Raw genomic sequence first — 143,352 nt, 5'->3', positions numbered from 1 at the left:
CAGTTTAAGCAGCTTTTGAATGCTGACTTGTCCCTGGAAAGGGCATTTTGGGTGTGTGTGATGCTGAAATGTTCAGATAAACCTGCTGGTTTTGCAGAAGTGCCTTTTGGAGGCAGAAATACATAAACCATGGCACAAAGAGCTGGAATGGAGTCAGTCCTCTGAGCCTGGGTGGTGTGAACTGCCCTAAGCAAATTCAGTGAGACACTTCAGATACACGGATATGAATTTAGTCGTTAGGTCTTGCCTAAAATTACAATTTCAGCAGAATATTCTAATAACAGTACTGATAAGAAACACTAATAAAATACTTGTTTTAGAGTCTTCTGGATCTTCAGACTGGTGATTGTCTGAAGATCACTGGTTATACTGAGAATTTGGTATTTTTAAAATCCTCTCTTTACAGGTGTTGTGCAGCAGCCCGTGAAGGCTTTTTACTTGTTTAATTGTTCCCCCAAACTGGGAGCTGTGAGAGTGCACAGTCTGCTAACTACCACTGATAGGAGTTGTGCTGTGCCTGAGCTGCATCAGATGATGCAACCTGCATGAGATTGAAAGAAGTTTTTATAATGCAATAAATGGCATGAAGAGGATTAAACTTCCTTCATTGATCTTAAAATTGCAAATTGAAAACTAAGCTCAGCCTTTCTGCTGCACTGGATGAAGATAGAATTAAATAATATTTATGATTTGCTGCTCAGATTTCTGTTGCTGAAGAACATCACCCTGTCCAAGCTGTTGGTGCTCTCTTTTGCAGAAGGGTCTTGGTTTTTTCCAAAGCAGATGCTGCTGTTTTTTTCCAAAGCAGATGCTGTTCAAAGCTTCTGTCAATGTCCAGCCTTGCTGACTGAGCAGCTCCAGAGGTCACTTAGACCTCGGAGCTTCTGCTGAACAGCCCTGGGGATATTGAACAGCTCAGGACCCGCTGGGTGCACTCCAACCCTGCCATGAAAACCAGCCCTCAGCTCCTACACCTCACGCTTCAACCTCCCTCTCGAGTGAAGTCGCTCTGAATTTAGGGATAATCTTCATTCATCTCTTACCTCTCGGAGTGTTCTGCCTGGTGACTCCCCAGCTGCTGTGGCGCAGGACGGAGCCGAGCTCTGCCCGCGGGGTGGGGACCAGAGCTGTCCCTGGAACCTGCCCTAGGCTGTGCCTATCTCGTGTGCAGACCTTCAGCCCTATCTCTAGGTAACAGATCTTCCCAATTAGGACTCCTAATCTGAGGGATCCTTTTGGAAATGAGAATTGGAGTTAATGTTCAACCTGCCTTTTTTTTTTTTTTTCCTTCCACCTTTCTTCGTTTGAATGTCGAAGATAAAACGTGCTGCCCTCAGAACTAAATTACTTTACCGTGAAGTAAATAATGCTAAGGAGAAAATGTAATGCTTGTTGATGATTCTCATTTAACACACCAAGTGGAATATCACAATTCATTTAGGTAACAGACTACTACAGAGGCTAATTAGAAACCGTGGAAGTCAGGAATCATAAAGGAGTAGTGAATCTTCTAATTCGCTGGGGTTTAAAAGCTGACAGAAAATCAAGCTGCAGAGGGTCACAGCGTGGAAGGGAGGACTTGTCCTGGGTTAACAGATAAATGCTGTGCCAGGAATGTGCTTTTCTCACATGTGACATCCAAAGAAACACTGATCCTACAACCCACTTGCCACGTGCCCTTATGGCCCAAGGGGTGACTTAGAGTAACACTGATGTCTTTTGCCCTTGCCTGTTGTAGGAGAGAGTTACCCAGCCTGGACATCACAGCTCTCACCTGGCTTATGGCATAAGCCTGAAAGGATGAGGTGGGATTGATGGAGGAACAGTTTATCCTCTCACTGGTCTTACTATGAAACCGGAAATCAGGCAAAATTGTGCAGTTCTGAGATAAAGTGCACTTGCCAGCTTGTTGTATTTGCACATTTTCCAGTTTTATCACTTGGGAAACCTCTTTAACTTTCCTTTGTGTTACTTGGGATGCCAGAGGTTTTCTGCCAGCTCCAAGATAGGTTTGCTGGGTATTTTTACCACCCTGTGCTATTGGTGATCACCTGCAAAGCTATGTGCAGGTGGATATGTGTTTTTCTGGTTAGGAACTGTGACATCTGAATGTCTCTTTTGCTTCAAGCACCACTAATTCCACTCTTTAAAAGCCCAGGTTAAAAGCATCAGCTCTACACTAAAATTAGAAAATGCTTATTTTTGTATGACTAATCCTGAGACCAGGAATTGTAAGAAAACTGAAGGAAATGGATAAACCATCAGGAAACAGCTTCAGTATTTCTGGGTTTCCAGTTGTTCTCTTCACCTAAACCCCATATAATTTTGGAGCTCCATGAGCACGGTGTGACCAAGGCAGGCTGTGCTTTGGACATGAGAGCATGATTTTGAAGCCTTGGTAGTTTTCAGAGTGCATTTTACAGTGTCTGCTCATTACAAAGCAACAAAAAGAACCCAAGAGGAAGATTCCAAAGCAACAAAATGCCTGTGCAGTTGGACATCTCCAAGTCTGTTCCATTTTCAGTCAGGGTTTGTAGATGCAAATTGTATCCAAATGACCGTTTATAAATCATTAGTAATTGGGATGCCTTACCATAGGTTCACTTAAGTAAAAAGAAGCTAAAATTTATATTTTAGTCATAGGATTTTCTAATTCTGACTTCTAAATCTATAAAAATGCTTGTTAGGTGTATCATGTCACTGTGTCTTTTAATGATTCAAAAGCAATCAGAAAGCCTGCATTTGGCTCTAAGAATGTTATGGCAATGAATTTAGATGAAATATATCCTAAATACGATGAAAAAACAGTGGATAAATGTTCCTTGGCCCTCTGACCTGCCACTATCAGCACTTTGTGGCTCTTGTCGTTGTTTACAAGTCCTAAGGAAGCAGGTTAATCCAGGACAGCTGTCTGAATTTCCTTGGGGCTTCCTTGGATCTTTTAGTCTCACCCTAGATGTTCGTAAGTTCTTCTGAAAGCCAAATTTTCCCAAAACAGATGGGACAGAAGGGCTTCTACTACTACACTGGTTCCACCCATGGCAGATCCCTTCCAGCCCAAACCATTCCATGATTCTGTGGATTAGGTAGAAGCAATATGTGAGTGTGAGTGGTGCCTGGGCATTGGTTATCTGTGCTTCTTGCTGCCTGGGGCTGACACACTTCCAAGGGAAAGTTCCCTTTCCAACAAATGTAGTATCTTAATTAATTTAGTGATGTGTAAGACTGCAAGTTCAGAACAAATTGTAACTGTGGTTGCTGTATAGGGTCCTTTCATAATGGAATTAGACTTGAGAGCCTTTAAAACACAGCTTTTCCTAGCGCAGTGTGTTTGATTTTCTTACACGTTGCAGATGCTACATATATATATCTAAATATCTATCTACATATATCTGAAACTATAGCTCTTAGATTCCCGGGTTTGGAGCTCTTTCTTAGGGGATGGTCCCATTATGCACTTATCCTAAATTTGATCTTGTCTGAAATGCTGTTTAACATGATTTCTGTTTGGGAACTGCTGTTTGAACTCTGAAGACAGAAGTTGCTGTCCCTGGGAAAAGGGAAACTTCTGAGCAGACAGATCTGCTCTTGTTCAGGCTGGAGAGAAGAAAGCTTCTGTGGCCCTTTGGCTGTGTCCCACAGGTGCTTAAACAGAGTCTGATAATTGTGTTTTACGAGCATCTGTTTGTCCACCAGCTCTTTGATGTGACAGTGCTGTAGCAAGTGCTCAATAATTTAAATACTGTACAACATAGCCAAGTATAAATGATGCATTATTCTTCCATTTAGCCCCATTTGAATTGATTGATTACCAAATCTTCCATTTGTCATCTATCAGCATTGGGATTATTTATAAGTTGTGCTGAGCTTACGCCGTAGTGCATCAATCAAGAAGCTGAGCTGCACTTCTCTGACTCATAATGGATATTTTAATGATCAGGACCTGATCCTTGTATTATTTATTAATTTTATTTTGTCAACATTAAGCTTGAGAAGAGAAGCTAGACAACACAAAACTGAAACTGGGCTTGAGAAGGACAACACCCTCCCCTCCTTTTTCTGCTTGCTTTGCATTATTGACTTTCACTGCTGCAATATTTGCTTTAAGGTGTATCATAAAAAGCAACCCAGGGCTGTTAATTTTGGTAATGAGAGCAGTGGTGCCTGGGCAGCCAAGGGGACATTGAGTTTGTGGCAGAGAAAGGAGCAGAGCAGTGTCTGGATGTGCAGGGACACACTGGCTCCCAGTGCTCCAGGTGCCACCTGTACCTGTCACCAGCCCACCAGCCTCAGGTCCAGCTGGATTTACACTTCGACATCAGGATTTTATATGGGCTGGATCTCTGTTGTTGGCAGGTTCACAGAGTGAGTGCATTTCCACTTTATGGAGCACACTGCTATGCTGCCAGCCCATTGTCCTTCCCTCAAATCCATGTAAATCCCTCATTTACCCAGACCATCTCCCTGGCTTTTCCTGCAGTTCAGGTCAGAACTGCTGTCTCTCCTCCATCCCCACCAGGCTCCTGCCTTGATGGTTATTCCATGGGAAGCTGAAAGAAGGAGCCAGGCCCCAGACACTGAGCACTAAAATCTTGCCGAGTTAAAACCTTCAATTCCAGCTCATTCTTTTGAGTGAAGGAAGTGACGTTAATGATGAAATGGAGGCCACTGAAACAGAATATGGGGGTGCTGGATCTCCTAAAATTTTCTTACTTGAGTTGGAATATTGTTAATTGACTAGAGAAATCACAGAACAGGTCCTTTTTGGCTATTGATAACTTTCACGCTTAATCACTGTGCAACCTTTTGTGGTCTGGGCTCACCTAAAGGCATTTTTGTTCAAAACTGCGCAACCAGTTGGGATCAGAACTGCAGAGTGTGGAGCTGCAGAGTGTCCAGCTTGCCGGGCTCTTACCCTCTCTGCTTCCTTATTAACAACTGCTCTGCTGAAAGAAAGGAAGATTGAACATAAAATCCTGAAGGTCGTCCATACAGTTGTCTCAATAGCAATCTGCGTGACTTTAACCCTGTTGAGGAAAAGTAATTACCCTTTGGCTTCTGGTGACCTCAACTAACCTTTGCTGAAGGACCAGAGAAAATAAGGGCTGACCAACAGCCTGCCCTTCCTGCCCTGTGGTTAACCTGCTCTGGGAATGAAGAACACCCTCAACAATAGAACCTGAAAATGTTGCCATGGAAATATCATTGGAAGAAGAAACAAAAATCTATTACAATTAATTGTGTTTTATTAGGTGACTGCTATAGAACTGTTTAATCCATGGAAGTTGCTCTAGCTGAGGATCTGGGAAGAAAATTTCAGGAAGAATAAAAGAGGGGAGGGAAAGGTGTCTGTTTAAAAAATTCAGGAGCTGTTGACAGAGCTGGGGAGGTTTGCATGAGATAAAAGAAGATGTTGTGGCACTGTAAGTACGGGAAATGATAGCAAAGAATGAATGCAATTACAGTAATTGCAGATGATCACTGCCAGCTCTCCAACTGCTTGGGGGGCACTGATACACCAATATTTGGGCTTGTTGTATGGGAAATACCAGGGCTCAGTTTTCCCTTTGGATTTTTTTCCTAGCACTGAGGCCATGCCTGGAGAACACTGGGTTGTTTTCAGAGGGGGTGCTGCTTTTGTGATCCAAGCACTTCTAGAATCAGGGCCTACAATGCTTTTGGGTTGATTTTTTCCCCCTTTACTGTGTATTAAATGTGACACCTTGCAGACATTGCATTTCTGTTCAATTCCCTCTGCTTTGTGTTAGGCAGGATCTTGGGCTGTTCATTTCCCCAGGAGCTGGCTTCAGTTGGAGCTGACAGAGCTGCACTTTGCAGAAGTACTTTAGCAGTGTCCAAAAATATTGATGGTCCTTTGACCACACCAAGACAAAAAATTATGAAGACGTCAAAAATCCAGATATTGCTGCTCCACACTATCCCAGTTTTTACAGCATGATAAGGCATTTCAATCTCTGACATTCTGTGACATTTCCTTATTCATGGGACAAACTGCAATACTTGAATGTCAGAAAAAGTTGTAAATGTGTTTCTATAGGTGCGTCCCTAAATAATTTTAATTTTAAAACAATTTTAGAGAAATGAGAAGTTTCTGCACGTTCATTTGAAAACAAATTAACAAGCAGCTGTGTACATATATTTCCTGGTATAGAAAATGAATTAAAAATTACACATTTGTTAAAGTGACACACCCACTTCCTTTTTTTTACTTGTTTCCAAAGCACAAATATTAAAAATGGTAAGAAGATGTCAACAAGAATGATTTCGTTTTACTGATCATCTCCCCATTAGTGTAAGTGGGAGCAAGCCTAACTGTGCATTTCTCCCAGTAAAAGCTAAAATCATGCTAAGGAAATGAATTGCAGCAAACATGAGATTAAAATATTTTCCTTTTAAAATGACAAATAAGATTTTTTTTTCTCTAGTATTTTATAGGTCAGCTTTTAAAAATTCAGCTGTGGATTTCACCATGTTCTCTTCAACCTCGGTGTATTTTCAGATGGTGATTTGCAAAGATAACATCATGTGCTGGATAGAAACGGACATTTATTGGTACATGTGAAACATTGGGATAATTTTCTGTATTGCAGATTCAGCAATTTCTGTAATCTTTTCCTAATTATAACACTCTGGCTCAATTTCTGAAGTTCCTTTGCCATTCAGAACCTTTGAGCTGTGGAGCAGGACTGCACGAGTGACAGTGCACCTCTCCTTTTGTTTAGGAAATGTGAACCTGTGTGATGTTGCTTTAAAATGAACTCTGCTGCTCTATTCAAACACCAAAAGAGGCTTTGCTCAGGTATTTTAACTGCACAACCTTGTGCTTCAAGTTATCAAAGCAGTGCAGGGCCAGGAGAAAGGAAACTGCTTTCATTGATTTTCAACACAAATTCCCACATCCCTGCTTCCAAAGCATTGTTTGCTCGTGTGACTCACCTGGCCCTGGTGCTGTGCAGAACCGATACCTGTTCTGCTGGCTCTTCATTCCTTCCCTGGGGCTGGTACTAATTTTTCCATGCTATTCCCTCTCCACATCCAAAGGGTGTAGGTCCATGGCCTTACGGCTGAAGCTCAGAACTAAACTCAAGGAAGTCTGTCATCATCTGTGGAGTTTCTGTTCTGTTTATTGAGAGAGAGAAAGCAGGAGGAGAATTGCAATTATTGCTTCAAGGTAAGCCTCTCCATACCCTGTTCTGTTCCAGGACTTTGGGCAGTTGGAAAAACCCCCTTCAGTTATGCACATCATTTCATTTCTACATCAGAAGTTGCTGGTAAGGTGTCTTCTCTTGTGGATCGTGGTCTGTTGTGCTTTCTTTGGCTCACAGGCTGCATCTTTGTCCATTGTATCCTAACATAATTTTAAAATGCTTAAATTTGTCAAGATTCTAATCTGTGAGATGAATAAAAAGAGAGGGATGACAGATCTAGGAACAGATAGTCAGACAGTTGTTGCTGCTGTTGAGTGTTTGCCACCAGAAGGATTTTCTAACTGAATTAAGAATGAGCTGTTTATACTTATTCTGCTTTAGAACGTGTTTCATACTTCCATTCTCTGAAATGTATTGTTGTCTGCCATTGTCAGATGACTGGGAAATCAAATACCAACCCTGTTTTCAGGGTCTTGTTTTCCTGCTTTTTTGCTATGCCCATAGAGGTGTATGCTCTGTTATGCTAAGTACAGTATAGGTAGGTAATAGCAAAGCAAAATACTCTGAATTTTTAAATTCAAGTGCAAAGTCTGGTGACATGCAACCACATTCTTTAGAAAAAAAACAACCTGTTTATACTTTAACTAATTTTTGTCCCTATATTCACTGATATTTTCACCATAAAACACAATTGTTTGGTAGCTGGGGATTCATCTCGTGAGCAGATTGTCATAATATGGTGTGGGAAGGCAGAATGGAAATTATTTCTGTTCTAATCTGATCTGATAAATTCTCAGACATCTATAAAATTCAAGGCTTTCAAACATCCCCCAATTCATAAAGCTTTAATTGATCTAACATTGCCTAACTAGTGTATATAACTGGTGGCCTCCTATTGTTCTATAGCATTATTTGAAATATTTTGCCTTTTGAGTGACTGAAAATACCAAGGCCTAAATGTTGTCTAAATGTTATAGAAAGAAAAGAGAATTGATTCAGTCATCAGTTGGTAATTGTGGCAGAAATAATAATTATAACAAGATTACTTCATGGCAAACTATGATATTAGAAGTCCTGAATGAACATCTGATTCTGCAAAATGTAAATACAGACTGAATTCTGAGGAATTGCAGGAATGTTTATGAATTATTTTAGCACTTGGCACAAACTACACAGGAGGTATTTTTAATAAAATAGTATGACATTTCTGCAGCAAATTACTCTCACTTTAAAGTCACCTATGAGCTATTTATTAACAATACAGCAACAAAACATTGAATATAGTTTGGATAAGTGTTTATTGCTAGCCTACATCACACAAACAGACAAGTAAATCCTTAGCATGATGCTTTTGTTTTTAAAGCAACAGCAGTATTAGATATCCTAAAAGTTACCACAGTCATTAAATACCTTATGGTGCTGTGTCCCTGGTAATCCAATTTACAAAACTCTATTCTCAGCAGAAACTCCTGGGTATAAGTAGTTCTCTTCAGTGAGCCCTTCCTGCTTTTCCTTGGCATGAAGCATTGATGGTACATTTTTATCCTGTTGATAATTTGACTCTCTTTAAACTATTTCTTGTTGCCCCACTGGGCTTCTCTTTATTAGGGTGGAGGTAGCTGGAAGCCTGAAGGACTGCAGCCCATGTATCGCTCTTCCTTTTTTACTGTACCTCAGTATTCAACACAGCATCATTATTCTGAGGCAAAAAGAGAAAAGCTGGTCCAGCATATATTCCACACCTTGCTAGTCCTTCCTCCACATCCTGCAGCGCCAGGGAGGGGGATTATTGCTGCAGAAAAAAAAATCTGGCCATAGTGAAGGAATAATCACTGCAGTCCAGCTCACCCCCACACCTCTCTTTCTCTCTCGCTCCTTCTCTCTGTGCCTGTGTTTGAGGCCCCAGCTGATTCAGTCTGCATCCATCCATACATAAATCATTGCCCTTATTCTATTGGTTACATGGTACATGGCAAGTATTGATTTTTTCCGTTGCCTCGTTGCTGGAGAACCCATGGTTTTTGTGAGACTGAAAATGCAAAAAAAAAAAAAAAAAAAAATTCTGGAGATCTTGTCGAGGGACAAAAATGACAAGCAAAGAGAGTGCTATTTTAAGGTTTGTGTGAATTAAAAATCTTTGCCTTCTCTGTTCTACTCTCCATTTGCCTGGGTCCCAAAAAGTCGTGGCTTGTTAAATCCCTGCTGCTTTAGGTAGGGATACTGCCTAAGCAGCAGGGGAATAAGGAAAGAGAAACAGGGCCTTTCTGGCTTCCTGGCCATTCTTAATTGTTAAAAGTGTAATTATCATCTGAAACATTACAAAAAAAAAAAAAAAAAAAAAAAAAAAGATGAAGAATATAATGAAAATAATGCCGTTTTAAGGGAAGAAATTACTCCTAGGCACAGGATGATATATATGCTGCGGAAAAATGGACATTTGTTTCCTTTCTCTATAACACAAATATAATGTTGTGCTTAATTCTTGAGACAGGTCTTTGTAGCATTTCAAAACATGTTTAATAATCCTTTGTCAGTGAGATTTCTGTATCAAAGTAATTTTCCTCAGCATTCGAAGCTGCCTGAAAATGACTCACAAAAGATGACACCTTGTTTCCTCAAAAAAGTATTTTTGAGGAACAGAAAGAAAGTTCTGAGACAGAATCTGAGATGTTCTCCTTCTGCTATAGAAAATTCCCTGGTATAAGACTCTCTTGTGAGGAGCCTGATCCAAACCACACTTGAGTCAACAGGAATGTTTTCATTGACTCCGTAGGTGCTGAATCAGCCTCAGATCACACAGAAAGAGATATTTGCCTTTATTTGGATAGAGTTGCTTTCCCCTTTTTGAAGGACCAGTGAAATGGGTTAGGATGGGTGGTTTATAGAGGGGTGTAGAATATTATTATATTTAATCTGACCTGATTCTCATACCTTTAAATGAGATTAATTGAAATATGTATGTCCTTTAAAGTCTGTAGTTTTAAATGTGACCAATTCCTACCCTGTGCCATTCCCAAATACTGGATTTGGTTTCTGTGCTTTTCTGTGTTTGTAAGCCACTGCCCATTCTTCCTTGGACCTCCACTGTTTTTAGACCCCAGTCTTTCATTGAATATTGACTCTGTGTGTCCTTTTAGTTGACTTCTTCCAGAGCAGGTGGTATTTTCTATCTGCTTGCATGCAAACCAAGTACCTTGAACAACCATGCAGCGTTAAAGCTTTTGTGTTCCTAGGGCTGTAGAAATTGAGCATCAAGCTAAAATTATCAATAAGAAATCCCAGCCAGACTCCTCCACTTGCCATATGGCACATAAAGGAGTGGAAAGCACAATTTGTGCTGGCCCTTCAGTTGAGAGGCAGGGCTTGACCACTCTGTCAGCCTTTCCCTGAGCAGCCGGCAAGGATCAAAACCTTGGCTTGTCCTGGAGTGAGCCATCTTCCGCAGGTGTGAGGGCAAATATCAGCAAATGAGCTTCTTCCTTCAACAGAAATACAGTATCTCTGAAAAATGTGCCTATTGTCTTCCTGGAAATCATATTTTTTTTTCTCCTGGTTTTGTATATACATAGCCCAGATTTTCTTTCTCCTTAACAGTAATTTTCGTAGTGATTGGAAGGGGAACAGTTCTGTGATCTTTGTGACAAAAGGGTTTGTTACATGTCAGTGTGTTTCTCATTCAAACAATTCTCTGGTTTCAGTTCACTCCTTTAACTTTTATTAGTAAAACAGGAGGGTTCCTCAGCTAGCTGAAATGTCCTTAGGTTTTTAGTGTGGCTTGAGGAGTTCACTTCTTCCTGCTTAAGGGAATAAGGTGAGTTGGAATATAGTTCCTGTCAGTGAGGCAAGAACTGGTCTTGGTCACTGTGATTTTGTAGAACTGGCTGCAGAAATCCTCCCTGAAGGTTCCTAATGTCAGCTCGACGGCTCTTTAGAGCTTAATTGTTCCGAGATTGCAGGTTTTTGTACGAGGGCCTGAACACAGGCACACCTTTGATTTTCTTTTTTTTCCCATTGAAAGGAACATAAGACAATTCTGCAAACTCCTTCTGGTGTGTTTGGGAAATGCAGTGGCATAGACAGCATGATCCTGGGGCAGGGACCAACATGTCTCTTTGGATCCACAGGGAGAGGAAGATGGGATGTTAAAGGAATTAGGATGGAATTTTCTTTGTGCTGGTCAGAGGCCCCTAAAAAGGGAACTGGGCTGCTACCTGCCCTTGGTGGGTGCTGTTGCTGGCTGAGACACATGGAGGTGGCTGCAAAGATCCTTTGGGAAGCTCCACCTGGCTCCCAGCCTGGAGCCAGTGCTGAACCATCCTTGAGCATCTGGCAGCCCAGCCCTGACCTCAGCCCTTCTCTGTCCTGGTCTGTAACAGCAGGATGGGGTTAGTGCAGCCAACTCAGCCAAATTCTGTTTGCATCTCTCTTCTGGAGGAAGGCTCCATGATGATGTATTGTACTTTCCTTGAAAACGGACATGAGAATTACTCAATAATGATAAGGTAGCAACCAATAAAAATACCTTTGTTGCAAATGAAGATTGAGGATTTCACCCTCTAAGGCTTTCATAAATAAGGTCACCATGCAGAAAAATAAGTCTTGCCACTATCTGGTGAAGAAATTACAGAGCACTGAGAGCTGAGACCAAAGCTGAGGTTCTGTTTGAGCTCCTGCTTGTGACACACACATGAGAAAACTGCAGAAGGACTTTGTGTCCACGTGGAAGTTTGACCCCTAAGATGCTGCCAAGGGCAGTGGGGGGCTGCAGTGCTTTGCTGAATGAGCCTCAAGCACAAAAGCATCTGGCTTAGCTCAAACCTGCACGTTGCAGTTTCTTAAAAATAAATAAAAAAAAAAAAAAATCCTACCCCCTAAAGGGGAAATAGGAACAGCAAGGCCTTTTTGGATCAGCACCTGCCCCTTTCTCTGTTTTGCTCAGCTTGTTGTTGTGTAAATCAGTTTTCTGCACCCAGCAAATGAACAACACACGCTGCAATGTGCTGTAGAAGCCTGTTGTGGATTTATCCTTTTAAATAGCAGTAGAATATGGTGCCACCTCATTTAACCCATGCTAAATGCTACATGAGGTCCCAGAAAAGTTATTCAGCAATAATTTTAAATCCCATCCCTGTGAAGAAAGGAAAAAAAAAAAAAAAAAAAAAGTACAGGACTATACACTTGGAGCCTGTAGTTGCAATAAAATCCGGGAAAAGGTTATTTTACCTGAATTTATCGCTTAGCAACCAAGAATCCACCTCCTGAGATTGCTGTTCCTGGGTTACCAAGTAACTGCCTGTGACAATTACCAAACAGCTGTCCCAGGAATCTACATAGCCTTTAACCCCCGTCAGCTGAAAGATGGGCTGATGACAGCCAACAAACAATAGAAACACACCCTAATATTTTATTTAAGAGCTGAGGGGAGCCACAGCTGTATGGATCATGCAGCCAGCTGGATTTAACTGCTTCAAACTGTGTGGCCTCACTTCAGGAAACTGCTCTGTGTGTTTTAACGCGCGTTTGGGTCTTCATTCTCCAAACTTTGGGTCAAATAATTGAGTCCAAACTCTCAAGACAGGGTTTGCTGTGGTGCAGGAGTGGCTAATTAGAGAGTATGGCAGCGATTTAAAAATTTTTCTTATTAATTGATTGCATTCATCTTGAGTTTTTCTGAATGCAGCTGCTACATTGGTTATCACTGAGAGGGAGAGCATTAATATATCCAAGTAATAAAGGAGTTATTTAGAACGAGAGGGAGAGCATAATCAAGACTGGTAAGATAAAAGTAATGAGAAAAGAATACTGTGCTTGGATATTGAGAGGAGCTTCTTGATAATGAGCTGGATTATGTCTGGGGGTGGTATCCCAAAGGAAACAAGGGAAACTCCCATCCACAATGTGTGGCAGTGAGCTGGAAACAGAGTATTGCACTGGAAATGTTTGATATATTGACTCGGGTGTCTGACTTGAGCTGTGCCAATTGTGCTTTTTCCCCTCTTCCATTTTCTGTATTTTAAAACAAAATTACAGATTTTGTTAACAGAGTTACAAGGAGCAGCAACAACAACTTGCGAGCACAACATTTTCCAGTGCTGCTTCAGATGCCCTGAGCCTGGTGAGCTTTGGGGCTGTGCCTTCTGCAAGTTCTGAGTGGCTCCTTTTAGTTTAAAATAGAAACAGGAAGAAGGGTTTTGGAAGTTAAGGGCCCCGTTCACATTTACAAATCCCAGGCATTCAAGCTGGCTGGGATGGCAGCAGCTCCTGCAGGCTCTCCCTGCAGGCTCTGTGCAGGTATCCTGGGAGGGAGCACTGGGAAATCACATGTCTTGCTCCTGCAGCTTTTCTGTAGCATCTTCTGTTGAGATAAACTCAGAAACTGCTCTGCTACACTCCTTTTTTCTTTCTTTTTTTCTTCTTTCTTTTCTTTTTCCCTGGCATGTTCCATGTGCCACAACAGTAAGAAGCAGCTCAGAAAGGTCTCCACCAGCTTTCCACTGGCAGCAAGTTCATAAAAGAAATTTTCCCCATGCCACTTGTGGCCAGAAACCACCTCTTTGGTACTTGGAGGATTCTTTAACCACCTGGGCAAATCAGACTGCATTAATTTGGCTCCCTCTGCTTTTTCTATATAATTTGAAAAGCAAAATTGATAGCATTTACCTCTTCTGCACACAAGTATAATAAGTTTCCAGGCACTCAGGCTGTAGAGGAATTTCTAGCTCCTGAAAGAGGTTAAAACCTCCACGGCCACATCAGCATCATTTCCACTGATAAAGTGATATCTCTCATGGATAGAAGTGTCCCACTGCACATAAAAGCAGCTTTCAGTCCATGCAGGAAGGAAATGCTGAGGACTGGGACACACCTGAAGGAACCATCACACACCTGTGCAATGGGCTGTCAGCAGCAACACCTTTTCCCTTAAAACTGAAGTGAAACCTTTTTGTTATCAGTGATTCCCTGTGAGAGATGAGGAATGTGTGATTGTTTGGAAAATGAGCAAAGACCTTGGAAATATTTTTAAAAAAAACTTTCAAGCATAATTTCTTGTCACTATTAATGTCTTGTCATTGCCATCACTGCAATACCTTAACATGTCTGCTGTGGAGGTTTGGCCAGGCTTGTAACTTTGTTAAGGAGTTGTCTGAGAAAGCAGCTCCATGGTCATAAGCAACTGATTTTTTGGGGGAGAACTTGTCTCAAACTTGTCACTGCCAGGAGAGGTTGTTCCTTTGCTAAGTACCAAAGAGGCTTCCTATGCTGAGTATTAGCTTATTTGTGTGGGAAGGGAAGGGTAAGAGATCACAGCATCTCTTCCTTGCACCTTGTCTTGCTCGTCTTTTGTCTCCATGTGGAATTTGGTACAGGGAGGCAGTTCTGGGGCATTGGTTCTGTCTCTTGATGACAGATCGTGGTTGTCCTATTTTCTGGCGGGAAGTTGGTTTGTTACATTGACAGATGTTGCAATGATTCCTTTGGCAATGTTCTGTTGTGCTGACTGTTCAAACAGGAAATTCATCTTTTAGTATTTGCACATGTTAAATGTTTGTTTTAGTAGGAATCAGCTCTGACAGCAGACTGGTCGAACTGTGTGTTTTTGGAGCAGCAAACTCTGGAATTCTCAAAATCCCTATTAGGGTTTGGAGCTCTGCTCCCTGAAGTCCTCAAGGACTGACTTTTGAGGAAAGGAGAATTGAACTCTGAGTTGTTGCTGTGTCACTCTTTGGGTGCCTGTGAATTCCTGGTGGCACTGGGTCCAAATCAACCCCTGGCGTGGCATTTGCAAGGTTTGTTGTATGGCAGATCCTGTGCTGCCTTTGGTTTCCCTTGAGTTTCTGCAGATTTGGTTGCTGAGCTGGCCTTGTGACACAAGGGAACAGCAAAGTGGCTGTGGCTGGTGCTCAGCACCAGAATAAGGATGTGCTCAGGAAGCACAGCAAGAGGTGCTTCCCTCCACACCAAGACCAGCTGGAGAACTTGACCTGAGAAAGGTGAATTTCCATCTGAATCTCTGGCTGGTTGATCCTATTTCAGTTAACTACTTTTTTACCTTGGCAGGCAACTTCTTCAAAGGACAAGCTGTTAATGCTGGCGTGATTTTTTTGTTTCCTAAATTTTCATAAAGCAAAATTCTATGAATTATTTATTTGAGGGATAGCAGTGTTTCCTGTGTGATGTGGCATTGGAGAGCCCTTGGCCAAGATCTGTTGTGAACTTGTCCTTCAGGAAAAGTTCATCAGATGTCAGAAATTACAGTATTTATTCCTGTAAGTCTGGTGCCAAGCACGTTATAGTATGTGGCTCCATAGAGACTTCTGGTAGATGTGTGGAGCAAAGGCTTAACCTGGTCCAAACCTCCCCAGGCCCCTCCACTGTCACATAATAGGTGAGAAACAAGAGGCTTCAAGCCACATGTGAAAGTTGCTTTTTGTCTTGATGGCCTTTTGGAAATCCTTCAGAGCTATTTTGGGTAATGGAGCTTGGAGGTGGAAAAATGCTTTGTGGCAAGGCTGGTAGATGCATTTCTGAGAAACACTTTTGGTTCCTAGAGGGTTATTTTTGTGTCATTTGTCAGGACAGAGCTCATGTGGAGGAGAGCTTGCTCAGGTGAGGCAGATGACAACTCACAGATGTATTTGCACACAATTCCATGAACAATGTGTGCATGTATGGCAAAAATGTTTTCTGGTGTCTTCTCACAACGGTTCAGGCACAAAGTACACGCCACTCTTGAATTTCTAAGGAAATCAGAGCAGTGAGATTGCAAGGGGATCCTTGAAAATGTTACACGTGTAAGAAGGGAGAAGAATCCTTGAGAGTCCAGTGCTGATCAGCATTGATGAAATAAAGGAAATCCAGTGAAATTTATCCTTCAAAACCTGGCATTTGGGTATCCTGGTGTTCGGAGTGATATTATCAGTTTGGAACTTGCACTGATTGTTCTTCAATTAGTTGCATTTTGAACATATGTGGTTTTTGAAGATTTAATGTCATGCATGTTTTGTGCCCTTACTAATCTCCAGGATTTTAGATAGTCTCTTTTTATCTTGATTTATGATTTGTCTTCTCAAATTCACCCATCCTAATCCCTGAGTAACAGCAATGGTTCTGGAAGGGCCACACTCTTTCCAAAAGAAATTTAGAAGTGCTTTTATGTATGTTGGGTGAAAGTGCAATGCAGGAAAAGGCACTGTCTTTTAACAAAGTTTGGGTTTAAGCATGAAATAATCAGGATTTGGATGTTATTAAAATAACATTTTTTGTGAAAAGGAACTGGATTTATAAAAATGAACCAACCCTTCAGCCAGACCTGTTATGAATTGCAAAAGCAGCTGGGAGATTTGGCCAAAAAATCAAGGTTGGGGTTTTTTTTCTTCGTCAGAGTTTGTAAGATATTTGGAGGGACATAACATTTATTTCTTATTTCGCTGAGTTTCGGGCCAGGTCTTGGAAAAACCCATCTGACAGTGAGTTTGTTTGTATATTTTACATTTTTTCCCTAAGTATGCTAGGCTCATTAGCAAGCCTTGGAAAAGGCATGCTTTGTTAAAGTGAGTATGGAAAACAAGATACTGAGGGCTCAAATCTGTCTCCAGAATATAAATAAGCATAGGTTCCTTTGGAGCAGGTTCTGACCACAGCTATACTGGAAGCCTTGTTCCAGGGAGAGCCGCGAATGTGCGTTTGCTCGGAAATGCTGCACCTTCAACAAATTTCCTCACAGTGGTGGCTGAGTTCCTGGCTCCGGGAGGTGCCCTCTACCTGCAGAGGGGCTGTAGGGCATGCTGAGCATCCCGGAGGGTAGGGGTAGCACATGGGGTGTTGCTGGGTGGCAGACCCCTGCCCAGCAGCAGTGGGGGTGTCGGGGCTGTCCCAAAGCCTGCAGATCCCTCGCTGCCCCACGGTGCTGGCCAGCAGTGAGCGGGCACTGAATAGTCTGTCGCTGGCTATGGGCTCCCTGGAAAAGTTTCCTCTTCCTGTGGATCAAGGGAAAACAAACAATTTTTCCTTGCTTTCCGTGGAGCTGTTTGTTTGGTTGTGGTTTTGCCTCCACCAAGGACGTGGCAGTGGCATCTCAACACCTGGTGCCTTAACTCTGGTTTGCTCCATCCAACACTCGCTGTGTAAATACTACAGCATGAGCTCCACTGTGCTGACCGAAAGAGCACTGCTCCAAACCATGCTTCAAAATCTTAAATGAAATGAGAAAAAGATGTCTGTGGCACTGGGTGAAGCAGTCATCTTCAGCTGAGCATCTGAATTTTTATGGCAATTTTTTAATGCAAAGATGGGATGTGAGATGTTTGTATGTATGAAATATCTGTGGGAGCACTGCTTAACCAGTTGGCACAAGGTGGATGTATCCTCTTCAGACATAATTTATACTTCGCTGTTAAGCCAAAGTTGTTCTATTCACTATCATTATCCTAAGCTGGGTCCTTTGGTGATCTCATAATTCCAAAAGTACAATAGCCAAATAAGCCTTGATTAAAGCTGTTTTCAAGCCAAGCATATGTTAACAGTGGAGAATAAAACAGTGGAGCTGTAGTGGTACTGGAGAACTCAGAATATCCTGAATTGCTGCTTGAGTTTCTTAAGGCAGGGTGTAAAATTTTACATTTGAAACATACTCTGGAACTCAAGTCTCCTCAAAGGATAAGATTTAGCTCGTTCTTGAATTTATCACCAGCAGGGTATTTATATGAATCCAGTCATGACACCAGGTGACAATTTTAGATCCCTAAAATGTCTGAGGCTGCTGTGGTACCATGTGGCAAACCCTGTGAAGTAATTTTGAGGAATCTCTCTTCCAGCTGTGAGTGGGTTTTGCTGTAACCCATCTGTGCTAGCAGAAACATCTTCATCTTCAGAGAATGTTTATTTTCGTCGGGTTCATCAGCTGTCCCTGCTACTCTTTATCTGAAATCACCTTTTAGAGTGTTGCTCTGCAGATAACAATATTCTATTTATGCTGTCGGAAGGCCAGTTAGATGAATACTGAAAACTCTGCTTTTGGGCAGCAATTTGACATGGTGAGAAATTATGATTTTTAAAATATTCTTCATACCCTCTGTTTTGTGTGGCAAAACTACATTTATCTCAGTAGAGCTCCACAGCTGCCTGTTAACCTTGCCTAGCACGTGCTGTTATCCATCACAAGGTGCAGTGCCACATCTCTTGTGCTGCAGCAGTGCATGCTTCCGTCACTTGGTGGGATTTACTAGAGGAGCAATCCTCTTCCAGCTGGAGGAGATGGGGAGGAGGAAAATATTTTCCCATCTGTGCAGACTTGAGAGCAGCTCTGGAGTGGCAAGCGAGCAGGGCTGTTAAAGCAGGACTGTTAACAGTGTCGTTTAACAAACTACAGTAGGAGGACTCCCTGGAGCTCTGGGACCAGCAGAATTTGCCTTCCACTTCCCTCTCATATCCTCTCCGGCTGGAGCCAAAGCAAAGGGAAGTGTTTTCAGAGCACAGGGAGTAAATGCTGCGAAGTGAGCAGGTAGGAGGAGGAACAGTGTGCTGGAGTATCTGCTCAAGCATTTGGGGAACACTGTGTGTTTGATTAAAACTTCCTGGAGTCAGCAAAGCTCCTTGTGAAGGCACGTGCAGCAATTCATTCATTATTTCTAGGCTTTGCTGCCCAGAGAGCAGCCTGCATTGGGATGCAGTGCTGCATCTTTCCTTGGATAACTCAAAACCAGCATTTCTGGGATAAGCAAATTTCCCAGTTAGCTGTCAGCTGTGTGTTCAGCTCTGTGACTTACACCACTCCTACACTTCACCGAGGCCCTCGTGCCTTTATTTTCCTATTGAGATAATCAAGTGTCATTCTTACTATTTTTATTTTGGGAACTGAATTCAGGGAAATTGCTCAAGTCTCCATAGAGAAAGAAGAGTGGTGCATTTTTGGTTTTGACAGTTTTCTGTATGCATTTGTTCTTTGTTTTATACTGTTTTTGTATAAGTTACAGTGGTTTGTCCCATGTATCCCCCTTCTTGGTTTCCCCCAGGTTATTGTCAGATGTCAGTCATAGTTATGGTCCTGTCCATCACTTCACAGCCTCATCCTGATGTCTAGAATGTTCTAGTGAGGACATAGACTGATTGGGCTGAGTCCACATCATTCCCTTGTGTTATTGATTTGTTATTATATTTGTCATTTATGTTCAGGGTCACTCCCTTCACCTTTTGGATTGGTTCCAAGCTGTCCCCTTCCCATTTCTCCACCCCCATTCTTAAGGTGCTGTACAGAGAGGAAACCCACTTTTGTGGGCTGACTCTCTGGGTGTGAAGAAGCCCCACGTGGGCTGAATAAACCCCAGCTGAAGTTCCCCATAAGAGACCTCTCTTTATTTCTCGCCACTGTTCATGCTTCTGCGAAGGCAAAGACCCATGGGATAGGGGATGTATCCCAAGATAGGGAACCACACTATCATTGCTGCTCCAGTGCCAGAGCTAGCCAAGGAGCGTGGGGCTAACGTCCTGAGAGAAAGCCCAGACCACAGCAAGGAAGGAGCCTGGGTCCCATAGCACTGACTCAGTGCTGAGCAGGACCAGCTCAAGTGAACACAGTGGTGTATCACCCGTCCCATGGCCTCAGGGCCTCTCTGGTGGGTGGCTGTTGTGGTTTGAAAACAAACCAAGTGAAAGGCTCTAAATCAGAAATACAGTTTAATGAGAAGGGAAAAAAATAAAATAAAATAAAATAAAAGCAATAATATAAAAAGAAAAAAAAACCCAAAAAAACACTGACAGAGTCAGAATCCAACCTGATCAGGGTGATGGAAGCAGTCCAGGTGAGGTGGTCTTCCTGAAGCAGTGATTCCATAGAAAGGTCTGGTAGCTCCTGTCCTCTGGGAATCCAGTGGGTGAGGACTGCTCCTGCTGTCCCAAATCCCAGTTTATATCCAGGTGAGAATGCTTGGCTCCTCCCCGTGGGCGGAGCATCTCCCAATGGGATGATGAGTCACACAGTGGGTCCTTGATGGCCCATTAAAGAGAGAGAACTCCCGGAGGGAGTGATCTGTGAGTCATGGGCAAGGCATCGATGGGCCATTGACTGAGGATGGTGATAGAACACATCCTAAACTACAGCCCAGGACAGTGGCACAGGGATTCCCTGGTCATTCCTCATGTCACTGTTTCCCACCCTCATGAAAACCTGCCGGTGAATTCCCTGGTTCTGTTTGTTAGTGATAGCCCAGATTTATTTTCTCCTTTGTCTTGTGTCACTAATCAAGCAGTAATTGAATTAGCTGGAAAGAAGGATAAGATAAATTAAGAGGAAGAATTAACTGTGTGCACCTGAGGTCAGGAGCCTCCTAGAAAATTCAAGGTGAGAATTGGCTGGACTGTAAATGAGATTTAGCAGGAGGATACCAGGTTCTCTGGAGAATCAAGATGCAGAAGTGCATATCACAAATCAGCTGCAAAAATCCAGAGGTGTCTCAAAATCTTTGGGCAATCCCTTTCTGTTTTAAGATGAGGAAGCAAAGGATTGCACTTACATTCTTTCCAAGTGCTGTATTTGATGAAGGGGATTTCCCTGAAATTTATCTTTTTGTTCTTGTGTGAATAGCCTCTGCCAGAAAGATATTTTCCCTTCTCTATTAACATTAAGATAGTAAATTGTCTGTCCCTGTGTTAACTCATGGGCCTTCCTTTCTTTCCCCCCTCTGCTTAGTCTGTAGTTAAAGTTCATCTTTCATGAAAACCAGATGTTGGATTAAAGACAGGTTGTTATTTTCATGCATTGTAATATACTCAGTTACCTTCTCCATCACAGCTTGTGTAAAAAAAAATATTATTCCATGTGTCACTGCAAATACATTTAAGATTCTTTAGGTCTTCTCTAGCAAGTGCTGATTTCTGACTCACTGGGCTCATTCTATTTTTATGTCAGAATCAGCCAGATATAAACATTTTAATTTTATAGAAGGCTTTTAAAAATATGAAAAATGCACATTAAAGATAAATAGAAAATTAGGTCATTCAGGAAAATATTAAGGTAATGGCAGTAAATTATTTAATATATTGAAACACCTTAAATAAATGTATTTAAGTTGCAACATAAAGAAAAATTCCAGTCTTAAGCACTAAAGCAGACAAAGGCACCAGTTTGTACACTTGCATTTTCTTTGACAGTTGTATTTGCTCTTTTGAACAAAGGTTGCAATTAGGTGACTTCTATGGGTTTATGGACTTAGCTTTTTGCAGCAAATTTAACCTGATTATCCTGACTCCATAGCAAGAGCTGCATTCGATCAATTCACTTGATTGTTAATGTTCTCTTCCCACCAAACCTCAGCTGTGTGTGTATTTTTATTAAATAAAAATACAGAAACTGGTATGGTAACCTCACCATCTGCTATGCAGCTTTGGTTTTTGTTCTGGAGTTGGAGTAGAAATACATTACTGGAAATTGTGGGTTAAGTCTCTGAAATTAGATGGGACCCCTGCAGTCTAATCCATAGGAACCGGCCAATTCTTTTGAGTTTTCTCAGTGTTTGATTAGTTGTACTGTAATTAAAGAAATTACCAATAGTCTTCTGTCTGGAAGTGATTAACCCACCAAGTGCTCATACCTATATTCTCTAAGCATCTTCAAATAATATAAGGCTTCATTTATGTTCCTTAATAAGGAAACAAATGAAAATTGTCTCCAGCCTTAATTCTGTGGCTTGCGTGTGACAAGCTGTTCTGCCTTGTGCCTTGGTGATGGCTGTTCAATTGTTTGTGATTATGCTGCATTTTAATTAAAGAACTGAAATGCTATTTGTATAAATAGAACGTGCTTCTCAGCACAGCCATGACCTACAGAGGGAAAGAAATCAGATAATGATGGGAGCCACCTAAGCAGACAAAACCTGGCACACTGTCTCTGCACACTTGTGGAGATGTGGGTGGGATTGCTTGAATCATGGCTAAATTTCTCCCAGCCTCTGCAGCATCATAGTTTTCATTCATTGAGGAATAAAAAGGAGCAAAATCTGGGGGGGAACTTCAAAAATAAAGAAAAAAAAAATGGCCCCTCTCAATTCTGACTTCTTGATGATGATCTCTGCTACTAAAACAAACAAACAAAAAAAAAGCAGATCGAATTGTTTTGTTCGATTTGCAGACTGAAGGAGCAGTAAAATGCAAATACATCCGTATGTGGTTCTCATTGGAAGGAGGAGATTCGTGGTCTGTCCCCATCAAAAACAGAAGAACTTTGTGCCCAGAGCAAAGGTCTGATGGCTGAGGACCCCGCCGGGATAAGGGGGCTCAGGGCAGGGATAAGGGGGCTCAGCCACCTCATCCCTCCCCAGCGAGCTCGGCTGAGCCTCTCTGCTCCCACCTGCCCACCAGGTGCCCGAGTTCACCTGGGAAATTGATTTCACCTTCACTCCCAGTTCTCTCCCGGCGCTGCCTGGCCGTGGGCAGAGGGGAAGGGGCCGGGTGAGTTTTGCTGGGGAGCAGAGGCACGCCTGGTGGGATAATGCCGAATGCAGCTGCCGCCCCACCGAGCACGCTGCTGCTGGGATAGAGCCGCGGCAACCTGTGCACATTCTGGGAAAAATAATCTCCTTTTCTCCACGGCAGCCCCGAGCAGGGCTTGTGGAGAGCGGCGAAGGAAGAAGGGCTGATAAGGCAGTTTTGCCTCATCTGTTCTGAGAATGTTCCTGGGCATGTTTTCATAGTAAATTAATTTCTGTGCCGGCTTGGAGCATGGGTTGTGCCCTGCACATAGGGAGGGAGGAACAGATACCTCCTGTGACATTCCTACAGTCTGTCATTTAATTCTTCCTACGCATAAAATGTGGATAAAACCGAGATAGCCTCTTAACAACATACAAATTAATGCAAATTCCTTAAAATAGGTAGCATAGTAGGTCACGTGTTGATAAATAACCAAAAGATGACACAGACAAAATTGCGAGAGTTTCTATGAGACCACAAAATAAAAATCGCTGTATAAAATTCCTAAATTATAAATTCTGTAATTGGGATTTCTTGTTTTGATGCACTGTAAATTGTATGGTTCTCACAGCAGCTTTTCAGTGGTTCCTTAAATGAGATTATTCTCATAGATTTTTTTTTTACCTTAAAAATCACTCCAGTTTTCAGCCTGGACTTGTATTCATGTTGTTGTCTCAACTGGACATTGCAGGAGAGAGACACTGCAAATGGGAAAGCTTTGAAGAGAAGCATTTCCTAAGCCAAGATTTTTTATCTGTAGCATTGCGCAGCACAGAAAGGTCTGCATAGATCAGTTTAATTTGACAAATAGGGATATAAATGCCAGGGAGGGTTGTGACAGACTTTTAGTATGAGGGAGAAACCAAACATGAACTGGGTCCTGGTTCTCACCTTTACTGGGAGCCCCATGCTGAACCCCAAATCTATTTTAACCAACTGATGGATCTCCTTAATCGTCATGGATTTCGAACAGAGCTCAGCTTCACCCCAACTATTTGCTGAGGTGCATTGTAGCTGAGCTCATCAGAGTTCGTGTTAGGCTGTAATATGGTGTATGTAATGGGCTTTTACAGCAAATAGAATTTATGGCTTCATTTCCTGTGCCATGCAAATGAAAGTTCTATGTAATTCATACAGAAAAATCTGCTTGCACAGCATTTGTCATTGGCTGCTGCTTGTCCTCAAGCTGTAGAAATAAGTAAGAGATTGGCAAATCAGACAGGTACATTTGTGTGGGAAATGTCACTCCATGGTGCAAGGTAGCACATTCTGTACCTCCCCTCAGCACTGCACTCAGAGGGGTCAGTGGGAGTCAGGGTCTTGTGGGGTCCTGCCAGGTAGACACGAGCATTTTGCATTTGCCGGGCTTTTGAACAACATGTGTTCATTGAGAAATCAATGAGAGCAGGGATACTCTGGAAATAACCTTACTTTTTGTGAGCTGTGAAGCTGGAGACAGGATGGTCTGGTTTCACACTGCTGAGCCTCTTCTGTGACCACTCAATGGCACCTGGTGCCCCCAGGCCCTGGATAGTGGAAAGCAGAAGTCAGGGAGGAAGTTGCCTGTTGGATCTGAGGTGGAAAAGGGCTGTTTAGAGCTTTTGCCAAACCCTCTCAATTCATGGAAAGGTAGTGGAGGCATTTCTGCCTGGAAATAGAGCCTAAAGTGTAGAGGGGTTGTTGGTTTGTCCCATCTCATACAAAACTGCAGCAAAACAGGAGCTAGGGAAGATCCCTGGCCTCCAAAACAAACTCCTCATCTTTTGTTTGCTCTGTTTTGCCTGCTTGGGTTGAAAATCCTTGGGAGGAAGAAGCTCTCACTGTGAGTTACACCGTGCTTAGAACAGCCTGTCTTCATCCTGGCTGGTACTTCTAGGAATTACTGCTTTTCCAAGGGAATCTGCATCACGGAGAAATAATAATACTCATCCTTACTGAATGTCCTTTCCAACATTGCAAGGGCTAAATGGAAATAGAGAATAAAGCTACTTTTCTGGTTCTAAAAATAATTCTTCTGGGTCATGTGGAAAATCATCGTGGAGGTAATTTGTGGGAGTTCAAATGTTCAGTTGTTCTGCTTTCCTTTTTCTAGGAATTGCTGCATGGCTGAGTGTCAGCCTCCAAGATTCTCAAAAAGCTCATGAAAAGAGCTGCTCTGTTTCCTTTGGAAAAACTGGATGGCAGTAGAAGAAGAGAAAAAAAAAGTGTTAAAATGTTTCAGCTTTGCTGGGATTTGGAAATAGAGCTTAGCATTTACCTGTTTGTGTCACAACTCAAATGGGACTAGGAATTAATTTGGGGATAGAATTCATTATTTTTAATGTGTTGTGACCCACCTATAGGAGAGAAGGACTGCTCAGGGGTAGAATGTCAGTGGAAAATCATGAGGTTTTCCTTGAGAAACAATGCCATTCCTCAAAGGTTGGTAGTGTGCAATAAAGGAGGCTGATGGACCATCTTCAGAGTTGTGGAAGGGCTGTTTGATGTGCTCGACCATGGGGACACAGCCACGAGGGAGTGTCTGGGTGGGCCCTGGGGACCACAGGAACCGGCAAAGTTTGCCCAAAAAAGAGATGGGTTTCCTGAAAGCTGCTGGCAAAGGCAGGATGCTGAGGCAGCAGGACTGCTGACCAGCAATTCCTGCACTCTTAAGTGTTTGCCAAAATGTAATAAATTTTTTTTATAGTGAAAGGCTGAAAATAGAGGGGAAAAAAGCAAACCAGTGCCTGTCCAGTGTAGAGCAAGTGGTTTCCTGGTCCTAAAGTAGTTGTCAAACCACAGGTCATCAGCTCTGCAGTTTGCAGTTCTTTCTCTGGATAAAAGGAAGTCAGAGCTGAGTAAGCAGCAGAGAGGTTCCTTCTGGGTAGACCCACACTTTTAAAGGCTACCTTGCTCTTTTTAGCTCTCACACCACCAGCAATATATATTTAAAAGGTAAATAAAATCAATCAAGGCAGGTCCCAGACATTTGCCTTCTGTAATCTCTTTCTTTCCAGCACAAAAAGTCTTTTTAAGTCGAGGAGTTATATCCTATATGAGAATTCCTGTGTCCTGGTAACAATAAAGGGAGATGGGACAAAGGTAGCAGGACTGGGAATGGTAGGAAGCCATAAAGGCTGCATGTTCTCCAGCTCCATCCTATCTGCTCAGTGTCACATGTAACAGAAGTAAAAAAAAAAAAAAAAATTAAAAAAAAAAAATCTGTAGCCTGTATGTTGCATTTTTTTGTAATCTGTTTGCATGGAAGAGAAGACTCTTATGTTCCTGTAAAACTTCTTTACATCAAATAAGGGAAAAAATCAGCTCACCTGTCAATGCTCATCTTGTTTCCAGCACAAACATTTCATCTCATGTTCTCTTCCTGTGAGCTGTGCAAGGATGAGGGAGAGGGACACCACAGCACTGCTCATTTGGAAAAGAATCTGTTGTACAAAAATTGGAGGGATGTTGGCCTCAAACTTTCAAATCTGTTTCTTGATACCTGTCAGCTTTTCTCCCTCTTCTCTGTCATGTCAGCAGGCTGAGAAGAGGCTTAAATGAGCTGACTGCCTCCTTTTTGAGAAAAATCGAGGCACAGCCAACAAATAGCAAGCACAGAAATATGAACAACTGAAAAGCTTTGTCTTCTGCCTTAATAAACTTCCTTGGCCCTAAGTTCTACTCTGCCTAGGCACACATTTAGCAATGAGGTTCACAGACCTGAAAAATGTTTACAGTAGGAGATATAACTACTTATCCTGTTATCCAACCCTGACAATAGATGTGCCACCCTGGGAGCCAGAGGTTTGGAGCAGAGGAAACATCACTTAGTTCTATGTAGAAATCCTGAAGGGATTTTGGCATAGTAGAACAGCCATAGGCAGGAGAAAATTCAGATGTTACCAAAGAAATATGTGGGTGGGAAAGTTTTACTACTGTTTTTTTTTTTTTCTTGGCTTCTCAAATATATAGAAGGACTGGAGAATAATTACTGAGTAATTTGTAGTAAGAACTGGCCATGTTCTGCTGGGTTAGATGTGTGTGCAGCATTTCTTCCATGTCTTCAGCCAAAGCTTCCCGTGGTGCTGCTGCTGTTGAGGCTGTTGAGTCCCAGGTGATGGGCATTCACCATTCCAGGCATGGCCCTTGTGAGGCTGTTCTCTGAATTAGGCCTGGTCCTGCTAGAGGAGCCCTGGAAACTCCGGAGACCTTGCATACGAGCTGACTGGGGCCTTGGGTTGGCTGCTGGAAATTCTCTTTTCCATGAGCAGTTTAAATCCTGTGGAAAACTCCCACTGACTTTGCAGGGATTATCCATTTGAGGAAAGTGATTTTGAGGGAGGTGCATTCCTTTGTAGAACAGCTGGCAGTGGGTCTGGGCAGTGCTGAGGTCTCAGTCCTGGCCATGTATTTTTGTTGGTCCGAGTCTGTCCTGTGCCACGTGCCATAGGAATGCACTCTGTGACTACAGCTTGCAGTTTCTATTTTAGTCCCATAGAAAATAATAAAAAATGAAAGCAAGGCTTGAGTGCATAGGTGGTTTCAGATATTGGACCCCTTCAGCTATATCATGTTTGTGTCTCTGTGCAATTCTGCTTGAAAAGCACAGACCCAGCACAGCCTGTCTTTTGTCAGGGCCTTTGGGCTCCCACGTGAGGGAATGTGCTCAATAAATGTATCAGTGTTTTCATTAATTTTATGAGAATTGTTATGAATTGTACTTTTTCTATTTTAATACCTGGTATTTTTATTTATGTTTGTTTTGTGATCTCATTCATTGATGTATTTCTAATAATATTCCAATATTTAATTAGAAGGTAAAGTAGAAAAGTCTCCATGCTAGTTCATTTAAAGAACATGCTATCTGCTGTCTGCTCAACACATTTCCTGTGACGTGTCAAGACAGAGAGCCCTGTGCTGCTTTTACATTTAAGAGTTTGCTAGTAAAAATACACCTCTTCTGAGGTTATTTAAAATCGGGACCTACATTTCTCACCTCCCCCTGTTGTCTCACACACAGAATCCCATCTGATATTGCTGTGCCAGAAAATGTTAGCAGATAAAGTGCAGAGCAGGTTCAGGGTATTCCTAATTCAGATTAATGACCCCATTCCACTGCCTCCTTAGCAGGAAATTAGAAAGTGCTGGGAAGGAGAAAATAGCAATTCATAATGTGGGTCTCTCTGTATTGGCAGTTGCACTGATTAAAGCTAAGATATTGTTTTGATATAAAATAATTGAGCCTGACTTATTTATGGAATGTGGCTTATGGAGATTCCTCCAGAAGACTGCTGGCTCGATGTCTGGATTCCCCTTCCTAAGGGAAAGCTGGCCTTCCCCTGAATTCCTGCTGATAGGAAATGAGTTTCTATGCAGAAGTAAAATTTTTGCCTGGGTAAATGGTCCCATTCAAGAGCATTGAACTCCAGTCTAGCATGGAAGTATGGAATGCTCCTTCAGAGAGTAACATCTGTACATGTCACACAGGCATGGAGTAGGAAGGAGCTCTGTGTGTGACGTGTCAGGCGAGGCTGGCCAGGAGCCAAGGTGTGCATGAGCTTGGATTTTCAATTTTCAGCACTGGCACTGGTAATCTGCAGTCTGCTGAAATTTCGTGTCAGGTGTATTAGGTGTCCCTTGTGACTCTGGGTTTGGCTTGTAACCTTGAAGGACTCTACTCACCAGATACTCCAATGTGGCCCCGTGCACAGCTCAGTGTTGCCTTGATTGAACACTGAGGTCAGAGGCCAGAGGTCCCCACAAATCCACCCTATGCACGGGCCTGCTGAGCTCTCTGCCTCTGTGTCATGAAGACAAATGGCATTTTTTAAAATTCTCCCAATGAACTAACGTTCATTTTCTGGTGTCTCTTCCTTCTTTATTGCTTCCTAATGAGCTTCATTCCCATCACCTCTAGCCTCTTGCTTCTCACCCTGCATTTACACCCCTTCATGGAAGAGAAGCAAATTGAACAAATTAATTAAGTTGGCCTGTCTAATGAAATGGCTTTTGTGACTTCTGGGTTTTTGCCTCTTGCTTTTTACAGGAGTCTGCTATAAATCTTTAATGGCCACAATTGCTGGGCTTTGTCTGTCCATAGTTGGCAAGAACATCACATTTTCTTTGTATGGTGTCTCAGACTTAACTGAGAACATTTCATTCTCGGTCTATATTTATATTTTTATATATAAATTACATACACATGTGTATTTTTACGCTTTATTTTTATATTTATGGTGGTCGTTCTGCCTCCTTGTTTATTTTTTTAGCAATGGAATTTTCATGAAAGTGCTATTCAGGAGCCATTTGGAATAAGAGCTGTTTCTTAGGAGAGGAGATCTGTGCTGTTACAGTCCACAAAACTTGCTCTTGACCCTGGACTGGTCAGAGTGTATTTTTTCTCCTGTTATTCTCATGCTGCTTTGTTTGCTCTTGGACAAGTCAACTGGTTCAGAATCAAGGGTTAGCTAGATTATTATTTTCTTGTTCTTGCAGATGACACAACTTCTAACACAGCACCACTCTTACCAGATGAAAGTGCTGTGGATTCTTTCCAAGGAATATGTGAACAATTTTAAATTCCTCTGCTGAAACTGCATTTACTGAACCTTTCCCCCCCTTCCGGTCTGCGCTGTGTTTTCACTTTGAAGCAATAAATAAATACAGGCCTTTGGTATCTGGTTACCTTTCTTCCTTTTCATTCCACAGCTCATCACTTACCATTATACCTGAAGAAAATGATGCTCGTGTGAAGTGAAGCTTGTATAAAACACTGCTCTGGTATGAAACAACGCCTCAAACTTCAGTAGTGGTTCATGTAAGGTCTTACATGTCACCTGTTGAAATCCCAGTAGGAACCTGATTCAGCTGCCAGTGTTGTTACCCTGTAAACTTTAGTGGCATTATGGCCCAATGAGAAATATCGATTTTAAACTCATCCTTCTGTGCCATTTAATTCACTGCACATAAGCATGTCCAGGAGGAACAGCACAAGATTTTGTTCTTGCTTCTTCCATCGTGGAGATTATTGTGCAGTGTTTTGCCATTTTGCAACCAGAATGTGTAGAGATGGATGATAAATATGGGGAAATGATTATTTTACACACTTGGTGCGTTATATTGAGTACAGTGGGTTCATTTCAGTCCCCAGGTGTGCAGTTGCTAATATACAGTTCAGAAGGAACAAAGGGGATCCAGAATAAAACAAAAGCCATCAATTTGGGGTCATTGTTATAGAGAGAAAGAAGTTCTCAAAAACTCTTCCAGCTGCATCCTCTTTCTATCTTTGTGCGTTTTTTGTATGCTCTTGATATCTTTAGGTGTTTCTTATTACCCCAGTGATAGAAAGGCAATAATGACTCCCTGTGGGGAACTTAAAATGCCAGAAAGTGCTGCCACAGTGTTCACCTCTGGAGTCAGATGTGCTACTTGGAAAGCTGCGTATCACTGGTGGGTTTATTCATGGTGGTTTTAGTTGTGATTGTTTTCTTGTAGTTTGAGATACCAGAAAAAGATTGTCGATGCTGAGAAGAGTGGCAGGGGTGACCTCACCTCTAGTGAGATTCTGTACAATTTAATTAGTCCTCCTGCATTCAGGTTCACTGGCTCCAGCTTTCTTAGTTGAAGGACTCTCTTCCTGTTTGGAATTTCCTGCACTCGAGGCAATAACAATTCAGCTGGCTTGGGGAATTCTGTGAGCAGTTTGCACTCAAAAAGTGGCACTAAGCCTTAATGGAGGAAGCACCCAGTGGTGCTTGTGAGATGGAGGGTACCTCATAGCAGGATGAAGGTGAAATAATTTGTTAAAAGCTGCTGTACCGGAGTATTTGGCCTGGGAATGATTTAGCCTCCTGATGCCAGTTCTTCCCAGTGCCTCCCAGTTTACAAACAAGGGTGTTGTAAAACAAAGGCATAAATTCAGCAAAACCTAGCTTTTCTTCCCACATACCTGTCATGCCTCAGGAGAAGCTGTTGTTCCCTTACTTGTGCCTTGGAATGCTTTGGAAAGGGGCTCGCTAGGTAATGATGTAGTTTTGTAGGGAACAATCTAATTCTTTCAGTCTCAAAAGCCTTTTGAGATACTTAGGAAGAAGTCAAATGAGGAGGGAAAACAACCAAGACATGCAAAGGACCACAAATAGCATGGGGGGGTTTGTCAGTTTTCTTCAGGAAAAAAACACCTGACAACTCTGTGCTCAACACGTCTGACGTTTACTCACTTTATGGGAGTTGGCACTGCAGAGAATATGTATTTATAGGGATGTATTCACACGACTTTACATTGCACAGACTACTGATTTAGACATCTAATTTAGGAGCACAGGCGCTCTCTGTCGTCAGCAGAGCCTAAATGACGGTCTCTGAGTTACTCCCTGAAAGGAGGCACCTTTCTCCAGTGAGTTCTGGGCAACCTGAGGCTCCTAATTTAGGCCCATAAGCCACACGTGCAGTGTGTGAGCCTTGAGTAAACAGCGCTCAGGGATTAAGTGCTGGCCCTGGCACTGCTTCCCCCCACAGGCAGTGAACTCTTCAGAGATCATAACTTGGTCAGACTTGAGAGTGGCTGAAAAGAAGAATCATCTCTCTTTCCTGCTGGATGTAGCCAGATCCATGGGCCTCAGTGACTCGAGGGAAGAGACACATTGCATAGGACCATGCCCAAAATACCATTTATTCAGTGAGGGGAAAGGTAACTCCCTACACTGGACCCAGCCAAGCATGCTCGACTTCAGGTGGCAGGGCAGGCAGTGGCATGAGCCCCTGCAAGCTGTAACGTGCACAACTGGCTACCATGGCTGTTATCCTGGGATGAACAAAGCTGAAAAAATAAAAAAAGGAAAGAAAACTCCACCCCAAAGCATCCTCCCCCTCTGCAGAAGTGGAGGTTAATAAAGTGAGGACCAGAAGGGGCCTGTGAACCCCTGGCTCCTCCATCTGCTTCAGCCAAGGGCTCTTCCTGTGACCCCACACAAATTGTGGATCTCTTGCTGCTCCTCCACTTCTTTGCAATGAGAATGATTTTATTCACAGAAGGTGATGTCACGAGATTGTTGTGAGGGGATGTGACTCAATGTTTGTATAATGCTTTGAAGATGAAGAGTGCTAAGTATTGTTATTTGAGATGGCAACAAAATAAAACAAAATATGGTCGGAGCAGCTGTTCGAGCCAATTCCATTTTCAGTTAATCTTCCTAGCAGGAATTCAAAATCAAAGTAAAAATCCTTGCCAACTGGAACTTTACAGCTTGATGGGAAAGTTAGAAAGAAATTAATTGAGTTTTAAATAGTTGTAACTGTACTGTGATGGAGCGTGGAGTGCTCATCTACTCCTAATTGCCAGTCAGTTTGGAACTGGGAATTAAGGCTTGCTCAGAGGAAACTTTTTTTCAGAAAAGGAAAATAGTTGGGCTGTCTTGTATGGCACACAGTATAAACTGTCAGAACTCTGAAAACATGTGCTTTTTCCACTTTATGCTGCCTTTTTGCAGTAATACAAACCAGCACATGTGGAAAGCAATGAAAGTGCCAAATGCCACCGCAGAGCTCCTTGGGGGAATTGCTGTCCCCTCGCAGACAGCTCAGCCTGTGATCCTGCCCCAAAGGGCTGCTCCAGTAGGGCAATGGTTCTCCTGGCCCTGGGCAGCCTTTGCCTCTCATTATCTGGGACTGGGTGTTCTGCTGGCCCCTCAGCATCTGCTCGTGGCTGCTCATACATGGGTTCATGACAAGAGCATTTCCCCCTTGGATCAGGGGTGGCAGTAACCACACAGCACTTACTCCCAGTGTTATAGAGAAGAATTTGCTCCCCAGACTTTGGGATGGCCTTTAGCCTTTCTCCCCTAAATTCTGGGAATGCAGAAATTCCTGTGCTGAATCAGATGAACGCTTCAGCGTTCCAGCAGCAGCAGCTGACCTAAAACTCCATTAAGGACAAGTGTGCCTCAAAATTGTTTCTATCTTGTGATTGATGTTTCAAAATATGAGAGTAAAAATCCACTTCCTGCACAGTCTCTCTAAAAAGGACACAGTAACACCTTCACTTCCCAGGAGCAGTGCTGAGCCCAGACCGTTTGCAAAACACTTTCAAGTCCTGGGCTTAAATTAGCAAAGTTCAACTATTTTTACCTCCCGAAGACCTGCCCCTTTTAAGGAAATGTGCATTTGATTTAGCGTTTTTCCTGATGTTCCAAGGGGACTTGGACGTGTCTATCAGCCTCTTGTGTTTGATGGGATTTGTGCATGTGAAGCACCCTGATAAGAGGGTTATTCATGACTTTGAGTGAACACACTGTTTTCCAGCTAAGCCATTCTGTTTGAGTTTTGCTGTCCTGTGCAGAGGTACGCCTTCAGATCCCAGTTTTTGTTTTCTTAATACTCTTGAAGTTACTTGTTCCTAAAATACGACTCTCAGTAAACATTTCAGTGCTTTAATTTGGCTTAAATTTACGCTTGAATATTAAAGTTCCAAAATAGTTTTATGAGCAAATAAAAATACGATGGCTCTGGGAGCCTTTCTTTTCAATGTCTTTTAGTTATGTTAAACTCTGTACTCAAGTAACTGCCTTATAAACAGCTTTATATTGCACTCGATTGCAAGTCATTGGAACAACCTTCCGTAATGGGTTGCAAATGGCATAACATTATGTGCCCCAGATTCTGCAGCCAGAATGAACAAGATCATTGGAAAGGTTGGTGATAAAAGTGGACATAAAAAAGATAACCTTAAATCTAAACCCTCTATATCACAAGTAATAGAACAAAGTAAAAAACCCCAAAACAACCCATATATTTTTCTTCTTAGAAGTGACACGAGCCAGCCCAATCCAGCTTGCTAAAATGCTTTTTCTTATCATATTCCAAGTAAAATTTTTATTTCCTTTAGAGCTGTGCTTTCTGTGACAAAAAAATGATTGCAAAAATAATTTTTCCTCACCTTTGGAAAGCTGATTCTCTCCGAGAATCAATTAGTTAGCTGTCAGAAGAAAGCCTGGATCATATATTCTGGAACACTTAGTGGGCAGAGCAATGTTGAAACACCCGTGGCAAATGTTCATTACTTGAGATCTGGCAAAATTAAAAGTGCAGCACAGGACTGGCATTTTTTCTCCCTTCTGGAGAGAAGCCTATATAATTAGATGCTTGTATTTCTTTCGGAGGTATAAATCTTTTAGTTTTGTATGAATGTTGCCATCAGCTACAAAAATGGGAAATAACAGAGAAGATGGTCAGTGCTTGTAAGGTATTTTGCAAAATCTTGATTGCAAAAACGTCATCAAGTCGTTAAACAATATACATATTTTCCAATTATTATCTTGAAAACCTTGGTATTTCAAGTGCTTTCTGAAACACATCCAGAAACTTATGAGGCCCAGTTCCACATGGTGCAGCCTCTTATGCCCCTCCCAAAAAATAAACCTTGAGCCCACCAATGAAATACCTTGCCTGAGACGTTTGGCAGAAAATAAAGCATTGTTAACTGAGGGACATGTGTGCCTCCTTTGTGTGGGCAGTGTTTTGGGTGTCAGCTGTTTGGTGATCATACATTTTAATTAAGGCAGGGCACAGTGATGTGCGCACTTTATCTGAGCTTGTTCTCCCTTGTAAGCCTAATGAACTTACTGAGCCCCACAGGCAGGAACAAGCCTGTCAGGTCCCTTTGCCAGCGGACTCTGGCACAGATCACTGAGCAGGGAGGGTGAGATGGCATCACTCAAGAGAGGCAATTGTCCAATCTTATAGAAATCCAGCTACTGTTCTTAAAATACAGTACTCTAAGGTGGGGCATATTTTCCTCCTACCTTTCTGTGAGGAAGGCAATGCACTGGGGGAGAAAGATGCTTCCCAGATGCATTTATAGGAACAAATGCTTTTGGAGGTGGCTACTGCACTCAGATTCTGGTTTTCTTAGTGCATGTTTTATCAGCTGCTCTCAAGCTTATGAGCTGCAGCCAGATGGAGTGTGATCCTTTTGGGAAATGTCCTTTGGTTTTATTTCATCCCTGTTTGAGAGCCGTAACCATGAGTTACTGCACAGTCACCTTTACGTGCGCTACGCCACAGTAAAAGCAAATTGCTCAGGTTTTGGTTTTTGTTTTGATTTGATCTGATTTGACTTGAACAGACTTTCCTGACTTGGGTGCCAGAGAAGATAATCAAGTGGCAGTTTTCACAAGGGTGGTCCCAATGGTTACAGCAGCAGCTGAAGATCAGGATTTCTGTCCTTTCCCTGCCTCAGCCATGGCTCACTGTCACTGAGACAATTCACTCCTCTTTCTGAGCTCACGTTCGCAGGGTTTTCTCTCTGACACAGTGTAATGGCATTGACTCGTGCTGCTGTTGAGGGAATGATGTGTAGCTGAAGCAGACTTGGAGCAGGAATCCTGCTCTGGTCTGATTTACAGCCTCCTCTAAGCCATGCCTGAGCTTCCCTCCTCTATCAAACTATACTGCAGTCCTGGATTTGTACATTAAGGAGTCCCTTCAGTGGGTAACCTCAAAGTGGCCAGTGGTACAAAACGTTGCATGCAATGTCCATACGCAAGAACATGGTGTGTGAGGGGAAACTCTGTAAAATGTCAGGAGATTCTTGGGAATCACAGTCACAAAAGGCCTTGGCCTTTCTCGGGAGAGGCAAATTTGGCCAGTTTTTCAAAATTGCCGGATTTTCTCTGGAATCGCTTCCCGTGGTTCCCTTGCCTCTTTGCCAGTGCCGGGAGCGGAGGCTGGAGGCAGGTGCGGGCCTGGGATGCTCCAAAGGGCCGCTAAGGACCACGGCCTGAGGAGAAGCTCCTTTTTTTTTCTGTGGAGAGCAAACAGGAATGGGTCTCAGGCGGCCGGGGGAATACGGCTGTACATATTTCTATAAATGTATAATTTGTGTGCGTTTTCTCCGCGCCGGTGTCCGCTGGGGCCGGCGCCCTCAGGCACCGCCTGTGTGCGGGCGCCCCCTGGCGGCGCAGCGCCCCTCGCGCCCTTTTCCCGCCCTTTTCCCGCGCTTTTCCCGCCCTTTTCCCGCCGCTTTCCGCGGGACCCGGGAATGAGTCGGGAGCGGATTTGGCTGAGGAGGGAACCGCCCGGCCACGCTGCAGGTATTTTTGGACTGTGTGCGATGTCCACGTGCCGTGTGACATGTCACCCACATTTACCCCGCCTTGTTTTTAAGTTTCTCCAAGGGAGAGCCAAGCCAATATTTCCTCTCAGCCCCAGAGGAAATATTCTCTGCGCTGTGGGGAGATTCCCCCTCAGTGGAGATGCCCGTTCATCTTTCACTGTTAATGCCAGCAGGGATTTGCTTTGAGGCGCCCTGCTCTCCCAGTGCTCACAGGCTCGGTCTGTGGTTTGTGGTGCTGGAAGTCACACTTCATTCCAGCGCTCTCTGATGGGAACACACGGCTGGAAAGCCCTGGCTTTGCCCTATGTACCCTGTGGGCACGGCTGTCCTGAAGCAGGCTGAGCCCGGGGGTCTCTGTGCTGGGGATGCAGCCAGAGGGTCCTGGAGGGTTTGAGCCATCCTCTCAGATCCTTGTGCTTTTCATATGGCACTTGCCCCATGGAGCACTCGGAGTGACTGGCTCCATGTGGGTGCATCTGGATAGGGGGCAAAAGGTGAGCGAGACAAGTCTGGGTCAGCATTTCTTATCAAAGACAGGTACACAGAAAGTTTATTTCAGCTGTATTTGACTTACCTATGTAAAAGTCAGAGAGGAATGTAGCTCTTGGCCCCTCGGTACAATTATGTTTTGTCTGATGCTTTATGTCTGATTTCCGCAATTTTAGTGCTCATATTAATTATTTTTGAAAATTTCAGTGAATAGGTTGACCAGAGGTTGGTTTGTTTATCCCCAAGTAATGTTCACGAAATAACAAATCCACTCAGTTCACTGAGCTGACCGAAGTCACTCCACTGCTGTTTCTTTACTTCCCATGCAGTACTTCTCACGGACAGATGAGGCTGCTATGGAATTGGTTATTTCAGCTGGGGAGTGATATTTAGGGGACTATCCCCTCCCTGCTAGATACTTGCTGAGGGCTCTGACAAGCCTTGACACAAGTAGTTACTCCTGCCTGGCTTCTTCTAGTCTAGGTCACTCTGCAGTGGAATAACAGAGGGCTGGTTACCCTTGGCAGCTGCTTGGAGGCTTTAGATCATGCTGAAGGTGACCAACAGTTTCACAGTGTGACACCTGTACCAGTGCCTCCCTGTTCCATGCTGGCATCACCTCGCTGCCACGGGCACATCCAAACCTTGGTTTGCTTTTAGAGGGCGCTGGGCTGCCTTGAGAGCTGCTTCTCCCTTCTGCCAAAACATTCCTGCCTGGACTGCTCCTGCTGTTTTTTACCATAACATTAAGCTTGTAGATATTAAAGCACTGTCAGCTGAAATGCCTGGCTCCACCACTGACTTTCAAATTTGTCGTCTGCCCTTAACCTTAGCCCAAGCAAATGCTTATTTAGGTGGTTTTGCGAGTGTATGATTTAATGGCATCACCAAATTTCTGGCCAATCAAGAACTTTCCAGAAGCAAACAATAAATGGCAACAAAGCATATCCTTGAAGTAGATTTTTTAGTACAAAAACCTGACCATTAGCTATCTCATTTTCAGTAATGAGACAAAAACCACAGAATCAGCTTTTAGGATCAAAGACACATCTTGTTCTACACAGAACAGCACATGGTGTGGGATGATGTGTAGCAAGCAGCACACCTGACCCCCTCAATGAAAAGCACTGTCTCCAGGCAGAACTGTTTGGTACTCTTATAAATGCAAAAGAAAATCAGGTTGTATTGTCCCAAGAAAGATCATCTAGAACAGACCAAAACGTTATTTTTCCCCAAGGGAGCATATCGAATGAATCACATTATTCTCTAGATAATGGACAAACCCCTTCTTTATTATGAAAACTTTATGCCCTTTCATAAGCATTAATAATGCTGGGGATATGTGGGTGGGAGAGCAGGTGGGTAGGAGTGTTAAATGGAAAAGCAAAAAGCAGAGCTATGAGGCTGTAATTTCTTATGAAATATTGCTCAATATGATACTTCTTTGCTTTGGAACATTTTTATAGAAGAGAAATACTTTGCATTTCCTGCAGTCTTCAAGTTTTTGCTGGGTTTTGTGACTGCAGTATTTCTGAAAGGCAATGGGGAGGGGATAGCTTAGGAAAGCCTTTATTTATCCAAATGATGTACGGTACCAACAGCAGTGGAAATTTCCTTGTGCTCTGGGCCAGTGCCTGAATCTTGTCTAAAATCATCTCCCAGGGTCAGAGCAATATCCCTCTCCAGCTCTCCCAAGCCTCTTGAGATGGGACTCATTTACTGTTCTTCCAAAAACATTTTCCTGTGCTTTAGAAATCGGGTGGTTTTCCCTCGTTATCCCCTTCTGAGGTCCCAGAGTGATAGTGGCAGCAGAGGTTGCTGCACACAGGGATGGATTCAGGGGGATTCCTGGGATGGGCTCCATGTCTGAGTACCTGGAACCCTTCCATCTTCTGTTTGCCTGGAAAATTCTGTCATTGAATCTGATTCCTACATTGTGGCTACCAAATGTTTCAGCTTCACAGCTTTGGCTCGTGTGGCAGTAATTGCCCTGGAGGGTTTTTTCCCAGTTTCAACCTGTTTTCCTCACTAATGCTATTGTACAATTGTGAAATATTCCCCACAGTTACTAGTAAGGGTTTAGGACTGTCCTGTTCATGAGAATTCCAATGAGAATTTCTATTCAGGGTCCAGAAAACTTTGTTAGCACAGTTCGTTCATCCAGTGTCCAGAAACGCTTTCATGAAGTGATCAGATTGAAAGTTGTCTTTGTAGTTGCACAGGTTTTTTCATGGCTGAAAGCAAAATCCAGTGAGCTGTAAAATGCACTATATAGACCTCACCAGCCAGCTTCTGTCTCAATTAAAGAAAGACTCCATTTTAAAGAATAATAACATTATAAAAAATAATTAAGACGAGAATGAATATTTGCAGCCCTATTAGTCAGAAGCAGGAGAGGTAATGAGCAAGATTAAAATCAGAGCTGGCCTTTCCTGTTAAAAGTTTATAGGCATTTAATGAATTTAAATGGGAAAAGGAAGCTGATAATTGAATTATTTGTAAGAACTTTACTCAGCAGGGTTTGAGTGATTGCCGTTGGCTTTCCCTGTTGTCCTCCCCTTTATCACCTCGACCTGTGCACTGGGAGCACTGGATCCATATTTATTTATGTAATGGGGCAAACACGAGAAGTGTGCTGTTGATTGCATTGACTGGAAACATGTAACCAGCACCAAAAAAAAGGGGGAACTGTAACAGGAACCATCTGCTCCGAGATTGCTACAGCCACCTAAAGAGTTAGACAGGAGCAGAGAAGTCATTTGAAAGAGCTAACTGTGTCAGGATGGAGAAATGCTTTTGTCCCTCCACACATGTGACACTGGACATTTATATGGGGGCTTGCGAGAAAAAGAGATTCCTACAGGGAACTCTGGCTGGGCAATTTGCACTGGTCCATAAAGGAAGGCACAGAGCAGCAGAGCGAAGGCAGGCTCAGCCTACACAACTAGCAGGGAAAATGCTGCAACACGAATTAATTTTCATTAAAAAGGTGCGTGGAACAGCAGGAGGACAAACTGCAAGTCTCTGCAGATGGAAAGGGCAGTGGGAGGAAGGCGCCAGCAGGGAATATGCTGCAAATTGGTGTTTTGGAGAAAAGGCAAATGCATTCACCCTGCCAGCTGTGGGAGGTTTCTGTTTATTGCAGGCTGTGTGTGGTAGCTAATGTGTGTGGGTCCTCGTGGCTTTGGGGGTTGTTAGTTTGGGTTGGTTTTAGTACCTGAAAACCCTCAAAAACTGTTGGAAAAAGTCTAACAGCTGTGAGTTATCCAGACACTGACACCCTTGCAGAGCAGTGGCCTGCAAAAAAACCCCAGAATGAACATTTCCCTTCTCACAGAGGTCAACCCGTTTGCCACAAAAACAACAGATGTTGAAAGGAAGTAATTTTAAACCGTAAGGTTTAAATTGGCAGCAGGGAAAGACGAGTTGCCAAAATGTGTCTTTGTTTTGCGTTTCTGAAAGCCTCAGTTCCTCCTAGTGGGAGACTTCCACGTTTGGCCCCTGCACGGATACACTTGCATCTCATTTAATCTGCTGTGGCGCAATCAGAAGGCTCTGGCTCAAAGAAATGTCCTGTGAAGCAGATCCAGAGCAGTTGGCCCGTGGAGAGCTCTGCACTGCTCTGCTTTTAGCACTAGAGGTGATTTTTTGGGGTGCATCAGTGAGGGCTGCACTCACCAGGTATCTGGTGGGGGTATTTGCCATGTGAGAAGAAGCAGTGGGATTTGGTCCCTGGAACTTCCCAAGTGCAGTTTTTCTGTCTGGCTCTGAGCACTCCAGTAGCTGCAGGAACTTCACAGTACCCCTGTGTGTGAGCAAAGCTTAAGGAAAAAGAAATTACAGTAACATGGATCTGTGGAAATAGCTAAAAAGACAGAATTTCAGGGACAATTTCAGAGCAGATGTGAGTTCTCACTGAGTCTATAGGGCAGCTCTGAAGCTCTAAAATTACTTTGTAATAAGTTGTACAGGATCCTTTCTAATTATTACACACACGTGCAAAGAAGTGAGAAGTGTTTTGTAAACGTAGTGGTCAGAGTGGGAGAGTAATTGAAATGTTAATTCTAATCATATGCTACGCTCATGCATTGATTTTTTAATTCGTGTTATCCATTAATTAGTTAATGCCTGTAAAGCGCATTGAAGATAGAATATGCCAGAAATTACTATGGACTATTGTTACTATCATTATCCACTAAGTTTAATTAGTTCTCGTGCATTTTAAGTGGATTATTGAGATGTAAACTTGGCAAAGATAATTTCATACCAGAAGCTGTCCCTTAGAATCCTGGTAAAGTGAGCAGCTGCAGTGCCCATCCATACAGAGCAGGGGACCGCCTTGTTTATGCAGATTGATACAGAAATCTTCTTAGGTTTGTCCTACATGAGCATTGCATCTGAAGGCTTCCCTCTCCCCCAAAATGCTCCTTGTTTAGGCCCAGGTTGGCACATGTTCAGCCTGGCCTGGTGACAGTATTGCTACAGAGGGATGTGGCACAGGGCTGAGCAGTGATTTATGTCTCTGGAAGACAAGAAACAAGAAGATTAAAGCACAAAGATGAGAAAGATTCTCAATTTCCCTGTGGGCCCAGCACATTTCTGTCACCCTTTGAAAAAGGGGAGTTGTCTTTAAAGCAATAGTATCTTCAACAGGATTCTGGTTGTAGTTTGTTCTCTTTTTTTTTGCTATGTCTGTAATCATGATGAAACCCACTGACTTTGTCCTTCGTTCTTGTCTGAGCTTTGGAAGGTTGTATGGAAAATAACTGTTTCTATTCAGCCTTATTTATTTATTTCTAAATAGCTGCTTTTGAGGGAAACATCAACATCTGATCCTCTTGGAAGAAAACCTCTGGGAGGTTTTCCTTTCAGTTTAGTCCAAACTGCTTCCCCCCACCCCAGTGATACACCAGGGATATTCTGGGTTTGTGTAAAGTCAAAGATGGTCTTCAGTCCCAAAACCTTCTTTATTTCCAAAAGTCATTTCTCAGCTGCAGATCTTCCCATGGCTGTTTGCAACAGGGCTCTGTGTTCTGCAGTTTTTCTAAATGTTTTGATTTTAATGCTTATAAGAACCACTGTTGAAAAATCTCACACCAAAATTAAAAACAAAAAGGCATTATAGTGGAAAAAATAATACAAAAACATTTTCTCTTTTTTAGAAGACATTTATCAAAGTTCAGTCAGCTGGGATTTTCTGACACATGGCTGACTTGCAAAATTCTCTTTAACATCTTTGCATTTTTGGCAACGTAAGGAGGTACCACTTAGATTACTGCAACTGTGTGAGGATTTTAGTTTACAAGAGAAAAAAGTAGGCAATATGACTTTTTTTTCCCCTAATTATTTTTTGTTAGCTATTTCCATCTTCTAATATTGTTTCTGTCATTTTCTTTGTCTAAATGTCATTCTGCTTTTAAAAAGAGGTGAGGACCAAGGCCGGTAAGAAGTAATTGAACAACTTATGAATCCAGGACTCCTTGCAAATAATGGAAAGCCATGTTTTGGAGCCAGTGAGTTTTGGGACAAATTCTAAAATATCTAACTGGTCTCTGCCTCCATAGCACTGAATTCCTGTTAAAAATTAGTGACATTTGTTTCTTTTTGTAATCATAACTGTGTCAGTCAGTTCTGGGGTCTTGGGTAGTGGCGTTGTATCCCCAGTCCTTCAGGACTGACCCCAGTTGTTTCCATCCACCGATATTAGAAAGTTACAATCTGTTTTTTAGCCTTGAAGAACATTGGCTGAGTCAGCCTAGGGAATCTGACTTCTGGCTTAGATTCTCCTTTGTTTCACACGGAGCTGTAGCTGCTATGTAAAGATCTTTGTGCACGTTTCTTACCTAATGTTACGGACAGAGAAAATGCTCATCCCCTGAAGATTGGGGGCTGGGGTTTTTGGTGTCTAATATTTCCATGTTGGAAACAATTGTTTCAACTGCAACCTATAAGTTTATTTTCAGAATCACTCGCCCTGGGCATTTTTCATACCTCAGCTGTGACAAAATGTACAGCAATTAGATTGTCTTTCCTCTCTCTGTGTATTCCAAACATTATGGTGTGTGTCATCCCAAAGTGCTGGGAAGTGACTGAGGTCAGCAGGATTTTTTTCTGGCTGTTCTCAAGGAATGGTTTGTGCTTTACTTGATTAAATCTTACTTCTTGGAATTGCTAAGTTGCCCTCTCTCTGTTTTAGCTCTGTTTCGTTCAGTTTAGAAAGTCCACTCAGGTCTGTCGTGCCTGTGGCTGTGCAAGCCATACACAGGGATTTTCCCTACTGATGAATTCCTGCTCTGCTTAAAAACTCAAACAAGCCAAAACACCACCCACTCCAGTGCCCAGTTTCCTGAGTTCATGCATCTCCTCTGGAATTGATGAAGTAATAGTAGCTCAAAGGAGGATGCTTAGAATAGAAATCATCATTTGGGTGTTCTTTTTTCATAAGCAAATAGACCAAAATCTCCAACACTGTGCCTATCATTGCAGCACAGTGTTGTAATGATGCAGCATGTAACATTAAGTTAGCACTAGATAGAGTAGTTCACTTACCTAATATATTGAACACAGCCTAATTAAATATTTAATGGATTTTTCCCCGCTGAGAGGAATCAGCAGAATAACTAACAAGTGTGTTCCTGGAGATGAAAGTTGCAGAGGAATGTGATCTGTGGGGATTGTTCATTCAACAACCTCATGGGCTGCCTTTCCAATTACTGTGTACCTTCCTTCCGAGAGGGGCACTGCATACATTGATGTGTAAATGCATATTTCAGTGGCCCGAAACCAGTGACAAACTTCAAAGTCTTGCCGCATGACATGATGGTAAATGTTCAGTTGATTACTGTTTGCTGAACTGACAATAAAGCAGTGGTTTGCTCCTTCCTTAGTTTAATGGGAGTGCAGCTTTGCAGTGAGAAATGCCCACGTACTAAATGGGACACTCAGATTAAACTAAAAGTCTGCCTCGTTCCTTTGCAGGAACCAGAGGTCTGTCTAAAGGTGTATCCTGTAAATTCTAGGGGCACTGTCTTTTTATGGGCTGTATTGAGGACAGTCCTCTTCTTCTTTAGTGGCTCTACAGCCCCAGCTCCAAGGCATCCCACTCAATGCCTGGGGCTCTCGGATGCTAGTGCACTGCAAATAAATAAGTGAGGCTCAGCATGGATAATACACTGCAGTCTTTATTCCCTCCTGAATAGCATTGTCAGAGTTGATAATTAATTAATTTATGGAGCCGTTGGGGTCTGCATGGGGCTGTTTATCTATTAGCAGGCAGCTTCCTTCTACAGTCCTGTAGTTTCCAACTCATGTAAAGGCAATGGCTTTAGATCCAGCTGGGCTTTAATTCCAGCTAAAACTTAAAACTCCACTAGGCATTTTGATAGTTTTACTGCCATACCATTAACTCTCCTTTTCTGGGCAGCTTTTCTTGTTTTTCTCATCAAAACTCATCTGTAGATGGCAATTAAAAAAATAAAAAAAAAGGCAAAAGGTGTCTGCTGTTGTAGTCAGACTCTGTGTTCACCAGGCCTCTCACTGACATTGTGAATGAGCCCAAAGGGCTCTGAGCACCAGCTTCTCCAGTGGTGTTATTGCCATGTTCCACCAGAGCCAGTGAGCTGGAGACCCAGGATTTGCTCAAATGTAAGATACAAACCCTAAGAAATACTGCAGTAATTTTTAAACTGCTGGAGCAGCAGAGGGAATGCACTCAATAGGAAGTGTCATGTTCTGTTAGATAAGCTCTGAATACTTCACTTCATAGGAGCCCAGACATTGGAGGATTTTATTGTTGTTGCTGCTGGGTTTGTCTTCTCTTCTTTTCCTTTTGTTTGTTTGTTTTTAATTAAAAAGGAATGGAAAAAACCAAACAACCCAGTTTTAAAGAATAGGGATAAGGAAATAGGAATTATTAGAGCTGCAACTGGTATAAAGGAAATTAATGTTATCACAGCCACATCTGCTGGAGAGGTTGTGTTACTCCTGCTGCTTTCTATTATCTGAAAGTTAAAGGGCTTTTGTCTTGGAATTCTTTCTTGCAGCAGGAGCTGTGCAGAGCTAAGCACCTCTCAGATGAAGCCTGGGTTAGGGCTGGCAGGGCAGCACTGCAGGTTAACTTGTCAGGAAATGAGCTGTTCCTGAGCTGCTGTCCTGGCTCTGCAGCCCAGACAAGGAGGGACACTGTGGAAAGCAGCACTCCTGATGCTGTGGCCTGGCCACTGGCTTTGGAAAGTGCCGAGGTGGCCTTGGGCTTGCAGTAAGGATATGAGACTGATGTTGACTGATGTGCAAATCTCTTCTGTGAGTGTTCCTTAGTTTTAGGCTTTTTTTTCATTACTTGGTTTCCAGTTTTGAACTCAAGGACTCGTGCTTGGCTTGATGAATGGTTTTGTTTGTGTTTTTTAAACCAGTCTAGTATTTAAAGTGACTCCAGGGAAATCTTCAAAGGAATCTAATTTTACTTCTCTGTAAATAGTTAATCCTATAAAGATGGGAAAACCTTAGGATGGGAAGTTTGGACAATTTGGAAGTCCCTGGAATTGTTTCCCACTGAGCTGCACTGTGGAAGTTGTCAGTAAAGCAGCAAGAGACAAGGAGAAATTGGCTCCTGCAACAGAGCAGTGGTGTCTCTGTGACAAAGTAAGTGGTGAATAAATAACCAATGATTTCCCAACAGAGCCCACCATACTGCAGGCAAAACCTGAGATTTTGGGAGATCTGTTGTAAATTACAAAATCCTGCCCTACCAAGGATGGATATAAAAGGCCATCACATAAGTGTGAGTCAGCCAGAGTGAGTGGATGGGTGACTGATTTAAGTGGTTTTTTTCTAAATTAAGATGATTCTAAATGAAAAACAGTGTTATGAACATTGGTGGTCTGTCCTGTTGTAGATTAGTTTTACTTAAGCACACATAGCTTTATAAAAAAATGCAATGAGTAATCACTTTTTGTAAAAAGGTTTTAGTAACAAATATAAATAATGCCTTCATCTCATTCCAATGCTTGTGCTTACTAAGTTTTTTTATAAATGCTTAAAGCTCTATTGATGTCTTAGAGGAGGACAGAAGGTCTCCATCTTCATGTCTGTGCCAGTATTTGCCATTCTTCCAGGGCTGGGGGAGCAAAGGATGATGCTGTAGGACATGCACCTTGTCTCACTCCCCACCATATGGGCGTGTACTTTATTTCCATCAACAATAGTGGAAAGAAGCATCTGGCCCCTTATTAACTTGCTAATCAAGTATGAACAGGAAGCAAAGTCCAGTGTTACCCAAGTGAAGAATGTGAGCACAGTTAAAACAACCCCACAGATGCTCTGGTGATGTGTCTGTGTTGGATCCCAGCCAGAGCAAACTGTCAGCTCTGCAGAAAAGTTGCCAAGCCCTCCACAATAAAATCAACCCCGTAAAAATGTCATAATTAACGATTTCCCTCTAACATCTATGGATGCCTTTAAGTCATTGTCTCAGTAATGTTTTCTGTTGAGTTGGAAAGGTGCCTGTTTCCATATTTGATGCTGTCTCTAAGGATGAGCCATCAGCCCACTTGTTTAACCTTGGGCAGTTATAAAGCATGTTCATTTACATGAACCTCACTAAGATGAACAGGCGGGTTCAGGAGCGTGGGCCAACACCTGCAGAAGCAATTTCCCTATCAGTTTGAGTGGCAGTATTTTTTCCTAGCTCAGGAAAAGGTCTTTTCCTTACCTCCTGTGAGTAATCCATGACTTGTGGATCCTGGGTTTGTCCTGGAGGAGGGACACACAAGTCTGCAATTGAAATAAAAGCCAAAGTGCCTATGTGAGACCTTCTCGAACTTTTCATTCTACTGCAGATTCTAGATCAAAGCTGCAAGTCTGGCTCAGCCACAGGCACTGCCTAAGCTCAAGCAGGATGTGCTCATTGCTCTCCACTCCTCTCCTCTGGGGCAGGTTTGGTGGCTGTCCTGAGTCAGGGTGTGTTTAGTCTTCAAATGCAAGCTTCTGTCAGCAGGGATGGACTTGCTCCGTCTCCATCCCTGGCCTTGTGTGTTCCTTCCACCTCCTTTGCATCCCATAGAGCTTCTGTGAGCCAGATCAGTGCAGTCATCCTTGGGAAACCAGTTATTATTCATAAGTGGTAGATTCTAACATTATTTTTTCATTGACTCACAAAAAGCTTACCACACACTTGCATGGTCCGTGCATGGACCCTAAGGAAGAGGTGTAGGTGGCAGCAGGAAAAAGTTCACAGAAAACTTGGCTTTGTGAGAATTTATGATTCTTGAAATACGGAGGTAAACTTCTCAACAATTTCAAGAAGAAAAAGCTTTTTATGTAGTTAGTTTTCCTAGAGAATAAATAGAACCTGTTTCCCACAAGTAATTAATTAAAGGGGTTTAAGCTGCAACTTCTGAAATTTTAAAAAGCTCAGTGACAAATTCAAGCTGAGCTTCCTTTCTCTCTTCAGACTATTAATCTGAAAACATCTTTTTCTAGATTTCTTTTACACTTTCTCCTAGTTGGAAATACATGAACTTCTTTCTCTCTCAAAAGTATTGCTGGGATGAGAAAAGTTCATGTTGCCTGGTTTGGTTTGCTCAGAGTTGACCATTTACTTTTTTTACCTGTGGTCAAGTCAGGAGCAAAGGACAAGGATTCCGTCTGTAAATGCTTTGAATGCAAAAGTGTCTGTATGAAGGATTTTGTGGCCAGCTTTAGCTAGATGGCATTATCCATTATGGCCTCTGCGCAGTGGAAGTGGGCATGCAATGAAGTAGGAAATAGTGTGTGGATGGCCTGGTGTCAGGCTATTAACTTTCATGTGTACCAACAGTGTGTGAACGCTGCTGGAGACTGCATTAGGAAGCCTTGATCTATATTGTATTGTAAAATGCATTATCTAATTTATGCTGGTACAGTGACTACAGGAGTGGCAGTCAGGGCCGGAAAGTGAATCCTGTGATGGTGAAAGAGCTGGAGGAGCAGCGAATGGATCCTGTGGCCAGTAAGTGCTGGCACAGCTGCACTTGACAGCAGGGATCTGGTTTTTGTGACCATGGGGCCGTCTTACAGTGTCAAGGACTGTTAGCAAGAGGTGGGATCCACCTGGCCAAACGAGGCAAAAACATTTTTGCCCATGTGCTGGCAAAGCTGCGGAGGAGAACTTTAACCTGGGGATGGACAGAGAGAGCTGATGACAATGACACAAATGAGGGAACGATGGACCAGACCTGGTAGGCAAGAGATGCACGGCTGGGCTGCTGCCCTGGTGGAGAGAGGCCCTGTAGGGACAGGATGAGAAGGCAGTGAAGGGAACTCTCTCCCTGGTTAGGGGTGGGAAGGTGTGGAGCTCTGCCCAGGGACAATCCAGCTGAGAAATGAGCAGGCTGCACTGGAGAGCAGCTGATGTCGGGGGTGCTGTGTTTGGTGTCAGCTGCAGACACATGACTGATGAGAAGAACATCTAGAAGCAACTGTAACTAAAATTACGTGAACTTCTCATTTTTAAAGCTCTCTCCACTTCTTTCCAATCTGGGAATGACATTTTTCAAGTCTGAACTCCTCTCAAAAGTATTTTTGGAAGGTCTGAACAAAAACAGTTTAGCCATCTTTGTGTAAAATGACTGCTAGGCAAGTACTTGGCTATGACATATTTTTGGCAGAGAGCTATTGAACAGCTTTAGGGCCTCATTGGAAATATCCAAGAGTTTTTAAATCATCAGATAATTATTATTGGTTATGATATTCCTTAGAGACTCCGCCCAGCAGTCAGAAACCTAAAGCACTGGAGACTCTGCAGGCAGCAATTAAAAGCAAGTCCTTGAGGATATGCCGGGGAATTTTTCCAGCAACAATTGCTGCGTATCTGCATGTCCAGGGATGGGCAGGACACAGCAGTGAAAATGTTACCAAGCTGAAAAAGCGTGGTCAGCTATGGAGATCTAATTGGCTGTGGATCCACATTACTGCTGGCATCTGGCACCTGGTGTGAGGGAACTGGAAGGATGGACAGGAACTACCATCTCCCTTGCCACTGGACTGAGGCTGCAGCAATCCGAGCACTGCTCTCTCCAAACTCATTCACCCGCATTCTCCATTTCGGCTGTGAGTGAGAATTATTCAGGGGAGTATTGCAAAAATGCAGCTTTAATGTGAAAATTAGAGTGTTTGTTTTGGGGCAGTTGTTCTCACCACTGATGGTAAAGCCCAGGAGCGTGGAAGTCCTCGGCATTTGGGCAGTGAGGTGGACTGTGTAAAAGGAAAGTTTTAACCTTGCCAGGAGATGGGAGTAATTACGCTGCACTTTTCACTCTGGTTTTGATCTTGTTACACAAGCGAGAGTGAATGTGAAATTAGATCTCCTTATAGAAACGTTTCAGATTAGTTTCACTTGATACATTTTTGCTTCCGTTATTGGAGCTACATTTGTCCCAGACGTTTGAAGTTTGAGCTACTTCCAGTGTCCGTACTCCATGAATTCCTCTATCTCACTGGTGCCTGTACAATAATGCTGTGCCTCCTGAAGACACAAACGTGGAGGTGCTTCACATTTGTGGGGAACATGGTGTTCCCTGGAGCTGTTCCTCTCAGATCTGTGCTCTCCATGGCTCCTTGCAATCAAAAGCTGTGAAATGCTGCTCCAGAGAAACACTGGTAACGTTGAGGCAAGTGGACACTCTTCCCTGAAGCTTTTGGATTAAAAGGGTTTTGGGCATTTTTCAGTTAACTGTTTATTTCATGGATGGAAATGAATGTGAACTTTTAAAAATCCAATATCATGTGACCTTTCAACTCATATACTGCTGAGTTAGAAGAAGAAGAAAATCCTTTATTTATTGTTGCCAGGCTATTCTTTTTCAGTTGCATTAAAATGAAATATATTTGGGTATAAAAGATTACAGCTCCTTTTCATGGCCTCTTACTGTATTTTTTGCTGTGTCTGGTCTGATGCTTTTATCTTAAGCTTTGTTCTCTGCAGTGGAAAAAAACCCCAAAAAAACAAAAAAACAGAGTATTTTGGATAGTGATAGAGTTTGCAGAGAAAAGCAAAATTTTCCCACAATACTTGGTGGTGCTCAGGAAATGGGATTTCATGCTGGCAAAGCTCTGTGCTTATTGAAGTGATGGGCTTTGGGGTTCCTCTTGCAGCTGAGGCAGCATGCCTCCCTCCTGTGGCACAGGTATTCCTTGGAATAGGGGCAGAGGATCCTGAGCACACGCCGGACCTGTGGGCTCAGGTGGGGTTCCCGTGCCAGGACCATCCCGGGTGGAATCAGAATGTCCCAGGCATGTGCCTGGGAGGCTGGCAGTGCATGGAAAATGTATCAGCTGAAAGAACATCTCTTCATGACAGCTGGGAAGGGAAAACATGGAGGACTTGTGTGGTGAAGAGTCCAAGTGTAGCCCACGATGGATAGGAGCAGGAGAACTTTTATTGTCATCAAGTTCAGCTGGCAGTTCAAGGAGAGGATTAGCTGTAAGAACAAATGAAGTGTTTGATATAACCGCTCTTGTAGCAACTTTTAAATAGGACTAAGAGCAGAAAATAATCCTTGGTCTGGTCTTCTGGCATTGGCAGGAAAAGGCCAAGGGGGCCAGCTGGGACAGCGACGTGTGACAGGTTCTGCAGCCACCTGTGCAGAGCCAGCTACAACCTCGTGATCTGCCACTGCTGGCATTAATTACTTCAATTTTTCCCTCAAGAACCAGAAATCTTCTTTAATCCTACGTAATTCTAAAATTGCAGAACTGGAGGTAGGAAGGGTCCATTAAGCAAGGCAGCCTCCTCTGCCCACAGGGGAATTGTTCAGGGGTAACTTTGTGAATCCCTTTGAAAAATAGAGATTCAACCAATTACTCTCCTAATAGTTTCAGTTCATCCACCTCTGCCTCTGCGATCTGTCGTTTCATCTTTCTTTGTAAGCAGCATGAATGGATTATCGAGCTTCATTCTGAAATAATCTGCAAGGCAGATTTACGGAGAGTCTTTGTACCTCTAAGCAAATCGGGAAATCTGAGTCTCTTGCTACACTGCGGCTGGATGTCCTTAGGGAAGGTCTATAAGCCCAGTTCCTGTGAGGGGTTTAGCTAAAGGCGTGCGACCTTCAGCTGGACTAAGGAGCTGCACTGAGGTTCGGGGCGAGCGTGTCCGTGCCTGTGAGCTGAGCTGGGCTGGGCTGGGCTGGGCTGAGCTGTGCTGGGCTGAGCTGAGCTGGGCTGGGCTGGGCTGAGGCTGGGCTGAGCTGGGCTGGGCTGGGCTGAGGCTGGGCTGAGCTGGGCTGGGCTGCGCTGAGCTGGGCTGAGCTGTGCTGGGCTGAGCTGAGCTGGGCTGAGCTGGGCTGGGCTGGGCTGAGCTGTGCTGGGCTGAGCTGAGCTGGGCTGGGCTGGGCTGAGGCTGGGCTGAGCTGGGCTGGGCTGGGCTGAGGCTGGGCTGAGCTGGGCTGGGCTGCGCTGAGCTGGGCTGAGCTGAGCTGGGCTGGGCTGGGCTGAGGCTGGGCTGAGCTGGGCTGGGCTGGGCTGAGGCTGGGCTGAGCTGGGCTGGGCTGAGCTGAGCTGAGCTGGGCTGAGCTGTGCTGGGCTGGGCTGAGCTGGGCCGGGCTGGGCTGGGCTGAGCTGAGCTGGGCCGGGCTGGGCTGGGCTGAGCTGAGCTGAGCTGGGCTGAGCTGGGCTGAGCTGGGCCGGGCTGCGCTGAGCTGGGCTGGGCTGAGCTGGGCTGAGCGGGGCTGAGCTGAGCTGAGCTGGGCTGGGCTGGGCTGCGCTGAGCTGGGCTGGGCTGGGCTGGGCTGCGCTGAGCTGAGCTGGGCTGGGCTGCGCTGAGCTGGGCTGGGCTGAGCTGGGCTGGGCTGGGCTGGGCTGAGCTGAGCTGAGCTGGGCTGGGCTGAGCTGGGCTGGGCTGGGCTGGGCTGTGCTGAGCTGCGCTGAGCTGGGCTGGGCTGGGCTGCGCTGAGCTGAGCTGAGCTGAGCTGGGCTGAGCTGAGCTGAGCTGGGCTGAGCTGAGCTGAGCTGGGCTGGGCTGGGCTGCGCTGAGCTGGGCTGGGCTGGGCTGAGCTGGGCTGGGCTGGGCTGTGCTGAGCTGCGCTGAGCTGCGCTGAGCTGGGCTGGGCTGAGCTGCGCTGAGCTGCGCTGAGCTGGGCTGGGCTGCGCTGAGCTGCGCTGAGCTGGGCTGGGCTGCGCTGAGCTGCGCTGAGCTGGGCTGGGCTGGGCTGAGCTGGGCTGCGCTGAGCTGAGCTGAGCTGGGCTGGGCTGGGCTGAGCTGGGCTGGGCTGCGCTGAGCTGAGCTGAGCTGGGCTGGGCTGGGCTGAGCTGGGCTGGGCTGAGCTGGGCTGTGCTGTGCTGTGCTGTGCTGAGCTGAGCTGGGCTGGGCCGGGCTGGGCTGTGCTGAGTTGGGCTGGGCTGAGCTGTGCTGAGCTGAGCTGAGCTGCGCTGCTCTGAGCCGAGCCGAGCCGAGCCGAGCCGAGGCAGTGCTGCCGGGCGGTGATGTAATGTGACCTCTCGCCAGCCGCCCCACTGGAGGCACAGCACTGATGCGCGGGCGGTCGCTTTTATGCCTCCATTCCTCGGGGCGCGGCGGTCACCAGCCGGGGCGCTGGGCCGGGAGGGGCGGGATGCTGCCGCAGGTGTGGCCGTCCCTCAGGTGTGTCCGTCCCCCAGGTGTCCCCATCCCCCAGGTATCCATCCCCCAGGTGTGTCCATCCCTCAGGTATCCGTCCCCTAGGTGTCCCCATCCCCCAGGTGTCCATCCCCCAGGTATCCATCCCGCAGGTGTCCGTCCCCCAGGTGTCCCCATGCCCCAGGTGTCCATCCCGCAGGTGTCCATCCCCCAGGTGTCCCCGTCCCCCAGATGTGTCCATCCCGCAGGTGTGTCCGTCCCGCAGGTGTCCCCGTCCCCGAGGTGTGTCCCCGTCCCCCAGGTGTGTCCATCCCGCAGGTGTGTCCATCCCCCGGGTGTCCCCGTCCCCCAGGTGTCCCCATCCCCCAGGTATGTCCCCATCCCCCAGGTGTCCCCATCCCCCAGGTGTCCCCATCCCGCAGGTGTCCCCGTCCCCCAGGTGTGTCCATCCCCCAGGTGTGTCCCCGGTGTCCCGCGGCGCTGGCGGGCAGTGGCCGGCAGGGGGAGCCCGCCAGCCGCGCGTGGCGCGCCGCCCCCGCCCGCACGTGTGGCGCGCCCCGGTGAAAAGCGGCGAGCGGCCCCGCGCCCGGCAGTGGCGGCGGCAGCGCCCGCTCCGCTCCGTGCCTCCCGCTCATTCCCGCTAATCCCCGCTGATTCCCGCTGCCTCTCCGCCGCCCGCCCGCTCTGCCCGCCGCTATGCTGCGCGTTATCGGCGCCTCGCATCCTCTCCTGCAGCCCGCAGCCCGCGGGCGGCGCGTACCGTGAGAGCCACCGCGCATCCCTGGCGCCGCGGCGGGCACCGGGCGCACGCAGCTGACGCTGACCTGTTGCAAGAGCCGGGCTTGTCTCGAGGATTTTTTGTCTGGGTCTTTTTTTTTTTTTTCTATTTTGGGGTGGGTTTTTTTGCCTTCTGGACGGGGGAAGTTTGCTCCCTAGCCTGTGGCCCGGCTTCCTCCACGCCCTTTCCTCCTCCTTTTCCTCCTTTTTTTCCAGAATCCGCTGCCTGGGGCCAGGAGAGGTCTCGCTCGTTCCCCCCGGCCCAGCGCTGGAGCCGGGGGCGCCGCACGGGCTCCGGGCTCGCCCTTTCCCCCGGCGGCGGCGGTGGGGCGGCCCCGGCAGCGCCGGGAGGCTCCGCGGGTGCCCCGGGCTGCCACCATGTCCAAAGTGGCGGCGGAAAGTTGCGGGGCGGCGCCGGCCGAGGACTTGTCCAAGGTGTCGGACGAGGAACTGCTCAAGTGGAGCAAGGAGGAGCTGATCCGCAGCCTCCGCCGCGCCGAGGCCGAGAAGATGAGCGCGATGCTGGACCACAGCAACCTCATCCGCGAGGTGAACCGCCGCCTCCAGCTTCACCTCGGCGAGATCCGCGGCTTGAAGGTAGCGGGCTGGGCAGGGTGGGAGCCCTGAAGTTTGTGCGCTGTCTCCGCGTCCCCCGCCCGTCCCGCCGGGAGCAATCTCGTCAGGTGGATGGTCTAGGACGAGCCGCTCCCGACAACCGCATGAAAAGTGGATGAGGGCTGGGGTGAATAGCGTTTGATCCCGCTTGATAATCAATCAAGTGTCCGGCTAAGAGGTGACCAGCTCTTTGGCAGGCTGTGGGGCATAGCTGGTTTATGCTCTGCCCCAGTACTCTTTTGGGTTGATAAAAACGCTGAAGCCTTGTCAGTTTTGTGTTAGACTTCTTTGGTTTTGAGTGAGGTCGAATGACCCTGCCTGAAGTGCACGAGAAATAAGGGTTTGTGTAGCTCACTCTGTTTTCTGTCACTGCTTTCAGATGACTTAGTCTGTCAGGAAGGCTGGTAGGATGCTGGAGAGAGTTGTCTTTTCCAGGATGCAGTGCAGTGTGTGGCAGATGATGGCGAATCCTTGGGCTTGGGACGATCAGAACCAATCCCTGATTTATTGTCTGAAAAGACATCTGATAACACATCTCTGATCAAACCATTCTCAGTTGTGTGCTTGTGCAGGCTGCAGTCAGAGGCAGACCAAGTTTTTAATGGCTTATTCCCTTCTTAATTTCACTCTCCTGGTGGTTGAGAAGCTTAGCCTCTAATGCTTCCTTTCCAGTTCTGAGGACTGGGAAGAAAGTATTACTACTTACAGAGCATTACCTTGCTTGTGGGTTAGAAATCTAGAAAGTTACCATAGAGTAGGCAGGGCTACAGAACATTTTCTGGCTTATTGCTTTGAGAATTTTCAGGAAATTCCTTCAGTGATGTGAGGCTGGAGGGATGGAGACAAGAGACAGAGATGCGGAGTGGGTTTTTGAATTATTCCAGGAAAGTGCATTAGAAGAGAGTTCTTCACTTGTAGAATGGCTTTAAATTACAGAATTATTGGGGAAGTGTCTTTGATAATAGTGTGGCATGAAATAAATAGCTTGTGGGGGGAAATAGTGCCTGTCTCCCAAGTTTTTATGTTCTGCAAAGTATGAGTGTCCCTTTGGTGGTGTCTGAGGGTAAAAAAGACCCACCCATGGCAGTATTGAGTAAAACTGAAGCTTATGTTTAAAATATAAGTTCAGTGACTACAATAGTATCTTTCTCCCAGTTACCTGCAAAAGTATCTGGATTTCTGCATCTTCCAGATAACTGATGAAACACACTTAGGATGGATAGGAAGGAGTCACAAATTCCTCTCTCAATTCCAAACTCTGAAGTCTTGTTTGACTTCCGTCTTTTGTTCAGATGCCTCAGTTGGAACTTTCAAAAAGAATCTGGGAGGAGGAAGTTTCTTGAGCCCTGTATTAGTGTCTGGAAATCTCCCTCCTTTGTCCTGTGGGAAATAACTGCTCCATGAGTAAGAAAGACCAGCTGGATGGGTGTCTTCTGCTTCCTGATGGAGGAATTGTGGACTTCCACAACTTTTTTATTTCGCTGTAGGGTCATTTCAAGCATCTCTCACTAGTAGAGGTTCATAAGGACACCTTAAAACCTCACTGAGATTTTTTTTTTCCCATTGTCAAATACAGGCTGAAATTGTTCAAATTCCAGGTTGTTTTGAGGCAAAAATCAGACAAACACAGGCATTCATGCACCTAAATCCAGTGAAATTACAGAAGCCTCCTTTTCCTAGGAAACTATGCTGAGACTGTGTTTCTATAAGACTGACTTTTTAACAACTGTGGCTAATCTCTAGCTGTACTGTCATGCATAAGGAATGGATATGTAGATGATGGGAGAAAGATAAATATGGTCACAAGTCCAAACTAGAAGGATAAAATTCTAAAAGTGTTTTTATTCTGCTGTAGTAATACCCTGAGCATTTTTACTTCAGAGCATTTGCTTCAGACTGTTCCTCACTTAGAGAAGGGCGTAGAATCATGTACTTCATTTTGTTAGGGGTGAAAAAATCTATTTAAGCAGATTATTTCGTTTCAGAGTGCTTGAAGCAATCCTGGTCAAGTGATGACTGACAAGGCTTTTTATGCCAATCAGAAACAAAATCCAGCAAACCTCAATTTTTTAAAAAAAATCTCTAAAATTGTCATCTTTATATGTGACTTATGCTTTAGGGAATAGGGAGTATAAATGTTAATACTTAATTATTTAAAAGAGATTACAATTTCTGATGTACCTTGCACTTTTATTTAGCAATAACTCTGCAGGTGAGTTTTTCTCAGGGGAGTGAGATCATCATGAGAGCACTTACAATCTTTGCCCAATTTGGGAGCTAAATTACTCTGATATTTAGCATGAAAATTAATCAAACACCTGAAACTCTTCCGCTGTATCAGAAATTATAAATTAGCTCCAAGCTAAGGGCAGTTTTTGCTGGACAGCAGCTTTGTTTGCTCAAAGCACAGTGCTGTTACAATGTGCCAGGTCTACACATGGAATTATTTATGCCTCACTGGAATGCTTAAATATGAGTTTGCAGCAGCGCTGTTCGCTGCCTATGTAACAGCTGAACATCACTTCCTTTTTAGACACTCCTCTATCATGATAATCTTTCTTTTAAAGGACATCAACCAGAAGCTGCAGGAAGATAACCAGGAGCTGAGGGACCTTTGCTGCTTCCTGGACGATGACCGGCAGAAGGGCAAGAGGGTGTCCCGCGAGTGGCAGCGGCTGGGCAGGTACAGCGCCAGCGTCATGCACAAGGAGGTGGCCTTATACCTGCAGAAGCTGAAAGAGCTGGAAGTGAGGCAAGAAGAGGTGGTTAAGGAGAACCTGGAGCTGAAGGAGCTGTGTGTGTTGCTGGATGAGGAGAAGGGTGGAGGAGCAGGCAGTCGGAGCTCCATCGACAGCCAGATCAGCCTGTGCCAGCTGACTGCCGCCAGCACGTACATCAGAGATGTTGGGGATGGCAGCAGCACCTCCAGCACGGGCAGCACAGACAGCCCAGACCATCACAAACACCACCCGAGCACCAGTCCGGAGCACCTGCAAAAACCTCGGGGGGAAGGAAGCCCTGAGCATCAGAAACACAGGAGTATCAGCCCGGAGCACCTGCAGAAGCCCAGGGGTTCTGGCAGTCCTGATCATCACCTGAAAGGGCCGAGCCCTGAGCATCACAAAACCGTTGTCAAAGTACCTGAACAGCAAAAGCACAGCAGCAGCAGCAGCCCAGAAACTATCCCAAAGCATGTTTTGAGTAGTAGCCCTGAACACTTTCAAAAGCAGAGGCCTGGTGGTAGCCCTGAGCATCAAAAGCACAGCGGTGGCAGCCCAGATCACCTTCAAAAGCACACGCCCAGTGGAAGTACAGAGCACCTGCACAAGGTGAGGGGTACGAGCCCGGAGCATCTGAAACAACACTATGGAGGGAGCCCAGAACACCTCAAACACCTCAGCGGAGGCAGCAGAGAAGGTACCCTCAGGAGACAAATGATAGATGAGCTGTCCCCTCACCACAGGAGTTTGTACAACGGAATGAATGGTGGGTCAATACTTGGAGCAAGAGCTCATTTTAAAAATTACTAAGGCAGTTTCGGTGTTACTCCACCGATTTCTGCGGCAGGGATGATGTTTGATGTGAAATGAAGGGCAATGAGTCTGGTGTCACCATTATTCCTTTAGCGTGTGATTTAACTGGAGTACATGTTTGTCCATCCAGCAGGTGTGGGGTAGATTAAAGAATCAGGGGAAGAGTACAGTTTGAGTTTTGGTGTAGGGTGTCAAGGAGAAGCTCTCAACCCTGCCCCTGCTCTGTGGTTGGTAGATGTAAACTGTTTGTCCCTAGGTGGATTTGTGTTTGCATAAGAGGAATTGCATTATGTTTCTTGCCCTGCCTATATCTGAGTCAGCAGAGTGGAGGTGAATGTCTCCAGTTTCATTTCCACCTTCCTCATCTGCCTTGTCTGTAGCTTTAAAGATTTTAGAATTTCCTGTTTATTGATTAAAGGCTTCTTATATCCTTTTCCATAAACTTTGGAAAAGACCCCAGACAAAGACTAGAAAATAATATGATAGCTCCTAAAGCTTTTCAAAGCCTTGAGTTTGCAGATTTTTAATAATGACAGATTAAAAATTTGGGAATATTGAGAAGAGATTTCTTTGCTATTGTTGTTGCTGCCTTTTAGAAAGGGTTCCAATAAACATGCCTAGTTTTTAAGAGCTGTGTATCCAGACTGATGGAAAAAAAATGATGTATCTTAGGAGAGTCACAATGTAAGTATTTTGTTATTTTGAAAGCCACAAAGTTCAGACATCCTACTCTGCTGTAGAAATAACTCATTTTAGACTTAGCAGAACTCCTATAGCCTGCTGCCTTGTATTTCTTCCACGTGCTTTGGGATGTTCTCATGAAGGCAATTAGTGTCCTTGTTGAAAACCCTTTTCTCAGACCTTTACATGTAGATTTGAAGTCAAGCTCTACAGAAAGTGATGATTTTGCCTTAGCAAATTGTCTTGGATGGAGTTCCTGTGTTTCCATTTCATAAGGGGCTGTGTGAAGCTGTGTTGGCATCAGTCAAAGCTGCTGCTTGTTGGATCTGCTTGTGAGATGGGTACTGTCCTCAGCCTTTGTCACACTGGTCCAGTCACCTGTTGGGATTAACTTGCACAATGCCCTCAGTTCACCCCTCTCTGCAAATCCACACTGTGTTCAGTGAAATAGGTATTTTTGACAGGGCTGACCAACCCCAACACAGTAAGCATAGAGACTCCTCTTTTTAAAGACCTTAAAATTATTAAGGTGACTGTGTGACAAATTTGTGAAGGTGTGTAATGCAGAAGTTATTAAAGTTGGTCGTCTACAAATTCCATTAAATGCGGTATTTTTCCCAATTGAGTTCTTTGTGTTTACTATTGACCTTCTGTAAGTAGCACAAAGTCTGGAAGCAGACTTCCTAAAAATGACTTGTTTCTTGCACCCATGATGTTCAGTCCACCACTGTATATGTAAGAAGGCGACCCAAGGTTTAAGTATGTATTTTTAAAACTCACAGGGGAAGGAAGATCTGGTTTTTCTGCTGCCAGCAGTGTAGGCTTTCTGTTTGGTTGGGGTTTTTTCCCCCCAAGTAGCCTTGTTAAGAACCATATTCCTACCAGTGCAGTGAAAGCAGTTGTTACTTTATTCCTGAGTTGACTGGCATCCTGTGTGCAGTGTATTTCAGCTGTCAAAAGATTGGACTCAGGCCACAAGGTGCTGGAGAGGACAGCTGGTGCTTTGGGAGGCTCTTTATTGACTTTAATCAGAGCTTTGCCTGCCCTGTGCTTTATATAATCACTTTTACAGAGAAGTTCTCTTTGGTCTGACAACTTCTCTCACCAGAAAGTTGTCAAACCTCTCTTCTTTCATATTTATGTAATTTGATGCAAGCTTGAGGTTTAAATCTGACATCTGTCTGACCTTGATCAAACTTGGTAAGACTCTTGACAGCTCTGCTGTGAAGGAAAGGCTTGAACTTGAGGGAAATACTTGGCCCTCACAGAAAGGCTGAATCGTTCTGGGTATTTTATGTTTTGATTTTGTCAGCCACTGTAAAGTTATGTGGAACAGTTAATATGGAAGTGGTAGAAGTGCTGGTCATTATCATTTGTTATTGTTGTGAAAATAATGTGTACATCTTAATTTGGATGTTGTGTGTGTACCTGACCCTGCCAGCTGTGTGTAGGTGATAAAAATCCTGATCTTGTAGTAAGGAATGGTGAAATTGTGGCGATGGGAGTTAGGAAATGGCCTGGAAGCCTGGTCCTAGACTCTCATGAGCAATACAAAAGGACAATATTTTTATTGTGATCCCGAAGTCATGCAGTGAGTATACGATATCACATTGGTGGAATTCAGTACGTTTTCAAATTTGGAGTATTTCTAGCTGGCAGATGTTTACACATCTGTGTCATGAGTTTGCAGGGCACTTCTAAACTTATTGTAGTTCTTGTGGACTGTCATGTAAGCAGCAAGAGTGAAATGCTGGTGACCCTAAATGATGGCAAAGACAAACATGTTTCAGTATTTAAAGGAGTAAAATAAAGTATTTTAACTGTGTAGTCAGAATTTACTAGAGTCAGTACAAGCCTGTCCCATCTTCCTTTGACTCTGAATCATGTCTGAGAGAAGTTATTCCTCTGCATGTCAAACTTCATTCCAAAAGTGTTGTACTCTCTACCTGGACCCGGCGTTCCTAATTGGAAGCGTGTTTGTGAACAGCCTGGCTTCTCCTGGAGAAGTGAGAGCTTCCAGCAGCTTCCATTCACCTGGATTTGTGATCCTGGTGACCACAGGGAAGCAGTGGATTCCACAGGGTGGTGTTCCCTCTCCCAGAAGCGGGGCTGTACGTAAAGATGGATCAGAGAGTTTGCAGGTTCCTCACAGACTGCAGCTGTAGTCAGAGCAGTTGCAGTGTAATATCACAATGCCCTCAGAAATGTGATGTGCAGCTGGAGCTGCTTTGCAGGCTGTGTTTATGCATTAATCATTGGCCTTCATGCATGTTTTAAGCTATGCGGGAAGTTACCTCAGCACAGCTAAAGGAATAAAGGATGAGGTGATAACATTTCCTTTCATAATTCTTCTCATCTTCTATGCTCAAGGGTTTGATCTTGGTGTTTTTGCTTGTATGACACGTCAGTTTTCATTTATAAGTTTTATAAGGCTTTAAAAAACCCCTCTACTTTACGGTTCTCCTACATATTTTTCTGAAATGAGTGTCCTTAGCCTTTAGGGTGATAGAAAATGGGATGGGAGAGCTAAATTTGGCTCGGTGCCTGTTAATTGAAAACACATGTATTTAATTCTAGAGGTTTTAACCAAATAAAACACGATAAGTCTTTTGATGTAATCACACCTAAGTGTTCTAGGTAATGAGAACAGATGTATTTCTAGGTAATAAGAACAGAGGTATTTGCGATAGAAAGATTGCTGAAATTAAAAAAAATCATTTTGAGAAGAGAGCATTAACACACCCTAGAAGAATATGTGACAGTTTAGCTCTGACACAGATATCTGGTGTGCAAGTGCCTCTATAAATTGATTTGCTTTCAGCATTTGCAATCTAAGTGTTGGCTTTTTAATCTAAGTGATTTATTTTCGGCTTTCTATTTTAAGAAGTCCTTTGTTTTACTCTGAGCTTTGACTTTTGTGTGAAAAGAAGGTATCCAAAGGCTTTCATGTGTGCTTCTCGCTTCCTGCTGAGGTTATTAATGAAGAGAAGTCAAACTGCTGACTAACACCTCCTGTACTGCTGGAGGTGTGAGGGCTCTTGCAGAATGCAGCATCACCTCTCCTTGAGCAAAGGTGTTTGTGGGCTAAACAGAGACTCAGCATAAATCTTGGACACTTTCTCTTATAAATGCACTTGTGAGAAGGAAAATTAAATTAGAAAACACCGCACTGAGTAAAATGGGGAAACTGCAGTGTGACTCTAAAGAGAAAAAATGCACAGTGTTACTGAGTTAACTGGTACCCTCTCTGTGCAAACAGCAACCCCTCTCTGGCCAAAGAGTGGGATGATGTCACGTTTCCATGAATGTTGCTTACAAGTTATGTTTCTTAAAGTTGAGATGCAAATAGTCTGCTTGTCATTAATGGCCCTGCACAGCACTCTGTGTATGAGTTGACGTGTAGGTGGCACCTACAACTGCACATCCAGGAGCCTGAGGCAGCAGTTCTTAATTTTCAGTGTGACCAAAGGCTACAAGGATCAGTAGAATTTTTTTCCTTGACGGTATTGTGATGTCATGTTTATTTCAGGTATTTAATTTTGAAGTGTGGAGCTCTGAAGCTTTCTCAGAGTCTGTCAATTGAACTCTGTAGGTTTGATCGTCAAACTTGTAAATTGGTTATAGCTGTTACACACACTGAAAGAGAACTGGGGCATGAGATGTGAATATGGATGTGACTACAGCATGCTGCATTTATTACCCAACTCGGTTTTTTGTGGAGTCATTTATCATGTTGAAAATGTGTTCTGTAGTATCAAAACAATCAACCTACTAGAAACCCACGTTGTAGGACTTTTGGGGGAGGTTTACAATTCCGTGTCATTTAAGGATTACATTTAAAGACGTTTACGATGTCCTTAACTTCACTGACAAAATTCCTTTTTATTTGAATGTTTTAATGTGTGGTGGGTCATCCCTCCAGCAAAACTCTTGATATGTTAATGGCAGAGTAATGCCTCTCACTGGGGAAAACAGCCTGGTTTCACTCTGGATGCTCAGCACTGGTTCCTGCGCAGGGCAGAGGTTGATCCAGGTGGCAGACAGGTGCAGGGTTTGCTGTTCAGTGCTGTGGCACTGCTGGGTGCAGGGGGACTCAGCTGCACTGCCCCTACTGCTACGAGACTGACAACACCCCAGCACTTCCCGGGAAGTCACTGCTTCCAGGTTTTACGTCTTTTCCTTTCTCCCTGAGGCTGCACATCCCGCTACAACAGGCGACTCTGTTTTGCACTTAGGCCTTAGTGCTGATTCAGCCGTTCTTTGATGGAAGCGAGAGGCAGAGTAGGGAATAGAAACGTGACCTTTAAGGCATCTCCAGTGTACCTCGTCTGTCTGGGAGCAAAGTCCCTGTTAGTCCGTGAGAGGTGAGGCGAGACGGAGTCGGTGCTGCCACGGATTTGGGAACGGGTCCCGCAGTTTCCCCAAAGCCCCGAGCAGTGACTCCCTGCAGCCCCGGGAGCAGTGCCCGTCTCGCCAGGGTGTTTAACTGGGATGGAGAGGAGCAGCAGTGCTGGCTCCGGAACTGGAGACGAGTGGCCGTCCGTCTGGTGTTCGGAGTGTCAGCTGGAACTTCCCTACCACTTCCCCCGGAGCTCCAGGAGGGAAAGGCTGCTGGTCAGTCACACCACAAGGGTCAGCTGGAACTTCCCTACCACTTCCCCTGGAGCTCCAGGAGGGACGGGCTGCTGGTCAGTCACACCACAAGGGTCAGCTGGAACTTCCCTACCACTTGTCCCTGGATCTCCAGGAGGGACGGGCTGCTGGTCAGTCACAGTGCTGGGCCCCACAAGTGTCAGCTGGAACTTCCACTTGTCCCTGGATCTCCAGGAGGGAAGGGCTGCTGGTCAGTCACAGTGCTGGGCCCCACAAGGGTCAGCTGGAACTTCCCTACCACTTGTCCCCGGAGCTCCAGGAGGGACGGGCTGCTGGTCAGTCACACCACAAGTGTCTGCTGGAAGTTCCCTAGCACTTGTCCCTGGATCTCCAGGGACCTGCCCTGCTCCCAGCCCTGTCGTCCCGGTCCCCCTGGGATGGAGCTGGCCTACCAATCTTACTTCTGTTTTCTTTTCTTTCTCTGAGCATTTTTGAGAAACAATGTGTTTTTCTGAGTTGTGCCTTTGTTTTGGTGTAGAGGTACAGGAAAGTGTAGAGAAGCTTATTTCTTTTTCGTGGTGATGGGGTCAAGGTGTGAACCATTTGCCTTTACCTCCGAGAGCTTACCAGCAGTTTGCACGGCTGTTAGTGTTGTCTGCCTGAAATAAGTGGGCACGTTTGTGTGTTACTTTATTTTACTTAGTGCCAGAATGGCAAATCCTCACATTAAAGTCCTGTCTGAGTCCTTGCGTAGAGTACCTTTAACAGGACCTCATGTATCAGTTCTTCACACAGCTTTTGGAGTTAGTGTTGTGAGCTTAGAACAGCAAAATATGGGATTATAAATATTAGTGATTAAATTGTAAAATTCTCTGAACTATGGCACTTGTAATGGGGTCAGGATATTACAATAATTTTGGTGAGTTCTGCTTGTTTAAGACTTTCAGCCTTGTAGTGTGCCTGTCAGAATGTCCTGTCTTCTCTTCACCTGTTAATGGAGGGTTTTTTTAGTTTTTAAATTTTATTATGAACTCAGCAATGGAGAGTTGTGCAGGGGATACAGTGGGGTTAAGAGTTAGGGAAAAGCATGGCAGGCACTGTAGTGTGGGTTCAGATTTTGTACTGCCACACACACACAAAGTGCAGGGATGTTGACAGGAGTAAGGGACAGTGAGGCATTCCAAAATACAGGTATTTAATGAGGTGTAATAAAGCCTTGTGTACATAAGAAAATTACTGTGGCAGTGAAAATTCATTGGCTTTTGTGCTAGTAAGTTATGCCTTAATTAGTAAACTGAAGCACAGCTTATCTTGGGTCATATTGTCATGCCCAGAGATATATAGTTACTGAGGGAGCACTGAGAATTATTTTCAAGTCATGATCTTGATGTAAATCTTGTCTGCCTGTGCTTCTTCACTGGTTAAAGGGTGGTCTCTGAAGAGAATCAGCTAGGACCGAAACACAGCCTTGAATTTTGCTTAATATAAATAATCTGTTAATAATCTTAATAAATGAGAGGGAATGGGTTATACGAGTATAACATGGGAGGCGAAGGACATAAACTAAAGTTGTCCTTAAAAAAATAAGCAGTAATGATATTACTCTGTGTATATTTAGTGGACTTGTAAATTTATTTAAGTGTTTTGAATTCTGCATGGCACACGGAGGAGGGTCGGGATTGTGATCTGAGATGTGTCTATGAGCATTTGGTATGCAGCATGGTGTGTGCAAATTTATTGATTGTGAATGTGAAAGCTGCTATCTTGAGCTAGGCTGTCCTAAAAGATGAACAGTTCTGTGAAGGCTGTGAATAACAAATAGTCTTAGTTCTACTCGTCATTTCTGCTGTAAAATTTCAGGCATATTTGCATTGTTTCAGTAACATTCATGGGGAGTGAAGAACCCAGCAGCTCTGGACCTGTGTAGTTCAGCAAGAACATGCTTCTTCTACCTTTTATTTTATTTGCGTGATTCACGTGAGCTTAACTGGTTTGTAAAAGTCCCTATAATAAATGAAGTGGTTATTTGGACCACTGAAACAGCAGTGTTCAAGCACTGTCAAGAGTAAAAGCTGTATCATAGCTGAAAAAGCCCAGTGGGCCATGTGGTAACCAACAATATGGAATGTCTCCTAAAGGTCTGCATTTTGGTACTTCCCCAAGGTGACACAAATTATTCCAGACCCTTTATGCCTGTAATATTAGACATCTCTAATCTGATCAGTAGTGAGATAGCTCCTTCAAATGTTTCACCTCAAAACTCACTGGATTTCTTTTACTGCATCTCTTTAAGCTCCTGCGAGCTGTGAAAATTTGCCATGATCAACTGTGGAGCCTGTACCTGTGACTTGGATTCAAAGAAAAATATCAGTGCTTTCTACAAAGGGTACAAGGCTGATTCATCACTCCGTGATAAGCTCCCACTTAGACCAAGTGCAGATAAGCCTGGAGAAAAGCATTGATCCCTGACCCACATCCCCTCTTGGCTCCTGAGTCTGTTTTTGGTTTAGAGGGAACAAACTTTAATGATGTTCAAAATCCATCTTACGGCTTTTGTGGTCTGCAAACATTACTGAGGACATTAAGATGGGCTTCTAAAAATAGCGTTGGATTATGAGAAACAAAAAGAACCTTCCACTGGAGGCAGATGAATATATCAAGCACAAATACATGAATGCTGGGAGGCAGAACCTGCAAATTGCCTCAGATGCTTCTGAGGTTTTGAGCACTTCACTCCTTGTTGGCACCTGACTTGCACCAAAATGGGATGCCCAGACAGAACAAGATGCTTAAATATCCTTGCTCATGCAGTGCTCTGAATGAAGTCACTTGTCTCTCACTGTCAGTTGTCTTATTTACTTGGGTCCATTTTAAAAATTTATGTAACCTGAAGTTAAATTTTGAATTCTAGGTTTTTGCAGTGTCACTAAGTCCATAATGAAAACATGACAAGAAAGCATTCCAGCAATGATTTTTTTCCTAACCAGCTCTCCAACCACCGAGACCAAAAGCTCTTCAGTGTTAACTGAACAGCAGAAGATACCAAATCTGTGTCTCCTCCAGGTACAGGTACTAAGAACTTTCATTCATTCATTCATTCATTCCTGTTTTTGGGACTTGATGCCTGGCCTACACTCCTGTCCATACTGCTGAATGCTACACTGTGACCACTTAAAACCACAGCACATACAAATATTTTGGAGAACTATGAGGACAAAAGCTCATGAGTTTTTATTTTAAAAAAAATCCTAATTTCAACTTGAGGGCATTGGGATTTACGTGTTTTAGCTTCTCCATGAATGTAATCAAATGGGAAGGCTTTTTAAAACTTATGAGTGTACTGGAATGTTACGTTCAGCCTGAATTGCTGGATTGGCCAACAGCATGGAAGTGACTGGTCAGACTGTCTTGAGGCATGGATCCCAGAGTTTTATGCTGTCAAGCCACTCTATCATCCTGGATTTGTCAAGAACAAGTTGGACAGTGTTCACTCCTTGTATTGATCATAAATACTGCAAATGCATCCAGTTGTATCCATGGAATCCCTGGCTGGGGAACTCCAAAAGGAGATGTAGCAAAAAAGGACTTGCATGACCCACTTTAATGATAACTCTACAGCAATGCAAATTAAAGTGTATTTATGTATCAGTGTGTCCCTTTCGGAGCGCAGCTCCAGCCTTTCTAAATCCCAGGCAGCCTCTCCATAGAGAAACTGCTTGAGAAGAATTGAGGCAGCAGTCAAGCTCACACAGCCACACACGTTCCCAGGCTGGCTCAGCACAGAGGCACAAGGCTCCCAGCCCCAGAGCAATTCCCAGCAGCGTTTATTCCATGTGCTGAAGGTGAATCCGGATCCAAAGAGGGGGAACGTAGTTTTCCTTGGTTATATCGGGTCTGAGGTTGGTGGGTGGTGCTGGGGGCAGGACAGGGGGCCAGTGGCCACAGGGGAGAGAGGAACAGGACACCAAGCCCCACAGCCAGTGGGGAAAAAGGGAAAAGGGATGCCCTGGGAGGAGTGATGGATTTGTGAAACCCAGAGAGAAGATTGCACAATGTCTGCAGGGATCCATGGGGAGAAGCCTTTTTTACACCTGGGGTATCTTTAATTTTCACTTTTCCAGGGCAGGGCAGCTGGAAATTCCTTTAATGGCACAAGAGACTCCACATATTTGCTTATCAACTGCCACCTGGAAATGTGTCCATCAGGCACAGGAGTCACTTTCCTGGGTGACATACTCTATTCCACCTTTCCTGGGTCACATGTTTTTAATTTAATTTTTTTTAACTAAAAAAACTGAGAGTTGATTCCAGTGTCACTTCGGAAAATGTATATTTGAAGGATTGGTGAAGAATGTTTGAATGAGAAGCAATTTCTATTGGTGTTGAGAGAAAAATACTGTTGAATTTATCAATGAAAAGATCTATAGTTTAAATGTAGCAACCTTAGCTGTATCTGCTTTGTGCTTAGTAGAGCTGCACTTAGCACATGTATTTTTGAGTCAGTTGATGTTAGATACTAATCCTGCATGTCACTTAAACCTAAGATTTTTGTATATTCCTTGTCCTTCTTGCAGGGGAAACAGGATCTCGACTGCAAAGATAGTCAGGTGATGCTTGTTTTCAAATTTGACACACTTTAATGCTTTTAATACCTCCCCAGTTTTGTTAGATTTTTGATTTATTTGTTTGTGCAGTGCTGCTTAGAAACACATGATGCACAGGAAGCAAAGAGGCTCTGGAAAATCTCGGGAAAGAATCTGTAGTGAAAGATAAAAGTTACTAGTAAATTTTTTATTCCCTGCAATGAGAAAAATCCAAGTAGTGTTTGCATTTCATGCCAAACACTGAGGCTTGCTGGTCTGTGGCTTTGCCCATCAGGTGTCAGGAGAGTTGGCTGCTGCCTGAACCAGCAGCTTGATTTGCATCTCAGCTCATGGAACTACTGATATGAGGCCCAAGTGCCAAATCTGTGTCCCATCATATCTGTGGGAACATGGTGGGAAGGCTTCTTTTGGGTGAGTTTGTTCACTGCTCCAGAGGTGTCATCAGCACAGTCTCAGTTTGGCCACACCCAGTGACATCTGCTGCAAACACAGAGATAAATTTCAGCAAACATGGGTTTCTCTATTTTAATGGTGTAAATCAGAAGTGGCTCTTTGCCCTACAGATTGCAGTCCTGTTTCTGAACACCATCCCTTCAGCAACCTAAATTCAGGATTCATCTTCTTTCTGAGGGCTTGAGTCAGCTCAGATCTGTGGAGAACCAGGGCTGGATGAGATTTTAGGCCTTGGCTTGTCACCTGTGGGTCTGTCCATCTGTGTCTATTCTCCACGCCATGGAAGGTGTGCCCTGATGGCAAACCAATCAGCTGGGCTGGAGGCTTACTGTGTGGCTGTGTGGGATTTTGGGGAGAGCTCATCAGACACGGAGGTAATCAGATCTTGCATCCTGTTTTGCTCTGGTTTTGTGAACACGTGTATGTGTTGTGCAGAAAACTTCTCCCTCTGAGCACAAAGACAAATGCTGAAAAGCCCAAACCAAAGCATGTGTCAGATCTGAAAGCCAGCAAAATAAATGTTCAGTGATACCTGTTTTCACAGGTTCACGGCTTATTCTGAGTTGGAAGGCACCCACAGAGATCATTGAGTCCAACTCTTTAGTAAATGGCCTGTATGGAGATTGAGCCTACAACTTTGGTGTCATGTGCTGAATTCAGCATCAGAGGGAAAGACTGAAAATCTGTAATATTGGTCATCTGATTAGCAAAATTTATCCCTCTTCTGGAAATGGCTTTTGCAGTATGTCTGTCCTTTTCAGGGCCAAAAGCTTCTGCTTTGGTTCATGCTGCAGAAGCTTTCTGGGTTCCATGGTGTCCTGTGAGCTTCTGAAGGGCCAGAGCAAGTCTGCGAGTCCAGAGGTGGGGTGCCCAGGGGAGAAGAGGAGGTTGCTGGTGGCAGCTCAGTCAGTAAAAATGTCTTTATGGAGGTGAGACCTCCATGTGTATAAAGAGCTGTGGGTGTGCTGTTGCCCTAAGCAAATGCTTACACTTGTCAGTAGTGCCTGGTTCCCACTTGTAGCTCTTATCAATACTTCTGGAAACAATTTACCAACCAAATATTATACAACAAATACTGTCATCACCTGTGGATTAAGAACCATGAGCTAAACAAAAGACAAGACAGGATTAATCAGCCACCAACTAATGCAGGTTTCCTGAGATTTTGCTGCTGATTATTCCTTTGCATCATGCCAGTTTTCTAATAGCTTTATTCTTAGCCTGTTTTCAGCATGGTGTAGAAACTGGGGCTGAAATCACTCACATGCCTAGAAAACATCTTTATGAACAATCAGTTCGAGACAAACATTTTCAATGTGTTTCCTTTCAAAATCAACTTTTGAGGCAATGTTTCCTTCCTTCCTGAATTTCCTGAATTAGGCTAGTGGGAAACAAAGCTATTTTTAAACCTCTTTTGTGTGTGCAGCAGTCCAATTGGAAGCTGTTAATGTACCTTTTACATTTACAGGGCTGCTTAAAGGTGTCCTGGCACACAAAGTGATTTCCAGTGGGTCCACACCGAAGGGCTGTGATAGCTTCACTCGAGGAAGCCCTGTTTTCTGTCCTGTGTCTGTGGCCTGTTTTTACTGTTGCAGAGTAGTTGTGTAGCTGTAGTTGTCTTGATTTGGAAAATGAAGAGGATGGTAACCAACCAGAGGCGTGGTCAGCCCTCTGCTGGGGATTTCAGGCTGCTGACTGGTACAATCCAGAGGAGCGTTCGTCTTCCATCAGAATAAAATTTGAAAACGAACATTCTTAGCTTAAAAAACGAGAGAAAACAGTATTTTGGCAAGATGGTCATCTGGCCCTCAGCATCCCTCAACAGTGTGGCATGTTGTGACTGTGCCAGGGAGGAGGGAAGTGGCGCTTAGCAGATATAAATCTCCGTGGCGAGGCTCAGGCTGAACATCTGTGACTTGGCAGATGTGGAAGGAATGAACTTGGGATTTGGAGCTGTTCTGGCTGGCTGCCAGCAGACTCTGTTCCAGCAGGTAGGTGGCTGCTGCTCTCTGTCAAACACTGCGGGCTGAAGTGTTTGCTTCAAGTCCTGTGAAGCTGGGGCTGTGTTCAAAGGCCAGGGCACTGAGGAAAGGTTCTCCCTGCCTGTCAACAGCTGGAGCTTTCCTGTGCACAGTCCCTGCAGCAGGGTCAGTTCCAGAAGGGCTCGGTGCAGACTCTAGAGCTCCCCAGTGCTGTGCACCCCGTGGGGAGCCGGGGTTTGACATCCCGGGATGAGAGCCCAGACATTCCCGGCCGGGGAGATGCGCTGACAGGACTGCAGCATCAATCCATCCTGCTGGGGAGCACAAATTCCTGCAATTACAGCAGCGTCCTGCTGGGCCAGGCAGCCAGCCCTTAATGGCCCTTGCAGCTGAAATGTGCTCTGAGTGCAGTCTCATGTTTCAGACCTGCGCAGAGATTAAAGAGACATTAGTACTGCTACTATTTTCGTCTTAATTACAAACCAGAGCAAACACCAGGTTGTGTGTCCTGAGCGTGATTTAGCAACCTGTTAGTCTTTTAATTATCTCCTTCCTAATTTGATTGCTCTGATTATTTGGTATTTGAAATAAGTGTGTATTTTTAAATTCTCATGGCAGTAACTTTTGGAAAAAAATTAATTGCTTTTCATTTTGCAGACATTTTGTCTTTCGTGCTGAAGTACAGGAACATATGGTGCTACTTCTGAGGTAGCACTTGTCTAAATATCTTAGCTTGTAAAATTTTCTGCAGAGCCATATAATTTTCTCCTGTAAAAACATTCCTACTGTATTTAACTGGTTTTATATCTACTTAATGGGATTATCACGTTTTGGTAATTGCGATCTTTTAATGGATGTGGGTCAAGAAATGAGACTCTGAATCCTGAATAAGAAAAATGAGCAGTAAGTAGTTAGAAATTCAAAGACAGTAGTAAGAAATAGTGATAATAGTACAAAGAAAATAAAATAGTTTATCAAAATACATCCCGGGTATTTTGAAAGGGTGAAAGCAGTAGTTTTATTTTTAAGCTGAACTCTTGGGCTGTCAGTGGCAGGCAGTAAACCTGGAATGCTCTGATAAAGTGTCCAGAATCCTCACGTAGGGGCTGGGAGCTGGTTCTGTCTCTGTGTTCAGTGTGGTGAACACGCTTCCCAAGTGATGGTGTTCCTTCTGCCTGAGCCCTGGGAAGCTTGAGTCAGGAGCATGCATTAAAAAATGTAATCCAGCAGCACATTCATCTCTATACAATGAAGGGAGACTGGAAATGTTCCTGAGTGTGGCATAGCCAGGAGAGTCAGAGGAGTGGAATAACAGGAATATTCTGTATATTTTTGTCTACATTGCTAGACTCTTACCCAGCATGAGAGATGATTAGTGAGAGGCTAATTGGCCCGTTAAATAAACATATTTAGAAACGTATAAAGATACATATCTCGGGAATGATGCAGATCTAAACCCCTTCTTACACAGCAGTGGGAAATGCATTCCAGGGGCAGCGTGCCAGGCAACTTTCTGCTGCCTTGGACATGCTGAGCCAAGGCTGGAGCTCTTCACAAGGCAGGAACCTTGTAGAATGCTGCAGGGATGAAGCAAGTCCAGGAGAAGAGGGGCTGGCCCAGTCGTGCCTGGGGGCAGAGCTCTCTCCCCTACAGCATCACAGATGGAGCAGCAAGTGAACAATTGCTGGAAGCGGAAAGGCAGGAGAAGGATGGACTGAACAGGATCTCCTTTCTCCTGCCACTGGGCTCAGGGCTGGTTGCCATCTCCAGGGAAACATCGCCCAGATGTGGGGGTAGCTTTTGTGGCTGTGATGAGAGCAGGCTGTGTTTGATGCTGGAGGTTTGGAGTCTTACCCTGCTGAGTGCAGACAATAGAGTTGCTCAGAAAATAGTTTCTGAGGAGGGCTTTTTTGAGAAGAAGAAAGTGGATGAGATCAGACAGATTCAGAGTTTTACCTAAGAGTGCATAGGTTGTAAAGTGAAGGACTGAAAAACCAAAAATGTTAGAAGGACTCTGGGCAAGGGAAAATGTCATAATCCAGTTACTCGATGTTGTGTTATGTTGAAATTACCCTGTTTTTTAACAGTCCCAGAAATGAAGGTGTGGGAGAACAGAATTAGATTACAGGATAACCAGAGCTGCAGCATTTCAAAGTTTGAAATGGTAGGAAAAGCTGTAGATAATGATCACTAATATATCACTTGTTTGTGAGTGTTGAATACAGCTGAAGGGTTTCGTTAACGACTGTAGCTTTTCAGTCAGTCATGGATATCAGTTTGGTCTCCTGCCCACCTCATTCTGCTGGCAGGTGGAGAACAGGACATTTGTCTCAGTGCCATTGTCAGAGTCACGGTGGAGTGACCATCGTGGTGCTGCTCTCTTCGGCTCACAGGGGCTGCTCAGGATTTGTGTTTCTGTAGTGTCTCTGAGCTCCCCGTGGCTTTTGGTGTCTGGAGCACTTGGAGGAGCTCCTGCCAGTCTTTCCTCAGGAGTGGGAATGGAGCTTTGGCAGACCTGGCAGCTGATAGTTTACAAAAGTGAATTTCTTTTGGTGTAGCCTCTCCTCCTCTAGCAGAGTTCTCTGTGAAGCAGGATTCTAACCCCAGTGTGCTGGAAGGCAGAAATCTTTCATTATGGAGTGTTTAATTTTTCAAATGACTGCTGACACAGTATCAGTCAATAGTCTGTGTTAGTTGAACTCTGCTGCTGAATCTGAGCTTTCTTATTAAAAAAGGAGAAAGCAAAATATTTTTTTCTATCCATTTTTACTAAATTAATCTTAACAATTTGTGTGAGTCGTTAGTATGAGTCATTTGATTATTATTGCTGGTGGAAAAGCAATTACACTGGAAAACCAACTAAAAGTCTATTGTGAGATTAAACCCTACTGTTCTAGTTCTTTTCCTTGATTTATTTTTGATAGTGGGTGATTTATTATTCAGAGTGAGACAGGGATCTTGGAATTCTTCCTGGCTCCCCTTGTTAGTCCCTGCCTAGCAGCTGTTTGAAATTTATGGCACTAAGAAGATCCTACAGGTGCCTGTGCTTCGGGGCTTGGAAAAAGATCCCAGGTGAAGTGAATCTGTAAGAATCTGGTGGCTCATTTGATATGTGGCCATACAGGGTAGCAGCTCATTTAGGGGATTACTTGTCTCATTTTAATTCAACTAGAAAATGCTCACTCTAGCTACACAAATAGGACTATCCATCTGTACACCTATTATGGGATCAGATTAATTAAAGTAAAAGCAGTGAATTAACTTTGGTTACTAAGGCTGCCATGAATTGCTCAGTAATCATTAAATCCTATGTTACACAGGTAGAAGGCACCTTATAACTAACACGTTAAACTATAAATTTCTGATCCAACATGAGTTTTGAGGGTTTTTTAATTTTGTTTTCAGCATTGTCAAGGAATTTAGCAAAATAGCCTTACAAAGATAAAAGGTTTGAAAGGTTTATTGAATAATTTGTAATGCTTAGATTTAGCCTTAGGGCTATTTCTAACTATAGCCTGAAGTACCTTTAATCTCTCAGTTCATCTAAATGGTAATTCTGATAAATTTCACATGAATCAAAGGTACTGTAGGATAGAAAGCTTTCCTGGAAGGTTTGTCGGAAAAGAAATAGGTTAGGTTTTAATTGTACAGTCTAATATGAAATTGCCTTTCTGGTTTGAAAACAGAAAGTGATTGTGTGCAGTCCCCTGGGAACTGCCATCCATCCCTCCATCCATCCCACTGCCAGGGTGTTCGTGAAATGTTAAAATCTTTATCAGGGAGGATTTTTATATTTCCAGTTTCCCTGTAAGGTAGTATGTGCTTTTTAGGGAAATGTATAGCTGTGGGCTACATTCATTCACAGTCACCACACCCCATTCCCTCCATGCTCCTGCACAAGATTCTGGGTTGGATGTGAAGTGTTGTATCACACAAAGTAGTTAGTTCTGGGTGTTTTTGGTTATACTTTTCCATGCCCCTCTGTTGGGGAAGATGAATCAGGAAAACCTTATAATTGCTTAGCAAAAGATTCTGAAAATATGAAACCAATAATCGAAATAGAAATGAAAGCTGACTTTGAGTTGTAGGGTACTGAGTCTTAGTTACTATAGAACCTGAAAACAATGGCCTAGGGAGCTGAAGGAGAATCCCTTTGGATTGAACAATCCCTTTCTGCTGGCTGAGGGATCCAAAGGTCAATGCAGCAAAACAGAAGTCTAAAGAGTAGTTTTTAGAGTTTAAAATATAACACAGTATGGTAATATAGTAGTTCTTACAGGCTGTATGTAGATTCTATAGGATTTTGTGTCTTGTGTTGGTTGGTCACTGTAAATTAGAATATTCATTACAAAAGGAGATATAATGTATTGTAACAAGGACCTCGCTCTCTTAATTCTCTTACCTCTTACCTCTCACCCTTCCTCTTCCCCCTGCTCCTGCTCTCTCCTGCTCTCTCCCCTGCCCTTTGCTGTCTCTCCCTTCTCTCTCAGCTCTCACCTGCTGTTCTCTCTCCCTCTCTCTTTGGGACTCCCCTCCAGCCCAGGCTGGTGGCTGAAGGCAAGGCCCTTTTACCCACGGCCCTGGCAATAAACCCACATGTTCTAGAATGTACAGGTCAGCAGAATTCCTTGTCCCAGCCGTCCACGGATTTGCCTACAGCACCCAAGATGGGGTCCTCCTATAGGAAGTGAAGTTCTTGGTGGGAAATTCCAAGTCTGTATCCAAGGGATAGGTCAGTGCAAGAAGGTGCACTGGGGGTGACACAGAGCTTGTTCTGTAGCTGTACAAATCAACTTCAATATTCAAACTTACAGTCTCTCTGAGTGGCCACAATAAGGGAGAAAATAGAATTAATACAAGTGTTGCCAATCCATTACTGTATTGAGGGCAGGAAATCAGCCCTGCTCTCTGCCACAAATTAATATTATGGAAGTCTGGGAGCCATCCTTGCTGGGCATCAGGCTCTGCCTAATGCTTCAAAGAATTGCACTTGGGCTATGTGACAATCTGTGATTGCATTTCTGGAGATTGGAATTGGGTTTTGCCTGTTTTCTTTTGACATCACTCTGGTGACAGCTGAGGGCCAGCAGTGTTTGCTAAAGAGATATTGGTAGGATGATGGCTCTTCTCCTTGAGGAAATGCAAATTTTAGTCACTGGTAATTAAAAAAACCACAATTGCTGTGTGACCTTGGGTATGGCTTGGAGCTGTTTTTCTCTTTAGCCAAGGAATTTCTTAAAGCATTTCACTGGAAAATGGAAGTAGATGGAAAAACATGGTGGTGGTTGAATTGTGGAGAGAGTGAAGCACAGGATTGTGGAACCTTTGGATGAAGTTCTGCTGTGTTGCAATTACTCCTGTGGGCATCACAGCAGCAAACATGGTGCAGTGTTAAGCCCTGAATCTTGAGGGTAAATAATTTGTTGAATGTATCCTAAAATGAGATGTTCTGGTGTTTAAATATTTTGAATGAAAAGAGCATCTTATGCTTTTTCAGTCCCTGCTTTCACTAAAGATGTAAAAAAGAAAAATCCATATACACTTACAGCCTAGGTTATTTCTACACATGCAGGAGAAATACTCGAAATAGAATCAAGGAAATACTGAACTAGGATTGTTGAGCCTGTTTTTCTGCAGGAGTCCTTGAAGCAGGAATAAGAATTAGGATTGCCAGGAGGAACAACTGACCTTTCAACACTCGGGGTACTGTAAGTTGGCAGATCACAGGGGTAGTTCCAAAGCAGAGTTCTCAGCCTGTTCAACCCCATTTTGATGAAAAATGGAATGTCAGAGGGAGAGAGGACATCTATCTTGCTGCAAAGAACCATTCACACAATGATTATCTTGATTTTATTTTCACGAGAACATATGTTTTGTGTTTAATAGTCAATGCCTTCCTTAAGTCTTTGCTTCCCACTGTAACTAAAGTATGAAAATCAGTGAAAATGCAGTGAGGGAAACGGGTGAGGTTGGAATAAAACTTTGGCACCATTGGCCACATGTAAAACATCTTTTCGAGCATTAACAGAAGGGAAAAATTGTGGCTGGCCAGTAAGAGACAGAGGGATTTGGCTTTAATTTCGTTTTTAGTGGGAAGAAGAAATGAATTTGAATGAGAAATTGATCATCCACAATTTGATCTTCTTGTAGGAATATTGCCATTGATTTCTGGAGGAATGGGATGTGCCACCTCGTTTGCTGTGACTTGGCTTTTCTCTTGGTGCTGACTAATTCACTGACACTCCAAAAAGCTCCAACTCAAACAAAAAACCACCTCAAATAAACAAACAAAATCTACTTCAAATCTATTTTGCATGCATTAGTTTTTCAGTCTCTAATATGATTGTAATGGAGCCATGGAGACTGAGGAAAGATTCTCTCTGAAATTTTGCTGCTTGGACTAACTCCGTGCTGTTCAGCAGTGGCAGTGGTTAATTCATTTTCTAAAGATCACGTAGATACATGAGGCTGAAACTTTGTGATTTATTTTGAGCTCTGAGGAATATAATGTGAAAACCTATTCAGGTTTTACTGGCTGGCCAGAGACTGCAGTCAGTTTAATGAGACACAGCTAAATTTACCATGATAAAATGCTGTTTCTGTCCATGAAATAGATGTTGTGGTCCTGTGCTCGTGATTGATGATTTATTGCCTTCAACACTGTAGAACCAATGTGCAGAATTAATTTTGAGTGGGTTATTCATTGTTTTTACCCCCTGGAATCTTGTATGATTGATAAACATAATTTAAAAGAGAAAAACAAAGTCAAAAATTAACTATGTGAGGTTTTAAGGTTGCACATTTTCCATCACCCCCATTTTTTCCCCATGAGATGTTTTATAAACCTAATGTAGGATCAGTTTGTGCCGCAGAAGATGTTTATAGCTCACTTTGTTCTGATTTCTTATCAAATTACTGGTTTTACTCAGTAAAGCTCTCGGGGGATTGAGTGAAGCTCCAGTGTCTGGATGCTCCCTCTGTGCATGGTCCTTCCTTCCCTGCAGCAGTCCCTGGGCTGATCCCAGCTGACAGCCCTCAGTTTGGAACCCCAGGCACTGGGACTCCACTCACAGTGAAATGCCCACAGCACAGCTAACTCAGCCAGGGGAATTCTCAGCTCCCAGTCTTGTAGCTGCTTTTACCCTTTAACTTCTGGGGAGGAAAACCTGCTCAGGCAGAGGATTAGCACCAGAAAACTGAGAGGAGAAGCCAGGCAGCAGGAGATGGAGAGGGGAGAGGTGTGTTAGAGGCAAGGAGAATGATTAAATGTACTGTGATAGTGTTGTGGTTTGAAAACAAACCAAGTGAGAGGCTCTAAGTCAGAAATACAATTTAATGAGAAGAAAAGGAAAATAAAATAAATACAAAAAGAAAAACCACTGACAGAGTCAGAATACACCCTGAGCAGGGTGATGGAAGCAGTCCAGGTGAGGTGGTCTTCCTGAAGCAGTGATTCCATAGAAAGGTCTGGTAGCTCCAGTCCTCTGGGAATCCAGTGAGTGAGGGCTGCTTCTGCTGTCCCAAATCCCAGTTTATATCCAGGTGAGAATGCTTGGCTCCTCCCCGTGGGCGGAGCATCTCCCAATGGGATGATGAGTCACACAGTGGGTCCTTGATGGCCCATTAAAGAGAGAGAACTCCCGGAGGGAGTGATCTGTGAGTCATGGGCAAGGCATCGATGGGCCATTGACTGAGGATGGGGATAGAACACATCCTAAACTACAGCCCAGGACAGATAGTCTCTCTGGAGCACAAGCACCCCACAACAGACTTTTGGGGTTTCTTCTGATGCAAGCAAGCCTTGGGTCTGCCTCTTGCACTGTGGGGATTTGAAAAAACATGTGCTGCTCCCCCAGTGGGCTCCTTACACTCAGGGCTCTGTAAAAATAGGCATTTACTGGCCTGTCCTGGAGGTCTCCTGTTGGCAGTGCTGTGTCTATAGGCTGAGCTGCTGATGGGTGCTAGATGTGAGCAGCTCAGCCAGAGTCCTGCCAGAGCAAGGAGCAGCTCAGCTCGGCCTCCAGGGCTGTTTGTGTCTGCTGCTGGAACCATCAGCTGTGCTTCTGAAATCCAGGGGGTTAGGCTATGTGGGGTATGTGCTCTGACAGGCTCCACAGCAACTAAATATTGGACTTAGGTGGGATTTTGTAGGTCCTTAAGCAGTTTTGGTCCTTGCCCTGCAGAGCTGAGGTGAGCCAATGTCTTTGCTTTGTGAGAGGTTGTTTCATCATTCTCCTTTAAGCTCAGGCTCCTGTGCAGGTCTGAGGTGACACAAGGGCTCAGCAGTGTCTTAGCTGTCAAAAATAAAGGCTCCGTGTTTCATTTAATCCTTTATTTATTTAAAAGGAAAGAAGCTGTACTTTTGCAAGCAAGGCTCTTCTCAGCATCTGAAAGCTGAGCAGGGTCAGTCTGGATCTTTACCTGGATTTTTAACCTCTGGAAAGAACATGAGTCTGCTTGTGGTAAAAAAACAATTATCTTTTGAGTCAGTCATAAATACCATGAGGGTAAAGGTTGAAATATTAAGCTGAGATTCTTTCTACTTGCTCTTCAAAATACCAAAAGCTTGAAAGTTTTTCCAAGGTCTCTGCAAACATTGGTAGTGGAATTATCATTCACTTTTTTTCAGGAGCTGCTGTGTGGTGCTATTGTGTGCTCCAAGCAAACACAGCCCCTGTATCTCCCTCTCCTTTGAGCCCTGAAGCTGATTCATGTTCTCTTCTCTCATCACAGCACCTATTTATTCTCTTTATCACAACCATCCTTACATCATCTCTGTACCCCTTGACCCTGTCACTCTGCTGGTGGTTTGGTAGATAAAACAGATTTAATTTTAATAAAAAATGGCTGCTGAGGGTGGGAATGGTGCAAGACTATGCCAAGAAGAATCATTCCCATTCTGGGGAAAAACCTCCCTTCTCTGATCTGTTTTCTCCCTTGGAAATTCTGTTTCCCTTATGCTTCCCTTCATGCACATCTTCAGAAACTTCAGTGCTAAATAAAATTATGATCTGTAAGCCAGTTTTCTGGCCTTCATCTTTAAGTATCAGGTGACTCTGCTCCTCATACTTGGAGTTGCTCACAACTCCTCTATCCATTACAGACACCAAGCCCTGCAGTGCAACAATCCAGGGAATATTCTGTTTGGTAAAAATCAATCATCGTATTCTTTCTACATCTCCCTGTTTTGTCATCTGTCATCTTGGATTCATCAGAATGATCCATGTTTGGGTTTTCGTCCCTAAATCTGGCTAGACTGTCTGATGAACAACTGTGGCTATGAGACAGTTTCCTTAAAGGGCTGTTGGCACTCAGACTTCACCCCTGGAAAAACTGTGAAAAATGAATGATGTTGTGGGAGACAGAGGTTTGTTTTCAAGGACTAAGCATAAAGCTCAAGGTAGTCATAGAAGAATGCTTTCAAATTATCGATGTCTGGAACGTGAAGTCATCAAACTTCTGCTGTGGGAAAATCTTTTTGTAGTGGAGAAATATATGTGAGGTCAAAAATATTTTTATTTGTCTTCCTCAGCAGCCAAACCTCTGTGAGTCCTTTGTAGCTCTCTGAAATGATCCTCACGTGGCTGGACTGGCTCTGTGTGCTCCTGCCTGGGCAGAGCTGAACAAACCTGGCCAAACTGAGCCCCCTTTGCTGGAAGAGGCTTTCCACATCTCCTGGAGGTGTTCTGCCTTACTCAAGGTGCTCAAGGAATGAACTTTCAGCATTTCTCAGCCTTGGCTTTGCTTCCAGTGATAAAACACATTTTACTGATTTCTTTTGCAAATGAAAAGTTTGCAAAAGTTTATCTTCTCTCACCATGGTGCGCTCCTCACTTTCCTGTCAACCAAAATAATAAACCTTTCTGTTATTAGGAGTGGTGGAAATTAGCATAGTTCTGAACCTCATTGTAAGTTTAAAATCTCATTTTTGTGTCAGAGGGATGCTGCGTGTTTCAGTGCTGGTGCTGTGTTCCTTCCCTGGATATTTGGCAAACAAAAATGGTTCCTCGGGGTAGGAAAAAGGGTAAAACAATCTTTGGTGAAGAACAGCATGTACCTCAAAAAGGCTACTTTTTGGAATGTAGTTAATTGATAGAATTAAAACTTCTAAAAAGCTGAATGTTGTCAGCAAGGAATGAGAGATGATCTTGAAACAGGATAAAACTTTGGGGTAGAAAACACTGAAGGGTTCATAGCTTGGTTTAGATGCCTTTGAAAGCAGGGAAAGGAGATTGACTGTACTTCCTACAGCCACAGTTATCATTCCAGCTTCTGGTTCTGGAAATTCAAATTACTGGAGCTTTGTGATCTCCATTAAATCTTTACAAAATTCTCTCTCCCATTCTGATATACTTGCGGAAGCTTTATCCTCGTATCCCAGGGCAGAATTTGAATTTGATGCCTCCCTGAAGGATATATTGCACTTGGTATTACATGCCCACTTTGCACTGCAGTTAAGCTTTTCCTGGTTGAAAGGGAAAAAAAATTAAAAAAAAAAAAAATATATATATATATTAGAGAAGGAATTAATGTCTTATATTGGAAATCCAGAACCAATTTGAACCAATTCCATGAATGTGTGAAGTTGTAGTCCCTCTGCTGTACCTGCTGTGGTGGAAGGTTTGGTTTTAATCCAGAGGGAACAGAAATGAAACTCTTGTACATGAACGAAACAAAAACACCCAAATGTTTGCCTGACTAATGAGTAAGGCAGTTTCTTTAATGCTGTGGTTTGTACCTTATTGTACCTTATTTTTTTCTATTCTTTTCCGTAGAGAAAGCACACTGAAATCCTTGCCCCCAGCTGAGGTTTTGCAGGCAGGCAATGCCAGCAGGAACGAGGAGTCTCTGAAGGACAGGAGGATAGGGAAAAAGGGCACTGCACACTTTCTAGGCAGTATTCCTTACACTTAATGCAATGAGTGGTTAAAACAATGAGCAGGTTTTGTTGTCAAGTTTTGGAGATGTTGTTCCAGAGCCAAGACAAGGGGAGAAAGGCAGGAAGCACTGGGAAGTGCTGAGGGTGGTTTTGTCTAATAGAACACATAAATAGGAGCAGTTTCAAAGGGAAAATAGAGGCTGCAGAGCAGCAGAACTCTGAATTCCTGTCAGGGCTGCTTCTGAGTTGTGCTAAGCGTCCTGGAAACACATCCCGTGTCAGAGTGGGAGAGGAGCACTGTGCTGAGGAGTGCCCCCTTCCCGTGGAGGGGCAGGCTGGGGGCTGCTTGCACAGAGATGGGCACAGCCTCATCCTGAGCTGCAGTGATGTTCCACGTGCAGTGTCAGTACGGAAAAGTGGCCAGGGATATGTTGCAGTGCAAGTAGTCTCGGTGCTGACACTATTTTTACTTGCCTAGGCAGCATCTTGATGAAATCAAGGAGGACTGAATATGTTAAAAGTTTTGAAGTGGAAAGGAAATAATAATGATGCTTTTTTCTTGAGGCCAGTTTTTTCTCGGCCATCTCTTCACTTCTTTCCTCAGTAAGAGGGGGGTGGGTCTGACTGCAGGAGTTGGTTTAATCTGATTTAGTAATGTTATAAATGTTCAGAAGCCAATTCAAAAGAACAGAATTTGTTTAGCATTTTTTCCCAAAATCAAATTGAAAGGCCACAATAAAATAGGACAACACTGATCGAATGCTGGGTGGGCAGAGTGACAAAAACAAAGGTACAATCCAACCTCAACCACACACCCTGTGTCCTGGTGTAGGGTTTTTATACAGTTTATTTGTCCTGAGGCTAAGTCCATTGAAAGTCCAAATACTCATGTATTTCTTTATTTCCAAGTGAGGTTTTGAAAGGGGTTCCCATAAGTATGAAAAGATGATTTGATAGTCTTCCCGGATTTCTCCTTTGGGGTGCTGATTTGATCATCCTCTGGATCCCCCACCAAGTGGAGGCCCATCCTTGATGAATGGGCCATCTCCAGTCTGGCCATGTCATTTCTGTTCCAAATTTTGTGGTTTCACAGCTTGTACAATAGGCTTGGAATCTCGGAGATGCCCTGGAGTAGCTTTTAATAGACCAGACTTTTGATACAATATTATACACACGAATTTATACATTATATTCATCGCAGTGACACCTGGAATACAGGTGATTTTTTACAGAGATTTTTTTGTTTAGCTGTTGATACATCTTGTTCCTTTTACTTTCTTTCTTCTTCTCCTGGAAAGAGTTTTAACAAATGCTAAGATTCTGTAATGAGGAGGGAAGAAAATGACTCCTTGACCATAGAGCTGTAGAAATTAAATCCTCCTTTCTTTTTTCCTTCTCTTTTACTAGGGAAGGACCTTGTGACTCCATGCAGCCGCAGGGAATGGTTTGTGTGGGTGTTCCAAATCACCAGATAGAAGTGTAAAAATGGAACAGATCAGATGCCAAACCCTTAACTAATTCAAGGTGGCATAATGCAAAGGGCTTCTGACTGATGGAGAATTTGCCTTTGTTTTCAGATCTTCAGGGCATTTCATACATGACATCAAAAAATGACAGCTCTTCTGAAAGCTGCAAAGATTTGGATAGTGGCCACCTCAGTGATGCAGAAGTTTTTCTTCCTTCCATACCCTGACTTTACTGCTTAATAAAATAGTCCATTTTACCTGGTAAGCTCAGCCCATGTATTTTATGCAATTCATTACATGGATTTGGCTAAAGCTATGCTCTACACGGTGGATCTGGTTACCAGGCGCAGCAGAACTGCAAAATTGAAATTAATGAAACTGTGGAGGGAGTTTTGTGGGTCTGACCATTCAGCTTTGGGGTTCCAAGTGAAGGAGTTCAAGCTCCATACCATACTTCATGGGTTCTTCTATTTAATCTCGGGTTTCACTCTCACCCAGGATTCTGGTGGTTGAGAATCTTTTGCCCTCTGAAGGCCGTGAGCCTGACATGAGAATGAAACAGAGTCTTCAAGGTCTTGTTTTTCAAGGTTTCTCACCTTGTTTATTATTTCTTATCTTACAAGTTTCTCTGTGCCCAGCCGAGGTCTGTTTTTGTGCTCGGACACAGGACGACTCCTCCCTCGATGGGAGGTCACGGTCCTCTTACACAGAAAATCACATATCACTTATTTACAGTTATGTGCCAATACCTGTCACCTCTGCTAAAGTGGTCAACTCTGCTCTGACCCAATCTTGAACTACTTTTTGCCACTGTCATATCAGAAGATGGAGGCCAGGGGAAAAGAAGAACAACCTAGGGCACTGCCCTAAATTCTTTATCTCGTCCCCATGCACCTACATTCTAAAAACCCAAAACTACACAATTTTCAACCCTGTGCTAAGCTAAACTGCTGTTTTCACACCTTTGTGGTTTGTAATTCTTCTCTCAATGTGGGAAGTTTTTTTCCATGGACTGAGATCAGTGCCAGTGTCTTCCTGGGCTCTGTAACCCCCCTGTGCAGATCTCCAACCCTCTTGCTGGAGTCCCAGACCTCTCTGCTGAGGTCTCTGACCTTCCAGAGCATCCAAAGGAATGCCCTGGACTCCAACAATTCAGAAGTAAACAGCTCAGCTGGGATCTCTTAGCCTGATGTGAAATTCCAGCTGGATGGTTTTCTGATAAATAGTCCATCTCCTGTGGTTTGCTGAAGCTCTAGGAAGAAATGCAAGCTTCATGTAAAGCTGCAAGCAGAATAAGCTGGTTTTCACTTTTATAGGGATTTTTGCCAGCAGTTATTTTTTATTGTGTTCAGACATTAACCCCACTGTTTTTCCCTTTTGTTCCTTAAAGGCTTAAAACTAAAGCTTATCAAAAGACAACACGTTTTTCAATATTTCCTGGAAAGGTAAAGGAAAAATCTCATGAAGAGGCATCAGTTAAAACAGGATATCAATCATTTTACATCCAGTGGGCTGGGTGTATTGCTTGAGCCTCTCTCTCAGCTGCAGCTTTGACTCTCTAGGGGTCTGGGTTGGCAGAGCAGTTTTGTTAACTTCAGACAAGAGAGGGTTAGTCTTGTTTGACTTACAAGAGCATCTGTATTATTGTGCATTTGATTTGCACCTGAAAATATGTCTGCTGGGTACATGAGCTTGTATAAACTCTGACTGTGAGGTGGTCCTTACTCTGAGTTTGGAATAATTTCATTAAAGCAAAGGAAGCAATATCTTCATATCTCTGTAGACTAAATCTCCTTTCCTCTAATTTTGTCACTGTGCATTTTGCTCTTCACTAAGTGCAGGAGCAGGTCCCCCAGCCCCGTTCCCTGGGCTCTCACTGAACCAGTGTAAGAGCAACCAGGGAAATAAATACCTGCAAGTTCACCCAGAAAGTGCTTTTTGCTGTCAGCAAGGTATTGAAGTACCGACCTTGCAGATGAGTGGGAACTGCTGTTGTCTCCTCTTGGCTTCACTGGGAGAAGCACTGGCATTTCAGCTGGGGAGGAATCCTGTTCCTCACCTGGAGTCTGCCATCACAAACCCAGGTATTTATAGCACATGCACGCCTGGGGAAAGTGCTGCTGTAGTATTTGGGACACTTTAGTTCTATACTTAACTCTGTTACCTCCAGTAAAAACCCTCAATTCTGCCTGTTATTTTTCTTAGCTTGCTCTCAGCTCATGCCACGTGTCACTTCTTTCTGCCTCTAGACAATTGCTGCCATATGTCTTTAGGTTCCAAAACAAGGAGAATGAAAGAACTTGAGGCAAGTGATGAGATTAAATTGACATAGTGCAGGACTGGAGCTGAAAATGTTAGACTGCTGCTATGCCTTCTCAAGTGCCCTTTTACCAGCTAAAAAAACCCTGCCTTTAAAAAATGGTTGGGACATGAAAATAGAGTGACATTTAAAAGTGAATTCACAACCAACGTGTGAATGAGATCAGGAAGAAAACCCCAGTTAAAGCAGTGATTGACCAGAGGTTTTCCCCAGAGGAGGTCTCAAATATTTGTCCTTCTGTCACTTTTGTAGCGAAGATTCAAATGTTTCTGGGAGTAAAACTGTGCTCTGGATGGTGTTTGCTTTAGAAGTGAGTCATGCCTGGGAAAACAAACTTACTCAAGATGCATCCCACAGCAAAACAAACTTATTCAAGATCAACTTAGTTGAGTATCATAAATTAGTTTAATTCCACTAGAATTTGATGTCAATTAACCTAAATAGAACCTAAATACAAATGTATGTGTTTTGTATAAGCTTCATTGCTAATAATAAGTGAAACTCTGGTCGTCTCCTCCTTGGGGACAAAAAAATAAAGAATTCATTGGTGAGGGATAACTGGAACAGACTTTAATCTCTGAGGAGAGGCAGGGGGAAAGGTAAAAATATATAAACAATATATATAAACAAAACATATATACAGTGAGTTTATCTGCAAAAGACAGATTGAAGCTTTATTTTACTTCTAGAAGGTAGAGATGATCTATCAAATGCGGTAGCAGAAAATTCAAAAGCTATGAAGGAAATGAAGATGTTGTTTGAACATATAAATAAAATTTGATACTTAGAGGCAATTACTAATAGAAAAAATACTGCAGTGTGGCTATTAGGATCTCACGAGTGACAGAGCAATCTGGCTGCAGCTCAGTGTGCCAACTCTTGTGTGCTGCAACATCAACTGGAGTGGACCATTTAAAAGCTGTCTTTACCCTTTCACACTGAAACTTCATTTCATTCTCAAATCCTCCCCAATCAATTGTTTGTAATTTTTTGATCAATCAGGCACAGTGCTGTGCCTGTATGGAGGGGATCCCTCTGTGCAGAACCTGCCTGCATTTGCAGTGTAGCCACAGGTTGTGTGCATGGTTTGACTTGCACTCGTGTGAGCTCCCCCTGAGAACGCTGTGATCTTAAACACTGTGCCTTATTTTAGTGCCGTGGACGGTTATAATTAAGGGAATTTGCAAGTAGAGATTTGTTTGGGCTAGCTGTGCAGACATAACACCACACAGATTGCGTTCTAAAGATACACACATACCTCTCTGGGAAAGTGTGACTGAGCAGTCAGGGAAGAGTAGAAATAAAATATGAAACAAGGGAGGAGCCCTCCACCAGTGTCTGTGAATGAGAGCAAAGGTGTTCCTTCCTACACATGCACCGGGATTAAGAGGGAGGAAAGGACCATAAAAGAAGAGGTGCAGTATGTACAACCTCATCTATTTTTACACTCACTCGTCTTCCAGTCCCTTAGCTGCTTACCAGCCTTAATTTGTTTTACCTAAGTGAATAGATTGAAATGAAAAATTAAATTAAAAGGGATCAAGTAAATGGTTTTGCCTTGCAGCTTCCTGCAGGGTATGGATTTGGGTCATTTGAAGGAATTTAAATTCTTGACTAGAAGCAGGTGAAATGTTGGTGTTTCATCTGTCATTTTGCTGGAAGTGTAATAAAGCCCAGGTAACAGGCAAGGATGTTATTGTATTGCTCTCAGGTTGATAAAGTCTCCATGGGAAGTGCTGCTCAATTCTTTTAAATTACACAACTGCCACATTATAAACAAACTCTGCGGAACACGAGGACTCCTTATGAATTTTATCTCTTTCATTTCACCGTGCTCAATATCCTGCCCTTTATTAAACCACCTAAGGGATGGACAGTGAGAATGGAGAAATCTCTTGCTGTTCCCAGGGGCCTCCTCCACCCTTCAGTTACTGGACTCTTTGTTTTTACTCAAACTGCTGTCTCTCATGCTGCCAGACACCCACCTGCAGGGAGGTGAGGTGGCCCTGTGACAGTGGATGTGCCCCTTTGGTGTCTTCTAAGGGATATGAAAACCATCTCTGAAGTACTGGAAACTTTCCTGCTTTGCGCCTCTTTTCCAGGAATGTGGGATAAATCCCATCTTGTGACCTCACTGCAGAGTGAAGCGATGAGCGGCGCTTGGGAACTGATTCTAGGTCACGGAGGGGTTTTTTTTATTTTATTTTATTTGACTTCTTAAGATACGAATTTAGAAACTCATTAAAGCTTTGTCCTGATGGATTAGACATACTTAAAACGGCAGGATTTTCTCCAAAGGATACAATGGAATTTGTTGACAAGATTAAGGACAGGCAAACAGTGTCACCCAAAGCCCACAGGAGTTACTGAGGAGTTCACTGGTAAAGGGTTTGCATCTGGTCTCCAGAGTTTTGCAGGTGGAAAGAAAAAAAGCAGCTTATTTTACTTCTAGGATAAGGAATAATTCATTGCTACTTCCTAACAGAAACCACGGGCATTGATTTTGCATGGATTTATGTGTGGTGGTTTACAGGACTTATTTTTCCAGAATGGTTTCTGTTGGCAGATGTAAGCGGACTCCTGCTGCACTGCCTGAACAACTGCCATTAAGCAAATGGTTATCATTTAGCAGGTACTTTTTTTAAGCTTCATTTTGTTTAAGCATTTTAATTTTTTTTAATCCAAATAGCTGTAGAATTGCAAAATGGGAGAAAAGTCCATATCTAGCTCAGATTGCTGAGAAATCTTTGGGAAAATTGGTTTATAAAGCATCTTAAAAAGATGGACACAGCTGTACAGTGTTGACTGTGTAATTCTAAATATGATTTCATGAAAAGGAGGCTCAGGAAGAAATATAAATGCATGGGATAAATGGGTTTCTTAAATACACAAACGTTCCACATGGAACTTACCTGCCCTGAATTTTTAATTCATGATAGATCTCTCTTCAGCAGTTTCTTTTTAGAGCAACACCTTAGCCGAGGGAATGTGGAAATGATCATCTTAAAGTTCTATTTCTGGAAGTTTCTAACTCACTATTGAGGCAGTTATTCTGAGGGGAGAGCTGCTGTATGAGCTCTCTGGTATCCTGGCTGGGAAATTGGGCAATAGCAGGTATTTGCACCCAAATACCTCAATCAGCAAAATCTTCTCTGCATTTTAAGAAGCCCTGATTTACCTGATACGTTTGTAGGGATTATTTTTGTAACAATTATTTATTAGAGATCTGTTCCTGTTACTTATGTCATGAGGACAAGGAAGTCCTTTTGGTTCCATGGGAGTTGCAGCTGCTGATTTCAGCTCTTGGAAGTGTTAAAAGGGATTTTTGGTTTTTGAACTCTGTCTCTGTGGGTGTACCCTAAACCTCTGGGTGCTGAGGATGATGTGCTAACAATGGGATCAGAGATACTTCTGAAATAAACTGTGATTTATTGAGGATGTTGAGTTTGTCCTGAGAACTGTGATCCACAGCTAAACCTTTGTTCTTTTGATGCCAGTTTTGAAAGTGTGTTCAGCTGCTGTTCTAGACTCTTTTATGAAGAGTCTAGAAGCAAAAATTACTTTCTGCAGGTGCTTGACTGCACTTTCAGTTTAGTGTTTTAGAACATGTATGGGATGCTATTTTCATGACACATTGTTTATTTAAGATACCTATTAATATTTTCTTAAGTATTCATATAATTTAATTTTTACTTGCTACCACCACAAGACAGAGATACTACTTCTGTGAGAAATGTGCTGTCATGTGTTATACTTCAGAGCAAGGTTAGGACTCAGTCATTCTGCATTACATCTGGATTTAAGAAACAGAAGATTCATGGATCTCAATTACCTCTCTCTCTCTTGCTCCTTTTGATTTTCACATCTGTTACAGCTTTGATGTGAAATACCTGCAAACTGCAAAATTTCACTTGATGTGAACGTGAAGAATTTTTTCAGCATTTTCAGTTTCTCTAGGCTTACTTTGTTTCAGTGAGGTTTTGCATCTCTGTACAATTAAGAGTTTTGAAGTCTCGAGTCTTCATCTGACTCTTCTGAAATCAAGGGATATTTTTCTTTAAGGCTTTAATGGGAACAAAGCTGACACTTGGCTGCCTTTGAAAGTCAGACCCATAACTTAATAAACAACAAATCACTGTCAGCATTTACAATGATACCAGCATTGTAAATGCAAACAGCATTTACACCATAAATATCCCCATTAGGTTAATCCTTAGGGAAATGGAAGGGTTACTGTTAGCCAAGGCCAGGCTGTCCAGGTCTGGCTGGATGCAGAGGGCTCTTTCCTAGGGAATTTGTCCTGGTGCTGTGCTCACTGTGTGTTGCAGTGTGAGGCAGGCTCTGCACCCAGTGAGGAGGGAAAGAGCAATGGAGAGCTCCAGTGATTTACCAGTCTCAGCCCAAGAGCAGCTCCCATGTTTGCTGATGCCAGGGACAATGTGTATTCTGCCCTTGGGAACATCTCCGGTCCCTTCTGCCAGGCTGTGCTTCTTGACTCAAGCCAGAGTTCCTCTTGCAGTGCCTGGAGCAATTATTAGTGCAGCAGTTGGGTGAAAACACAAATGAGTGTGTCTCTGTTTTGTATCTAGAGAAATGCTGGAGTGAAAATCAGATTGTTGTGCTTTTCCTGGGCCGAAGTGGAAGGAACCAGAGACCAGCAGTGACTGTGCTGGAGCAGGGCTGCCCCTGGGACATTCTCCTGGGCTGGTGAATTCCATTCTCAGCCTTCTCTCTATCCAGGGAGCCCAAGTCAGTGCATCTAAAGAGCACAGTCTGCATCTGGCACCCTGACTTCCACCCAAATCCTGCTAAAAACGTCTAAATCTGTTTCAAATCTACCTTGAACCCAGAGGTGCCTGGGGGTGGTGGGCACTTGTATGTCCCTCCTCAGAACCATCACTTGCTGCTGCAAGGGTGGATGTGCCATGTCCAGACCTTTGGGAAGAGCTGTGGCTCTGCTGTGTTCCCATTTGCCAGAGGCCCAGGGGCATGGGCAAAGCTGTTTGCAGATTGTTCCCAACTTTGGGGCAGCTGTGACCCAATTCCCCACTGACAGCACGTCCAGGACAGCACTGGGGCAGCATCCATCACTTCAGGCACTGACTTCACAGAGCCCGTGATATAAAGCAGCTTTTAGGTGTTGGCTTTTATTTTTCTAAAAGAGAAGCTAGAAAGCTTTTATGATTTTCTCACCCATGAGCCAGAGAGAGAATAAAGAATACAAAGCTTTTCCTGCGTTTTTAGGGAAAAAAAAATTGTTTCCCTTCACAACTGCTTGCATTAACTAATTCAAGTAAATAAATCAAGACCAAATTTTCAATCATCCCCTGCATATTAAGCATCTTATCCATACAGCTTCCCATTGTGGCTCTTTAGGATGGGGACCTTGTTTGAATTGTTTTATTAGAGAAAATGCATGTCCTGGTGGTTCATATCATAATGTTCATTACATGGGTGACACTATCAGAATTAGAAGCCTTTAAAAGGAAATGCCACGAGTACCCACTTCCCCTGGAGCTAAATGAGTGAGTGAATAATCTCTGAAATTAACTGAGTCATTAGAGATTTCCTCTCTGGAGATGGGACAGAGTCCAGGAATAAATATGGGCAATTCCCATTTTGAAAGGAGCATTTGGAAGGGTTACAATTTGTTCCTGTAACAAAAACAGGCCAGTTAGGAGCAAAAATGCTGGGGACAATTGCTGAAAATACCAGTGGAAAGAAACAACCCTTGAGTCCCTGGCTGGCTGCAAAGGGGATGTAGAAACAGTCGAAATGCCAGAAGTACCAGTGACAGGTCAGACAAATAATAGAAGTGACAAGCCACCTTATGGCCAAGGAGAGCCCCTTCTCATGCTGGATTAATCAGCATTCAAGATGTCTGTGTGAATTCTAGACCCTTGAAAAAGGCCCTAAATGGCACCTTTGAAAATGAACTTTTTCGCTCCTTTCAAACTTGTCCCCTCACCTTTCTTTGCAGCAGGATCTAACTTCATTGGAATGTTATTTTTGAAGGGGGTTTCATTATTTTAAAAACTGTTTTGCTTAAAGAAATCTTAATGCTAAATCTTCGTTCATATGGCCTCGACCTGGCTGCCTTTTTCAAAGCATATTTCTCTTCTGTGGGTCCTCCAGCTGCAAAACCATACGATGTGAATGTCTGCCCCAGGGTCAAAGTGATGCTTCTGAGTGTGAAGTTTAACAATGTGCATATTTATCCAGCTGAGAAACATGTCAAATGTAAGAGATGTGTTTGACAAGGAGAGAGGAGCAGAATTTTGAGGACATGGAAGCAGATGTCCATTTTTACTGCTGTCTGTGGGCTTTCAGGTGTTTTCATTGGCACATCTCTTAAGTGTTCAAGGTAATAGTTCATGACAATGGATGATATGAAGAAGTGAGGAAGTTAATTACTTATTTATTAATTCCCAGTCTCAGAAATTATCAGGCAATGAGAATAATGAGAACGGGGTAAAATCTGAAGAGAATTTTAATAAACCCAGAGTAAAAACTGCAGAAGGACTTGGGAGTTTGCTAATTGATTGTCTTCATGGAGAGAGAAATCATGTTTAAAATTGTCCATGCATCATTTGTTCAAACGTAACAACCAAAAACTATATAAAAGTAATTTTATTGGGGGGTAAAAAGTAATTAATCTGTCCTGTTACAATGAAACAGGTTTTTTTCTAGAGGGAATTCCTCTGAGGACAACAGTCCTCCCTCTGATTACGTGCTATTGCATTATGGAAACTGCAATCCAGTCATATTCATCCTTCATTCAACAGATTTTCAGTTTAGTGTGGTATGAGCTAACTGAGCTTAAACTTGGTATGAGGCTCCTTAAAGGTGGCATTTCAAATAAACGTGATTTCTCTGCTTTCATAGAGGAGCTTTAGCAAATGAATGGCAGATGTGCAGTAATCTCAGTCAAGAAATACGACTTGTAAAACTTGGATGTTTTGGGTAACAGCATCCTTAATTTCTCTTCCACTTGATTAACTTTTGTATTGTGGTTCCCAGGGCCAGGAGGAATTAATTACAGTGTGAAGTGACTCACTGCCCGTGCTCTGGGAGCCTGAGCTCCGGGTGAGCAGGCTTTAAGGTCTCTTGAAGTCTGGAGCAGCAGGTGAGAGGCAATTCCTGGTGAGAAATGGGAACTCCACAGTCAGCAGGTAAAGGCTGGTGTTTAAAAACTGACATCCAGCAGGATGAACAGATACACCAGTCCATAATACCGATTCCAGGCTGCTGGAAGGGCATTGTCCTGGGAGAGCTGCCCCAGCCCTGCTTTGAGGCTGCAGCTGTGAGCCTCGCTGCTTACAGCTGGGTGGGCAAGGGACAGAGGCCACATTTGTACCTGGTTTTGGTCTCTGCTTTGGGGATTTCAGTTGGCTGATATGGAAACTCTGGAAGGAGGCATGGGGTCTGAAGTTACCGCAGTGCTGGCACAGAGAGCAGGGGGTGCAGCTGAACCTGTGCCCAGCTGCCCCAGAGGTGAATGTGTCCATAGACATACGAAATACAAATATCCGCACTATATAAATATCCTGTTTTCCACCTCCCTCTGCCCAGGGGTCACAGAGCAGGTCGCTCACTCCCTTGCTGTGTTCACCTGGCTGCTCCCACATCTGTCATCTCCAGAGCTTTTCTGAACCATTTTACTGCCCTGTGCAAAGGGAAGCTCTTCATGATGCTGCACCCTGCCACTGTGGCAAGGCAGGTGCTCCCAGAGATCTGCATCAGTGAAGGAAAGTGGAATTTAAACTGCTTTTTAATTTGTGCTGAGACGTGAACTGGGAATTATGAACCAGCACCATTTAATGAAATACGCTGTCCTTAATAGACTGGGAGGGGGTGCTTAACATGTAGGGCAAAGTAAGTGCTGGATCTCATTGGATTAGTGCGAATTTAATCTAGTGGATGACACTGCTGATTCAACAGTCTCCTTTTTTTCTAGGATCAAAGTGACTTTGGCTCGACATTTGATCTGCTCAGGACCCTAAATGAACTGTAGGCTGGATGGGTTTGATTCGGTATTTCAACAGGGAGAGGAATTTAATTTGGGAAGTTGCAATGTACAGAATGGGAAATTATCTTTTTACGGCATGGGAAAGCTTTTCTGTGATGCAGAATTTCCTCAGATATGCTCCCCAGGCAGCAAATAATAACTCACAAAGATGTTTCCCCAGAATATCAGCACTTACTACAGAATTTGTGAAAACTTGTGGTTTCCATTATGTTTTTCAAGCCTGAATCCAAAGGACAAACATCCTTTTTCCTGTAAAGAGGTTTATCTGACTCAGCAGATTTAATTGAATGTTCTTACAACAGGAAGATGAAAAACTATGTAAATAGGTTAAGCATGGGCTGAATTTTAGTGGGAAAAGCCTCTTGAGGCTTCAGAAGCACTTTAAAAATTGATACTCAAATCACAAGTGTCCTGCATTAGTCCTAGGTCAGTGTGTTAAATATTGAAGAGTGAAATGTCTCTGATTAAAGACCAGGAAAACTGATTTAGATCTTGAAGTAATTTCTGTCTATGATGGGATGTCCTGTCCTAGGAAATCCCCATGACACAGGGAGGCTCTGAAGAGCTGGCAATTATCAACTGAAGCAACTATTGTTGCAAGGGAAGAGCTTTCAACGAAAAATGTTTTCTATTTATGCTAATGTATTTGTTTTGTGATTCTGAAATGTAGTCTTGCTCCAACTCAGACTGTTCTGTGGTTCTGTGAAAGAAACTGGTTTGATGGCCCCAGCCGTGGATGTTGGGTGTTATTTGGGCTTTGGCAAGAACCAGGAGAACAAAGTAGAAATTGAGGTGCCACAGCAAACAGTTCCACTGAAACAAAATTGACCACTGCCAACATTTACTGTGCCCAGTGGCAAGTGCTTGGTGCTCAGGGGATTGTAGACTTTGGATGTAAGGGATGGCAAGAAAAAAGCACGACTTCTTACCAGGGAATTCTTTACTGCTGCACAAGAAACATTGTGTTAAGAATGAAGCAGTGAAGATAAGGTGCTTTTCTGAAAATAAGGTTGCTGATTGTTGGTCACTTCCTCTGATTTGACTTTCCCAAACAGGTCAGCATTTCTCTGACTTCCACAAGAAGAGATTTGGTTCAAACTGAGGTCAAGTTTCCTCTCTTTGACTCTGCCCCCCTGTCTTTCCCTTCCAAAAGCTTCAAATCTAGGTGTGAGTCCATCCCTTAACTGTCTCTTAGTAAAAGTTCCAGTCCTTTAGAGATCTGAACCTCTAATCTCATAGTCTAAGACAGAGCAGTAACTTGTGTGGTCATGCTTAACTCAAAAAGGATTTTTGTCAAAATATACAATGTCCTCAGTAAGGACAGTAATAAGCAAGCAAATCTGGAAGTTGACACAAGGCTTGATGGCTTTTAAATAAAGCTCCTGATGTTTAGGTGGAAATGATACCTCATAAAAATGTTGGCCATGCAGTTCACAGTCCTTTTTACTTAGGGATTCCACCAAAAAGGGCTGCCAAAATCTTACACCTGGGTGAGCCTGGTTTGATCCTGCTGTTGCTTTTCTTCATTCTTTGATGATGGGAAGCATCCCTTGGAGTCAGTGCTCCTGGGAGTGCGGGTATAACTCTTCATAGTGGCCTTGGATCACTGCCTAAAGGAAGGACTTGACTAAAACCAGGAAAAGCCTGTGGCCTTCTGACAACCCCCTCTTGTCACCGTGTGTGTTCTGTAATGGGAGCACTTTTCTTGCTGGACTGTCCAGTGTCAATTGTCCAGGCCCTGGTCAGCATAGAACAAATGCTCTCAGCAAAACTCAGTCAGCTGTGTCAGCTGCCTCTGCAGGCATTGCCTTACCAGAAAGGGAAAATGAAACCTGGGAATATTGTCTTTGAACAAACAGGTGTGAAAAACGACATTCACTTTTTGGTAGATTTTAAGAAATAGGTTTAATAAAAGATAAGACAATTAGGAGATAAGGAAAAAGCAAAGTACGGTTGGTTGGGTGACTTGGCATTTAGCCAAGTCCACAAATTGCTATTTCATAGGCTTTCTTTAAATACCCTTTTGGTTGTATCAGTTTGTTGAATATTCATATTTTTCCATGAACTAGTTTCCATATTCCAGGGACTGTTTTGCAGGGCCCCTCCTTGGGTTTGCCTTTTTAGAGCTGTGTGTTTCTGGGCTGTGTCTTCATTATCACCTCCAGATTGGGCCTTGGTCCGTGCTTTCTTCAGATGGGAGATGCTGACAGCTGGTGTATCAATAGCAGAGTCTTCTTTACGTGTTCACTGGATGTTATCCCAGCCAAACAGACAGTTTAAGCAATTACTATATCACTACTACCACTCTGCCTAATTTCCTTTACTAACAGCAGAAATAAAAACTTATATCCTTACCACAAAGTTATTAATCATATAGCACACACCTTGCGAAAAGCCAACTTTATAATAGTCATTTATAACACAGGTGTGGGAGCAGGAGGAGACTGAGATGGGAAAATTCACTACTGCTTCCTGGGATATGGGCTAGAGATGTGTTAAATGCCTTTTTTGCCTTCTGCCTATTTGTAACAGTGGGGCAAAAAAAAGGTAGTACCAAACCAAACCCGAAACCATCCCAAAGCTTGACAAACAGAGCAAACGGAGCAGTTACATTACTTCTCACTGCACTTGCTGCCCAAGTGCTTTGATCACAGTTTGGCAGATGAGGAATGGTGGGACTTGCCCCTGCTGGAAGAGTTTAGTTCCCACCAGAACTGGGACCTGAGTGCCCAGAAAGGGGGATTTCAGCTGTCCCAAAAAGTTCCCTTTCCCTTGGGAAGAGCGGGTAGGGAAGTGTGGAGCTCTCAGTGGCTGCTCTGCAGAGGAGCTGCTGCTACCATTGTTTGTCAAAGAACCTCTTTGAAATGTGTTTGTGCTTTGGGAAAAGTGATCTTATCATTTTCCTCAGCTGCTGGCACCTTTGCAGGAAGGCACTGTTTTGTGTGTCTACTCTTTCTGGGGTCGATGTGTTGTCATTGCTGCTCCGGGAAGAACGGGAGGAGATTCCTTTTAGTCTCCAGTCCCATGCAGTGTTTTTCTGTTAGTCTTCCTTAGGACTGGAAGCTTCTGTGGGTTTTGGAGCTGAAGGCAGTTCTCTGCACCCTTGGCGAGGCCAGGATGGCTTGTTTCGTTCTAGGAAATACCGGGGGTCATCTTTTGTGTAAGATTTAGGGACTTTGTTAACGAGTGTAGTGTGACAGATCTTGGTGCCATGGAGGCAATTCCACAGCCATGCAGGGCAGGTGGATGCAGGAAACGCTGTAGGATTGTTCTGTGGTTTTCCAGCTGGGGCTCCTTGTGCTCAGCATGCTGTCAACAAAGTGACAGAGGGGAGCTGATACGGGTTTTCTCCTGCTGTTCCCATAGGTGAACATGAAAGCAGGGTTGTCCTGAGGAATGGCAGGAAATAGTGCACATGGATTTGAACTGGTTGTCAGGCTCACAACCCCCATGAAATATAACCTTCCTGCCGTAATTTACTGCTACAGACCTCACGTTCATGTCCTAAGTCACACAAAACCCCTCATTCATAAATTTAATTTTGGGCCAATTGTTTCTGCCAAGATGTTTTTTTACAGGAAAAACCCACAGACTTCTTTTGACCGTATCTACTTCCAGCAGCGAAAAGGAAAACAGGCATTCCTGGAATTATTATCAAAATTCCTTTGTCTCTACAGGGCAGGAAGCCAGACTCCTTTGTTTCAATAGCATTTTTCTAGCCTTAAACCTCCAAGGCTATCTATATGTCTCAATTTTCTCCAGAAATTTCAGGATGTTGTCTCCATTTTGTTGCAGCAGCTGCCCTGACTGCTCATTTATACGCTGATTTTACCTCCCTGACCCACAGCACTACAGTACCTGAGCTGATCCCTCTGGAATAAAGCAGTAGGCTGGCTGGTTTGCTTGGGTCTCTAACATGACTTGCTGTGGTCATACATATGTAAGATAATGGGATTTATAATCTCCCCCCCCACACCCTACTGTTTTACTTGGAGTTTTCCTGCAGTTTGTAGTTACAGTCACATCTTTATTTTAAGCCCAGAACCCCAGGAATAATTCTTGTCTTCGTTCTAAAAAAAAATCTCAGGAGATTCAGCCCTATTTTGCAGCTGCTGGCAGAGAAAAATGTCAGGTTTTTTTTTTAGTTTTCTAGGATTTATTCTATTTCACAACATTACTTTATTTTAGTTTCATTAATAGTATTAATCAGAGATGATAAATAGGACTGAACTAGATGTTTGGGAAATACTTATGTGTCTCTTGTAGCTTTCTACCTGCCGATGGGGCAGATTCTTCCTCCTCGTAACCCTATAAAGGAAAGTTTCAGAGTGGCCAGAGCAAAATCATGGTAATTTGAGGCAGGTGGTTCATGGGAAGACCCTCCCCTCACGTGCACATATCCACACAAACACATGCACTTGATTTTTTGGAGTCTGACTCATCTTTAAGCATGTGTTGTGTGACCCAGAAGGGGCAAGAAAGGGCCCTGGGCAGCTCCTGGTGCCGGGGGCAGAGGATTAGTCACAAATTGCTCCGTGTAAACCTCAGTGAAAAAGGACATGACTGCTTCCAGCAGCCTTTGGAACCAAAAAACCCTGTGCAATTATTTGTGTGTTTGGGGAGAGGAAATGCGTAAATTGCTTTCCCATTAGTGAAGTAACCAGGAAATAAACAGAGGAGACCTTGTTTAAAAGGCTTGTTTTGTTCCGATGATGAAGATAAGCAGCTGGAAGAGCTCTTAAGTTGAGCTGCTCTCCCTGAGTCATCCCGGTTTTGTCTGGATGTGGAAGGATCTCGTGCTGAACACAGCACTATAGCCCTGCAAATGGATGCAGACGATTTAGAAATCTGAGGAATTATTGCAACTGCTGATTTGCCATATTCAGGTTCTAGAGCACTTCCTGCATTTGGCTGGTTTCATCATGGATGGAATGATGCTCAGAACATAAAAGAAGAAGGTGCTGGGGCAGCCAACAGCAGTGGCATCAATCCTTGTGTTTGAGGGACAGCTCAGAGGGGGACGGATTTGGGAATGGCTCTGCTGGGTGGCTGATTTGGGTGGACAGACCATTCTGTGGAAGGCATTTAAGTCCTTTAGTTAGGGCTGCATGGAGAGATAGATGAGTCTTGGAAGCACAGTAAAGTGAAAAGACTTGTTAACCTCTTTGGTCAGTTTTATAAATGCCTGTTATAAAGTTGGCTTTTGGCAAGGTGTGTGCTATATGATTAATAACTTTGTGGTAAGGATATAAGTTTTTATTTCTGCTGTTAGTAAAGGAAATTAAGCACAGTGGTAGTAGTGATATAGTAATTGCTTAAACTGTCTGTTTGGCTGGGATAACATCCAGTGAACACATAAAGAAGACTCTGCTATTGATACACCAGCTATCAGCATCTCCCATCTGAAGGAAGCACGGACCAAGGCCCAAGCTGGAGGTGATGATGAAGACACAGCCCAGAAACACAAATGCTCTAAAAAGGCAGACCCAAGGAGGGGCCATGCCAAACAGTCCCTGGAATATGGAAACTAGTTCATGGAAAAATATGAATATTCAACAGACTGATACAACAGAAAGGGTATTTAAAGAAAACCTGTGAAATAGCAATTTGTGGACTTGGCTAAATGCCAAGTCACCCAACCAACCGTACTTTGCTTTTCCCTTATCTCCTAATTGTCTTATCTTTTATTAAACCTATTTCTTAAAATCTACCCAAAAAAGTGAATCTCGTTTTTCACAGTCAGGAAGATGCTCACAAGGTTTAAGGCCCAAGGATCAGCTTCACTAACGCTGGGGACTCCTCAGTGGGGGGAGCTGCCACATCTGCTGTAGTGGGATGTGCAGGATCCCTGGAGAAGTCTCAGATGCAGCCCAGGGAATGGGCAGCTGGTTGTAGAATGTGCTGACTTGGAAAATCTCAGCTGGTTTTGCTACAAAGACATTGCTGATCCACAACCACAGCAAAGGAGAGGACAAGGGGCTCCATTTGCTATTTCTGGGGGGTAAATCATTATAAGTCATTAATTCAACAGCTTCGTAGCAAGTAAATGTGCCTAGTACAGCTCTCAGAAATACGTGCTGTGCCTTGTTACCTGTGTTGAGGTTACTTTTAAATTATGAGTGTTTTAATCAGCATCATATTAATATAACAGTGGTCTATATGGATTGCAGTGAAATAACACTGAAAAGGCACTGAGAAACCAGAAAGTTGTTTATGTGGAGCATTTGGCTTCCTCTGAAGCCCTGACAAAACATGGGCTCCCACGGTTTATGCCTCTCACAAGTGTTGCTCTGCATCAGTCTCCATGATGGGGGTTTGTATCTGTGCACTTTCACTTGCACAGTCTGATTAGTTCCCAGGCCCAGCTGCAACAGTGCAGGATGCAGCCACAGAAATCTCAGGAAGGCAGCAAAGGCAACAAGGCAGAGGAAAATGTGGATTTAAGAATCTCACCGTGTGGATAGGGAAGTATGTAAAAGGTGCCTAAACCCCATCCCTGGGAGAGCTTGGAAGCCTAAAAGTGTCATGTGGCAGGGTTTGGCTTGCAGCACCTGAGTCCCCTCTGCCCTGGCTGCTGGGAGCCTCTCTGGAATAATCCCATAATCCCAGCATCATATCAGGAGCACAGAGGTACTGATCAGACATGCAGGGCTTCAGAAATTAGGGAAATAATGAGCTGAAGCTGGGCAGTATCCTCTGTTGGGTGGTGTCTGGTCTGCTCTGGCACAGGACTCTGTCTGTCCCTAAGGTCACGATGTTTGGGCTGTCAGGAACATGCAGGAGAGTTTTCCAAAGTGCTGAAGGAGCTGAGTGCTGATTTCAGCCAGAGCTGGACACTTAAACTGATTCCTGATCTCTGAGGTCCCTCCTGGGGCTTTCTCCTCGCAGGGATTTCATCTGGAGACATGGATGCTCCAGCTGCAGAGGGAGCAGCTCAGGAGACTTGAGTCCCTAGAGAGTGACATACTTGCACTGATAGATTTTAAATGCCTTGTCATTTGAATATTTCTTTTCAATATCCCTTTCCTATCATTCCAAAAGAGTCTTACAGAGGAGATGGAGACAGCTTTTTCCTCTGCTATTGTGTAGCTGCCAGCTGAAATGGATAGAGCTAATTTTTCCTTGGAATGAGGTTCTGTGCTGAGATTGCTGGTGCAGTAATTTTACAAAATGCTCATCTGTCCTGCTTTAAATGTGCCTAGCTCAGGAGGGACAGGAGGCGTTCCAGTAGCATGGCTTTTTAATGGGCTCTGGAAGCAAGAGGGTGGTTTCAGTCCCCAGGACATATTTAATCTTGTAACATCTTTTGCTGCATTTAATAGCCTGTCCTACATCTTAATCACTCAGTGTTGAGGAATTAATCTAAAACCCCCTTTTGTCCTGATAATTTAAAATCTCCACCGTGTTTGCCCAGGTTGGCCTGTCCTCCTCTGGCAGTTCCCCACGTTCTGCCCTTGCCTGCTCAGGGGAATGCTCCCCATGGCTCCTCCTAGAGAAACTGTGTGCATCTCACCTGCTTTTCCCCTTTCTGGTTCTGTAATATTCCCTGCTGTGTTTGCAGGAGGCTTTGGATACTGTGTGCACACCCCAGTTCATGCAGGATGCTCCTGTTGCAGGGAATGAAGCGTCAGCAAGATCAGAGGAGAGACAAGAATCTGGAAACAGAGGCTGAGAGAGTGGCCCTGCTGCTCCTCTTGCTTTCCTGGCAATGCCTGCTGCCCAGACATCTCATGGAGCCCCTGCCTCACCATCCAAATTTACCCCATGGAAAGCCAGAAGAGGGACTCTTGGTTTCACTCACACAGAGAGGAGGAAGAGTGGATTGGCTGTTCCCCCACATATTCATGTGGCCATTGATCTTTGTTGTGAGTTTTGGCATCTCTTTTGTAGTTGTAGCAAGAAAATGTTCAATGGCTCAATGGTTTCAGTAATGTGAGAGTTTCTATTTCTGTACTCTGAGGAACATCGGTTGAGCTTGGGATTGAGTCACACAAACAGTAACCCATAAAAGAGCAGTTTACAGGTTGGATAACTGCCTCCTAACAAGGCACTAGATGAGCATAAAAATGATTGAGAGGTCTGATTCAGAATTCCTGGAGATGTAGTTTTCAGGTTTGGCCTAAGCTGCAGTTTGCCAGGTGGAAGCCAATGCATTATTAACTTGAGATTGCCATACCAACAGTAAAATCCTCACCTAAAACTAACTTTTCTAAACCATGTCTCTTCAACATCTGATGATTGGATGGCCAATACAATTTCATCTGCTAATGAAAGTGGCTGTGAGTGTCTGTGGGGATTGTGAGCAACCTTAAGTGTATACATTTGGTGTCTCAGTCAGTTTGACTCTCTGGTTTTTGCCCAAATATTGCTGTTTCTGGGACGCTTTGTATTTTCAGTTATAGTACTTTTCCATTTTGTCCTGTAAATGTTCATTTAACAGAGGCACAGCAGAACTGGGAGAAGCTGGAGGTGGCTCTATGGATACAGTGGTTTCTCAGTGGTTTCTCAGGTTTCACAGATTTGCAGGGGACCCGAGGCCTTTTCAGCAAGGGACACTTAACAGATGCAATTCCATGTGACCAGGAGGCACCGGTGTGAGGTGGAGATTCCTGTGTGAAATCAGGTGGAAAGCTGGAAGAGGCAGGCCTGAGAATAGCCTGGCTTAGGGCAGGGAGATGAGGGCACTGGGTTGGAGAGATGAACGAGGGCTTCCTCTCCCTTGCTTCCCTAAGCAAAGCCGTTCTCAGCTAGTGCCTTTTCCAGCCTTCCATTTGATTTCAGCAGGAGCCTGCTGAACATCCATCCCCCTTTGCTTCTGCTGTTTCCAGTTCAGGGGCTGTGCCTGCTCTTGGGGACACTCCTGATGGGCGCAGGAGAGTGCAGTGGCACAGGGACAGACCCGAGTGGTTGAGTAAATGGAACCAATAAAGATTTTACTGATCATAAACCACAGCCAGTCAATACCAGAGCAAGCTGACAGCCGGTGGGAAAGGCTTCAGCGACAGCATAATGGGTTTGATTGTCTCTGTTTCCATCAATAACGTGCCAAATGCATTTAGCACAGGCTGAAGGGGAGCTAACGGGGTGTCTAACAGACCAGCAAGGAAAGCCTTGCTGTTATCACCTCTAGCACCAAAAAACCCCAAACAATGCAAGGTTAGTGTTTCAGCAGCCCATTAGTGTGACAGTGTTATCCAGCTCTTAGCAAAAGCGTTACCTCAGCTGACATCTGAGATAATTTTTAGGTGCTCCTGTAGTTGAATCCTTTATTCTCTAGGCAAGGTTTTTAAACTTTTTTGAGGTGTTTTTTAAGCTTATTTTTTTTCCAGATGAATTCAACCGGAAATTTTGTTGCACCTAAAGCTAAATGTGCAACAAAACCTCCAGCCTAAATCAGTAATGTTCTCAAGAAGCCAACAATACATTCCTAGTAAGTTGTGTCACAGGCAGCTTTTGGGTGACCTGGGGCATTCCTTGGTGACCTTGGGAAGAAGGAAAGCCTTGGGAAAGCTTTACCACAGGGATGTGTGTGCACAGTCAGCCCAGACCTGCTCACTGAACTGCCTGATCCACAGTGGCACCTAAATCTAGGCAAATGCAAACACCTTAGAATCTGAGTCAGACCCCATCACTGAATTGTTAAAGGCACGGCAAGGGCTGCCTTAAGATAAGGAGAGTATGTTTTCTTCTAATAAATAGTTAATCTGTAATTGAAAGTTAATTGAAAGCTGCTGCACCAGAGAAAACACGCTATTTTTGTGTGAAATCTGATTAAATTCTCTGATTTCAGAGATAAAGTAATTAGCACCTGTCTGTTTGTAATGTGTGCTGAAAAGGGGAAACATGGCACATGATGCCTGAGAAGTGTCAGGGCTGCCTCTGCATCCTGGATGTTTGAACCAGCATGTGCCAGCTTTTCCCTTTGCCAGGATTCAGTTTTGACACACTTGGTGTACTACCTCAGCTTAGTTAATTATATTTTTAATTACTGGGAGAAGTCAAGAATTGCTGGATCCATAATCACGAGGAATCTGAGCTTGGGGTGGAGAAGAATTTCAGGCGACAGCAAGACTGAGAAATGCAAACTGTGCCTTAGTGCCACGGTGCTCGCTGTCCCAAAACTTCCTGGTAATACGTGTCTTTGTTGTAAATAGCTCCTAAACCTTCTGGTGAGCTTAATACAATCCAGCCCTGGGCAGATGTCTTTCTTTCTACATGAGAGCACTAATCCCAGTGGTGCCGTGTTGCGGGGGAATTTAGCTGCACTCTAATAAGAAGCTCTCCAGCTCTTCTTCAGTAAGGGATGTTATGTTACATGTGCAGGCCTAACAGAAAATCATAGGAGGCAGGACTAAAAATGACCTTGGGAGGTGCTCTGATCCTGCCCCGGAGAGGTGGACACTGCCAGCACCAGCACTGAGTACAAGGGCTGTGAATTGCTGACACTGTAAATCCAACAGTGCCTTTTTTTTTTTTTTTTTTTTTTTTTAATATCCAAACAAGGTAGCTGAAAGGGGGTGGATTTCAGCCATAGCATGTCTCTGTCATGAATATTAATACTGAGGTAATGAAATCAGATGACGAGGAATTCTAGGACAGGGAGATGGTTTCCACATCATTGAATCTGCTCCTCAGTTAGCAGAGAAACCCTTTCCTAAATATGTGGAGCTGCCAGGTAGTTGCAGGAGGGCTTAGAGTACCCTTTGCACAATCCTTGTTTTCATTTCCCATTTTCAGTAATCTTTATTGAAAGATTATTTAGTTGTCGCCGCAGTGTGCTGGGTGTGGATTTGAATGACCAAAATCTGATTCGATGTGCAATTAAATTCCTGCCAGCACAGTGCAGGAATCTCAAAGGTCTTTTCCAGCCTAATTAATTCTGTGATTCTGGAAGAGCAGCATAACAAATGGAGTTTGTTGAAGATGGATATACCTGAACCAAACTCTTGTTGCCACACATCAAAGTATCCCTACACCCAATGTGCTGAATTCTCTGCCCAGGAAAACTGTTGGCAGCTTTCCCTCATTTATACCCTCAGTGTTTAAAAAAATGTGCCTTGGTATGTGGCTCCCAAGGATTCTGGAGACCTCTGTTAGGAACATGAATACCAAAGCGGGAAGTATTGCTGGTCACAGAATCCAGGGGGAAGTTGGCATTATCACCAAGTCACGTTTTTCCATTTTCTGGCCATGAAGATGTAAGGACTGCCTCAGAGCAGCCTCCTGTCCAGCTCTTGGGTCTCCCATTCCGTCTTTGCCTCAAGTACTCCTCTGCTGGATAAAATCCCTTCCGCCTGCCATATTGGGCTTGTTACTCCAGCTCCTATGAACAAGTAGAAAAGTAGGTTTTAACCTCTGGATTTTTGCCTTCTGTGGGGTTCTCATCCCTTTTCCAGGGATCTAATAAGTCTGTAGAGAACCTCAGACTTTAAGATGTTCTCCAGTGCAGTCCCACAGCTGCCTGTGAGTTGTAAACCTCAAAAAACACCAAACCGAAACAAAAACCAACCAACCAAAACCCACAAAACCAAAACCCAACCAAACGAATAAAAACCAAACCAGAAAACACCCCACAAAAAAATGCCAAAAAACCCAAACAAACAAACCACCCCACAAAAAACCCAACCAAAACCAAACCAAACAAAGAAACAAAAAACAACAAAAAACAAAACCCAAAAAACCAAAAAAAAAAAAACAAAACCAAAAAAAACCCACCCAAAAACCCAAGAACTAACCCAGAGAGAAAAAGGAAAATATCATAATTTAACATATCCTCACCCATTCTAAAACAGCAGAGGATAATCTGGTTTAAAGAATATTATGAATCCCTTGCCAGACTGAGACCAGGAACAGTCATGTAAAAATGGATAAAACCAATGCACAAATATGCCTTTGGCAGCAACGTAAGTGTCTGATAAAGTTTGACATAACCCCAAAATATCTCCCTGCTTCAAGAGCGTGGCTGTCAAAAGAAAAAGAGATCAACTACGTAAATATTGATGTTCTCTTACAACATGTTAGAGTGACAGATGTGGAGAGAGGATGAATTGTTACTGAATTTCCCTAAGAGCAAAATATTTCTGTGCCTCTAATAGTTCAGAAAATAGTTTTATTTCAGCCCTGGAATGAAGCACCACATCATGAATCATGTTCTCAATGATGTTAAAAGCACAGGAAGCTCAAGGAGGGAAGCTCATTTGGTAGTAACCCATTCCTGGGAATGGGAATTTTTTCCAATTGTTACACCCTTAGCAATGCCTCCCAAAGGAAGATGGGAAGGAGTAGAGATCGTGTAACTAAGGGGCCCACAGGGGTCAAAACTGGCAGTAATGACATGAGCCAGCAACTGTCCTGTTTGCACAGGTTGTTCCAGGGCAGAGGAGATGGATCATACAGGTCTCCTCATAAACACTTTCAGGTGCAACTTTGGTTGGGTTGAAGTTTGGTGACAGTGTTTCACTTCATGTGTTTTCAATTTCTCCATCTCCTATGTCCTTGACTGACTTTTCTGCTCGTTTTTGCTCTGAGCTCATAACATCCCAGCATCAATATATTAACAGATCCTGAAATATTTATGTGTCTAGTCTATGTGTCAAGAAGATTCACATACATTAGGATTTGCTTGCTCAAGCCTTTCATAGATGACCCAATTTTCCCTTTTAATCAGGTTACAAGAGGAGATTTAAGTAACTGCTTCACACTTTAGAAGGGTTAAGAGGCACAGATTCCAGACCAAATCCTCAGCTGGTAGGAGCTGGTATTGGGAAGTTGAGAATGGAGGCTGAGCTGTGTGATTTGAGGCAGCAGGGATCTCTGCTCTGGACTCCCAACAGACAAGGGAAGGAATAAAACTAAGAGGGCAGACATTGCCAAGAGATGCGTGTTCTCTGAGGAGATAAGGAATGCTCAGCCAGGAAATCACAGAAGGCCTGGAGGTGAAGAGAATCCAGGGGGGAATTGCACAGAGGGAACTGGTGGGCACAGCTGGGCAGCTGGACTCGAGCATGAAGCCCAAACCCGTGCTGACACTGCAGTGAACTTGTAACCAGGGAACTTGGAACTGGCCAGAGGGAGTGCTGGGTCCATCCCCTCTGACAAGATTGGTGCTGAGGAGTCATCTCAGGTGGAAAACAGCAGAGGGAAGGGTTGGGGTGTGCTGGGAGGTGGTGCCTGTGCTGAAGGCAGTGATGGTGAGGGAGCTCCCGCAGCTCCTCCCAGGAATGCCTGTGCTGGGAAGGAGCTGATTTGGTGGGAGGGCCCCTGTCGTAGACAGTTAATTGAATAAGCAGTTCATCTCCTAAGTGCTCATCTGAGCTGGGCTCAGAGGCTCTCCAGAGATGCACCCATCACTAACTATGAAAATCCTCACGCAACAGAGCCTGCAGAACCTCAGATTACCTCTTTCTCTTTCATTGCACAAAGCTATTTTTAATCCAGTGCCTGGCTGGGCATTAATAATATTTGACAAATTACTATGTGTTGTCTTCATGTTGTGTAAATTCCCATGCATATTTTAGCCTATTGCAGTCTCATCAGAGTGTGACACCTTATTGCTCCTGTTTTACGAGGAGGCTGCAGTAGTGATGAGATATCAGAGGAAATTCATGCCCAAATTCATCTGTCAATTTAAACCAGTGAACAGCTGTGTTGTCAATGCAGCTTTGCAGGGCTGGATCAGCACTGCCCCAATACCCATGGATTCTATGCTATCAATCATCAATATTGCTAATTATATGGCAATGTGATGGGAATTGACGTCGCAGAGGAAGTTGAGTGGGTCACTGAGTTAGGAACGGGCACATGTGGAATTCCACCTACATACAAAGAGGTGCAAAAGTCGCAGCAGTTTTTCTGCACCTTTATTCTTACACTTGAGTGCTGCATTCCTAGACATGTCTCTCTCTTAGATCCAGGACTTTAAGAGCAGCAATTCTACGTGACCCAAGAAATGTTTGATAGTAAAGCTCATGGGGGCTTTTAGTGCCGGATCAGGGATCCCTTCTTCTTGGGAGCAGGCTGGGAGTGACTCACGTTCTTCACAGTGCAGCAAAGGCTGTGCTCGTGGAGGACAGTGAACGCTGAGCAGAGCAAGAACAGTTTGCTCTTTGTGCAGTTCTGAGGGCAGAGCAGGGCAGGGGCAGCATGTCCCTGGTGTGTGGGGGAGAGGAGGACACACCGTGAACTGCGCTGTGCCCCAGTTGGTCCTGCTGTCAACCAGCTGGGGACCTCCCGGGCCCTGGGGACACACAGCTGCTGCCCAGCCCAGCCCCAGCTGTGGCAGGATGGCCTGGCAGGAGCTGAGGTAGATGCCACGAGCTGCTGTGCTGCCCGGGGAGACTGTGTGTGCCCGGGGAGACTGTGTGTGCCCCCGGGACAATGTGAGGGGTCCTTGTGACCCTGGTTGCCTGCACAGCACCATCTGCTCTCCCTGGACTCTGCAGTGCTGACCCGGTGGGATACTGCATTACCCCTGTGGAGCGTTTCCAAGTGGCGGTGGGTTGGAAGAACTCAAGCCTGCGTTGTATTTCCGTGAGATTCCTCGGGTCTAAGAAGGGACCGCCTTAAGGTGCTTCTGATTCGGAATCAGAAGCAACAAGGAATTGATCAATTCCACAGTCTCAGGGTTGTTTGCTCTGCCCTGGAAGGAGCAGAGTGGGATGTTCCTTGGAGATTTGAGAAGAGGTCATCTGTTGTGAGTACAAGCGAGAATGCGGCGCAGGCTCAGGCACTGGCGAACGCAAGCAGATCTCTGTGGATAATACGAGTTTTTTTTTTCTGTTTGATTTTTTAGAATCAACCTTGTCCTATGTTAGGCAGCTGGAGGCCAGAGTAAGACAGCTGGAGGAGGAAAATCGCATGCTGCCCCAGGTGGGTGACAGCCCCGCGGGGGTGCTGGGCTGCAGAGGGACCAGAGCCCTTGTCCTTCTGCCTTTGAACACTCACACAACCAAAGGCTCTCCCCTCTGTTTGCTGTGGTTGACTAGGGGATTCATTTAAGGACGTGACAATGCTTTCGTTAATTTTTTTTTCCTTTGCAGGCTTTGATACCTTGTTAAGAAAATTTCCTGGAAGCTGCTACTTCTAATTAATTAGTTAATTAATTAATTAACGGCTTGGGAATCACGGTGAACTGACCCTGTGCGTTCTGGTTTTATTCCAAGAGGTTCTCGTTGAAATGTCAACTACTTTTTATAGCTAGCCAAAATATTTTGTTCTAAAAGTGCAAACATTTTAAGTAATAATTGGGTTATCTTATTTTAAATACTTCAAGGAATATATTAACTACATTAATGCAAGACTGAAATTCAATTGAATAAATAAGCAAATGTGATGTTAGATGTTTTCCTAACATGTTTTTAAGAATGAAAAATTTAAAAGTCTGGTACAAATGAATCAAAGACACTTGTAATTTTCATATATGCACATACTTACTAGAACATATTTCTCTTATATTTCATTAAATAATCCTTAGAAAAATCCAACAGGTCTTCAAATGAAGTTGCCCACTGGAAAAGAAAAGAAGTTGGATTTTGTTTAAATTGGACACTAGTCATTGGTCTGATGAGGAAAACTGCTTTTTGTTGGACTTAGTACCATTGTTTGACTCTAAAATCCAAGGTAACAGTGATGTAGTAAGAACTAAAGTCCACTGGCTCAGATTTATTGCCCTTTTCTTAAGGCAGATATTAAGTGTGGTGGCTTTTCCCCTCACCTTTCATGTGACAGTTGGAAGGGCCTCTGCAGCTCTTTGCTTGGTGACCTTGGGCACTTTGCTTCCCTATAGCCGAATTTCTGGATCTGGAAAAGAAGGACAAGAAGAAATGTCTGCTCATTAACATGTAAACAGTTCTCAGCAGCAAACACAAAGGTTGATCCTCAGTGATAACAAATATTATTTTCTTTTCAAGAATGGTTCTCAGGGCAAATGTTAACAAACCCACCCAAAAATACTGTGGGGTTTGTCTTGAGTCTGGAACAACACCGGGAGATAAACTGTGCAGAACATTCTTCTGGGCCAGATCTTGAGAAGTGTTTTATGTTTGACTTGTCTGGGTTTGAGGCACTGAGGCAGAACCCACAAAAAGCATTCCCAAATCTTACCAAAGCCTGGAACACCCACACTGTCTGCGTTGAGTTCAGTGACAGTACCTTGGCTGGGGTGCCAAACTAGAGAGTAGTGCCTGTGGAAACAGCCCAGCACCTAGGCCTGTAGCTGTTGGAAAAACCATTGAAACAAAATATGCTGAGGGTGGGGTTTGGAAGGGGAAGAGCAATGTGAGCAAGCCTGGAAACTACTTTTTGTTTTCAAATAGCCAGGTCAGTTTGTCTTACTTTGTGGTTTTGCTGGCACAAGGATCCGTGGTAGAGTTCTGAAAAATCTCCTCATATCTCTGGGTACTTCATTCTAAGACTTAATGAGTGGCAAGAGTTCACGTTTCCTGGCAAATTTTACTCTTCCTCCTGTTGGAAGACATGGCTTTGGGGAGAGGAAGGAAGTGTAGACACTGAGCTTATTGTAACTTTGTGCTAATCACCTCAGTGTTATGTTTGCCTGAGTTTGTTTTGAGGATTTGTTGTTCCTGTGGGTCCCACCTAGGACGTGCTCACCTGGTGATCAGGGGGATCAGGCCCTGTCACAAAGACAAGGATGCAGGATGGAAATGTATCAACTCCTGGCACTGGTTTGATTCCATATAATGGGAGCAATGGGAGTTTGTTGGGCAGGAAACCAAGCCAAGTGCTTTTGACAAGTAAACTGAAAATCTACAACAAGCTCTGCAACTGATGAAGGTTTTTGGCACAGCCTTTACTCAGCCCTTACTCACTCCTGCCTTAAAATTTCAGGATTGCCTCAGTGAGAGATGCCTTTTGCTTTTTGGATAACTGCTCCCTGATGGGGTGCTGGAGCTCTGGGAAGGTTTGGGAATTGCAGGATTGCACTTAGGAGAGAGGTGACAACTCATAGTCGTGAGTGTGACACCTCTGCTGTGTCTGCTGAAGAGCCCTGGCCTTGTCTCAGGCTTTTTTTTCTCTCTTCCTGCCACTTTTTTCTTCTTTTTCCTCTCTGCTTTCAATATCCTTTCTTCTCCCCCTTTCCTGCTTATGTGTCACTCATGGAAATGCACTGACACGTTTGTTGACACCTCTCCAGACAAATCATTCTGTTCCTCTGTCACTTAGATGTGGTTCTTTTCCAATTTCTTTTGCTTTGCTTGTCTCCCTCCGTATGTATTAGTTTTCTTTTCAAAACCCCACAGACCTCTAGTGTAAAGGTTTTATTAATGTTTAGTGGCAAGAGCATTTCCAAAGCAAATGGTTGTAAGTGCTGCCATCACTGTTCAAATGGAACCTGAGTTTCAGCTCACTCTGCTGTACCAAAGGGCTGCTCTGTCCAGGGAATTGCAGTACCACCACTGAGTCAATATTTTAGTTTGATCAGGTAATAGAAAAGGTATAAAAACGGGAATATTCACTTAATGTCTCTCGCTGTGCTGCACAGTGGTTGAGAAGGTAGCTCAGAGCATAGGAGGGGGTTTCAGAGTTACAAGGAGCTGTAGGTTGCAAGTTTGGTGAGAGCTGTTCTTTGGTTGTTGTTTGCCTTCTCTCCAATAACAAGAAATGGTCCAGACCCTTTCAGTTTCTGGCCACAAACAGGACTTTTGAGCAAGAAAGCAGATACTTCCCAAGATTTATGGTCTTCTGTTGGGAATGCCAGATTCTGCTGGCTGTGGTGGAGCCCAGGGGTGAGCAGCCTGCACTTGTGTTCCTCAAACACTCCTGTGGGCAAGGCTGTGTGACAGCAGGGTCTGGGGGCTGCAGGGCCTGAGCAAGAACATTTCTGGTTTGCTGGCTGGAGTTCAGGCCAGAGCAGTTCCCCGTGGGGCAGGAGCAGGAGCAGCACATGGGCTCTGGCAGTGCCTTCCACTGACTCAAAGTGCTCATGGAACTGCAGCACCCCTGGGGATTGGGCTGTGCAGATCACACTGAAAAGGCAAAATGCCTCATCAGCAGTGCTCTGACCACACACAACATGTTGACCCTGGCAGGAGGCCAGGTGCCCACCAAAGGTGCTCCAGCACTCCCTTCCTCAGCTGGCCAGGGGGAGAAAACACCGCAGAAGGTTCCTGGGTTGAGATAAGGACAGGGATAGATCACTCCCCAGTTACTGTCATGGGCAGAACAGACTTGACCTGGAGAAATCAGTTTAATTCATTAACGCTCTAATCAGAGTAGGATAATGAGAAATAGAAGCTAAATCTTAAACCACCTTCTCCTCACCCCTCCCTTCTTCCCTGGCTCAGCTTTGCTCCTGATTTTCTCTCTCTCCTCCCCATCAGCAGCGCAGGGTGGACAAGGCATTTTTTCCTCCTCTTAAACATGTAGCTCATCTGCACTGAGCTGCAGGGCTGAGAACTGGGAAGCCATCCCTAAGGCCTCCCCATTACTAAAACCCTAAATCTTCCCCTGCCGCTCAGATCTTGTCACACCAGTCCACTACACCAGGATGTAACACCTGGGCTGTCGTAATGAAGATACTCAGTAATAATTAATAAAATACCTAGGGATCAAAGGTTGGATTTGGATCCCAGCTGCAACTCCCTGGGCTGTGACAGCTCTGTTATGTCAGCGAGTAACTTCAGAGGCCTGGAAAGAGCAGTGTCCTCCCAGACTTGCTGTGGTGCATGACTGCTCCCTGTGCCTTATGCTGGGGGAAGCCAGGAAAGGATCTGGCATCCACACGTCAATTAGCTGAAGATATCCCCGAGTTTTTGTAGGGGTGGTATTTCAGGGCTGATCAGCTCAGCAGAAACATTGGAAATGTGGACATCTGTCATATAATGACAGCGAATGCATTTGCAAAAGACAAACCTGGCAAGTCACCCAATTTAAATTGCTTCAGTTCTTATTTGTTTCACGGGAGGAGGAGACTTTTCCCCTTCCAGCTCTTTGTCCTTGTAATTCAGCTTTCCCTTTCGGTGAAGGGGAGGGGAAGCACTGCCAGGGTGCTGCAGACAAAGCTCCAGTGGGGCTGGAGTTGGGAAGTGAGCTCCTGGCTCCCGCAGCACAGGACCAGGAGGCAGCTCTGGAGCCCTTCTGCTCCCTGGGCTCTGCTGTCCCTGTTTCCTCATTCTTGCCTTTCCAAGGTCCTTCTCTATCTTTTGCTGTATTTCTTTCGCTTGCACTGTTGCTTCAGGCTCTTTTTTGGGAGGTTTACATCCTTGTTAGTCCATTCCAGTCCTGGTATGTTAAACTGGGAAATGGAAGGCGTGACTCTTAAGTACGCATTAGTTTATTTTTAAGCTCTTTCAAAATTTCCATTTCCTTTTTTCTTCCCTTTTCATTAGATTATCACTTTTTATTTCAACCCATTTCCAAATCTTTCAAAAAGCTTTCGCTGAGACCTGTGTTTTTTATTTCCCCCCTTCGTGACATTTTTAAAATTTTAAATCTAATTAGAAGATGGGGACTATTGGGTTAGTGTTTTTTTCCTAAACTCTGTGTCACTCGCAGTCCCACAGTGTTTGTCTCCTCCCTTCCTTAGCACGTGGAATAGGGAATCCTTCAACCAAAATGTAATTAAAAGCCGTTGAACACACTGATGTTTCCTAATTATGTCATCAAATATTTGCTGAAAGAAAGTGAACCAAGGGCATCCACCCACCCAGTCGTTTCATGTGCTCCAATACCACAGTCAATTAAAAGGCCGTTAATGAAGGGCTGCAGTTCCCAGCAGTCGAGGGTCTGGGCAGAGTGTCCACTGTGTTTGGCAGGGGAGGGCTGGAAGACAAGAGCTCATGAGCTTCAGGTTACCAAGACACAAATTCCAGAAAGACTTGGTGTACTGAGAGTTGCAGTTCTCAGAGGACAGACTGTTTTTTTTTCCAGTTATAACTCTAAAAGTCTGGAATTACTTTGTTCTGAGAATTTTCTAGTAGACTCTACATTATCTTCTAGATTTTACATGTGTGGCCTCTGAGGTTTGGCACTACCACAGCCCAGGACCTTTTTCTCCTGCCTGCTCATTATCAAATGAGGTTTCTGAAGGGCCTACTGGGAATGGCTGTTTCTGAGGAGGTGTAGCCAGAAATGTTTTTGCCCACTCAGAAATCTGAGCGTGCCTCCCATCCACTGTGAGAGTGTGTGGATTTTGGCAGCAATATCTTGAAGAGGTTTCTGCTGAGGTCTTTGAGGACAGGTGAAAAAACTGCAGTGTTTGAAGGTTGTGTATTTTAATTGACGGGAATGTTCCCTAAAAAAAGTCACTGTTTTCTTTAACGTGTTATTAATCCAGCAGAGCAACATGCTGCAGTGACTGCATTCTGGTTTTCCTTTCTCCTGCCTGTTTGAAACAAGCTGACAAACATGGTCTGTGTTTGCTTCTAGCTGTACAGGGGAATTGAGGGCTGGGGAAATCAGGGAAAAAAAGCTTTGAAAATCAGGTAGTGATTGAACTGGCATGGTAGGTACCCAGCAGGAAGGATCTGCTTCTCAGGAAACCACTTGCCTCTGGGATGAGAGGCTGCTGCAGAACGAGGTAGGGCTTGGATGGTGAGTGAAGGGAGCAGTGCCCAGCAGGCAGGAAAATCCTGCTCTCTTGGGAGCTTTGATGAGGGGACTGTGAGTGTCCCTGGGGCAGCCATGGACTGCTTTTCCCTTCCTGGATGTCCCTGCATGCCAGGCACCTCCGGAGGGGCTGGCACACGGACTCCCCCAGACTGAGCTGGACACTGGGCTAGGCACTGCAGTGCTTTTCATTCACGACTGTCCTTATCAACAATACAGATGGAAAAAAGGAAGCTTTCTACTGACTTAAGTAGAAAAGCTCATGATTAATTCTCTCCAACACAGTCCGCCCTGTTCTACACAGGGTCTTTATTCTGACCCTGACCAGGGTACAGTGCAGGGCTTGCCTCTGGCGCTGTGGGAAAACGGCCTGAGTAGTAACATTTTGCAGTTAGTGTGAGTGAAATGCTGAATTTCCATTCATCTGGGCTTTTTGTTAGGTGATATTACAGGGCTGAGTCAGATTTCCTGTTCTTTCTATTCACCAGAGTCACGTTTTGGCATTAGATATTTTGTAGATTTACTCCTAACAGCAAATAGATCTGCTCATTCAGGGATTCTTACTCTTGTGGAAAGCCATGCACAGGATATAGTGTGGGTTTTACCTGCTCTCTGCAGTGGGATGACCTGCACAGAAATCCCTTTTAGACTCAGAAGAGGCCATGTGCACGCTCCTGTACTTGGGCACAAGGGCTGGCTGGCTGTGCAGGATGAGCAAAAAAGTAAATTATTTCTCAGGTGCTGATGATATACAGTGCTTTTTATTCACAATTACTCCAGATGTTTAAAGTTGATAAAGATTTCAGCACGACAGAGCTATGACTTCATCCCTCCTGTCTGATTTGGATCCACATCCACAGTTTGTTACTGGGTAAGAAATGAAAAGATCTGTCACACAGAATACTACTTCCAGTGGCTGGATGCAGGCTCTGTGTGGAGCCAGGGAAGAGGAGCAAGGGAGCAGATTTCTCTTCCCACCCTCGAGGTGCTGCTCAGGATCCAGTTGTACTCAGTGACAGTGGACTCAGCGCAAGGACACCGAGGCCAGGTTTTGGTGAAAGCTGAAATGTGTCCGTGCTCCCCCTGGGAAGAAGCAGCAGCTGTGCCAGAGGCTCTGCAGACCTCAATTCCTCATCCCCCAAGGCCCTGTGTGTTCAGACACCACCCCTTTGGCAAAGTGCCTTTTCCTCCTGCTTTGCTCCACTGCCTCAGGAACTCCTAACACAGTGCTGGAGAGTCTCCAGCTCACAGGGCCCATGCTCAGGCTGGGCATCCCCATCACCCCATGGAATAAGCCTCCTCCAAGGGAGGCAGAAGCTTCACTGCCTCAGTGGAGTGGCCTCACCTGACATGAGAAGTCCCTGAGCTGAGGAAGGACCTTCAGGGCTGCAAAATCTGCCATACTTTTTAAGGAGAGCTTATGTCTCTTGTCAAGGACGGAGGGAGGAAGGAGAAGGATGTCCAGAGGGAAAATAGTAATTTTCAATCTCCTACCAACATGTGCTGGCTGCTTGAAGCAGTGTATTCACAAGTTTCTCATTCTCATGAAAGGAGACAAAAATGTGCTACATATGGCAGGGAAGAGGCTGTGGAACACAACTGCCTGAAGGAGGGCTTGAACCACTTGAGAGCTGCACCACTTGCAGGAAGTTTGACTTTTGTTGAGTTCAGGAGGCTTTATATGTGTAGTCCATACTCATTTTCTCAGTATTTTAATGGCAATATTTCTATTCAATATTTTCTATTCAAAACTGACAAAAATCTTTGCTGCCTCTGGAGTTAGTAGAGAAACAGAATACTTTTACTGATAAAAGCTCCAAAGCTGACTGACTGAATTTATCCTAACCCAGACTTGTTACAATCTGCTTTATTACCCCTTCAACTTCCATTTCCTTCTCGAAGTACAGCATGAAGTCTGGTCACTCACTAACAGATCTATAAATCCTTCCCAAGGCAAAATAAGTCCTAAACCCGCTCCATAGCTCACAGCAAACTGGTCCTGGTCATTGCTGGGGAGGACTACAGGATGCTGCCCTGCAGAGCTCTGAGTGTGTGCTGCTGTTGTCTGGTTGTGAGATCCATTAGTGCCCACTCTAATGGATTACATGGATCCGGTGCTTGGCAGGAGGACAAGTTTTTTGTGGATGAAATGAGGTTTCAGATCCAGGCCTAAAGCATCTTTTCTGTGGATTTTGCATATGCAGCTTTTTTTTTTTTTTTAGTTTTTTTTTAGGTTTTTTTTGTTTGTTTTTTTTTTTTTTTTTTTTTAAATATGTGAGGTCCAGTCCTGCAGATGACTGTGGGGGTCAAGTCAATGTTTTGGGTGGCTGGGAGGGTCCTCTCTGCCTCTTGGTGCTGCTCTGGACCTTCACCATTGCTTACAATGGCCTCAGCATATCCCAAGAGCATTAGGAACTTTATTTGGACTGGGTTACTTTCCAATGAATTTTTCAGTTATGCTGGATCTGTGAAGTTCAGCCTCATGTCTTTGCTCTGTGCCCTTTTTCTCCCACGCCTACCTTCATCTTTCCTATTGTTTCGATTAGAGACACCCCCAAAAACTGTGCACTGTGCACTGTGCTTGCTCAGCAGGGCAAATGACTGCACATGGGGCACTGGTCCTCATCAGAGGCTCTTTCCACTGTCATTGTTTTTTCTTCAGAAACGCATTTCCCACACATTCCAGCAGGAATTACCGCTACATTATTTATTAATGTTTCCTACGGTGTTTGTTACTCTTTAAGGGAGGAAAGTTCCATTTCTCAGTCTTTGCTTCTTTGTATTTCTCAATTTATTTATTTTTTTTTACACCGAGTTCTGCGTGAGGAACGAAAGGGAAGAGCAGGGCAGGTTGAGAACAGCTCAGGAGCAGGGCTGGGGCAGTCCCTGCGGCTGCAGCACTCACATTGCTGCCCACGGATGCAGCAGGGGTATTTTTAGCACTCCTCCAGAGCCGACTGCTTGCTCAGGTTACCTCACCCCAGGAGATGCTTCACATTCTGCAGAGTTTGAGGTGACTGTGTTGGAAGAGTTTAGGTAGCTTGCATCTTTTTAGCAGTGTCCTGAAGAGCCCTTCCAGGTGTCCACTGGGAGGACAAAGCCCCTGAGGCTGTCACTGCTGGGGACAAGTTGACATCTCTCAGGCCAAGGGGGCCATGCCCTTGCCTGGAGGAGCTGGAGACAGGGAAGGAGGGAGCTGGCAGCCCGGAGCTCCTGGCTCCTTCTTTGGTCGGCTGCAGCTCAGCTGGTGTTGCAAACCTCGCCAGCAATGTCCAAAAACGTCAGTTCCCTTGAAGGAATAACCTCCAGAATTGCGGAGATAAAATTAGACCTTCTCAAAACCTTGCTCTGAGGTGGAAGTTCTCTCTCTAAACTGTAGGGCTTCCGTGAGGTGATGTACACACATAAGAAATTTTGTAACTATGTCTTGATTTTCCAGGGAGATGCCCTTGAGGGCCAGAGCGTTTGGGTGACACTCCGCAGTGCCACCCTCTGCCTCGTGTGGCCCTTGGTTACTGTGACACAGAAGGAGGGGGGCTTTGGAGTAACGCTCATCTTCAGGGCTTCTCAGCCTTTTGCCAAAGAGCAATACGTAACTGACATCTGTTTCAATCGGTGACCGAGCCTTCTGTGTGTTAAATAGTGTTTAATTTTTTGCGAAGGATGCCGTTAGGATGCCAGGAGGGGCGGAGGGGAGTCACTGCCCTGCACACGAGCCAGCCAACATCAGTGGACATGGCTCAGCCTCTCAGCAGTCTGACTCAGTGGTAAATGCTCTGAAGGTAACGCTGCTCCTCTGGTACAGTCCATGCGAAACATCCTGTCTGTCCCTCAACACGTGTGTATTGTCCTGGCAACATCCCTGTGGGCACCGCTGCAATGTTACCATCATGAGTGGGGTTGTATTTGTTTGTCACTCATCACATCTGTGGACTGAGTGTTTCCTGGGCAGGGTCCAGCCCTCACAGCCGTGAGGATTCCAGCCCTAACTGCTGTCCATGTTACATGTGTAGTTTTTCTTTGGAGCTGGAAGTTTTGCTGAATAAGGAGGTCTTTCATCGAGTATGCTTGCTTGTGCTCCAGTGGAATAGCAGGGATTCCTGTAATGTGTGCAGAGAGAAAGACTTGAATGCAGAGATAAAGCCAAGGCAGGCAGTACATTTGTGTTAAAAGTAGCAAAGCCCGCAATCCCGAGGTCAGTGTTGAAGCTCCCTTGGGAACAGATGTGTTTTACCCTGAAGTCAGGGCTGGATTGCAAAGGACTGTGTGGCATTGATACACAGCAGTTGACACAAGTAATCAGAGGGTAGTTTCGAGTTCTCCCTTCTGTCAGCAGTAAAACTGTTGCAATTAAAGAAATTTAGAAGGCCTTACAAGATTCCAAGGTTTATGAGGGGATGTGAGACAGGTGGCTGAGTTCACTGTCCCACTGCAGCACAGGCACCACAACACTGGTGTCCCTGTTCCTCTGGAGGGGAATAAACCTGAGGGAGAGCTGAGCAGAGTGAGGACTGTGTATTCCTCTCTCACTGGCTCACTCGTGGTTGTTTGGGGCTTTGGGCACCTCTTCTCTCCTATGCTTCACTCATTTCTAACCTGCTTTTGGTTAACCGGGCTTTTCCCCCACCTGTACAGGTGTTGCAGGGATATACTTGGAGGGGGAAGGTGTGCTTTCATTCTGGAAGGGATGTCTGTAGACATTTGCTCTGGTTTTGAGCTCAGCAGTGCTGTTGACTCGCCTGGAAATCCGACTTCCTGCGCATATATTTCACCTGCTGATGCCTGGAAAATAAAGCTATGGCGGGTAATTTTGTCAAGAGATCATGTGTCATTATGGAAAAAAAAAGCCTTTTGTAGTTCTCTTAAAAATCCCCCTTGGCAAAGGCTCTTCCCTGAAGAGAGCATTTAACAAGATGCTTTTGACAACCTGTAATAACAGCTGGTCTGTGTAAGTGAAATATTGGAACAACAGCTGACACTTTGCTTGCTGAAATGGATTGATAAGAAATACACAGAGTTTAGTTCAATATGATGTGAAGGCTGAGCTTTAAGTTCACCAGGAGGTACTGCAGGAATTGATAAAAATGAAGTGTTGTATCCAGATGGAGAGTGAGCTCTCAGCTCCCAGACTGCCCAACTTCCCCATCTCCAGTCAGGGGGCAGACCCTGATTTTTCCCAGAGTGGACACATGGGTTTGGTCCCACTTTCTGGGGAATGCACACTCTGCAGAATCAGGTGCAGGAGGAAGAACAAGCCAGCATCAGGAGCCTGCTTTTCTGTACAAATTTGGCAACTTGGAATTCCTGACACAAAGAAATAGTCTCTGTTATAAAACCTTATTGTTCGTGCAACCCACTTGTGCACATCAAGAAATCTAAAGAGCAGGAATGTGTTTTAAAGGGGCCTTTCTATTAAAAAACAAAGGAGGGAGTTGTTAAAATAGTGCTGTTGTTTCTCTGGCTTCGAAAAAAAACAAAACAAAACAAAACAAAAAAACCAAAAAAATATTTTAAAATTTGCCTAGGATGTCCTGCTGGTGGAGGAAGTGGAGAACAAGAGCAGAGCTTTGCCATGCAGCTGATTGTCCAAGGCTCTTCCATGAGCTGCCCCAGCAGGCAGGATGGTTGGAAGAAGCTGCTTATGTGTGTCCCCATGTCTGGGCCACTTGTATCTGACCACGCTGCATGTGGTGCTCCACACACACTGGCTTTGCACTGAGGCAGCTGGAAAAATGTGCAGTGTGAGTTTAAGGTGTTTAATTTTATATTCCGTATTGAGCCTGGAAACACCTGAAGATCCAGAGTGATCTTTGTTTAAATGCTGACAGTGTGCCCTTGAAGATTTTATATGGAAATTAAGTCAATTGCTGTTTCTGTAATGCAATTACTGTTTCATTAGGAACACTGTAGTGTTAACATGTGCATTAGTATTGATCAGAAAAATCTATGTGTATGATATATCTAGGATAAAGTACTGTATGACTCAGCTGACCTGAATTTATCCTTCATAAGAATAAAACTTGGCAGGTGTGATGAAGCCTGACAGCCTCGGTTGCCCCACCTGAACAATGGCCCTTTTGCATTTTTCTCTGCTATTCCTTCACAATTTATGGATAAAACCCCTAGTTTGTAAGTCATACATATTTAATAGTTATCCATAAAAATTCTTGTGATGTAAGTAATGCCACTTCTAAAATGCTCAATTTGACATTATCACTTCATTTGTGTAAATCTCAAATAAATACTTGTATCCCACCTTGTCCCTTTGTTCCCCAGCCATTCAGAGCTCTGCTGCTGGCATTGAAATGCTCCCTGTTCCTCTGACTTTTGTAATCTGTGCCTGATTCGACTATTGATGTGTTATTATACTTTTTAAATAGTTGGTTATTTCCTTTCTGGTTTTGTCTTCTCTTACACCCACTCGGTCCACGTTAAAAGCACAGTGGATTTGTGATGAACTAATTATAATGTTTCTTTTCTTTTGCATTCTCCTTGCAGTTCCTGCCAGGCTGTAACTCAGTGTTTAGCTGCAGCCTGATGCACTGTGGGTGTTTCACAGGAAACATTTGCCATGGCATCGTTTTGCCTGTGAAAACAGTGGAACGATGACAAGTTTCATTTTGAGCTCCAGAATTCGGATGCACGGTGTTGATTGGTACCAAAATGCAATCTGGTACCAAAATACTGCAAAACCCAAAATACGGATGTGTCATTCATGCTGTAGGGATTTTGTGGTGGTATAGGATCAGGCTGGTGTTTTATTAAGATAACAGAGGTGGGAATTCTCTCCTCAGGATGTATGCGTGGGATTGGTGCCTCCCCATCAGCAATGTACTTGGGAATTGTTTTGCTTTATTAATAAGCTTGTAGTGCCTTTTGAGGATGTAGCCACGTGTAGCAGCAGGTTTAGAGGTAGTTCATGGTCTGTTAGTGAGCATGGGGGTAATTCCAAAGCACAGGAATGTCTGGAGGGGTGGTATTCATTATTTTTCTCAGGTTCCTGGGAAGTTTTGTTTGCAATTCCCTTGGGAAGACAGGCCAAGGGGAGGTGAGATACACCCGCTGGGATTAGGGGTGTAGCTGGACAGGAGGGCTCAGGGAGCTGAGATTTCCATGGGTATTTCCTTCTGCTCATGGAGTCCCCCAGGGCTGGAATGCTGCTGCAGGCAGCAGATGTAATGGCTCTCACCTGCAGCTGGGTGCAGGCTCCTGCCTGCCTTCCAGGGACATTCCTGCATCCTGCCACTTCTGTGTTGGAAGTAAGCTAAAAAGGGATCTCCATGGCGGCATCATGAGCCTCACAGCTCCTTGAGCTGAGGTTTCTGCTGAAATTTGGAAGGATTTTGAGTGACATTTTGACCCCAGCTTTTCACTTGTGCTTAGGACATAGGCTCCCTTGTATGGATTTGTCCCTTCCTAGCAAGCAGGAGTCACTCATTCAGCTGGAAATAAAGGACTTTGGGAAGTGTCACCTCCTGGTTTATTACTGTGTCAGCATTAGCTGCATGGTAAATATTGTCTTAATATCTATTGACAAGAAAAATTGTTGAAAGTCATGGGTAGGTGCAATGTGCCTTCTCACAAAAGCTGTCCAGGAGACCTTCCTCTTTGCTAGTATTAAGTTAGGAAAATCAGGAACCAGAGGTTGGAAAGAATAGTCAGATCTGAGCTGGCTGTGCCACAGACACCCAATGTGGGAGGTGTCACTGAACCCCCATTTTTCATGCTCTCACCACTGCAGTGTGTTGCTGCACAGCAAACGTGCCTAAAGCACACATGTTTTTTATCATGGTGACTTGGGATTTCTGGCTGCAAGATTTTGGTCATATGGCAAGTTTGCAGGGTTTGGGTCATGCCCACCCATTGGAATTAAAGACAGCTGCCTTTTAAAGACTTGACTTTGTCAGGCCCTGTGCTTTAACACTGTAGTCATGTTGCATCCAGTCTAAAGTATTTCTGGTTTTTTTTGCTTACACTCAGATTTTCTTCAGCAAAGGCTCAGAGAAAGTGGGTTATTTTCCTATTTCTTGCACAGAATCACAGTAGGACCTTGGGTTTGTTCTGCCTTTGCTCGTCAGTTATAGGAACTACCTTTTCAGGATGTCAGCTTCCCAGGATCCAGCTCCTTTGTCTTTATTCAGTGCCAGCTAATGCAGTGTCTGTTCACTGCTGGACTTTAGGCACTGGTAAAATACAAATAATGAGTGATGACAATGGAAAACAGCTTTTACCTTTCTTGGCAGTCATATTGCTCTTGGCCTGGGGATTAGTGGGTGATATAGTAGCAGTTCCAAAAAAAACCAATCTGAAATTGCGATACAATTTATAGGAATCACCGTTCTTGTCTCTAGTGGTCCCTGAGAGGCCTGAGGACGTGACACAAGCTACTGCTCTTGTGCTCAGATCCCATCAACCTTTCCATAAATCATGATAAAATACTTCCCTGAATGTTGGGGTGTATCACTTCTCGGCTTTTTTAATCCCAGTATTGTAACAGAGCGTTTAGCAAAGTGTAGCACAGTGAGTGCAGGCACAATTCCTCTGACCTCAAGGAAGAACTAGTGGAGTAAACAACTTCTAATGCCTCTCTTGATTTTAAGAGAACAAGTAAATCCTTTGAAATAGATAACTGCTCTGTGGTTTTTAAACTGGAGATGTTTATTCACCTCTGAATGGATCTTTGCGCTTCTGAATCACATTCTGCAAGAGTTGTGGTTGGGAAAATCGTCGGAACAGAGTTTCTGTTGAGGTCCACAAACACCCTCAGTCTTTTGTGTGAAGCATCAAATGTCCCAGTGATGCACGTGCCAGTCCATGTGTCCCTGTTTTTAATCATTTTTACCTGGCAGCATGTGCTTTCTGTGTTCAGAAGGAATGTTATGTCCTAGAGACAGCGTGTGCTCCTGTCGTGTGTCCCTGCCGTGTGTCCTAGCTGTGCTGCATGGCGTGTGGCATTCCAGATGCATGTCCATAGGAGCACCCGTCCTCCTTTACCGGGGATAACGAGCTCTCTTTCCATCCCTCCCTCTAGGTTGTGTGGAGGAAACTTGGAGATGCTGCAGGGTCGTGCCCTGGAATTAGACAACACTTGTCAGGAAACCAGTACAAAGGACCCATGTAAGAGGCCCCGAGCGTGTCCTCTCTCTGAAGAGCACAGTGAACTGCCCAGGAGAGGGGAAGAGCCGCCTGCGCCCGCTGCAATTCCCAGCTGACAACGAACGGGGGGTCTGCACTGCGAGAGACTGCTGGAAAAGGGGCACGTTCTGCACAGGGGGCTGGCGGGGAGCCGTGTGGCAGTGTCCCCCCATCCTGCTGTTCCAATATCCCAGCTAATGAAGCGCTGCACCCTCACTGCGACACTCCACCCTTAGCAGCACTGAGGTATTGCCACCCTAACCAAAAAGATATTTGGGATTCTGCAGGCGTTACGCAAAATAAGTTTTATTTTTGGTTAGTTGTAGTGAATCTCTGATAGGTCTGAATGAGTTTTCCACTGGATTTAAGAGAGGTTTCTCAGCAGACTGGAGAGACACTGATAAACTGTGCCTTTGGTCTCCGCGGGCTTGAGAAAGTCGCTTCTTAGTAACTCACACTTCAGTCTGTAAAGGATCCGTTAATGGTGCTTAGGCAATTTCCAGGTGATTTTTTTTTTGCTTTGGTAGAATACCTGCCTTTGGAGGTGCTAAAAGACCATAAAGTCCTAACCAGCCAGTAGTGTAGCATAACTACAGTACTTGTAGTGATCCACAATTTCTTTCTAAATGAAAGTCAAGATAGCTTTCTTTTCGATTCGCTTTGATGCACATCTTCTGAAGAGGTGTAAGGTGTTTAATGAACGGCTCTTTAATGAATGGAATACTTAGGCATCACTATTACAGGTCTCAAGTCAGGATTTCCATCAGAATTTATTTTGGAAAGTATTTTCCGATAGTCAGGATGCTAATTTCTACTGTTTAATTTAGAGACATGCTGGTTTGTTTAACAAGAGCCTACAAGGATCTAAAAGATTGCACTGCATTATAAAAAAAAAAAGCTTTTCTTGCCACTGTAGCATTCTTTCAAAGAAAAAGATTTTATTATCCTCAGAGCATGTCTTTCATTATTATGAGGCAGAAAGCTCTTGTTCAGATTGCCTGAGATTTGACCAGATGGCACCCTAGATGTGCTTAGTTTATTTTTATCTCTGTGTATGATCCTAGTTGTGTGTATTGAATTACAACGATAGATATTTTGTGTATATCTTAAAGCAATGATAGTTTCATGTATGAATGTGCAACAGGCTTGTGACTGAATGCTGTTGCTTAACTTTTTACCATAGCTGAGTATCAAAAAGACTAATAAAAAATGATTTAATAAATAAATAGGAATGCAACAATTCCTGGTTTGTTCTTGGTTACTAAGATTTGAGCCAAAGTCAGAACCTCTGTTTTTCTGAGCTTGGACTATATCTGTGGGCTATTTGCAGTGAAATGTAGCTCGGTTGCTGTACAATCTTTTGTTATATAGGAGTATGATGTAAATCTGCTATCTGTCTTCAGAAAAAGTGTGTTATTTGCAGCAGTAATTCTATTGTTTTCTGTTGTTATTTTCACTTGGTACCATTCAATGTAAGGCCTCTGATCCAGCATTGCTTTCTTGGAAAAAACTCCTGTTCACTGCTTCTCCCTGAGTTGGAAATGCAGACTCCAGCCTTCTGTTTTGAACCATTGCCCTGCTGCGTGGTTTCTGATATAACCCTCACCCCAGCCAACTATCTGTTCTCTTCCCATGTTGTTTTCTCTGCTATATTGTTTGCAGAGTTCAGTTTCAATTGTTGTATTCCTATCTCTCTGTACGTATGAACAGCTGTAACACCTGTAATTGTGCCTGCACTCTGGATGTGCAGGGGCCAAGCGAGGGACACTGGTCTTTTGACACGACACTTGTGTAAATTTTGATACTGTATTAAAGCTATTTTTTTACAGTTCTGCATATGATGGGGTATCAAGTATTGTGTTCATCTTGGCAACGGTAATAAATTATAGAATCCCACCCTTGTTTGCTCTCCTTTACTGACTGAGCTGCTTGTGCTTACAGGCAGGAGCCATTGGAAGTGTTTCCTGCTTGCTTGAGAAACGAGCTGCACACTGTGCATTTTTCCTCATTTTCTTGCCAGGTGTCTTTACAAAGATCCCAGCAAGGTGAAGTTGCCTCTCTGTTTTCTGCTAAAGGAGGAATAGCTGTGTGTAATTATGCAGGAGGTTGGGAGCAGGTGCAACTCATTCAGTCCTCAGCTGTGCTGTGTTTGCAACCCCAGGACACCTGTGTTGGTTCTTTGTTCCTGCCCTCCTCACATATTGCAGTCTGGAGGTGAGGACAGGAGAACCTGGAGTTCCTGCAATCTTCTTGTTCAGGTAAGGGGTGCTGGGAGAGGCTGGCAGTGTTCTGCAGTGTGTTGGTGGCCTTGTGGGCCTAATACAATCAATATCTTTAAGCTAACAAATCTCATGGGAGCTCCTTAAAATGCCCCTTCCCAAGAAGAGAAAGTGGGCAGTGTGTGGAGAAGGGGGTCAGTGCTCTTGGGAGGGTCTGTAGCCTGCTGAAATGCTTCTCTGCTAATGAATAAAAATCGCTGTAGTACTTGGGGACCTTCAGCTCCTCTGTCTTGCTCCCTGCCCCTGTGGTTAAGCCTTTTTTTTTAGTGAAATGTAACTGTGCCAAGCCTTGTGGACTCTTTGTGCAGTTGTTTTTAGCAGAATTCTGCTTTGGTTGAAGATTTGTAAGTGTTGTTACTTTCCCAGGATCTGAGCTGAGCCTGAATGAACTATAAATTCACTGCGCGAGTGAATTTTAAATAGCACTCGTGTAGTGGATGTATGGAGTGGATTTTACCTTCTCTGCTGCAGAAAAGCTGTTTTGCTGAAGGGTTAGAAGGTAAAGAATGGCACTGTGTTTTCAGCAAGTGACTAGTTTCAGTAGGGCCTGTTCCCCAAAGGCTGCAGTTGATGGACATGTTTATGAACGTGGCATGAAGCCAGAGTGCCTTTTTTAATGTTTTGAGCAGAGTCAGCCCAAGCAGCCTCTGTGGCCTGGGGACAGTGCCTGGCCCTGTGCTCCCTTGTGCTACCCAAACCTCTCAAACACCAAATGCCCCCCCAGTCTCTCTGTGTTGCCTCCTCCACTGTTTGTTTTAATTCCCCAAATGTTTTTTGAAATAAGTCCCAGCGTGGTGTGAATTCTTTATACTGATGTCACCACTTCGATACAGAAGAAAACGGCTCAGCCATTTTTTTCCCCCCACTTTTAAGTGGGAAAAAAGTCTTGATGAGACTGTCCCTTTTCTTTTTGAGCAGAATGGGCCAGCAAATGCAGCTGCTGGGTATGGAATGCCATAATCTTTGTCTGTCTTTGCCCTTGTGTTTTCCAGGCTCAGGAGAACCAGCCGTGAACGTCCCCAAACCAGCACCAAACTGCAACTCATTGAAGATCCCCGAGGTAAGAACTGCTGACTCAATAGCAGCTCTGCCTGGAATGGGTAAATAGGGGCTCTGCATTAATACATTGAGCAGCAAACAGGGATTTTCTGGGCTGCTTTGTGGTTATGGTACCTTCTGGCACATGCAGTCGAGTGGATTGTGAGCTGGTATTTGCCACAGACTCAGGTCTGATGTATGCAGTACTGGGAGTGAGGGAGAAGGGGAGCTGCCAAAGGAGGAATGTGCAAATCATCTTGCTTGGAATTACTCTTTTCTTAAAGAAAAAGCTCTTTCCCCTCCTGCTTGGTGGCTCCAGATGCCTTTTGTTTGGTTTTCTTTTATCCCAGAAATAACATGGCATGGTTGAGATTTTTGATGTGTGGAAGGTCAGAGGAGGAGAAGGATTAGCAAGGTTACATGGGATTGGTAGGGGTCAAGCAACACAGAGATGGTAATGTGGAGGAAAATGAACATTGGAGTACTCTTACATAAATAAAAATATGACTGTGTTTTAAAAGCTTTTGAGAACATAGACCAGAGACAGAAACCTTACCTGAATCTTTGTAGACTGTGAAAGCTCAGACAAGTCCATGTGAGCAATTAAAAATGGAGAAATGTTGATGGGGATGATGAGAAATAAATGAAACCATAGTGTCCTGTGATATTGATGTGAGGGCTTTGCTGGAGTCAGGCTCTGGGGAGCATCACATGCTTCTGTCTGAAACAGCTTCCTAAACACCTGGTTCACAAAGAACTGCCAAAATAATGGTAATGCTGAATTATTTAATGTGTTTGTTAGATAATTACTCGCCTCTTGAATAAGAACTTGTTATAATGAGCTCTTCAAAGCATTGGCTGTTGCCCTGAAGTTAGCTTGAAGTTTCTTTGGATTTTTTTGCCCCCCCCACCCCCCTACTGTGTATAGGTTGAAGTAGATTTTAAAAAATAAAAATATTTGTAAATCTGCAGGGGGAAAAAAAAAAGGGAAAAAAAACCCACTGGGAGCCCATTGCCAGCTTCAGGGAAGAAAGAGGACAAAGGGAAAGGGTCTAGGCTGCTGCAGGTGAATCTTGTGCTGTGTTGAGGTGGGACCATCTGTTTGCAATGAGCTCACCTGTATCTGGCAAACACTGAGAGAGGGAGGAGGTGGTTTAATCCTTTCACAGGCAACCTCATTTTCTTTTTACCATCACTCTTGGTGCATGACAGGGGCTCAGATTGAGCAGTGGTGTTCCCAGGCCTGAACACCTGGAGCAGAAGGGGTTTGATGGTGTGTTTGGGGTTTTTTTTCCCAGGAAGTTTGGGAAGTCCATGGTATGACACAGGGCCAGTGTGCTGAGCCCTGTTAAACCACAGCTTCACTCACAGCTTAAGTGTAAAGGTCAGAGTGAAAGGAAAATGTTCTCTTGGGTTTGGAGGTGGCCTTTCCAACAAAATCCAGTTTGTTGTCAGAGTGGTGGGAGTTGGCCTGAGCATCAGTCAGTGGTGTGGGGCTGTGGAGCTGCTCTGTTTTCACAGGCATTAGACTTCATAAGAGAGGAAATACGCCATCTAAAAATACAGTGTTTTCCTCCCCCTGCTGAAGGGGAAGTCTCCACAGACTGCTACATGCTCCCATTTGGGAAGGCCCAGAGCCCACCCTGCCCAACCTTGAGAATCCCAGGAAAAGCACACCATGAAACATGGAAATGTTTCCATGGGAACTGTTCCTCTACTCCTGCTAACAAAACAGACCTCTAACACCAGTGACAACAGGTCCCAGTTTCTGCACCAAACTACAAACAGTGAATCTACAAAGGGAGCTGGTAAAGAGCACAAGTGTAAATCAACAGAACTGCTAAATTAGGTACGTTCATGCCTCTCTGAGAAAGCACAAGCAGATAAACAAAGCCCTTGGGGGGGAAAAAAAATCATTTTAATTAAAGCACATCTAGCCAACATAAACCCCGTGGATTGTGTGAAATCAGGTTTGTTCCTCTGATCCGCAGCAGGAAACCCTGTAGCAGATCAAATGTGTTCAGGGAGGTTGTCCTGCTAATTGCTGCTCCTAGCTGAGCCAAAGCAAACTATTTAGACAAAGGAGAGAATTCACTTTTTATTTAGTATTAATTATGAAATAGCATGTCTTGATGGGCTTCACAATAACACTACATTTCCTGGGGAGGGGAGGGGGGGGAATAGTTCTAATCCTGTGAAATAATTGGAATATTAACCCATTGCTTCAGGCTGGAACCCTAACATGCACATACAATTGGGTGCAAGGTGAGTGATGTAATGAATAAAGCCTTTTCTTTACTCACCACAAATTATTAAACTCATTCTGAAGCCTTCCTTACGAGCATTCTTGTATGTTCTGGTGTTAAAACAGTGTGGGGGATGTTTTGGTTTGGTTTTTTTTCTCCTTTCTGGCATGATTTTCACACTTCCTTTCGGTTTTTATTTTTAAGCCTGTTGTGGCTGTTTTGCAGTATCTCTTTGGCCTCCCACTAGAGATTTCAGAGTTTTGCACTGAGTATTTTGGGGGTTGGATGTGTTGCTTGGGTACTCTTACTTTATGCTGCTAAACATGGACTGGAGGTTTCAGTTTCCTCCTGTGCTGTTCCAGAATGTGTGGATTGTCTTGGAGCAGCTGATGCACATTTGGACAAACAAAGCCAAAGAGGTAGGGAAGAAGTTGTGTTGGTACTCTAACAGAATGGAAACTGCAGGAATATCCATATATTGCATCCATAAGTGCTTATATTAAGTAATAACTTTACTGTGTCCAAGAAGATGTTTCTGCAAGTGCTGATGGAAAACTGAGGTGGATGGGAAGGCCGGCAGAGAGCAATCAATGTGCTGCTCTAGAGACACTTTGGAGACATTTTCAGGTGTAAAAATGAGCAATCAGTTAAAAAAACCACACAAATAAATGAAAAATAGACAACTTGAGGTTTCCCCAGCTGCTTCCCTCGGCTCTTTTGAAGCTGCCTTCTCTTTTCTCAGAGGATAGTTCCATGTGACAGTGGGCTTGTCTTTTTGCCTGCCATTATCCCTGCCTTAGCAGGAAAAAGGAACAACGGAGAGAAGAGGCAGCCAGTGATCAGTGCCCAGACTGGCACTGATAACTTCTTTTTATCTTGGATCTCGATGAATTAATTGATGCTGAGGTCTCAGCTGGAAATGTCCTCTCCTGGTTGAGGAAGGCACCGAGGGCTTGGTGGTGCCATGTGCCACGAGTCACTTGCTGAGACTGAGGCAGAGGTCTTTGAGGGCATTTCTGTGCCCTCAGCTCCCTGGGGCTGGTTTTTACTGTGGGGTTTTCTACCTGATCCAGCCAGGAGGGAGGCAGGAGCAGCATGGCCTTCACACAGCCCCTCAGAGCCCCTCACAACTCCCCTCATCATCCCCCCTTGGCTCCTCACAGCCCCATTCTCCCCTCATCATCCCCCCTTGGCTCCTCACAGCCCCATTCTCCCCTCATCATCACCCCTTTTCTCCTCACAGCCCCATTTCCCCCTGATCATCCCCCCTTTTCTCCTCACAGCCCCATTCTCCCCTCATCATCCTCCCTTTTCTCCTCACAGCCCCATTCTCCCCTCATCATCCTCCCTTTTCTCCTCACAGCCCCATTCTCCCCTCATCATCCTCCCTTTTCTCCTCACAGCCCCATTCTCCCCTCATCATCCCCCCTTTTCTCCTCACACCTCCATTCTCCCTCATCATCACCCCTTTTCTCCTCACACCTCCATTCTCCCCTCATCATCACCCCTTGGCTCCTCACACCTCCATTCTCCCCTCATCATCCCCCCTTGGCTCCTCACAGCCCCATTTCCCCCTGATCATCCCCCTTTTCTCCTCACACCTCCATTCTCCCCTCATCATCACCCCTTGGCTCCTCACACCTCCATTTCCCCCTCATCATCCCCCCTTTTCTCCTCACACCTCCATTCTCCCCTCATCATCACCCCTTGGCTCCTCACACCTCCATTCTCCCCTCATCATCCCCCCTTGGCTCATCACAGCCCCATTCTCCCCTCAGAACCTCATTTTCCTCTCTTTCCCCCCTCGGAGCCCCATCTCTGGCAGTCCCCTCACAAACCCCCTTCCCCCCTCACAGCCTCATCTCTGCTGTAATAAATGATCAGCCAATTTTATCAATCAAGAAATTTATTGAAAAATTGCCAAATGAAAGTCTGAGAAAGCCACGAGCCAAGATCAGCACCGCGCCCGGGATCATTACTGGGTGAGCCTCAGCTCCAGCCTCTGTCCCACTGAATCTTCCCCGTTCACATAGTCAATCTTTGCAGGGTTGGTTTTTATACAGTTTTTCCACTGGAGTGTAGCTTGCCTCATCCTTTTGTCCATCTTGTCTTCGTTGCATATTCCTGTTTCTTTTCCTCCTAGCTGCCTGTCCGATGAATAGTTTTCTGGGCAGGGATGGACACTTGATTGCATTTATGGGAACCAGGCACTGGGATGCACACCCAGGCTGATGTGGATGAGATTTCCATCAGGTGTTGATCACTGGGTCATTGGCAATCCCATCTTTGGAGGAGACCCATCTCCTGGTGGAGCCAACCTTCTTTCTGTCCAAATGGGCTGCTTCCCCTCTTCCCAGCAGAGGCAGCGTGCTTCCTGCACATCTTTATTTCTTACATGTGAGTGATTTTATACCACATTTTACAATAAAATGCAAATTAATTAAAAAAAAATATTTTGCATCTTCCATATTCTCTCACGACCCCGTTCTCCCCTCATAACTCCTCTCTGTCCCCTCACAGCTCTGTTTTTCCCTCCTGGCTGCATTCTGCTCTCACAGAGCTGCCAGGAGTGGGCCTTCACCCCCAGCCCAGGTATTTGCCAAAAATACAAGAAAATACTCATCTGGAAGAGTCTGGAGGGGAAAAAAAGGAAAAAAAAATAGAAAAGAAAAGGAAAAAAAAAAAAAGTGGAATTTGGAGATTTCTAGTCCTTTGTGTCGTAGAGGGAGGAAACTTTTCTTGGATGGACTCTATTGTGCCTCCACCTGTGTCCGTGGGTAACTCAGGAGCTGCTGATGTCACAGACTGAGGAAAACTTTCTGAATGCACATTATAAAAAATAGGTTCTAAGTCCCATTTGTTGCATTTTGCTTTTCTGTCATCATAGAAAATATATAAACACTCCATAAATTGGAGCAATTGCAAGAGGGAAAGATATTTACTCTAATTACCCTGTGCTATTCGTTTGGCTAGGGAGGAAATATTAGACAGACTTTTTTTCTTTTTGACCCTAGGAGTAATTAAATATGCTCCCAAAAAGGTTTTGGTCTAAACTGGCTGTTAACCACATTTTTAGTTCCTATTCCACATGTTACTAGCCTCAGAATTCCAGTGGCCTGAACAAGAGGAGCTGAAATTATGTAAATTAAGGGATAGTATCCCTTAATACTTATCCCTTAATATCCCTTAGAAGAGAGCTGTATAACCAAAATAAAAGAATGAGTTTTCATTCTTTTCAGATACATAAAGATGTCCAAAGGGCAGCAATAATTACTGCAGTGCTCAACTGTAACTGCACACAAACCTAAGTTCTTATTCTGTTTTCAATTACTTGAGTGATCTGTACAATATTCCAACCCACCAGAAAATTAGTGCTGGTTTACCAGGTATTTGCTTAAAGAAAGAGACCCAAATCTCTTCATGTTTTTACTGCTCATTTACAGACACAGTCCTGTTAACTGGGATTTCATGGGTATAAATGACTGGAAAATTACCTCAAAATGGTGCATTTTCTATTCTTGTTTTGATGTGTCTGTTGTGATTTCCTGAGGAGTGGGTGAATTACATGGAAATTGTCATGTGTAGTGATTAAAAAGCTTTAAAAATCAATTTCACCTTGCAAGTTGGTAGAGAGGGGTACCTCTGAACGGGATTTACTCTGGGTTTGTCGAGCCTAGGCCCGAAAAGCAGGCTTATTTTATTTTCTCTTTGCTTAGTGTTTATGTTAGTATGTGTTTGTGTTTGCTGTGGTTCTACTGGGAGGCATCTGGGAATGTTGGTGGCCTTTGCTGGGAAACACTGCTCAGAAAAATCTTACTGTTTGAACTCTGCTGCTAAGGGAAGGTCCCTCCAATCTTCTGCTGACTTTGGCCCTACTCCTTCAAGTAATTTCAGAAAGGAAAGGTAGATCCCAAACAGCCTCATTAACACGGTTTTTGTTAACACATTTTTCCTCAATTTTAAACCTTCCAACAGGCGTCCGTCTGGGGGTTTTTGTTTACATCAATGTGAAATATTTAATGACGTGAAGAAATGCCTTCATCTCTTTGAGAGACAGGTTTGGTTTGCACATACTCCTGCTGTGCACAGGAGCGTTTGCTGCTGATTAGAGAGGTACAGCTCTGTTTGCAAAGCAAAGTGCTTGTATGAGCAGAATTCCCCCCTTCTGGTTTCTCTTCCTGACTGGAGTTTTCCAGGTGCAAAATGGTCTTCGCTCAGAGAAAAGACCATCTGGGTTTTGTCGATGCTCAGAGGAATAAAATTTTGCAGCTGAGAGCTGATTTCAGTTCTTCTTTCCTGCCTTGGGTCTAGAGTTGGTTTTGTGGCTGTGCCAGGCAAGTTGGCAGAGGCTGCTGGGCCTTGTGAAGTCATGCTGGGCTGTGGCTGGGGCAGTTCCCCACGCCTTTTATCCTGTAGGAGTGTGTTTGTTTTGGGTAGGAATGTCAGAGAGGCAGCATTCTCCTGCAGACAGTGACAATAAACGTTGTGTTGTGTGATGCTTTAGCTTAACTCCAAGTCCAGCATTCCGCTTCCCAGCCTCTGCTGTAGCCGTGGCCCAAAGCAAAGCCATGGATGAAGGAGAGAAATAATGCACAAAGCAGAATTCTCTGAGTGCCGTTGCTGTGAACATCCCTGGGATGCACTGAGGGGCTGGTTTTGATCACTCTGTGCAGTGCAGACCTCCAGATCTCAATATTTGTATGTGCGTGTCTCCTTCCTGACCATGGAGCTCATGGCAACCAAAAGAAGTTTCCCATTTGTTGGCAGTGGAATGAATAATTACTGAGTGTAACACCTCAGTGGTGGCATCTGGGAGATGTTGGTCTGTCATGTGGAGCACCAACGCGAAAATGTTTTCTGTGCTTTTGCCATATCCAATTATTTGCCTGGTGAATGGGGGAGCTGCCTTTTGATGTGGCCTGACTCTCTGAGCCTCCCACTGCCGAACTGGAGCGCTCCCTCTGAAGGGGAGCAGCACACCCAGGCGTGGTGCAGGACTGTCACAGCACAAGCAGCTGTGAGTAGCCATTCCCAAAGGACCTGAGCAGCATTTCCAGAAGCAGCATTTCCTGGATGGCAGGAGGAGCAAGGAGGCCCCAGCCTGTCTACCTGTCTGCACGTGGAAGGTGATATGGTAGGTAAGTTCCTCAGCTATTCATATGCTTTAAAGATATATAGACATAGATATCTATGTTTTAATTTTCAAGAATGCTGATTATTATCTGGTGGTTTGTGCTATATATCAGTTGTTTGTATAAATAGATTTTTACCTACTCCAAGAATTGCCATGAATTTTACCCTGGCAAAGGGCTTAATAAACTGCAGGAGCCAAGAATGAAGAGGAAAATGTAACCTTTAAGCAGAGCATAAGGGAATAATGGATATGGAATTTTTTTGTTTGTTTGTTTTCCTCTGTAATGAATGTAAAATATTTTTCTCCATTACTAGCTGTTGGCTGTGGAAATGAAAATATAGAGGCTGGCGAGGCAAGGCCATAGAAATGAGGAAATACTAGTACATAAACCCATTTGCACTAAAATATTACACTTGTCTAGAAGATAAGTAACACTGTGTGTTAGTAGCGGTAGCAGAGTGATGGTTTGCGATCAGCCCTCATAATTTATCCCATGCAGAACATTGCCTGTGGACCAAGGGCTTGATAGATGCTCTCAGGCATCCTGGGGTAGCAGGAATCAAGGTTTTGTGTTTCACTCTGAACTCAGTGGATCAAGGAAGGGAAGCCAGAGAGCAGATTTGATGATTAATTTGCTGGGTGTGCATGTTATTATTGCTGCAAATCTGCATGGCTTAGTCCACCTGAGGATTGTGTGGTCTCCAAGTGACAAACAACATGTGCCTGCTTGCTCCAGGGGAGGTGGTGTGTTGGCAAAAATCAGTATTTGAAGTTTGAAGAGCTTTCAAGAGTCCCACCTTGGGGCCTGTAGGGTGGGCAGCTCGGCCACAGCTGAGCTGGGTGTTCAAAGGTGAGCCCAGGGTTTCAGTTTTATTGCATTTATAGAGTGCTCTCTCTAAGTGATTGTTTCAGTGCGCTTTGAACTCAAAGGGAATGTTGCTGAACATGTTGTGGGTTTTTAAAAGTGAGTTTGATACTGGTGTATGGCAAGAAATCACTGACTAGTGGGTTAGCCTGCAGTCACTGCTACATGGCCATTTGGAGCAGCCACAGGTTGTTAAACAATTTTAAGTGGGCCTATCTTCAAAGCTTGTAAAACTAACATTTAATGAAGCGAAACACAGATCAATGGTAAATTTTGTGCAGCGGCTCAGCTGTATTGATTGCGAGGTTCAAAGACTTTCACTCTGGCCCTATTAAACACCTATAAGGTTAGCGTTGAAATGATGCTTGGCAAATGCTAACAAGGTTGGAAATAATTCCTGCTTTCCAATAATCTTCTGCTTTCGGGTCGGCAGGGAGGGGTGGGAGCTGTGTGGTCATGCAGCAGTTGGTGCTGGGTCAGTCTGGGCTGGAAAGAAAAGGAGTTCCATGCTGGGCACCTGCGGCTGCTGAGCGTGCAGGTGTGGGAGCTCTCCCTCAGCACTCCCACTGTGCAGCTCCTCTTGCTCCCCGAGGGGATTTTGGCAGGGCTAAACCTGGGCCAAGTGTGATGGGCAGGGTGCAGTTTGGCCCCTCTGTCCTGGGGTGCTGTGGGTGGACGCACGGTGGCCCCAGGCACGGACCTGCTGGAGACTGTCTGCCACAGCGGCTCTTTGGCAGAGCAGCCGAGAGTGTAATTTTGCTCTACTTGGCTTGGGCAGGATAAAAGCTGGATGCTGGCTCCAGCCCGGTCCCCTGGTGAGAGCTCTGTAATTTGTAACCACTCAAGGATGCCGGCGGTTTTTTCCTCTGCTCCAGGGATACGTGCTGGACTCCGCTGAGCCGTGCCCTCTCCTGCCCAGCAGCGGGATGGGATGGGATGTACGATCGGGCAGGCAGCACGGCAAAAACAAAATCAATACAGATCAACTGAAGGGTTTTAATCCTGCCCTGTAATAACTCCTTATCTCTGGATTCCCCATATTTGTTACAGTGTGGTGTCACTGAACGCTGCTGGCTTGTGGATCAGAATGTCCCTGTGCCATGTAGTGACCATAACTGTGTACACACGGACCAGGGGTGCACTCCTTGCTGGGAGAACGGGGGCTGAGCATGGAAACAAACCCAGGCAGCTTCCAGCAAAGTTGGGAAAGAAGAGTCTGGGTGCTGTGTTTGACCCTGGCAGCTCCTGCTCCAGGACATCCCCCAATCCCACACTTCACACCTGGGTAGGAAGGGTTGTTCTTCTGTAAAAGAGCAGCTCCCTCTCCTGCATGCATTCTGACAACAGCAATTAGAAACATAGCAGCACACCAGGGAGCTGCTAAATATAGAATGGCCTGAAGGAATGAGCTTATGTTTCCTGGATTTTTTTTTTTTCCTCCTGTGATTCCCCAACCTTACCTGCCTTATGGATGGTGCAGGAGGATTTAAAGGTCAGGTGAACAAACTACCTCAGGAAGAGGAAAAGGAGTCCCTACTTCTGCCACTGTGGTGTAAAGGAGAGGAGTAAGGAAATTCCATTGGGAAATAAAGGACCATTAATTAAAAATGAGATTTTGCCAGCCTGTGGTGGTTACAGCTCCTGCCAGTTCTGGGCTAAGGAGGCAGCAATGCTGAACTAAGGGAGTGTGGGGGCTTGAGCACAGCAGGATGTTGGTCCTGCACTGCAGCTCTGAGAAGGGAGGCTTTGCTGAGGCCCAGCCCTGACCTGTCCTGACTGGGACATCACAGCTCTTCTACAAGAAATCCTGCCTTTAGGAAATTCTTTCCCTTTAGGAAATGCACAAAGAGCGAGCACTTTAATTCCTGGATGTCTTAATTCAGGATGAGTTGTTTCACTGCTGCAATAACACAAATTTTGCTTGTGCGTATTATTTATTCAATGAAGGCTGAATGAAAGAGCTCCCTCACTCCCTGCCTGTGGTGTGCAAGTGTCTAGGGAGGGTTTGGTGCTTGCTTCAACAGCTCACGCTCCTAAAGACTCGACATCTTGTTTATTTTACCTAAATAGATACATGCTATTTCCGGGAGCTGGTGTTGGGCTTTTATGACAGTCTTCATACACAGTTTCATTTTTAGCATAGGAGAGGTCACAGCATTTTGCTGACTCAAAATACTTGACACCAACAAGAGGAAGCAAATTTCATTAAATAAAAAAGGGGTCAGCACTGCACAGGCTGATTATTTATAAATAGTACTGCCAGTCGATACCTGATGGTTTATTGAACTTAATGAAACTCCTGTAGCCAAATGTGTATTTTAAGAAGGCATTTGACCTTGGGCATCTCTCCTGCTGGGGGGATGCTGTCTGCTGTGTCAGTGGTTCAAAATCAATACCCTCTAGCGCGCTGCCCTGTTAAGAGCTCATGTACTTAAGGGTGATATTGTAAAATGTGACAATATTCTGCTGACGAATGGCTTGATACCCACATCCCTGTGGGGAAGGGTGGGCAGGGTTATGTGGTGGCTCTAAAAATACGCTGATAATGAGGGAAGAAAAATTCTGTTGGGGTGCCACTTTATCCATTTAGCAATTGGAACTGCTGCCCTTGTGTCAACCTTTACCAGTGCTCTCCATGGGGGTCTGGGTGAGACCTGTTTGCTGATGTGATTTGCAAATTTCATGAGATTTGTTAGGGCTGTGGAATTCATACCTTGTTATTCTCCTGCTTTTAATCATGGTACCAGGGGGATAGCCCTATATGCAGAAATTATGCTTGTCTTGTACACAAAAATCAGTGCCCAGGTCTCACTTTAGGGGCTGGCTTGATGTTTTAGGCGGTTGTCTATAAGTAGTTTGAGGGTGAGCATCAGGAATGGACAAGAGCTGCCTGATGCTGGAGTAAGTGGGGATAAACTGGCAGTGGCTGTATTTATTTATTTTTGGAAAAGAATCTCAAGCTAGAAAAATTGTCTGCCTGTAAAGGACAAAGAAAAAAGTTGAATGTCTTGGTTTAGATAGACAGGTATCTGCCAGGGAAGATTGGAGTCTCCCTTGGAATGTAAGCCCTCTTCCTCCCCTTTTCTAAATTATTACAAATTTGCAGTTAAGAGGCTGTCAGGCAAAGATTTTGGGAATAGGTATAGCAGTCCTTTACTAGGGATATAAAAAATAAAAATGTTGTAGTACAGAAGAATAAACAAACAAGAAATCCCTGACAGAGTCAGAAATACAGCCTGACTCCCTGTTGGTCAGTGTGCTGGAACAGCCCAAAGTCAGCCCTCCTGGAGTGGCAGATGTGGTCCTGCTGGAAGCAGCGCTGATCCTGTGGAGCCAAGGGTCCAGAGATGGGTCCAGCCTTCCTTTGGGAGTCCCGTGGAACACTGGATGTCTGGTGACACTTGTGGCTCCTTTTTATCCACGTGGAAATGGCTTGGCTCCTCCTCCCTGGGTAGACCATCTTACACTAGGATGATTTAGTGTGTCCTGTCATTGGTGAGCTTTAATGGCCCATTAACAGAAGATATCCCCATGGGGGTAGTGGAAGAGTGAACAGAGATAAGAAAAAATGCCCCACCCAGTTTTAACAGCTGGCTGTTATCAGAGAAGGGAGTTACCCCCTCCCTTCTGGAGTTACAACAGATAAAGAAAAATCTCCCCTACTGGGTTTCAATAGATGGAATAGAATAAACTTTTTTTTTTTTTTTTTTTTTTTTTTTTTTTTGTTATTAGACATTGAAGTTCCTTTTAGGTAAATCCCCGATCACATAAGGGGATGTACGTTGGTGGACAGATGGGTTTGTTGCCTTGCAAAGGGCTTTTTAAAATGTTTAGGGCTGCAGACTAACTGAGATGCTGCTCATAGAGGAGCTTCCATGCACAGCATCAGCTGGCGGTTGTTGGCACTGCTTAGGGGCTAGGATTTTCTGAGCTTGGATTTTCTGAGTTCCTGGGTTTGGAACTGGAGTGTGGATCGACGTTGAGGTACTCTATTAACTTAGTATGAAATACTTTGAGAAATCTACTTGTGCCAAGCTAACTTCTGTTGGAAGATGTGCAGCCTTTCACAAGGATAACACTGTAATAGTGTTACTTCCCTGTAAACGTCCCTATCACGGCTTCAAACCTCTGGCTGGGGAAATGCTCAGGTGTCTCCTGCTTGATGCAGGCTGACAGGAAGAGAAGCAATAAATGCAAGTATATACATAGATGTGTAATTGCAGTTTTCCAAAATAACTTTTTAAATAACGTCTTTTAAATACTTTATGTATTAAAGAGCTCAGTGGATCTCTTTAATATACAGTGTGATTAACTCAAATGAGAAAAGAGAGTCATGCAGACAGGCTTTTCAGCTAATGAATAGGGTACATAAAATATGCTCTTCCTCACTAAGGTAATATTGTCATCTGACATTTTTGGAAACTCTCATGGAATTTATTTTGCATTAACTTCTGGTAGTGCTGACGGAGTGGGTGAATTATTGCCTCTTTGTCTTGAGACTTGAGGTAATCCTCCGTGCAGATTTTTGGAAGTTTCTTTTGCACAGTTTTGAGTCAGGCCCATTATTAAGAGAATTGCACACAGGAAAGGTTATCCCAGCAGCACAGGGAGAAGAGACACATCGCTGTGGGTTAAGGCAGTAGACCTGTAAGTCCCATTTTTTGTGCTAGTAAGAGTTAGAAGTTTGTTGCCTGTTTTAGTCCCTTGTGCATTACCTGTGTAATGTTTTTTAAATATGTCCTGGGCTTTGACCAACGGGGCTGGCTGCCAAACCTGAATGGCTCTCAATGAGACCTTCTAGGAAGTGATAGGGACTTTGTGATAATTAATGGCTGCGTTCTGGTAGAGGCTGGGGGTGTCTCCAAACAGCCATCCTAGAACACTGCCTGTGTGTGAGATGCTGTGTGCTTTGGTCTTTCGAAGCAAAACGTTCCTGAATGAAGGGAAATCAAGCCTCCTTAACATGTGCTTGAAATAATCTCTTGGCAAATATGGTTCTTCCCCAGACTGAGTATTTCCCAGGACCTGGCTGTGGGGTCAGAACCAGTGTCCCTCATCTCTTTCAGACATTTGACATGAGTAAATGCATTGCTGTGCTGAAATAACAGTTTGCAGGCTGTACTTAACATATGTAAAAACCAAACTTCTCCCCCAGCGTGAACAATAAACACTTTTGGGAAAACATCTTGAATATCCCTTTAATCAAGCCTAGTTGATAATTTTCTTCAGTGAGATTTGATTTTTGAGTGTGTGTCTGTCCTGGACCATGTGCAGAGCATGTCCTGGTCCATTTACCTGAAATATCATATTCTCTACCATAATATCATATTTACTCATATATTGAGTAAACTCATCTAGCAGGAAGTCCTTAATTTCCCTTGTTCAATTGTTACAAGTTAATACGGTTTGGTTTTTTGGTTAACAGAATATTAGGATTAATTATTCTGTTAATATTAGGATATTATAATAATATTATAATATTATTATATTCTGCTAGGACCTTAGAATTCTTTGGAAAGGACAGGGGCCTATCAGGGGCGAGTTCTTGGTTTGGCATGTAGTTTTGACCTCTCCGAAAACGGAATATGCCTTTTGGCAATACCCATACAAAGCTGAGACTTGGTTTGAGCCCTCCTCTTCCTCCCAGCTGGCCACCAGGTAACACCATGGGCAGCTGAGGGTGGCACTGCTGCCCCAGGGGAGGATGAGATCCTTCTTCTCCCACCTCCCCAGGGAGCAGCTCTGAGCAGCTCACACCATCAGAGGGAGGGTGGAAGAGAAGGCATCTACCAGCCTCCCCCACCACTATGAAATCTTTGGGCTGCTGCAGCAGAGATCCCATGACCACTGCAGGCCTGGGCAGGCTTTAACTCTTTCCTGACACAGATTGAGACTTTAAACTCTACCCCTTCTCAGAGATGAGAGAAAAGGCCGAATTGGAATCATGTAAAGGGACAAGATGAGGATATCTAGGTCAGTCGATGAAGAGTGGCTTCTCAAGTGGGAGAGATGACAAGTTGCCTGAGTTCTAGGCTGAAATCTCGTGGGAGTTTTAGTAACGGACTGTAAGATGAATATGCCAAAGTATTCCTTTAAATCGTGGGTGATACAAATTGGGGAGATGATTTGTGGATTTTAAAGCAAAAGTATCTGTGATTTACTGAGTGAATACTGAATTAGAAGTTGTGATTTGGTGATCCCATGAGAGGTTTGAACAGAGAGAGATGAGAAGAAACCCCCTGCTAGTGAAGAAGTGAGAAGACATCTCTGTTCTCTGGGTTGAAGAATTCTTTGCCTTCAAGGAATTTTAAAAGTGCCACCCCAATCTGTGAGTCTGTGACCCATATGTGTGGTTATGGGAAAGGCTATGTGAATATGGGAGGTTCCACAATTGCAGAATATCCTGGGAAGACTGCTATTGTGTGAGTTAGGAGCCACAAATAGATTGTTTTTCTTGTGGAAAGTTACCAAAACAACAGGAGAGGCTTCTCTCTTTCAAAGACTGAAGGAAAGACTGTTTTGTAAGTGGTACTGACCTGGAATTCTGAGTTTTGTCTCTTTACATAGTTTGTAGAAAATGAAGAGTTTGTGGTGGTAGAAAGGGTTGGTTTAGAAATTTCATTTGTGTTTTTCTTCTTTCCCTCTGCTTCTCTTAGTGTGTGTTAATACAATCTGTTTACCTAAAGTTGGAACCTATTTTGCCTTTTTCTCCAAAATCCTGTCTCTCAAAGGTAGAAAGAAGGGAGACTCAATTCGGCAAACATGAAACCACTACATTAGTCAAAAAGCAGATTTTGCTCTCTAGCTTCTAAAGTCATCTTATTACAGAGGAGATTTCCTGCCCTGAAAGAAAACAGGCAGAAGAAGACAAAAGAGGAGTTGCTAAAGAGATAAATGACAGGCTCAGCCTTAAACCCTGAACTTGCAATTTATTTGCAGAAAATGTTCAGGGAGTGCAAAGACAGGACATCTGTTTCATGTTATTCCCAAAGCAACCTGCTTATTCAGCTGCAGACATCCCCACCTGCTCCTCTAATGAGCTCAAATCTCACAATATTCCATGTTTGAACCTGGCAGAGCTGTCTGAAGCAGGGGAGCACTTCCTAAAACTCAGCATAGAGAGAACCCTCTGCACATGTGCTGCTGGAGTTTCTCTGACTCCCACGCTCCTGGAGTTGTGATGGCTAAATCAGGCATTAGTGTACATCCTTCTAATATAGGATGTTGTGGGTGAAATTAGAGCAGTTTTGGGGCTGGTGAGGGGTTTGGGCTCTGGCCTTGAAGACAGAATTTTCAGTGTGATCCTTTTCTAATGCACTACTGGCATTTGACATTTACCATTGACTGCTTATGCAAACTAAGGGGCAGCAGAAAGATACTGATTTCTATCATTTTCCCCCTCCCTGTACTTTACATTTTACAAAGTAAATATCAGAAAGAACTGCTTTGCAGGTGTGTTTTAGCACAGTGAGCATAATGCTGGGGGAATGCAGCTGAAATCCTTGGCTAAGGCTGCAGAGTCACTGTGTTTCAAAATGCATATGACTTTGGTGGAAACTCTGGACTAAGTGCTCACAGCCTGCAGAGGTGCCCACAGCAGTGGGAAAAGTGCTCCAAAATGGTGCAGTCATCTGCTCAGGTAACCTTTGGGAGGAAAGGAATGCCCTTGAAGCTTTACAGAAGTGACAGATCCTAATCTGAGCCCCCTCCTCTGAAGGTGTCCATGGCAGTGTGGTGCCTGTCCTGCTTTGGAGGCTGGGGATTGAAAGCGATGATGTTCCCATTGTACCTGAATATTCTGAGCTGATTTTTTTGAGCTGTACAGAGCAGAGTAAATGGGACAGCAGGCTAAACAAAGAATGGCTTTTGTAGACTCCCAGGGAAAGGCTCCTTCTTGGGCAGAAGCATCTCTGGGAGCCTCGCTGTGTGTCCTTCCTTATACTGGGCTATTTTTTGCTCTCCCTGCAGTCAGATGCACATTGTCAGACACAGATTGCCTCATTCGAGAAGGACCTTTGGTGTCTGTCTCTTCCTAAACATAATCATTAGTGATCCATTTATTTGGTGGGATGCCTCTTGTCTTTTATCAGCCACTGTTTCCTGGGCAGGAGAAGATAGTTCTCTGATGGATTCCCAGGAGGGCTCTGGGATGCAGAGATGTTGCTCCTAGGATGGGAGCAACAGCTAATGAAAAGGGGTGGAAAAACTGCCTTGTGCTGGCACCTGCCAGTAAATACTCTCCAATGATTTAAAGAACTTTATCTAGACTCAGTGCACCAAGCCTTCCAGCTGCCCTTCCAGCAGGGAATGATGCATTCTGCCCCAAAAGCCATGGATATGTATGGGGAGCAGTGGCAGTCCCAGCCCTAAGCCAGGAAGCTCTGGAGCACGTGGCTGGATTCAGGCACAGGGTGAGGGAGCCACTTTGCTGTCATATATACACTTTGGTAGTGCAAAGGTGAGTTAGGTGTGAACTGGGAGGTGGGATGGGAGCATCCAGCGGTGACGGCGGTGTCTGTAGTCACAGACCAAAAAGAGAAGTTCTGGAACTGTGAAAATGGCTGCTCAGTGCCATCCGAAATATCACTGCCTCTTGTGTCATGTGGCAAGTGCTCATGGTGTCCCGGGAGGTTACAGCTGCAGGCAGGGAAACAGAGGAGACAAGTCTCTCTTGTTAGGCACCAGAGTCCGTTTTATTTCACACCCCACCCCGAGCCGGGGAGGGAGGAGAGGGTGAAGAGAGATGCCAAAGGCAGGGTGGTGGGGTTTTATCAGTTATTGCAGGGCAGGAGTCTAGGGTTTGGGTCAAGGGAGGAGAATAACCTAAGGGAGAGCAAGATCAGATTTCAGCTTCTTCAAAATGGGAGGATTCCACAACTGCCTACGAAGGAGATAGATTTATTCTCCTGATCAAATAATCTTTCTGGTTTTGCCATCCTGAATGAAGACTCTTGTTCTTTGTTGGTTTTTAATTTCCCAGTATTTTTTTTTTTTCAGAGGATCAGGGTAAATATCAACAATGCTTTTTGGTGCCAACTGAATCCTTGATGTAAGACTGGGATGTGCTGTGGTACTAATGGCAAACAGTTCTGGGTGTGGTGGCTGGAGGCACCAGAACTTCTTTAGCAGCTTTTTTTTGTGCCTCTGCTATGTGCCAGGAGCTCTGTGTCACACCAGTGAACTCCTGCCACATGCCAAAAGCAAGTAGCAGTGAGACCATGAGCCATAGGATCATTTCTGGCTTGAAATCTGAAAGCCCTGGCGGGGAGTAGAGGATTTTCAGAAAGATTCTACATCGGTGCTCGGTGCTGGCTTGAAGGCATCTGTGGGTTTCTCTGTAACAGGAAACTGTGTCTGCATGTTGGACCTGACTGGATGAAACCCTGTAGCAGTGGCAGATTGAGGGATGTGTGGGGAAAAAAAAAAAAAAATCTGCAAAAAGCAACTAAAAATTGCATATGATGAGAGGGGATCTGCAAGTGTTTCAGTACTGTGCACCGAGGGAATTATCTTTGTCGTAGTGATGATGGTCAAGTCCTTCTCTGCTGCTGTCTCCCAGGAGCAGCAGATGTGGAGAGCAGAGCTGTGACTTTCTCTGTTGCAGTGAGCAGGAGCAAACTGCCCTTTTCTCCAAGAGAAAACAAAATGGCAGTGGTGTTTGCCTGTTACACAGAGCTCAGCACTTGGATTGTCTCTAACTGCAGCCTTTCCATTTGTACAAAATCTCTCATGCTAATTAGTTTTATTGGGTTTGGCCAGCTGCCAGGTAAAAAGCTGGACAACACAATATTAGCGTGGTGCTCCACAAGTCCAGAGATGCTCCATTTCCAGTAGCTTTTGTGGTATTTAATGACATCTATTGCACAGTTATTGCATATCCTGAATCAGTGGAGGCAGCATCATACATAGCTAAGTGTCTTTCGCGGTGCCCAGTATTAAAATTTGTAGTATTTAAGTAACTATATGTGTAGAATCAAGTAGAATGATTTTCTGTTTGTAAATGGGGTGGATTTTTCATGTTCTTGGCAGTTAGGCTTGCTGGGGCAGGAAAAATAGATGAGAGCACGGAATTACAAGAGGTTCTAAACTCAGTTTAGCACCAACTATATATAATTACATATAAGAAATAATAATAGCTGGAAACTATGGCATGATGGTAAAAATGCAAACCTTGCCTGGAAGAATGCCTTTGCTATTTGTAGCCAATTTCACATGTTTAGTAACTTAGTTCTGCCTCGATTCCTGCAAATGGTACTGTGGCTCACAAGGTGGCATTTAGCACATTAAATGGAGTAGTGGCCCCTCAGAGGACACTCAGGGCTCTCATAACTCTTCACTGGGACCATGAGAAGTGGG

The 143,352-nt window shown here is 44.2% G+C and overlaps 1 protein-coding gene and 1 long non-coding RNA gene across 6 annotated transcripts; one reads left to right on the top strand and one right to left on the bottom strand.

Annotated features, from left to right (window-relative positions):
• Window positions 1-13,559: 13,559 nt before the first annotated feature.
• Window positions 13,560-13,931, bottom strand: LOC136358519 (uncharacterized). The gene is made up of 2 exons (XR_010743142.1): window positions 13,830-13,931; window positions 13,560-13,750 (listed from the first exon to the last, which is right to left on the bottom strand). It is a non-coding gene; the product is annotated as an uncharacterized lncRNA (long non-coding RNA).
• Window positions 13,932-52,691: 38,760 nt separating this feature from the next.
• Window positions 52,692-121,509, top strand: CCDC85A (coiled-coil domain containing 85A). Of its 5 annotated transcripts, XM_066316590.1 has the most exons (5): window positions 52,692-53,176; window positions 55,762-56,680; window positions 106,526-106,602; window positions 115,962-116,081; window positions 121,331-121,509. In XM_066316590.1, exons 1-5 carry the CDS (start codon window positions 52,958-52,960, stop codon window positions 121,418-121,420), a joined length of 1,425 nt encoding a protein of 474 aa, XP_066172687.1. In that variant the 5' UTR covers window positions 52,692-52,957; the 3' UTR covers window positions 121,421-121,509. The 5 variants fall into 5 exon arrangements, with proteins under 5 accessions (XP_066172687.1, XP_066172686.1, XP_066172683.1 ...); XM_066316589.1 differs by lacking the exon at window positions 115,962-116,081 and having other exon boundaries at window positions 52,695-53,176; XM_066316586.1 differs by lacking the exons at window positions 106,526-106,602; window positions 115,962-116,081 and having other exon boundaries at window positions 52,856-53,176; window positions 121,331-121,463.
• The last annotated feature ends 21,843 nt before the right edge of the window (window positions 121,510-143,352 follow it).

Source organism: Sylvia atricapilla, chromosome 3, assembly GCF_009819655.1.
Source record: "Sylvia atricapilla isolate bSylAtr1 chromosome 3, bSylAtr1.pri, whole genome shotgun sequence".
Lineage (NCBI taxonomy): Eukaryota > Metazoa > Chordata > Aves > Passeriformes > Sylviidae > Sylvia > Sylvia atricapilla.
This window is presented reverse-complemented; position numbering and strand designations above follow the sequence as displayed.

Excerpts from the sequence above, each read along its gene's own strand:
- CCDC85A (XM_066316590.1), top strand. The coding sequence starts at position 52,958 with ATGTCCAAAGTGGCGGCGGAAAGTTGCGGGGCGGCGCCGGCCGAGGAC. Across the intron at positions 53,177-55,761 it reads GCGAGATCCGCGGCTTGAAG|GACATCAACCAGAAGCTGCA; the intron begins GTAGCGGGCTGG and ends TTTCTTTTAAAG. Across the intron at positions 56,681-106,525 it reads TTTGTACAACGGAATGAATG|AATCAACCTTGTCCTATGTT; the intron begins GTGGGTCAATAC and ends TTGATTTTTTAG.